Source organism: Suncus etruscus, chromosome 3, assembly GCF_024139225.1.
Source record: "Suncus etruscus isolate mSunEtr1 chromosome 3, mSunEtr1.pri.cur, whole genome shotgun sequence".
NCBI classification, from domain to species: Eukaryota; Metazoa; Chordata; class Mammalia; order Eulipotyphla; family Soricidae; genus Suncus; species Suncus etruscus.
Genome location: NC_064850.1, coordinates 43,940,421 through 44,083,672, shown reverse-complemented (window position 1 = coordinate 44,083,672; position 143,252 = coordinate 43,940,421). Strand labels below are relative to the sequence as shown.

Below are 143,252 nucleotides of genomic sequence, written 5' to 3'. Positions count from 1 at the left end.
AGCACTTCTGGATGTGGTCTCAAAACAAAACAACAACAACAACAAAAGTCACTATAGAGGGAATAAACAGCACAATAGCAGAGCAGAGGAACAAATCAGAGTACTAGGAGACAAGTGGTATGAAACCATATAAAAAGAACAAATGAGGGAAGAAGTGAAGAAAACATTGTTGATCTATAGGAAAGTTAAAGAGATATAATATCTGAATTACAGGGGTTGCAGAAGGAGGGGAGAGATGGAGGAAGAAGTTTTTGGTGAGAAAAATCATAGTTGACTGTTACCCAACCCCCATTCTTCCTGTGTAACCTTATCTACAAGAAAGACCTGCCCATTTCTGGGCGGAGTCTTTGAGGGGTTACAAAAGGTTTGGCTGGCATTTTTCTACTGTTGATAACTTCTCCAATATGAAAATCAGTATAGAGTCCCAAATCTGGGAAGCTCCAAGAATATCAATCAGAACCAATCCAAACAGGAAAGCACAAAAACACCTCATAATTAGTGACAGGAGCCAGGCTTAGAGATAAAATTCTGAGAGAATAAGAGAAATTCCAAAAATCACCTCTCAGGGAGTCTCTGTTAGAACCACAGTAGATATGTGGATGGAAACTGTGCAGCCTAGGGTGAATGGTATGGCATAACTCATGCACTGATTGCACTAAGCAACTAAGAAGAATCCTCGATCTGCAAGGTAATGACTCATCAGTGGCACAATATAAAACTGGGAAAATTCTTGACAAACAACAGCGAAAGAAATTCACTAAGTAGCCACACAAGATGCATGAAATGGTCTTATTGAAAAGGCCAAAACAAACCCCCAACCCCCCCCCAAAACCCAATATGACCATAGAAACATCCCTATAAAGGAAGATGTCATTAAGTTCAATTATTTTTAATAATTTTACAAGCTATTAATGACCTGAACTAGCCAGTTCCAAGAAAGAGAGAAGCTGATTGGACCCCAAAATTAAATCCAATCTTCTGCTGCTTAGAAGAAACTCACTTGCAGAGTCAAGATATACATAGGCGGGGCCGGCGCGGTAGCGCTAGAGGAAAGGTGTCTGCCTTGCCTGCACTAGCCTAGGACAGACCGCGGTTCGATCCCCCAGTGTCCCATATGGTCTCCCCAAGACAGGAGCGACTTCTGAGGGCATAGCCAGGAGTAACCCCTGAGCATCACCGGGTGTGGCCCAAAAACCAAAAAAAAAAAAAAAAAAAAAAGATATACATAGGCTCCGGGGTCAGGGAGATAGTACAGTGGGTAGGGTGTTTTCTTCGCACATGGGTGACTTGGATGTCCCCAACATCCCATATGGTCCCCTAGCATGACCAGGAGTAATTCCTAAATTAAGAACCTGGAGTAACCCCTGAGCACTACAGCATATGGCTTAAAGACCAAAATCAGGGGCTGGAGAGATAGCCTGAAGATAGGGTGTTTGCCTTGCATGCAGAAGGACAGTAGTTTGAATTCCGGCATTCCATATGGTCACTAAGCCTGCCAGGAGCGATTTCTGAGTGTAGAGCCAGGAGTAATCCCTGAGGGCTGCTGGGTGTGACCTAAAAACCAAAAACTAAAAAACAAAAAACAAAAAAGCAAAAACAAAAACAAAAAAAGTAAAAACCAAACCCAAAGTATAAGGCTTCAAAGCAGTAGGTCAAAAAGGTCAGGGAATGGCCATATTTATATTAGAAAAATAGGCTTGAATCTAGAAAAGGTAATAAAATATAGAAACAGACACTATATAATGATCAAAGTGTCTATCTCAAGTAGAGGTAGCACTCATGATTATATATGTGTCACTAAACTGCAAATCAAAGTCTCTAAAAGGAAAACAAAAGGAAGAGAGAAAAGAGAGAGAGATGAGAGAGAGAAAGAGAGAATGTCTGCCCCAGAGACTAGAAGGTAAGAGGGCAGGGGGAAGGGTGAGAGAGAAACTGGGGCTATAGGTGGCGGGAATATGCACTGGTGAAGGTTGTTATATGTTATATGACTGTAACTCAATCATGAACAACCTTATCTGTGAAAAAAACAGCAACTGTAATATGAACAAACTTATAACTACGGTGTTTAAATAAAAAGAAACGTATGTGGGTGTGTATGTGCTGAACAGAGGAGCATCCAAATATGCCAAACACCTGCTAACAGCCAGGAAACTTTAATATCAATCTGCCACCCTTGGAAAGATCAACCAGGTAGAGACAAGAAGAAAACTGCAGCCTGAAAGGAAGAACTAGAAGAGATGGGCTTCATAGACATTATATGTCTAATAGCTTAGTAGAAGTTTCTAGGGCTCTCTATCCTCCCAATGCTCAGTACAGATTCTTTCAGTGTTCATGGATCACTACCAAGGATAGACCACATGCTGGGACACAAAGCATCTAAAAAAAATAAATAAAAGACAAGAAAATAGAAATTACATCAAGTACTCTCTCGGAGCATAATACTCTGAAATTGGAAATAAACCACAAATAGCTGGGAATATCTCAAATGCTTGGAAATTGGACAACACTCTACTGAATAACCATTGGGTCAAACATGAAGTTAAGCAAGATAAAGCCGGGCTGGTGAGATAGTATAGTGGACAGGGTGCTTGCCTTGGTAGATCTGGGTTCAATCCTGGCACCACACATGGTCCCCTGTACCCCACCAAGAGTTATTGTTGAATATAGAGCCAGGCGTAAGCCCTGAACACAGTCAGGTTTGGCCCAAAAATGGAAAGGTGAGGTGAGGAGAGGAGAAAAGAGGAGAGAAGAGGAGAGGAGAGATGAGGAGGAGAGGAGAGGAGGAGAGAAGAGGAGAGGGAGAAGAGAGGAGAGGAGGAGAGATGAGGAGAGGAGAGGGGAGGAGGGAGAAGGGAAGAGAGGAGAGGAAAGGAGAGAGAAAAAGAAAGGAGGAGAGAGGAAAGGAAAGATGGAGAGAGAAAAGGAAAGGAAAGGAAAAAAGAAAGAAAAGGAAAGGAAATAATTCTGGGTTCCAAAGCATATGGAAAACAGAAAAAAATAATAACTGTACTATGTACTATAGCACTGCAGACCTTGATAAGAAAATAAGAATAAGGGGCCGGGAAGGTGGCGCTAGAGGTAAGGTGTCTGCCTTGCAAGCGCTAGCGTAGGATGGACCGCGGTTCGATCCCCCGGTGTCCCATATGGTCCCCCCAAGCCAGGGACAATTTCTGAGTGCATAGCCAGGAGTAACCCCTGAGCATCAAAATGGGTGTGGCCCAAAAACCAAAAAAAAAAAAAAAAAAAAAAAGAAAATAAGAATAAGCATAAATAAATGACGACCACACACTTCAAAACATTAGTATAAAGGGCCGGGCGGTGGCGCTAAAGGTAAGGTGCCTGCCTTGCCTGCGCTAGCTTGGACGGACCGCGGTTCGATCCCCCGGTGTCCCATATGGTCCCCCAAGCCAGGAGCAACTTCTGAGCACATAGCCAGGAGTAACCCCTGAGCGTTACTGGGTGTGGCCCAAAAACCAAAAAAAAAAAAAAAAAAAAAACCCAAAAAGAACATTAGTATAAAAACAAAGGGGACACAATGTAAGTAGAAAGAGAGAAATACTTAAAAACACAATTTTTAATAAACAATATGAAAATACAAAACAATATAAAAACAACCAGTGAATCAACATTATCAATCTATCTTGTAGATTTCAAAGAATGCACAAAATACGTTTACAAAGGAAAACAAAGAGAAAATCCTGATAAATCTGATTAGAAATGAAAGGGATAAATTGCAACAGACACTTCAGAAATACAAAAAAAAATTACATAAAGTTTTGCCACTTTACTATAGTTAGAAATGATCCCTCTGGACAAGACATGGGTACTGAAAGAAGGTAAAGTGATAAGCAGGAGACCCCTTCAGTAACATTATTGTAAACCACAGTGTCTAAAAGGAAAAAAAGGAAGTGTGTGTGTGTGTGTGTGTGTGTGTGTGTGAGAGAGAGAGAGAGAGAGAGAGAGAGAGAGAGAGAGAGAGAGAGAGAGAGAGAGAGAGAGAGGAAAAAAAGAAGGGTATTGGATATTGTATGATTGAAATTCAGTCAGAAACAGCTTTGGAACTGTGAAAAAAATGAACAACCAAGTAAACCACAGAGTTTAAATAAAGTAATTTTAAAAATTAAGAAAAGATTATATAAGATTACTATAAACAACTCACACTACAATAAAAAGATAAATTTCTATATCCTTATAATCTCCCGAGACTGAGTTAGGAGGTAGAAAATGTGAATAAACTGATTGCTATCAAGGAATGAGATAACTATCTAAAATCTCCTCAACACTCCAAAACCCTGAGCCAGATGGAGTCAATAGTAAGATTTTCAAAGCCTTCAAAGAAAACCTTTTACTTTGAGATACTTCTTAAGCCCTTTTTCCTTCCTTCCTTCCTTCCTTCCTTCCTTCCGTCCGTCCTTCCTTCCTTCCTGCCTTCCTTCTTCCTTCCTTCCTTCCCTTCCTTCCTTCCTTCCTTCCTTCCTTCCTTCCTTCCTTCCTTCCTTCCTTCCTTCCTTCCTTCCTTCCTTCCTTCCCTTTCCTATCTTTTTTTTTTTTGAACCATACCTTGCTGTGTCCAGGTCTTACTATTGCCTCTGCACTCAAAGGAGGCTCGGGGGATGCTGGGGTGTGTGTGTTCAAATCCAGGTTCCCCACATGTGAGTCAAGCACTGCTGTACTATTACTCTAGTTCATAAGTAGTTTCTTTGAGATCAATATCTATCACCTTGGCACCCCAAAAAAGCCAACAGAGAGTTTACTAAAAAAAGAAAAATTCAAATTAATATCCTGATGAGCTTAAGTGCAAATATCTTCAATAAAATTTTAGGAATAAAACCAGAGATAATAATCCATTAAATGATCCTACACTAAAGTCAAGTGGTATTCAACCCGGGATGCAAAAATGGCTCAATATGCATGAATCAATTAATGTGCTTGATACACATTAATGGAAGGAAGGACAAAAGTCATATACTCATCCCCACAGATGGCAGGGAAAGCATCTGACAAAATACCCATACATTGTAAAAGCTCTTAGCAAAATTGATATTTAAGAAACTTATCTCAATATTTCAAAGGCTATACACAATGATCCATGGCTAACATCATCCTTAGGGTGGAAAATGAGTAAGTTTTTCCTCTAATGACAGGCAACAAGACAAAGATGTCTACTTTCACTGCTGTTGTTTAAAATAATATTGAAAATCCTTGCAAGAGCAATTGAATCCTTGCTAGATACTCAACATTCTATTAAAAATGAACATCTTGGGGCCGGGTAGGTGGCGCTGGAGGTAAGGTGTCTGCCTTGCAAGCGCTAGCCAAGGAAGGACCGAGGTTCGATCCCCCGGCGTCCCATATGGTCCCCCCAAGCCAGGGGCGATTTCTGAGCACATAGCCAGGAGTAACCCCTGAGCGTCAAATGGGTGTGGCCCAAAAACCAAACAAACAAACAAACAAAAAATGAACATCTTTCTCAAAGTAATTATAAATGCAATTCTCATAAAAGTTTCCAGGGCAGTTGTTGAGGACATAGAACAAATACTTCTAACTATTTTTTTTTTTTACTTCTAACTATTTTTGAATCCATAAAACTTACAGAATATGCAAAGCAATCTCAAGAAAAAAAAACAGGTATTGCCTTCCCTGACTTTAATCTTTATGTCAAAGCTATAGTTGGGCAGGAAAGAAATAAAAAAATTTCATATTGACATGGAGTTCCAACTATTACTATTTATAGATGACATGATGTTGTACATAGAAAACCCTATAGACACTAAAAAGCTTCTAGAAACAATAAACTTGCAAAGCATCAGATTAAAAACCCATGTGTTCCTACGTGTTAACAGTGATATAGAAGAGGAAGAAATATAAAACCTCTAAACGTGCAACTCTCTAGGAATCAGATTCACAAAGGAGATGAAAGATGTATTAAATAAAATGAAAGATGTAGGGGCCTGTGAGGTGGCGCTGGAGGTAAGGTGTCTGCCTTGCAAGCGCTAGCTAAGGAAGGACCACGGTTCAATCCCCCCGGTGTGCCATGTGGTCCCCCCAAGCCAGGGGCAATTTCTGAGCACTTAGCCAGGAGTAACCCCTGAGCATCAAATGGGTGTGGCCCAAAAAACCAAAACAAAAAAAAAAAAGAAAAGAAAAAAAAAGAAAGATGTATTGAGTGAAAATTATAAATCACTTCTGAAAGAAATAAGACTCAAAGAAATGGTAACAAATTTCTTGCTTGGGTTGACTCAACATTCTATTAAAAATGACCATCTTCCTCAAAGTAATTAACATGCAATTCCCATAAAAGTTTCCAGGGAAGTTGTTGAAGACACAGAACAAATACTTCTAAAGTTTTTTATGGGCCCATAAAACTTCCAGAATATACAAAAAACAATCCTAAGGAAAAAGAGGAGACAGCATTGCCTTCCCCAACTTTAATCTTTACGACAAAACTATAGTAATTAAAACTGCATGGTACTGGAACAAAGACAGACCTCAGATTAAGGGAATAGAATTCAGAATCCAGAGATGAGCCCTCAGATGAAATGGCTATTAATTAATGACAAAAGGGCTCAGGAACATGAAGTGTAGCTAAAAGAACCCCTTCAACAAGTAGTTCTGGGAAAGCCGGATAATCACATGCAGAAAAAGTTGAAATCAAACCACATTCTCGCACTGTTCACAAAGGTTAAATCGAAAAGGTCAAAGACCTTAACATCAAACCAGGCTCTAAAGTACATAAAGGAAGAGTCAGAATCTTCAAGATCTTGACCATAGAGGAGTTTTAAATGACGTTACCCCATTAGCAATGAAAACAATAGCAGAAATAAGCCAGTTAGATGACATCAAACTAAAAAAATTTCTGCATGGTGAAAGGAAAGGTCAAAAATAGGCACCCCGTTGATGGGAGAAAATAGTTCCATGTCACACCTCAAATAACTAGCTGCTATCTACCCAAGATACATAAGATATTCCCAAAGCTTGAGAAAAATAACAACAAACAATCCCCATCAAAAACATGTGGGATGTGACATGAGCAATTCCATGAAGGTGGCCAACAGGGATGTGGATGAATGTTTACCAAGGAGACAACCAAGGAGATGCAAATCAAAATGATCAGGAGACATCCCTGCACCAGTGAGAATGGTCTGGAGCAAAAATATCTGGAAACAGTAAGTGCTGGGGGGCTGGGATGGGAAAAGAAACTTCCACTCAACGCTGTGGGGTCTGTTGCCTGCTACAGCCTCTGTGGAAACCAGTTTGGATGCTTCTCAAAAAATTATGAATAGATCTTCCATATGACCCCGCCATCCCACTGCTCAGCATGTACCCCAAGAACACACACATAGAAACATGAATCCAAACGGACACATGCACACCTACATTCATCCTAGCGGGAAGCATCCCGGTGCCTAATGACACGCATGGATGGAGAAATTGTGGTGCAGAGACATGCTGAAATACTCAGCTTGGAGAAAAGCTGAAATCTGGCAGCTCCTTGGATGGAATCAGAGGGAGTCATGCTAAGTGAAGTGAGTCAGAAAGAAAAAAGACAAACACCAGATGATCTCATTGGCGGAGTATAAAGAAACAAAGTGAGGCTGAGAACGTCCTAGTGGAAACAACCCTCGGATACAGTCCGTGGAGCTGGGATGGAGGGACCTAGGGATGATGATGGAGCTCCTGGCTTTCTGGTATGGACACATGGCTAGTATAAAACAATGATACTGGTTATAGTATATATAGTACATACATATAAAGTCCACCTCCAGTCCTCAGACCTGCGCTTGCATAAAGCCCCTCTGACTTTATGGTCTGTGCACAGAGATAGTCAAAATTTATTTGCATTAGACAAATGAACAAGAAACCCCTCATTGACACCAAAAATCTTAATTGCTAGTGAAAAGAAAGTAAACAGTGGTGAATTATGTATTACATATTTGTATTTGGCAACATTGGCAGACATAAATACATTTAAAAATTGTAGTGGCAGATTTTTTTCTCTGATAGTATGTTTTTCAAAGTGATGCAAAACATGAACACTAGTTGGCCCTAATCTCTTTTGTCTGTATCAGAAGTAAAAAACAAAAACTAAAACAAGTAAAAATTATATAGTATAAATATTATAATAATATCTGTGTTTTGTCTTATTGAAATATCTAATGATATTTTTATCATTGATTTTTTTTTTGGCTCTAGAACCATACATAATGGTGTTCTGAAGTTACTCCTGGTTCTGTGCTCAGGCACTCATCTGGTGGTGCTCAGGGATCAATATATAGGGATCAAACTGGGGACAGATTTATCCCATGTGCAAGGCCTTAACCTCTGTGCTATTTTTCCAGCCTCTCCATCATTGAATTTACTTGAGAAAGTTTCCAAGTTTAAAGTTATCAAAAATATTTGGTGGAATTATTTAAGTTGAAACATCACATAAAAAATAAGTGTCGTTGGACTGCCCATTTAGAAAATCTTATCTTTTGCTTTTCTTTAAATAGGATAAGTCTATTAACTATATTTAGATTGCTCATAAAAACTAGGTAAGATATTATTTATTCACTACTTACTTGATAGTATTATTCTGACTGTCTGATTGTTTTGAGGCCACACCCAGCAGTGCTCAGGAGTTACTCGTGGCTCTGTACTCAGGAATGACTCCTGACCAAGCTCAGGAGACCATATGTGATGTTGGGGATCAAATATGGGTCCTCTGCGTGCAAGGCAAATGCTCTACCCACTCTGCTATCACTCCAGCTCCCTATGCTGTGATTTTTTTCCTAATTAAGTTTCTTTCAGCATGAAACTTTAAATGTAAACAATGTGATTTACAAACTTTTTCATTATATAGTTGTTTACAATCCTACCATCAGTGTGACCTTTCCTCTACTAGTTGTCCTCAGTTTCCCTTCTACCCACCCCCAGCTCGCCCCCTTAACAGGCATAAAAGAATTCACCTTAGATTGCTTGTCCTAATGAGTCCCTGTAACAGGAACTCTTGATCTCTCTCGATGACTAAATCTAAGTATGACTAAATCGAAGCAGCGAAAGTTGACTGAAAACTGTGCTCTGAAGGTTTGTCTGCTTGCATGAAGCCCACACACCAGCGCACGGATCCTTTCCAGAGCTGCCCTGCACCACATTCTTCTGGAAAAACATTTGGGTTTGTTTCACATATCTTGTTCCTGAAACATTTTTACATTCCTCAAAGTTCTAGAAAATTTTCCATCTTTATGATAGACTTCCTTTTCTTTTGTTCAAGTAGAATCTCTTTGGTACTTCTCTGGATTTGCGACTGGAAATCCAGAGGTGTGACTGGAACATGTCAAGGAACCCACAAATACCTGAACCCACAAATACCTAGATCCACAAATACCTGAGCAGATTCATATAGCAGAGTGTTGGGGCCATCTTGGGGCTTCTTTTGTGGAGGTTTCACCAGTTGCTGACTCTGTCCTTTTAGACAGGGAGAGAAAAGAAGACAACGATGAATGTCACCTGGCCCCAGTGAGAATGGCACCTTTCCTCCTAACACAAACATCTGGATGGGGGGATGTTGGATCCCCCTCCCCGTGATGCTATTCCTGAACCCGTTGTCTGATGAAATCTCCTAGAGCAACTGCTTTGGGGGACCCTGTAGAACAACTGTTCTGGTAAATCTCATAGAGAAACTTCCAGGGATTCTCCTTAAGGTGAAAGTTTCAGAGACACTGCTCCAGAGATGGGGAAGGACAGCACAAAAAGGAGTGCCATCTCCCCAGGATTATTGGTAATTATTATTGGTAATTATTGGTACTATTGGTAATTATCTATAATCAGGATTGATTCCAAGCCATCCCTCCTTTCTCATAGAGAGCTCTGGTTAAAGGAAATATTACTTATCAACACTGTGTTGCTCCTAAGACATTCCTAAACTCCAATGCTCATGCTTATCTTCTCCCTGGTGCCTCACTTCTCTCTGGCTATCCTTCTGCTATGTCCTGTCACCCTGCATATATTCCAATTCCTTTTCCTATAAAAGCATTGTTGGAATGGAATAAAATGTCTCTGACCATCAGCCTGGGACCTGTTCTTTCCCAGTCATCATCTGGGGGGAATGTCCTCGATCTCGAATGCACTAGGGAATGGAAGTTGACCCTTGCTGGCTACAGGGTTGGCACACCTATGCTTATTGTAGCACTAAGTACAATACCTGGGACATGGGAACACCTCAAATGTACAAGGTAGATGAGAGGGCTGAGAAGTGATAGCAAGTCTACATAGTGAAATATTACGCTGCTGTAAGAAAAGAAAGAAGCTTTCAACTTTGCTACAACTTGGAAGAAAATGGGAGGGGATTGTGTTAAGAGAAAGAAGTCCAAGGGAGAAGGACAAGCCCTCAAATCCCAGGACCTCACCCCTCTGTAGCGAACAGAGACAAGACAAGGGAATTGACAGCAAGTGTTTATTCCCACACACAGACCTACCGGGAGGGAGGTAGCTTGGTCTTTGCTTTTGAGCATCCCAGAAGTGCTCAGGGCTCACTCTGCTTCCTCCATTCTGTATGTACCAGGGATTGAACCAGGGTCAGCTGCATGCAAGACAAGTGCCTTAATAAATGTACAAACTCCAGCCCAAAGATAGTTTTTGCTGAAGACAAGAAATCCCAGGTCTTCTCAGGTAACTAGCACCCAAATAAATGCATTTTGGGGGGGTGGGGGGAAAAGGCTACACTAGCAAGTGCTCAGGGATTACTCCTGGCTCTGTGCTCAGGAATCATTCCTGAAAGAGCTCGGGGGACCCTATGAAGTACTGGGATCGAATCTGGATCAATCTCCTGCACGGTAAAAGCCCTACCCACTGTCCTGCTGCTCTAGCCCCCGTTTCGGGTTTTTGTTTTGTTTTTGCTTTTACATCAACCCTTATTTTTGGGGTCACTGATGATGGGTAGAAGTAGAACCAGCAGGGGATGCACAAAGGTCCTATGATGAGGCAGGGGCTGGGCCTTTCCTGGTTGTGATACTCGACAGCTTCCACAGCTCATGGGGTGAGAAACTGGGGCCAAGAAAGGTTAAGGAAAAGGGGATGATGGAAAGGGACAGCAGGGAGTGCCAGCGCCAGCTCTTCCTCTATGTGGGCCCAGGAAAGGGGCTCAGCCCCCGAGGTGGCCCAGAGAGGTGACTGAGGTAGGAAGTTCAGGGTTCAGGCAGCTCCTGCTGGCAGTGACAGCCACTTCTCACCCCGTGCTGGTTTCCTACACTCCAAGAGGAACCTGACAGTGTGGTGAGGGACTCTGGGCTCCTCAACAACTCAGGATAGCAAAGGGCTAATGGGAAGAAACTTAGAGACCAACAGCTCACCCTTCGCCCAGGCTGTGAGGTCTTGAGGGAAACGAGCCAGCTCAGGTCCCCCAGGGCCTCCCAGAGTCCCCTGGAGCCTCATTCCATTTAGCAGAACCTCAGCAGCCTCGATGTCTGGTTAGACCAGCCCTGCCCACTGTGCAACTGTGCTGGAGATCAGTGCTGGCCACAGTGAGGATGGTGGGGCTTCAGGGCAGTATGTCAGGGTCTGCAGAATTGAGTGACAGCGGGGTGGGGGGTGGGGCAGAAGGTGCATTTGTAGCCCCCACAGCTGAGCCTAGGGGCAGTTCTGGTAGGTCCTCGGGGCCCGGACACCCCTCCAGGGCCACTGGAAGCTCAGGGCATGCATTACTAGAATGGCTGAGTCTGTCTGGATGGGAGGACACTGGCCCCAGTTTTCTAACTCAGTGGGACCCCATGGGCTGCCAGGCGCAGTCCCAGAGTGTTCCCCTAATGGGGAGTCAGAGAGGGCTCTCAGACTGGGTACCAAGATGTAATGCCAGTGTGTCCAACCTGTGCCAGCCCAGGTCTTTGCTCTGCACCTACAGGTGTTCCAGTGAGGAAGAATTTTTTCTCTCCTGGGGGTCTTTAGCTGCCTGCCCCTTGCATAGAGGAGCTCAGTGGGCTCAGGAGAGTGGAGAGCTCCTTCTACTCCCTTGTTTTTGGGATATCCTACAGCTAGAGGAGAAACTGCAATTTTTGGGGTCTCAGGTGATCGATGTGGCCTTCAGTGACCCCCTCATACATAGAGGTATGGGGAGCTAGACCCTGATCTGGGGGTAGTGAATTCTGGCAGCAAGGGCTTGGCAAGGGATGGGGGTGGCCAACAGAGGGTGCAGGGTCCCTGGCAGCTGTGGTGGGGTTCAGGGAATGTTCCTAGCAGAGGAAGTGTCCTGTTCTGGGAACTGGCATATGTGACACCTAATGAGGGCCAGGTGGGGCTGTGGCAGAGAGGAAGACCCAGGAGGCTGGGGACAGGCTCAGGGATGACTTGGGATGTTTTACGGGTGTCTCAGCTGGGTCCCAGAATGTTTTATTTCTTTTACTTTCTTGGTTTTTGGGCTGTGATATTTAGGGCTTACTCCTGACTCTGTCCTGGCAGGTTTAGGGACCCTATGGAATGCTGGAATTGAACCTGGGTCAGCCACATGCAAGGCAAACAATGCCTACCTGCTGTGCCATTGCTCCAGCTTCTGCTTTGTTTCTTTAAAATAAAATCACAACCTGGTTGGTTCTATTGTTGGATGTTGGGTTACTGATCCTACCCTAATCAGTAATTGTGCCCCACCATAGGCTGTGACCTGGTAATTATATATTGGATTATTCCTTACTTGGTATTCTGCTCCCACCTTAGGGTGATTCTTGTCTATAAAAGCAAGGGTCTGAGAAGGCGGGGGTCATTCTGAGACAGATCCTTCAGCCTTATCCACTGAATAAAGCTGATATCTCTTGAAGCCTGACTGTGAGTTTTCTACCCACCGATATCCTGAACCCTCAGACCCGCTGGCTGAACAGGGTGGCAGACGAGTAGTCCGAACTGAAGGAGAAAGACATCATCCTCCATCCCATCATCTTCCAGCCCCATCCAAGGGCTGAAATGCAACAGTTGGAAACTATGAACCTAATGCAGGAGTTGAGTTAAGGGGGTGCAGAGTCTAATGAAGGAGAGAGAAGGATGTTCCCACCTTCTCCCCTCAAAGCCTTCCAAGAGTTCCAGCTGGGAGCTTCCAGTTCCTGCTTCTTTTTCTGTGTGGCTCAGTTGTGCACATAGGCCAATTCCTAACCCCTAGAGAGCTGGCACAGACCCTTGGCTATGCTTGGCTTTACTTTCTGCCACCTTGGTGCAGCTTCCCAGGCATGTTAAGCTCTTCTGGTCAAGCCCACCAGGGTCTTCTGTTGGATCATGACAGAGATAGTAGCTCAACTCAGTGGTAGCGCCCTAGCCGGCCACTCTGGGCCCTCCATGCCCTCCACCCGACCTTGGGTTTCTAACTGGTGCCTTTCATAGACCAGAGGGGATATGTCCAGGAAGGGGGCTACTGGGCAAAGAAGGCATTGGAACTATTTCTAGGGTGCAGGCCTTGCTGGTCCCCTTGCTCCTCTCGCAATGAAACATGACCTGCTGGATATGAACTAGGGACATGGATGGGGATGTGGATGTGGACGTGGACTGTGGCTTTAGGAAGTGCAGGGTCTAGACTTGGCCTCTTTCTACTGCCTTCTGTCTGTCTACCTCTTGGCCTTTGGTTCTATTCCTCTCTGGGACCCTGAGGAGCAGAGGGCTTAGGAGATGTGTGTGCCCTTTCACACCCAAAGCTTCTCTTTATCTAATTTTCTTTAATTTAGTTTTGGGGCCACACCCAGTGATGCTCAGGGGTTCCTCTTGACTCTCAGCTCAGAAATCACTCCTGGCAGACTTGAGGGTACTCTATGGGATGCTGGGGACTGAACCCAAGTCTGTTGTGTGTAAGTCAAGCATCCTCCCTACCATTCTATCTTACCACCCCCCATACTGAAAGTTTTTCCTATGGAACTAGGAATTCAGAATCAAAAATCAAGCTAGTCAGAACCAATAACACATCCACTTACTCTGGGCAGGTGAAAATTAGATGTCAAGACACAGTTATTAGGGTTCCTGGAGGTGTCTCTGTGAAGTTGGTCCCTGTTCAAGATATGTCCCAGGTGGCAGGTGGTAGAACCCAGCTGTGCTGAGGCTTCTGGGATTTCTCCCCTCTTCAGGGTGGCATAGGGGAGTGGGACTCTCTTTTTGGATTCTGTCCTCCCATGTATGTGGTGAGCCTGGTATGGGGAAGCTCAGGTTCTTTGGGGTGTGGGGGGAGTGGGGAGTTGTTCCTATGGAGCAGCTGAGTGCAGTGCCCTGCCACACAGGAGAGCCGAGACAGAAGCAGAAAGTGCCCTAAATTGACAACAGCTGTCTGTTTGCTTCGGGCCCGAACAGAACAGAGACTCATGTTTCACAATTTACTGTCGAGTTCATGAGCTTTTGACAGCCCCAGAGCCTCCGGAAGTTATAAAAATGTTTCTGCTCTGGGAGTGGGGGCTGCCTCTACTCCCCCCTCTGCCCTGCACCCCCGGGAAAGAAGGGGTTTGGCTGCACAGATGGGCTTGCCCACGATGTCTAAGTCGTATTTATGTAACAGAAAGATCATTTCAAACCGGCTCTCACGGTTTCACAGATGCCGAAGGCAGCAGACCTAATGAGGCAGCACTCGCCCGTGCCAGGGCTCCCGGATTTGCACGTTCGGGGAGACCAGCAGACTGGGGAGCATCTGAGGACGCGGGCAAGTGAGTTTCCATGCTGGTCTTGGTGATGACTTGGGTTCAGGCACCCAGCCTAGAGTGAAGGTCATGGGAAAAGCCAATTGTATTCTCTGCTGTTACCAATTGATTTCTGGATGGGTGGGTAGATGGGTAGGTGGGTGGGTGAGTGGGTGGATGGGTAAGTGGATAGATGGATGAATGTGTTGGTATATGAGTGGATGACCAGATATGTGAATAGATGGGTAGGTGGATGAATGGGTGGGTGGATGGATAGTGGATGGATAGATTGGTAAAATGATGGGTGTGTGGGTGGATGGAAGGATGGATGGGTGAGCAGATAGATGAATGAGCAGATAGAAGGATGAATGTATTGGTGTATGAGTGGAGAATTGAATAGGTGGATTAATGGGTGGGTGGATGGATATGGATGGATGGATGGGTGGGTGAAATAATAGTGGGTGGGTGAATGGATGGATGAGTGGGTGGAATGATGGTAGGTGGCTGGCTGGCTGGGTGGGTGGATGATTAGCTGGCTGACTGGCTGCACCATTGAATGGGTATATGGATGAATGATGGGTTGGTAGATGTCTGGGTAGAGGACTGGATGAATTTGTGGCTGGTTGGCTGGGTGGGTTAATAGTGGAAGGCTTGGTGAGCAACTGTCTGTATAGCAGGGCAGATGGTGCCTTCAGAGTGACTGGCTTGAGAGATGCAGTCTGAGGCCATGTTCTCTGACTTGTGTTCTCACATTGACCCTGATTCCTCCAAGGAACTCAACTTATTACATATTTTTTGGCCACTACTTAAAAGCAGCAAGTCCCGCAAGGCCCCTGAACTCTGGCCACTGTAGGAGGGGAGGTGAGGAGTTGTCAGCTCCGAGGTGTCTATTTGGGGGTTCTATATGAGGGATCTATATGAGGGATCTAGTGAGAGACCTGGGAAACCAGCAGGGAAAATACCAGGTGGGACTTGGCAGCTAATAAATGGGGAACTATGACACTTAGAGTGGCCATGAACCCCCATTGTTAAATGGCACAGTCCTGTGTGGTGCCTTCTCACTGTGTTTGTAGGTGAAGGGTCCCCCAGGCTGTGTCTCAGGTCAGAATAGCCCCCACATTGTGCACCTCCTTGCAGAGCTGGGTCTGTGTGTGTATGTGTGTGAATGAGTACGTGTTCATATGCAGGTACATGCATACATTTTGATGTGCACGTGTCCACACACATGCACATATTAGATAGCAGGATGATTGTGCACATGTGGCACTGCATGTATGCATGGGCACACGCACGTGCAGTTTATATATGGACACATGAGTAGGTGTGTGAGGCATACCTGTGGGTCCCAGAGCCCAGGTTCCCAGGTCAGGCTTAGGGGTCCCCCTTTCCTTAGTGTCTGAACCACCAGGGGGGTGTCTGTTACAGTGATTCAGAATCTGAGGGTCTAGTTTGCAGCTCAATGTGGGGTGTTGAGATGGTTATGGCCTCTATGGGGTGTGACCTGGTTGGGGTCTCAGGACAGGTTTTGGGGTGACCATCTCAGCTGTTTTGACTCCAGGATGTGTTCCAGCCTCACACCAACGAGGTGGCAGTAAGAGGGGAGGGGTAACTTCCTGGTGGGGAACTTTCTGGAAGCTTCCTTGCAGCTCCTAGCCAGCCCTCCAGGCTTGTTCTGAGCCCTGGTGTGTTGGCAGGAACTGACCAGTCCATTCCTCACCACCCACGTGGCCCATTTCATAAGTCCGAGTCTGGGCTGGGGTGAGGGGTTTCTTCTTAGTTCCTTATTCATGGAGGCTGTCTGGTTGTAGGGCTGAGGGCTCAGACCCCCACTCTGTCCTCTCCTTGTGCCTTTATCTCCCCTGCTGCAAAATGGGGTTGAAGTGAGTCTTCGTTATCATGTGGTGGAGACTCAGGGAGCCCCTGATGTAGACCCCAAATACACTGTGGGTGCTCCATGGGCTGGTCCTGAGGAGCCCCCAGCTTTCCTGCTTTGACCCCCTGAATGCATCAAAGTTCCTGTCTCTGTGTCTCTGCCTGGGCAGAATTTTCTTTCCCTTTGGGGGATGGAGCCAGGGTATAGCAGGGTGAGTGGGCTCTGCCCTTCGTGCTCAATGACCAAGTATCTGGGAAGTAGGAAAAGAGCTGAGGAAGTGCTGCCAGGTGTGTGGCAGGATGGTTCTAATTTTTCCACATGGAAGAGATATTAGATGTGCCGAGACCTGGTGTTGGGTCCCCATGGCTTCTTGGGGGTCTGTTTGGGGGTGTCAGTACATGCCCTGGTCCCACACCAGGCTCTGAGCCTTACACACATGACAAGAACCCAGAAGGTGTGCTGGAGAGGTCACAGGGGCTTTGCTGCTGCTCCCCAAGCAGGCTTTGCATCCGCCCCATGATTTTTCTGCAGAGCTGTTCCCCCTTATCCCTAATGAGCGTGATCTGCACATTCTCTTGCTGATTGTGGGGACTTCCAGGGGGTAGTTCCAGAACTCATAGCCTGCACACTCTCCCATGTGGATGGAAGATTCCTATTCTGGACCCTTCCTCCTCCTCCTCCCCTGAGCTACCTTAAGGGGCCCCCAAGACAGCGCAGAAAATAGTCACTATTTCTTTGCTTCTGAGCTTTTCACTGGGCTCCCCAGCTTTGCTGAGACTGGCACGGACATATCTTAGCCTGTACCTTGAGTTCTCTAGAACCCTCTGTCCCAAATCTGCTGCAACCCATGGAGCTGGTGGTCATGGCTCTCCATGGGGACAGTAAAAAGGGACTGTTCTGGGACATCCCCAAGCACACTGGTGGTCCTGAGGGTCAGTGGGTGTTGCACTGAAGTAACTGAAGTCACAGGAAGAAACTGCAGCCCTGTTAGACATATAGGGTGTCCCTTCCCCACCCCATCCTGGGTCCCAGGGATGAGCCTACATTCACCCTCATAGGCTCTGGGCTCTGTCTCCCCAGAGTGTCCCTGTAATTCTGAGGAATCTCGTTTGTGGGATAGCACATGGGGTCTCCTGGCTGTTCTCTTGTCTGTCTGGGACCATCCTCTGTCCAGGCCATAAGCATTCAGGGTTGCCATGTTTGTTTCTGACTCCTTTTCTTAACTCCATGGCCCACAGCTTCACCGTGAGCCCACAGGACACAAGATGTGGGGACAAAGGATGAGGGGACCATTTGTTTTAGGGACAGAAGACTAGGGAGATATGTTCCCCAGAATGGCATTGTGGGGGCCCTAGCCAGTATCTGGTGCTTAATTATCTCATATCCTATGGCCCCAGTTCATTCAGCCACACTCCCGTTGGGTGTCCATCAGAACCAGGTCTTGGGGAGCACCTAGGCAGTGTGTGGGGGGCCAGAGTGGAGACAGCAGAAGTGCCCTATGACCCACAAGACAGTGCAGGGGGCTGGAGTGATAGCACTGATGGGAGAGTGTTTGCCTTACATGTGGTTGACTTGGATTAGTTCATTCAGCATCCCATAGGGTCCCCCAAGCACCATTAAGAGTTTATCCCTGGGCCCGGAGAGATAGCACAGCGGTGTTTTCCTTGCAAACAGCCGATCCAGGACCAGAAGGTGGTTGGTTCGAGATCCTGGTGTCCCACAGGTCCCCCCGTGCCTGCCAGGAGCTATTTCTGAGCAGACAGCCAGGAATAACCCGCTGAGAACCGTCGGGTGTGGGCCCCCAAACACCAAAAAAAAAAAAAAAAAAAGAGTGATCCCTGAGTGTTAGAGCTAGGAGTAACCCCAGGTGTGGCAAAAAAGAGAGAAAGAAAAGAAAGAGAGAGAAAAAAGGAAAGAAAGAAAAAAGGAAAGAAAGAAAAGAGAAAGAGAGAAAGAAAGAAAGAAAGAAAGAGAGAAGTAAGAGGAAAGAAAGAAAGAAAGAGAAAAAGAGAAAAGAAAGAAAAGAGACAGTGTAGAGAAACATAACCTCAGCACCTCACCCATTTTTTTCTCGGGGTGGGCCCCTCATGGGGGCCTGCCCCAGGGCCTGGTGACATGAATAGACACAGCGTCAACCTGATGTCTTGGGGCCAGGGCCCAGGAAGAACTGCCTCAATTATCATCATCATCTCTTGGCAGAGCCAAGAGAGGTCTCTGATCTGGCCTGGGGGCTTCTGCTGATGCCTGGGTGAAGGCGACTGCTACAGCTGTGTTGGGCAGGCACTGAAGCAGGGAGCCCTGATCCCTGCATGGGAATGTCCACCGGGTGTGTCAAGGAGTGTGGAGACTTGCAGGGCCAACACAGAGCCCAGGGAATCTGGCCAGTCCACATCCCTAAGCACTGAGGGCGAGAGCAGGCAGGAAGCTGGCACCCTATGCTCTCTGTGGTGCTGAGGGTCGGGGCGGCCTGGCCCTGAAGGTGCCTGTTTCCAGCTGCAGATGATGGAGGAAGGAGCTGTGGTCTGTGCAGCCTATGAAGACTCTGCAGCCTTCAGGAAGGACGGATCTTGGGGCTAGAGTGACAGCATAGCAGTGAGGATGTTTGCCTTGCATGTAACTGGCCTGGGTTTAATTCCTAGTATCCAAAAAGGTCCCTCAAATTTGCCAGGAGTGATTTCTGAATGCCAGACCCCCTGAGTTATGTGTTGTGGTTCAGTGTGAGTCTCCTGCCAAAATGCCGTTGAGGATAGACCTGGAGGAGATTCCTGAGTAGGAGAGCCCTACCCCTCTGTGCAGCAGTGGCAGAACAAGGAGATAAAGGGTGACAAATTCCTGACCTTGGGCCACAGAACTCCAAAGTTGGGGAGGGAAGAAGAGGAAGGAATCAGGAGATGTAAGTACAGTAAGGTGGGGAGCGGAGTGATGGCCCGAGTGTAGGGTATTTGCCTTGCATGTGGCTGACCTAGGACAAACCTGGGTTCGATCCCCAGGTGTCCCATATGGTCCCTAGCCAGGAGTGATTTTCTGAGCGCAGGAGCCAGGAGTAGCACTCAGTGCCACTAGGTGTAGCCCAAACAAACAAACAAAGAACAGTAGGGTGGAAGGAGAGGGGCAGTAACAGGATACCACGATGTCACTAATTGCACCCATGTCACCCCTAATTCCAAACAGCCACAAACCCCCAAACCTGCCACTGGGGCCGCCAGACCTTCAGGACACACCAATGTCCCCTCCCCTGACCCTGCTCCTGGAGCCAGACCCTGGGACTCCTCCATGGATCCGCCTGTTGGGGGTCTCAGATGAGTTGAGCCCCCACAGCCCGCCTTGGTGTCCATATGGGCACCCTAGATACTGTAGCCTTGGGCACCCACTTTCCCAGTGTTGGGCATGGGCACAGAAGTGAGTTGCCCAATGGATGGGGGAACCAAGGCACAAGGGGTTCCCATTGGGGCTGCCCACTCACTGCCCTCCGCAGAGACAGGGCTGAAGTGCCCAGACTTTTAGGGGGTGATCCCTGATTCCTCTCGGAAGGGGATCTCCCATGGCCTGGGGGTTTCTACAGCTCAATGGTCCTCAAACTACGGCCCTTGGGCCACATATTGTATTTATTCCCATTTTGTTTCTTCACTTCTAAATAAGATATATGCAGTGTGCATAGAAATTTGTTAATAATTTTTGTTTTTACTATAATCTGGCCCTCCAACAGTCTGAAGGACAGTGTGTTGTGTGATTGTTATAATAATGTTTTTGCCTGTCATCCCACCTGGATCTTCCAGGTGGGGGTGATTAAGGAAACAAATAAATAGCTTGTTGGGGAGGCATAGGGAGCTCTTTTGCCAGAACTAACTGCTGGTTCAGTTTGCTTTTTGGAGCTGGCTGCAACTGACAAAAGACTTTCTTTGCTGAACCTTTGGTCCCCTAATCTTTTGCATTCGTTGATTATTCACGTCGGATATTATTATCAAAGTCTCCCCCAAAAGGGGGGACGGAAGAATGGGATTCAATTTATCATTCTGGGAGTCATTCTTAGACTTGGAGACCATCAACAAGGGGTTTGACCTCCCCCCACACAGTGAACTGTTCAAAAAGTTTGAGGACCCCTGCCAGCCTTTGAGAACAGAGGCTATGCCCATACTGCCCTATTTCTTTCCTGGCAAGGATCCATGGGGTGCTGTGTGTGTTGGGATACAATATCCCCAGGGCACCCCCTTATTCTCCTGGGACCCCACACCTGCTGTCCTGCCTGCCTGTGTGTCCCCTGTGGCACTGCTTCCTCTCTGGGACTATGCCAGTCACCAGCTTCTGCTCTCTGCCAGCCACCCTACTGTTCTGCCACTGTGGCCGCTGGAATCCTGCTGCTTCCTTCACTCCTCTGTGGTGCCTCTGTCTGGTCTTGTTTCCCCAAGAGTGCCAGGGCTGTGCCCTCTCTTGCAGGCCTGGGCAGTGTGTGTGGTTGGTTGTAAAATCACCCCACGTGCCATATCTCCAACCCCAGGTGAACGAGTCTGAATCAGGATTGCACATGAAATAATCCAAATCAGGCTGAGGGTGAAACACATATATAGTCTGACAGTCTTCTACCTCATATCTCCCCCAAGTTGCCTGCCAGACTGTACTGAATACAGAGACCACTCCCAGGTGAGACAGTAAGGACATAGTAAGGGCAGATAGCTCAGGCTCTCCTGAGTCTGTCCAGCCCAGGTTTACATATAAGACAATCTTTGTTTTGGGTAAAGCCAAGTTGTAAACATATATAAAGAAGCCAGGCATGATCTTTGTTTTGGGTAAAATAGGTGTGACCTAACAGATGGTGTTTTAAACCATTCTTCCTGCATGTCCTGAGGGTTTGGTTGGTGTCTGGCAGTGGACTGGCTCTGTACTAAGAGGGCACCCCTGGCTCTGTGCTCAAGGAGCACTCCTAGCTCTGCACTCAGAGATCACTCCTAGCTCTGCACTCAGGGAATATTCCAGGCTCTTTACTCAGGGATCACTCCTGGATTAGTGCTCAGGGAGCACTCCTGGCTCTGTGTTCAGGTCTCACTCCTGGCTCTGTGCTCAGTGCTTACTCCTGGCTCTGTGCTCAAGATGTACTCCTGGCTCTTTGCTCAGGGCTCACTCCTAGCTTTGCACGCAGGGTTAACTCCTGTTGGTGCTCAAGGGACCATATGGGGTCCTTGGGATGGAACCCAGGTTGGCCACATGCCAGGCAAATGCCCTCCCCACTCTAGCATCGCTCAGGCCCAGCACATTTACCCTGTGGGCACCACTCTGGAAGAGTCCAGGGATGCCTCACTTTAGGCTCCCCACTGACATTTTCACTTTCCAACCCCTGAGCAGGGATTGAGCACCCGCAGGGGGCCGGTGTTAGAGAGGGAACCCTTCCCTCCTCCCACTCCTGAGCACCAGTGTGCTCCCCAGGACCCCACATCAGGAGATGCGGATAATGAGTTTTATCCTTCCCACCCAGAGGTGAGGGTAAAAATGTGGAGACTAACCCACTGCCCTGCTCCATTGAGGATCATTGGACAGAAGGAACACTGGATGGAAGGATGGAGGTTACATTTGAATTTCAGGCAAACAGTGACTTTTGGGGTGTAGGTCGTCCCCACCAATGTTTGAGAGCTACTTACCCAATGTTCTATGCAGAGGGTCTGAGTTCAGAACCAGCTGATATCTTGCTGTTCCTTTGACTCTGGCATCCTCGACCCCAGTGTTGTCTCGCATCCTGTCTCAGCCTCCTGCTCCAGAACTTTCCACCTCCGAGCTCTGTCCCCAGGAGCCCCCTATGGAGTCCATCTCCCAGGACCATGCGCTGTGTTTTAGGAGGTTAGATTTCCAGCCACCAGAGCCCTGAATGTGCATAGCAGAAGCATCTCGGCTCCATCCAGATAATCAAAAAAACGGGAAGAAAGTAAGAAAAGGATCCGTGTCCGCCCACAGACTGTTCCTGCCAGCACGGCGGGGAGGATTTTTCTAGAGCTGTCTGTGTATGGATCTGTGGACGCTAGAATGGAGAGAACACTCCCCGCCTACCTGGGGACCCCTGTGTCCAGACATGTGGTGTGAGGAGGTCCCTGGCTCCTCTGGTCCCATGAGGGGCTCTCACACCCACCTAGGCTGCCCTGGGAAACCACAGGGTGCTGAAGGGAGAGAAGAGGGTGGTTGGTGGCCTCCAAGCTCTGTGAGCACTGGTCGGGCCACTCCTCTGTCCAGCCTGAGAATGGACCCTGGACTTCCCTCCTCATTGGACCCTCTGGGGTGTTTGTCCAGCATGGTCAGACACTGGAGGCAGCTGACTGGAGCCACCAGGACGCAGACTCTGTCTGCCCAGCACTCAGACCCACATGCTCACTAAGCAGTCCTTGAGATGCCTCTTCTCTGTGGGGGCCGAGATGATGGAGGAGTGCTTCACCCCCCCCCCCCCACATTCAGCACCTGTCTATGTACGCCTCAGTTTGACTGTTTCCTTGGGGTAAGTCTCCAGAGGCCCAACTGCTTGCCTGACCACTAACTATACCTCTGACCTCTGTCAGGGCAGAGGGCCGGGTCCACCTCAGCTTGGCTCCTCCCTGTGCCTCTTTAGCCTCTGCCCTCCCTGCTTTTCCCCAGGATTCCCTTTCCTTCTCCTTCTCTTGCTTCCTCTTTGTCTTCTTTCTCCATCTTTTCTTCCTCTGCCTCCTCTCTTGCCTCTTCTTCCTCCTCCTCCTTCTCTCCCTCCTCCTTCCTCCCCCATTTCTCTTGCCTCTGTCTCCTCTTCCTCCTCCCTTTCCCTATTTTATCTTTCCTCCTCTTCCACACTTTTTCTCGTCTTCCTCTTCCACCCTCCTCCCCTTCCCTTCCCCAGATTTCTTTCTGAGCCCCACCTCGATCTGCAATTTCCATCAGGCTCCAGCTCAGCAAAGGTAGTGCTCCCAGGAGGACTAAAGGCACGCTCCAGGTCAGGGAAGACCTCTGGGGACTCTGGAGGAATTTGAGGTGATCTTCTTCTATGGAGTGAGGCCCTGGGTGATGTGGGTGATAGCAGGAGAGAGTTTCCTCTGAGAATGGGGACCAGTTGGCAGCCTGGCAGGAGGGTCTTAAGCCCAGCTGCAGAAACCTGCCTGACAGGGCCCAACAGGAGGGAGCCCAGTGGGAATGACCGGAGAGGGTGTGGGGCCTGGACCATATCGAGGGAAACCTGCAGGGGAGAAGGAGGAAGCTGGTGGACTCTAAGGGTCCAGAAATAGAAGGAGGCGCTGAGTTCCCACCGAGGGGGGCCAGGAGTGTTTCCAAGCACATTGGTCCCTTACAACTGCTCCCCAGCACGAGGGCTGAAGGCGCATCTGGAAGCAGTTTGGGGCCGCCTAGGGGTGTAGACATCGAGATCCTTCCCTCTCTCAGGTTCACACCCCTGCCCTCCCCTCCACTCCTTTCCTGCGCTGCAGCGCGCGCGCACTTGGTGGCCCAGTCTGGACCGGGCTTTCTGCCCCAAGCCGGCTCGGCAGCGGCGCCTCCGTCCTCCTTACTCTGGGCCACACAGACGGGTCTTCCTACTTTTTACCTAAAAATAGACCCCGGGCCGAATACAAAACAAGATGCCCGGATACTCTCTGGAAGGCGCCAGCCAAATTTGGGAAGCAAACTGCACCCGCCTTAGCAAGCGCGAGTCGCGAGTCTGGGCGAGCAATTTCACTGCACGAAACGATGCGGGTTGGGTCGGGTCAGATTGGGAAACAGGTCTGAGGGACCGAGGCGCTCTCAGACACTTGGTTTCTAAGAATGGAACGTGCTCAGACCCCAGTGCCCTGCCTGGCCTAGTCGGCCAGGACCGGAGGCGCCAGTCGGGAGAGTTATTGGCAGGAAAGAAGGGGCTGAAATGGAGGACTGAAAAGTTACAAAAAATTCGGGCCAGGTTAGAAACTGCGACCCTCTCTCTGGCGCTGAAAAGTCCCATAAATCTACCCGGGGATTAGTGTGTGGGGGGTTGGGAGTGTTTCCCTGCGGCTGGCTTTTGGTTTGCTCCTCCGAGTTGTGTTTTCTGGGCGCTTTGGTCTAAAGAAATGATTTTTAAAGGACCCGAGAGGAGGAACAACACAACAAAAAAGGTGTGGAGGAAGGGCGCAAAGAGAGACGAGGACGAGACGGAAAGGAAAGGCCCGAGGAAGGCGAGGCGGCGGGAGAAGGAGGGAATGTCGCGGCGGCGAGCGCGACCCCTGGTCTGGGGCGCAGTGCACTAAACGCGGCGCGCTCCGAGCCTCTGCGGGGCTGGGGCGCTCGGGGCTCGTCGGGCGCAGAAGCGCAGGCGAAAGGCCAAGGCCGGGGCGTGGCGGGAGCTGCTAGGTGGGGTCCGGGCCTGCGCCTTCCAGCTTCCAGGTTACCCTGACCCGTGCCCTGGAGTAGCGGCGCCTTTCCGGGGGTTTCCAGGCGCGAAGCAGCGCTCCGGGGAGGGGAGGAGATGGAGAAAGAGCGTCCATGCCAATGTTTTCCTAGAAGTTATTTTCCAATTTAAAAACCCTTTAAACCCCAGAAAAAAGGGGTGGGGAGGAAAGAAATGCCAGCGCAGGGTGTCGCTGGCACAAAGTGTTGGCTGAATTGGAGACCGCGTGCAGGGATGGGGTGGGGGAGCCGGCACCACCCCGCTGCACCCCTCGCCAACGCGGTCCGGTCCCTTCCCGCGGACAGGGTTCTTCACCCGGTTGTGGCCTCGCATCCCTCCTCCCTCGAAGCGTTGCGACCCCTAGCCCCACTTGTCTGCTTTAGATGTGGAGGTTCCCGGGTGGCCGTGGTCAGCCCCGCCCCCTCAATCCGAGAGCTACAGGGAGAGGTGAGGCCGAGGTCTGCGCTCAAGATCTGGGGATTGAGGGCGAAAGGTGTCTGTGCCCAAAACCAGGACGCCTTCATCCCGGCGTCCCCAGTGCCCCTCTCGCTCCCTCACCACGCTCTTTTCCTCTGCTCACGCGTTGGGTGTTGGGGGTGCCGAGGAGGGAGGAAAAGGGGGTGCCCAGGGCTGGGCAATGTGAGCTTTGCACCCCGGCTATAGGGGTGCGCAGTGGAAACTGGTTAGGGTTTCTGTTGCCGCTGCTACCGCGCGTCTCTCCGCGCCTCCATCCAACCCAGCCACCAGGTGGACCTTGGTTGTACTGGAAAGCGGGAACAGCAGGTGTGCAGAGAGGTTCAATGTGGATGCCCTTTGGGTATTCCCAAAGTCCCGCGCTCCCGGGCGTCTACTCCACGCCCCCTTCCCAAAGATGCCTTTGGGACATCTGAGAAGTTCGAATGGCCAGTGCGGGTGTGCGCCTGGGGACTCTGAGCAGATCCCTCATTCGGGCTTCTTTCTACCAGCCTCCAGCCTGGCCCTCTTGCCCCAAGTTTCCCGCTCGTGGTGTGTGTGTGTGTGTGTGTGTGTGTGTGTGTGTGTGTGCGCGCGCGCATCCCCAACCCCACTGAAGATCCTCTTCCTTCTTCAACCTGCCCTGAGCCCCTGCCAACCTGGAGTTCTTCTTGCCCCGCTCAGCCCAGTCTCTATGGGGGCTCAAAAGAGAGAGTTTTGTTTAATTCCCTGGAGAGGAAAAATAAAGGGACGGAAAGCTGTTTACTTCGAGCCTTTATTACTGCAACATATAAGAAGTTTATATACAAAGGACATTTGCATCAGACACTCACCAAAGGACTTTGGAATCAGCCTCCCCCATCCTTATATACCACAACCCACAGCTCCGCCTAAGGAGCCCCTCGTGGGCCTCCCAGAACCCCTCCCCCCATTTCCCTTCCTCAGATGCAGTCACCCAGACCTGGTGGCCCAGAAATCGCTGTCTTTCCCTCCCCCACCCCTCCTCCCTTCTCCCAGGGGCGCCTCTCCTCTCATCAGCTCCAGCCTCTTCTCATCCTGGGGGTGGGGGTGTCCCTTAGCAGCCCCTATGCTCTCCTCTCCCACCCGGTTGAAGGCGACCTCCTCTAGGAGACCCAGAGAGCTTCCCCCTTCTCCTTTTAGGCGCGGCCGCGAGCCCCTGCAATTCAGAAGCAGCTCGTGGTTCGGGACCAGTTAGAGAGGATTCGTCATCAGCAGCGAGGCTCGGCGCGCCCAAAAATGAGGTGGGGGAAACAGCCCTGCCCGTCCTTCCCCTTCCCTAGTCCCCTCTCCCGCGCAGGGACGACAAACAGACACGGGAGCATCGGCGCACCCCCTCCTCGGCAGCAGGTGTGGGTGCCAGGCAACTGGTGCGCGCCGCGCTGCAGGAACCCAGCTGTGCCCAGGGCGCGCGAAGGCGGCGGCCGAGAGGTCTCTGCGCGCGCGGTCGCTACGCCTTGCCTGACGCGCGCCGGGCTTTTCATTCTGGGGAGTGGGTGCGAGCGCGTAGGCCCCGGCCTAGATAGGGCGCACAGGCAAGGATGGCCCTGCATCCTCACTCGGGAGGGGGTCTGGATTGAGCCACGCAGTCCCCAGAGCCCCAAGGCGTGACAGTCAGAGGAGCAGAGTTCTGGAGAGAGGCGGAGTCTTTGGGGGGAGGGCATCGGAACTAGACCCAGGACACACATTTGGTCTGCAACCCGGGCTGGGTCGCTGGGGGCTTGAGCAAGTCTGAGTTCTCCTCCCCAGGCATCAGCGCTGGGGTTCAAGCCCTTGCAAACATGGCCCCGCCAACCTCAGGGGCTATCTTAGACGCTTATACCCCGGGGCGTTGAGCCGCCCGCAGCTGCGTGTCGTAGCGCTCCAGCCAGGAGCGCAGTTCGGACACCTGGTAGCCGTCAGGCCCGCGGCCGCCCTGGTACACGATGGTGCCGTTCTGGATGACGTAGAGGCGCTCAAAGTAGGCGCCGTAGGCCGAGCTGCTGGCGTTGGCCATGGTGTCCAGGACGAGTGCGCAGCTCGGCGCTCCCTGCTGCAGCACGCGCGCTGCGCTCACGCGCTCCTCCAGGCTGCGGTGCTGCGGGATGCTGTACGGCGAGTCGGTCGTGACCCAGCCGTCGGACGGGTGCGCTTCCTCGATGTAGATGATCAGAAAGTCGACGTCGCGCTGGTAGCGGGTGACCAGGCGCTGGAAGGCGCTCATGCGCGCCATGAACGGCGGTCAGGTGCAACTGCCGAAATTGAGCACCAGTGGGCGGCTCCCGCGCGCGTAGTCGAGGATGCGCTGGCTCAGGAAGCCGTCGGGTTGGACCACCTCGGAGTTGGGTGCCGGGCCGCCCTCATGCGCCTGCTTGAAGAAATCGAGCATCTGGCCGTGCCACACGGCCTTGAGCGACGCCAGCGTGCACAGACGGTTGTCGTCGGACACGCAGAGTGGGGGGTCGTCGGGGGCCATCTCCTCGCCGTCGCCGCCCCGCAGCTCGGCGTCGGGCTCGGGTTGCCCACCGCGGCCCAGGAAGTGCTTGCGGATGCACAGGAAGTCGAGGAGCCAGAGCAAGCAGGCCGTGCCCAGGAAGCGCGGGAAGAACACGAGGCACGAGGCCGTCTGGGCGCAGAGCCGCACGCAGTGGAGCAGCAGCGAGCGCAGCATGGTGACGGCCGCCCCCGGGACCCCCGGGGTCCCGCTGCCTTCTTGCCACACCGAGCGCCGCGCGGCCTGTCGAGGCATCTGGACTCGGCGGTGCGGGGCAGCTGGATTTATAGCCGGGGCTTCAATGGGAGGCCGGCTCCACCTCCGGGCCGGGCCCGCCCCCTTGCAACTTGAGCCCGGAGGGTTCCCCCGGCGGCGCGGCCAATGCCCTAGAAATAACGGGGCCGGGGGCGGGACCCGAGGGGCGTGGCCGGGGGGCCGGGCTGGGCACCCCCTGGGCGCGCGATCTGCGCTCCTTGCCCGAACCCGCAGCCGGCCCCTGGTCGGGCCCCCCGCAGGCGGTGTCCGCAGCGGCGGAGGCTGCGGCCGCTGTCCTCCAGCCCTTTAGCGAGCGCGATCGCGCTGCGCGCCCCGGCCCCGGCCCGCGCCCCGCTCGCCGCGCACCTGAGCGGAGCCTCCCCAGCGGCGGCAGCCGCGCCGCGCCGCGCCGCACCGCACCGCGCCGCAGCTCCGGTTCGCTTCCCGCGCGCCGCCGCCAACGCCGCCCACGCCGCTGCTGCTCGTGCGGGGCCGCTGTCCAGGTGCCTCGGGAGCCCGGGGATCGCGGCCGGCGTTCGGCGTGGCGTGTCCTGAGCTGTCCGCCCCGCCGGGAGGCAACTTTGGGTCCCCGGCGGCGCCTTCGCGAACCGTTCGCCCGCGGGCGCCGCTCGCCCTTCCCGTTCCTTTGCCCGCCCGCCCGCCCGCTCGCCTCCCGCGCGCGCTCACACTCGCGCTTCGCACACGGCCGCCCCCCGCACCGCCCCGCCACGCACACCGCGCGCGACCACCCCCGCCGCCGACCCCGGCCGCCGCGCGCCGCCCGCCCTGCGCCCGCCCCGTCCCATGTCGTCCCCCCGTGGGGAGTCTCCGGGCTCGGGTCAGTGGCCTCGGCCCCGGGGTGCGGAGGGCGAGCAGCCTCCTTGGCCTCCGGGAGCCTGGCCCGTGCGCCCCGCGCGCTCCGCGCGTCCTGCAGAGCCGTCCCTACGGCCGGGCCGAGCCGGGGCGCGGGGCGGCGGGCTCGGGGCGCGCGGGGCGGCGGCAGCCCCGGCGACTCTCCCACTAGGGGTAGCTGTTGCCCGAACGCCGGAGCGCGCCCCTCCCGCGCTTTGCCGCGCTCGGCACGGCCCCGGGCCGCGGGCCGCACCCGTCCCGCGCGTCCCCGGACGTGGCTCCCGGCCCCGGGGACGTCCGAGATCCGAGCGCCTGAGCCGAGCCCCCGCCGCCCGCCGCGAGCGCAGCGGCCCAACTCACCGCCGAGGCGCTGGACGCGTCAAGTGCGTACTTTCCGCCGGGGACGCGTGTGCAGGCTTGGCGGGGTGCGGGGCCACCCCCCAACTCTGCAGGGTCTCGGGCGGCTCGAGACCTGCTGCGCTCTGGCTGCGCCGGGCCGGCGGCGGGGAGGCGCCCTGCCCCAGGGGTTCCTCCCAGGAGCCGCCAGCAGGTCCCATCCAGACCGGGATCCCTGAGTTCCTCGTCCCCTCCACCCCCCACGGAGAGGCCCGGACCAAGCGGAGCACTCTCGGGACCCCATCTTCAGGACCTTCGCTGCGGGGACCTCCGCGGGGAATCTGCCCTGGGTGCGAGGCTGAAGCAGGTCCCGCGTCCAGAGCGCACCGTTCCGGCCCGGTCCGGCCCTAACTTGTTGCTGCACACGCGCTCCGGGGAGCCGACTGGCTGGGCCCGGGAGCACCGCGTTTGGCCGCCAGGGGACAAGTTAAGGGTAGCTGTCGCCGGGCCCGGCGGCGGGGGCGGGGAGGGGAGGCTCTGCCCTGCTGTTTCCTTGCCCTTTCTGTGTCCCGAGGGACCCTCCGCCCAGCAGAGCTGCGTATCCCCGGGGCAAAGGGAAAGGGGAGGCTGCGGGAAAGTTGCCCCAGTTCCCTTTCTCCAGCCAGGCCAGTCTCACCGCTGGAGCACTGGCTGGGGCGCTTCGTGCAGAATGCAGTTTTTCTGCGTGTCCCCCCCCCTCCCCGCCTGGGCAGGGGGCTTTGGGCGCTGAGGAATCCCCCTCCTCCAGCCCTGGGCTGGGAGGAACCCCGCTTGTTGATGCCCTCTGCCCCCAACTTTCTCCCCTTGTGTGGTCTCAGGAGCTCTCAGGCTTTACATAGAGGAGGGTTTTAAGTCCTGAACTGGCCAGAGGTGTGGCATGGTGCCTGGTCTCCCTCTGCTGAATTCTCTGGCCCTGGGGTGCAGCCTAGATCCTGTGTCCTGCCCCTCCTTCTGCTTTTTGCAAGTTTATCACACCCTGGAAATGCCTTGGGGAAGGGGCGGTGTTCCCACTGCCTGGGATCTGCCAATGGGGGGGTTCCCCAGGCCAGCCTGAGACCCTCAGCTACCCCTTGCCCCCGTCCCTGGGCCCACACCCAGGAGTCTGGACCCTCAGACAGGGCCCGCTGTGGCGTTGAGGACACCCCAAGGCCAACTACCCCTGGAGTACTCTGCAGCCCTCCACCTGCTCCTTCAACCCTTCTTCCAGGCAGAGACTCTACACCTGACTCTTTAGCACTTGTTCTGGCCCCCATCTATCTGGGGGTCCGCAGTGAGACTTGGGGCCAATGCCCAGACCCACAGGGCACTTGAGGACTCCAGCCATGGGTGCCAGCAAATGCTGCACCAAGGGTTCCAGAGTGGCAAGGCTGGGTACCACCTCACAAGCCCACCCCAGAGGGGCCGGGGAAGAAAAGGCCACAGACCAAAGGGGTAGGGCAGAGTGAGGGGGCGCTTCCTGCAGATGGACGGGCACTGGCATTCATGGGTGCTCTATCCCCCTACTAACAGCCCAGTGGGGGCCCCGGGTATGGGTGAACACAGCAGCCTCCTATCTCAGCTTATCCTTGGGTCCAGCTTTTCTGGGGAAGAATCAGCAGGTGGGTGTTGCTGTGTCTCTGATCCCAGCCCCCCTGGACCTACCTGACTTGGCCTTAGCCCCCTGCAACCCCCTTATTCCTCCGTCTTTTACCCCAAGGGCAGTCCTTCCAGGATCAAGGGAATGTGCTGGGAATTCCCAGGGGAGATGGTACCTCCTCCCAGCTGCCTTCTTGCTGTTCCATCTGCCCTTCTCTCCCCTGGTGCTTCAGGGCCTTCTCTGCTCAGGGGGCCACTGAGCCCATCACCCTGTCCTCCTGCTGGTGCTCCTTTCCTCCCTCTATCCTCTGCTCTGCCTGTCCCTCCTCCACAGTTCTGGTTGCACCAGGCAGCGACAATCATCAGCTGTGAACAAAGGGAGTGAGCAGAGTGTGGACACTAGGGGATTTTTTGGGTGTCCATCTGCCCCTTCATCCAAGCACAAACAGGTTCCTCTGCTGTGACTCCAGTGAGATGCTGAGTCTGTAGGGCCTCTTTGCTGTGTGGCATGTTGGTGTTGGGGCAGGCAAGGTGGGGTGCTGGCAGGCCTTGAGGTAAAGTGGCCAGGCCTGGACGCTCTGAGGCACCTGTGCCCCTGAAACTCCTTCCACATTGAGAAGCTTCTCTTTCGTTCCAGGAGTCCCATCCTGTGGCTTGGTTGTCCTGCTCTGTTTCCACAACAGCTATGACCCTCACCAGCTCTAACCCTCACCAGCTCTGACCATCTTGGGCTGGTGTCCAGTCCGCAGAGTCAACCTGGCCTTAGTCCAAGTCCCCCAAGTGCTGTGTGGCCTGAACAGGCCCTTCTGGAAGCAGGTGTTGAGGGACAGACCTCCTGAGTCTCAGGCATTTGGGACACCCTCCTAGAAGAACCTGGAGCACAGTTGGCCAGCAAACGGTCACTTCTGTCCTTTGCTCCCTGAGCGTCAGCTCATTTACTGGCCAGGGTTGCAGCTGAAGACTGGAGTGAGTGGTGAGGAGCCGGAGTCCAGATTGGATCAAGGACCTGCCAAGTACCCCCACAGGGCTCCAAACCAGTGCTCATTTTGCCCAAAGCATCTGAGTGGCAAAGTTCCAGGGCTCTGACCCAGCATTCACCAACTCTCCAGCTGCCAGGGAGAACCCCAGGATGGTTGGAAGACCCTTGAACACTATAGCCCCAATCAGGTCAGGTGTCATGGCCAGTTCTTGGAATTGCCCTGGGAACTGCTGGATGTGGGCTTTGAGGGGGCTGGTGTCCAGGGGCCTTATAGCACAGCCCACCTTCACCCCCAAATCTGGCCATGGCAGCTGAAAGTGTTTTTCCCTCCTTCCAGCATCTTGGACCCCCCGAAACTTCCCTAACCCAATGTAACACTGTTTTGTTTGAGTTCTTTGAGAAGAGAAACTCAGTTAAAAAGCAACCCAGGGTACAAAGGAATTCACTGGCCAGGCAAGGAAGGTACAGGTGATGCACCCTCGGGTACTTCTGTATCCAGGGCTTAGCAGATGCCACTAAGGTTCTTCCCCTACTGTCTAGCCACTCAGGACCATCTTCACAGCACCAGCCTTCATCTCAGAGGACCCTCTCCCCACGGTGGCCCCAGGAGCACCTGTCTGATGTTGGGGTCACTCTCAGGGTAGACATGTAGAGAGGGGTGGGACCTCAAGGGTTCTTCCCATTCATGGTTGGGGGAGGTATGCCATTCAGCAGTGCCCACCCCGGGGTGGTGATCCGGGGGCTGTTCCTGCCAGTTGCCCTGTGGACCCCACATGATGGTGAGGGGATACTCACCATCCCATTTCACAGGTGAGCACTGAGGCCTGGAGCTGCTATCAGGCTGTGACCCTCAGCCTTGTGGGGCCTTGTGGGGCCTTGTGGGGCCCAGAGGCCAGGGTCCAGTGTGGGGAGCCTCTCTGTGGGGCCCGGGTCTGCAGAGGCCTGAGGGAGGTGCTGTTGGGACATACAGGTGGAAGGATGGTGGTAACCTTGCGGACAGACAGACATAATGACACAGCAACAACTCAACCAGGCCTGAACCTGAGGATAGTGGATTTGGCTGTGGGGGTGGCTCTCCCCAGATGCTAGGGTTTCTGCTGGCTAAGATCAGGGTGCAGGAATGAATTTTGGGGGTCATGAGCTGGGGTTTCACCTCTGCTGTATCCACTGAGTTGCCCTCACCTCGGACATGGGACCAGAGTTGGTGCTGGTCTGACTCAGTGGTATGGGAGTGTGTTGGGGGGTGGGGGATCTAGGACCTCTATTGCCGCAGTAATGTGTGTGCTCCTGGGTGCTCATGTGGGTACAGTTGGCAGGGTCAGTACTCACGTGTGCCCAGGTGAACTGGGCTATCAGCTGAGCGCAGATCCCCAAGAGTGCAGCAGGTAGATTTCTGTCAGTGCCTGGGTGACTCGGGGCTGGGTGTGAACTGAGCACGGGGTGGGAGTGAAGTATGAGCTGAATGTGAAATGGCTTTCAGCTAGCTGTGAGTTGAGTGTGAGCCAGCTGTGAGCTGAGTATGACTTGGCTGTGAGCTGATTGTGATCCAGGTGTGAGTTGGATGTGAGCCAGTTGTGAGTTGAGTGTGAGCTGCTGCCTAGCTGCCCACTCTGCAGTCTCAGTCTGGGGGTCATGTCCTCCAACCTGCTCTTCAGCTGCCCTCCTGCTGCCTTGCCCTGCCCTGGGAAAAGCTGTGCTGCTGGACACAGGTCAAGGCTTGGCTGGAGGTCTGGGGATAGCTGGGGATATGGAGAGGCCTCAGGGTGATTCAGGGTGATCAGAGAGGGCCCCGTGGGGTCAGCCTCAAGCATCCTTTCCCCCTGTGCCCTGTGACTACCCAGTAGTTTTACAGCCTCTGGCCCATCTGTGGAACCGCTCACCTCTAAAGCCAAAGTTCCCCCCCCCCCCCCGCCCCCACCCTATGCCTCAACCTGGCATTTGAGCAGGCTTGGGATCTGGGTAGGTGAGAGGCTCGAGGGTTGCCTGTGGGATGAGAGCAGGTTGTCCCCCCTGGTACTCCCATATGGGAGCAACTGGTCAGAAGACCCCAGGGTATTGGGAGACTATTGGGTATTCTGTGACTCTGGGGCTTGGCTGGTTTCTTCCCTGAAGACTTGGGGTAAGCAGAGGAACCCGGAGTGGGGGACCGGGCAGGTTTCAGGGAGCTAAGCCTTTGGAGCGCCTCCAGGTCCCACATGGACAGGCCATGCGACTCCAGAACTCAGTGCTGGCCACTCTGGGACCCACTGCTGCAGGTGTCAGTGGGGCTGACACCCCAGTGAAAGGCCTGAGGGCAAACAACAGTGTAGTGAGCTGGGATCTTGGCCCCACAGAGCTTGAAGGTGAGGGCAGAGGCCAGCTAGGTCCCTGTGGGCCTGCGCTCCATGATAAAAACAGCAGAGGGCACAAAAGAGGGTGAGGCCAAGGCTCCTTCTGGCCCCACAGTCTCTCCCTCTGAGATCCCATTTGCTGCCCCCAGCAGGCATCCAGCACGTTCAGCTTTTCTGTCCAGTACTCTGTGGCCATTGCAGGGACCCAGACACTGTGGATGGAGCAGGAACCTGGGTGGGAGGCTGGGGGCCTCCTGGAGGGGGATGGGCAGCGCTCTCTGCTCAAGTGGGCTTCCCAGTCCTCTACACCCTGCGTCCTGCCCTGGGCACCTCTGTCCTCAGGAGGGACTCGGAGAGGAGGAAGGAACATTCTACACCTCCAGATTCTGAAAATGGATTTTCTCCCAGGGAGACGACTCGGCTCAGCCAGAAAAACAGCGGGGGACGGGGAGGAGGAGGCTGGGGGGGCATCGCCTCGGTTTACCCGGCTGTTGGATGGGATGGCTTGGATCTCAAGGCTTCTTCAGTTTACCTAACTGTTCTCTGATGGCTTGTGTCTCAGGGATGCCTCGATTTACCCAGCTGTCAGATGGGATGGCTTGAGTCTCAAGATGGCCTCAATTTACCTAATTGTCCTTTGGACAGCTTTTGTCTCAGGGCTGCCTCAGTTTACCTTCCTGTTCTCTGAACAGCTCGTGTCTTAGCTTTGCCTCAGTTTACTCAGTTGTCACTGGGATGGCTCTTGTTGTAGGGCTGCCTCAGTTTACCTGGCTGTCCTCCAACAGCTCATCTCTCAGTGTCCTGCCTCAGTTTACCTGATGGCTCAGGTCTTGAGGACATACTGGATCCTCACAGGTGTTTCATCCCCTGCAGGATTGGGGCCCTCCATGGCTTAGCACCCCCAGTTTCCCACCAGTCAGATAGCAACAGGCACTCTGCTGTGCTGTTCAGTGCCCTGCATGCTTCTGTGCTGGGGGTGGGGATTTCTCTCTCTCTCTCTCTCTCTCTCTCTCTCTCTCTCTCTCTCTCTCTCTCTCTCTCTCACCCTCCCTCCATTAGGGGTGTGCTGACGTATAGCCTGTAAGTAGGTTTGTATGTATGTAAGTAAGGGTCTGGCCCATCTGCCCTGGGATTCAGCCTGGTCTGGCCTCATCCCTCCTTCCCTTTGGCTCATTGAGGATAAGCCCTCCTTTCTTTCTTTCTTTCTTTCTTTCTTTCTTTCTTTCTTTCTTTCTTTCTTTCTTTCTTTCTTTCTTTCTTTCTTTCTTTCTTTCTTTCTTTCTTTCTTTCTTTCTTTCTTTCTTTCTTTCTTTCTTTCTTTCTTTCTTTCTTTCTTTCTTTCTTTCTTTCTTTCTTTTCTTTCTTTTTCTTTTTCTTTTTCTTTCTTCCTTCCTTCCTTCTCTCCCTCCCTCTTTCTTTCTTTCTTTCTTTCTTTCTTTCTTTCTTTCTTTCTTTCTTTCTTTCTTTCTTTCTTTCTTTCTTTCTTTCTTTCTTTCTTTCTTTCTTTCTTTCTTTTTTTTTTTTTTGGTTTTTGGGCCACACCCTGTGACGCTCAGGGGTTACTCCTGGCTATGCGCTCAGAAGTTGCTCCTGGCTTCTTAGGGGACCATATGGGACACCGGGGGATCGAACCGCGGTCCGTCCTAGGTTAGCGCAGGCAAGGCAGGCACCTTACCTCCAGCGCCACCGCCCGGCCCCTCTTTCTTTCTTTCTTTCTTTCTTTCTTTCTTTCTTTCTTTCTTTCTTTCTTTCTTTCTTTCTTTCTTTCTTTCTTTCTTTCTTTCTTTCTTTCTTTCTTTCTTTCTTTCTCTCTCTCTCTCTCTCTCTCTCTCTCTCTCTCTCTCTCTCTCTCTCCCTCCCTCCCTCCCTCCCTCCCTCCCTCCCTCCCTCCCTCCCTCCCTCCCTCCTTCCTTCCTTCCTTCCTTCCTTTCCTTCTTTCTGCCACACCCGGCGGTGCTCAGGGGTTACTCTTGGCTGTCTGCTCACAAATAGCTCCTGGCAGGCACGGGGGACCATATGGGACACTGGGATTCGAACCAACCACCTTTCGTCCTGGATTGGCTGCTTGCAAGGCAAACACCGCTGTGCTATCTCTCCGGGCCCTCTTTTCTTTCTTACTGCCTTTTCCAGGCAGTATTTCTGGATAGAGGGTCCTTGTCTCATTTATTTGGAGACTTGGCCTTGCCCTGGGTCTCCCCTCATATCTTCTCACTTTCTAGAGCCATGTTTAAAAGGCGAGGCTCTGAACTGGGGATCACTAGCATGAATCACTCATATCTTGGGCCCCTCTACTCCCTTTGGGGGTTCTGTGTCCTCATGCTCACACGGACCCAATAAAGTGATCTTGCCCAGTACCTGGCCTTGCTGTGTTGCCAGCTGGGAGGCTGCCTGGACCCAGCCACTGGCTCTGGTCCCAGTACCCCGTTCCTCGGGAACCTCCTTCCACTACCTTCCAAACCCTCATGATCTTTTAGGGTCTGAATACTTCCTCTAGGCAGCCTCCTTAGACTCCTTCGCAATCACAACCGCCCCCACCATGCTTTTGTGTTTTTGTTAAGTAAATAATTTGAGAAACTGTCTTTGCTATTGTGATGAGGGGGGTGATACAGGCTGGGCTGTGGTGCTTATGCGTTTAGCTGCAACGCTCATGGGGTCACACTTCAGTCACAAACTCATACTTCAGGTATGGGCCTCACCCTGTGGGGTCATGGCCCTTTAGCAACTGAGTCCTTCCACCAGCTCGGCCAGAGACTGGTTTTCATTTCCAGCGGTGCTCAGGGATCACTCTTGACTCTGCTTAGGGATCCCTCCTGACAGTTCGGTGGACTATATGGGGTGCTGGGGAGGGAACTCCAGGTGGCCGAATACTCTGCACATGGTTTGAAGGGTGCAGGCATGTTGCTCTGACCTGACGTTCTCTCTTGTTTCTTTCCTGAGTGAAGGACCCTGAATATCTGTGGGGCACGTGGCTGCCCTCACACCTCTATACAGCTCCATATGGCTCTCTGAGCAAATCTTGGTTACTGGAGTGTGAGAAGTGGCTCATGTCCTGCTGCTTGAGGGAAGGAAGGTGGCTTCCCCTTCTCTGTTCTCTCACTGTGGGAGGGCAAACTTGATGGCAAGAGCTGGTTCAGCCATGTTGTGATAATGTGTGCTGAGGCTCCCAGAGCAACAAAGCACAGAGTAATTGAATCACTGCCACAACTACAGGAGCACGGACTCTTTGGCAACAGGGAATCATTGTTTTCTTTTTCCTTTTTCTTTTTGGTGGGGAAGGACCCATACCTGGCGGTGGGCTCAGGGACCATCGGGTGTTAGGGTTTGAATCCTCGCTAGTTGCATGCAATGTCAATTGCTCTCTGTGCTGGCTTGTCGCTCTAAGGCCACCTGTCTTGGTTCATTTCCTATTACTTTGCCAAATTGTCCCCTAATTTGCTCACACCCTGATCGGCAGTTCAACCCACTGCAGAGGACCGAGGAGGAGAAACCCAGAGAGGATCATGGTCTGAGGACATGGCCCAGGGCTCTCAGCGCACAGCCCGATTCTATGCTGCTGTGTTGCCTGGTGACCAGCTGCTCTGAATGCTCATCTGGGACTCTGTGTGTGAGACAGTGTGTGTGTATGAGAGAGAGAGACAGTGTGTGTTTGTGTTTCTGTGTGTGACGGTCTATGTATTTGTGTGTGATGGTGTGTGTGCCATCACAGACACAGTGTACGGGACTATGTTTCTCTGTGTGTCTATATATAACTGTGTGTGTCTGTGTGGCAGTGTGCTTGATGATGTGTGTCTATAATAGTGTGTGATGCCATGAGTGTTGGTGTGTGATGGTGTATATTGTGTGTCTGTGTGACAGTATGTGCCTGTGTCCAATTATAAGTGTCTGTGCGATGTTTTGTCTATCTACATATGTGCCTCTCCGTGTCTCTGTGACAGTGTACGTCTGCGTGTGTCAGTGTGTGTGTGATGGTGTGTGTAATGGCATGAGTGTGATGTGTATGTTGTATATTGATGTGTGATGATGTATATTGTGTGTCTGTGTGACAGTGTATGTCTCTGTGTGATGGTGTCTGTATGACAGCATGTGTCTGTATGTCAGATTGCATGTGTCTCTGTGATGGTGTGTATGTGACAGTGTGTGATGTGTGTCTGTGAGTGTGACAGTGTGTGTATGTATGTGCGTGAGCTTGGCCTTAGAGTGGTCCTGTGCAGTCCTCTCCAGCCCTTCCCACTGCTCCCCTGTACTCCTCAGTCCTGAGAGGACTGGAGGATTAATGAGCCCAAATGAAAACATTTGCCCTGTGACAATGAGGACTTTCCGCCCAGACTTCGCCTGCATTTAAATGACCCATCTCAGAGGCTCAAAGGGCTGTTGAAGAGAGAGGGGAGTTGCCTTGCAGAAGCTGTTTCTAATAATTCGGAATTACAGGCCCCCAAGGGTGGCTGTGTCCCCCATGCCTACTGCAGGAAGTTATCCTGATGTGACCCTCAAAAACAGGCTCAGCTCAGGGGCCGCCCACTGCCCTGGGGCCACGCCTGCTCCCCTTGGGCCCTGAGGGGAGGAGAGGACCCTTCCCCATTTTGTCTGGGAAAGTCTTCCTCAGTGCTGGGTTAGGAGCTCAAGCATGAAGGCTGTGGGGTTCCGCACCACTTGGGGTGCCTCATCCATTTGGGACAGGGTTTCCCACTTAACAGCTTGTCAAGGCAAGGGTCAGTTGAGGGACTGGTGCACCCCTGAGAAACCGCTTAATTGTGGTAAAATACAGAGCAGGAAATGGACCTTAGGGGCAGCCAAGGACTCTGGCATTCCCCAAGGTCATGCCCTCGCCTCCTGAGCATCTACGGGTTTGGAAATGTGCACCTAAGCCTTTCCACGCAGCCTCCCTGACTGCTGAGTGTGTGGACACAGGCTGCTTGGACAGAAGGACGAACAGTACATGCTTCGTCCAAAACAGATGGGCTGGAGTCACTTTCACCTTCAGGGTATTATGGGCCGCCACACAGACACAGATGTGCAGGATCGACTGTACACACAGGTGCATAGGGATCTCAGTGTATTCACAGATGTGCATGGATCTGAGCTGTATGCACAGGTGTGCATGAACATTTGTGTGCAGGTACCACTGGAGGACATGGTGGGCCACACAGCTGCATGAACAAGCTGGACTTGCTCCAGTCTCTTCTGTCCCTCTCCCAGCTTCTGCAGTGTTCAGGCCCCTCCTCTTAGGTGCCCCCAGCTGTGGGTGCCATCCTCATGGAGTAGAGGCCTAAGGGTCTTGGGGGGTGCCTGTGGGAGGCCTAGACTCAGCTGCCCCTCAGTGGGCATCGGGAGTACTGTTGACCCTCCCTGGGAGCGTGTCTGTCTTCTCTTCAGAGCCTCCTGCCGAACTTCTCTCAGAACCCCTCCTCTTGTGGCCTTTCATAAGGACTTGGTGAAGTCCTGCCTCAGAGGAAGACTCTTTCCTCAGTGCCCTAAGGCCTTTCATCCTGCCCTGGGAGCCCAATGCTCTGAGCTTATCTGGGCATGAGTAGGACTGGGGTTCCCCTACCCCTGAGCTGAGGTCCTAGGACCTAGAAGGGTCATTTTTTCCAGGTTAAGAGTAGAAAGTATTGTCAAAGCCTGGGGGAGGGTCTACTGGAAGAGCTGGGCCCCTCATGCACCCAGCAGCTACCCTGTTTGCCCATGAACCAGCCACTGCTCCAACAGGCTTGAGGCTCATCAGGGACCACATGGCACCTTTGACCTGACACACCCGGGGGCCCTCCTGCAACTTCCCCTTTGTGGGTCCATTAGGTGCTGGTCTCAGAGGCTCAGCCGTCAGTATTCCCTGCATTCCTACCTCTTCCTGCAATGAGGAGCACCCTGTCCTCTCTTTCACAAGCACCCCTGGCCCTCCCTATAATGAGGTGCATGTTGGATTAACCAGGTACCACCCCACTCAGTAGGCGCCTTGTTACTCATTGGTTGGAAACATCTTTGAATGTAGCACCTTGGATTGGTGCTTATACCACTTGTTCTCCACCCCAGGGTGTGGTCTGGACTTTCCTAATAAAAATACTGGCGTTCAGGAATTTTTTTGCTGTCTTGCGTTTTCAGCTTTCCTCTGCTGAGCTTTGTGCTTCTTAGGAACTGAAGACTCGTGTGTTGGAATTCCTGAACCCTTTTCATGCCCTTCAGTGTGTGTGAATTATTTCTTGCATCGGTGTTTGCTTCCAGACCTGAGTCTCTAATGTTCTAGTCTTGGAGCATGAGACTTCTCAGGTGCACTCCTGCCTTCTTCCCTGGAAGAAAGAGCACTCTGCCCCTCTCTCCAGGGTGCTGGAGCAGAGGTCACAGGTCTTCAGGCCCCCCTCTTGCCACATTCAGCAGTGCACAGGACTTACTACTAACTCTGTGCTCCCCTCTGTGCCCCATTGACTATAGTCCAGCCACTCTGCCAGTTGGGTGCAGACAGAGCAGGGCCTCTGTCCCGGGGTGGGAGTTGTATCTGGCACTTTCCCAGAATAAATTCTGGGCACTGCAGAAAAGACTGGGCCAGGCTGCTGGGTTCCGGGTCTCTTGCTCTGTTCTGTGTGTGGGTGTCCCCCCCCTCACAGGGGACTCAGGATGGCATTTCCCACATCCCTAGAGCCTCTGGGGCTGAGCCAGGAGCTTAGCTTGCCCTGCCCTGCCCCAGGACCTTTGTCCCTGCCACTCCAGCACCTCTTTCCCTAGAAAGCCGAGGAGGAGCCAGACTTGGCCAGCAGCAGATCTGAAGCAATAGTTGGGTTGGCCAGAGAAGGGCTTTATCCTTGGTGTATTCCTAATAGTGGGTGTCATTGTTGGGGGGAGGCAGCTGCATGGTGGCCCTCAGTAACAATATTGCGGACCACAGACTGAGACAGAGACAGAAAGAGACACACAGAGAAACAGAGAGAGACAGAGAAAGAAGAAAAATGTCTGCCCCAGAAGCAGGCAGGGGGTAGAACAGGAGGGAAGTTGGGAACATTGGTGGCTGGAAATGTACCCTGGTGGAGGGTGTTGGACACTGTATGACTGAAAATTAATCATCAACAACTCTGTGACTGTATCTCATAGGGATTCCATTAAAGAAGCAATTTATTAAAAAGAACAGTACCTTGTCCCTGAAAGTCAGGAACCTTGTGAAGAAGTGAGGGTCCACTGTGTGAGCAATAGTCCGTTCCAATGTACCTGCTGAGATGCTTGAAACCAAGGCGGGGTCAAGGATGGAGAAAATTTCATGGAATGGGCAGAGGCCACTGCCACAGAGAATGTTGAGGAACTCTGTAGGCAAGCAGCAGGACTGCCCCCGCCCCTCCTGCCACATCTCAGTGGGGGAATCTAGGTAGGCGTGGGCAGCAGGAGAACCTAGGTTGTGCGTGGGCAGCTGGAGGACCGGGCACTATCAGCTTCTTTTTCAAACTTTTTATTTAAATACTGTGTGTAAGGATTTAGGTGTATCTTCCCAAGACCCCTCCCAGAAATGGGCGCGTCTCAGGTAGATACACCTAAATCCAGGGTGGAGTTACACTGTGGTTACAAGGTTGTTCATAAGACAGTTTTTTCCCCCACAGATAAAGTTGTTCATGATTGAGTTACAGTCATACAATGTGCAACAATCTTCACCAGGGCATATTTCTTGCCACCAATGTCCCCAATTTCCTTCTCACCCTCCCCCCACCTGCTCTGGGCAGGCATTCTAACTCTCTGTTTACTTGTCTCTCTGTGGGTCTCTCTTCTTTTATGACACTGTGGTTTGCACTATTGTTAATGAAGGAGTGCCATACATGTCACTTATCTCCTTTCAGCACTCAGTTCTTGTCCAGAGCGATCTGTACCATCTATCACTTTCATAGTAGACCCTTCTCTACTCTAACTGCACTCTCTCCTCTTTGTGGCAAGCTTCCTACTATGAACTGGTTTTTCTGATCCTCATCTCCATTGTGTCTGGATATCATCCCCACAGTGTCTTTTATTTTCCTTATATCCCATAGATAAGTAAAATTATTCTATGTTTATCTCATTCGCTCTGGCTCATTACACTCAGATATACAGCCAATTAACCTTTGGTAAAGGGGCAAGAAATACAAAATAGAGCAAGGAAAGCCTCCTTAATACATGGTATTGAGAAAACTGGTCAACTACATGCAAAAAAGTGAACTCAGATCTCTCTTTAAAACAGTGCACAAAGGTCAAGTCAAAACGGATAAAAGACCGTGATATCAGACCTAAAACCATAAGGTACATAGAGGAAAACATAGGCGAAACACTCCATGATATTAAGACTAAAGGCATCTTCAAGGAGGAAACACCACTGTCCAAGCAAATGGAAGCAGAGATAAACAAATGGGACTGCATTGAACTGAGAAGCTTCTGTACTTCAAAGGAAATAGCAACTAGAATTCAAAGGCTACCCATGGAATGGGAGAAACTATAATACCCATCTGATATAGGGATAATATGTAAGATATACAAGGCACTGATTGAACTGAACAAGGAAAAAAAACTAACCCCATCCAAAAATGGGGAGAAGAAATAAACATTTATTTAAAAAAGAAATACAGATGATCAAGAGGCACATGAAAAAAATGTCCCACATCATTAAGGAGATGCAAATAAAAACAACAATAAGGTATCATTTCACACCACAGAGAATGGCACGCATTACAAAGAACAAGAACAGCCAGTGCTGGTGGGGAAATGGGGGGAAAGGAACTCTCATTCACTGCTGGTGGAAATGCTGTCTAGATCAGCTTTCATGGAAAACAATATGGATATTACTAAAAAAAATGGAAATTGAGCTCTCATGTGATCTAGCAATACCACTCCTAGGGGATATACCTTAGCAACACTCTGAAATCCTCCTATCCACAATAGCCAGAATCTGGAAGCAACCCAGGTGCTTGACAACAGATGAGTGAATGAAGAAACTATTACACAATGGAATACTATGCAGCTCTTAGGAAAAAATGAAGTCAAGAATTTGCTTATACATGGATGGATATGGAAACTATAACCCTCAGCTTTGTTCTTCACTCGACGGTACTATTTATTTTGTTCTTGTTTTTGTTTTTTTGGGTCATACTTGGTGACACTCAGGGATTACTCCTGACTATGTGCTCAGAAATCGCCCCCTGGCTTTGGGGACAATATGGGATGCTGGGGATTGAACTGAGGTCTGTCTTAGGTCAGCCATGTGCAAGGCAAACACCCTACCACTGTGCTATTGCTTTGGCCCCTCTACATTACTATTTAGACCCAGTGGGTTTATCATGGACATGCTTCCCCCTCAGCCTCAAGCTGTACCTGGATATGAATAACATGGACATGGACATAGGCTGGCATGGATGGACATGGGTGAACATGAATGGACACAGTGGATATGGATGGACATGGATGACATGGGTGGACATGATGGATAAGGTAAACATGGATGGATGGACATAGATATACATGGTTGTACATGGGAGGGCATTGATGGACATGGATATAGATAACACAGATGAACGTGGATGTATGTGGATGGACATGGATGGAATAGATGGATGAGAATGAACATGCAGAACACAGGTGGGCATGGATGTCTAGTGAACTGACTCTTAAAAAGCATGTGCTACTTTTCTTCTATTTTTTTTTTTACTCGGTGCAGGGGATGGAACGCCTGGTGATTGGGAAGACTGAGGCATGTGGGGTATTGGGAAAACGGAGGCATGTGGCATATCTATATGCCTTGACCTTTGTGGAGTCCCAGAGCTGCCCCTGAGCATTCAGATCCTCAGAAGGACCCAGGTCAGCAAGACTGAGTCATGTGTGTTGGGGGGTGGGGTGTTTCAATAGGGTGTGGCCAATCAGGAGCACCTACATCCTAGTGCATATCTTAGAGTTGTGAGGCAGGTTAGGGTTTGGGAGTGGGTGAGGTTTGGGAGGAGGTAGAGACTGGTTTGTGGTGACAGTCTGAGCTGAACCCATGGTCACTCTCCAAGGCTACATGGGGACAGGCCTGTGTGAGAGCCCCCTCTGCCTTGCCCACTGATACCCCTTAGGACAGCCGTGTGGAGCTGCGGCTATTTGTACGTCATGTTTTGCAACTTTCTTGGAAAAGGGGGATTCCACCCCCCTCACATGCCATGAGCTCTGCCTGAGTGACCTAGCAAGAACATGTCCCACTGAAGCTTTCCAGGAAGTGGGATTGAGGTAGCTCATCTTAAGAACCAGGCATCACCACATAGCTGTGGGGGAACAGGCATGTAGCCTGGGCCCTTGGGCTACCACAGTGTCTCCCTTCTGCAGCTCACAGGGCAGGCAGTGGGTGTCACTGCTGAGGGGCTAGAGGCTTCCCCTTTGGATTCAGGAGAGGTCATGGCCACACAGCCTGGAGTTTAAGCCCTGGGTTTAAGCCCACATTTGATGTTAGCACTCCAACCCTTTTCTTGGCAGGTTGTCATGTGCTCAGGAGGGAAAGGAGACTTTGGAGGTCCTGGCAGAGTCTCAGCTCTGCTCTGCCCCATCCAAGGTCCCAGCACTCAAGTGGAGTGTGTGGCCCCTTAGTTGCATGGACACCCTGCAGCTCTATCTGGCTTTCTCTCTTAATCTTACTCTGCCTGCCCCCAGAACACCCTCGCTAGGATGTGCATCTCACCGGCTGCCTCTTCCTCAGGCAGACGCCCTCTTCCATTGCACTGCCACCAAGGCCCTGCCCTCAGGCTGCCTGTCTCTGATCCCTCCTGGGGGCCCTCTATCTTCTGGCCCTGTGAACCCTCAGAATCTCTATCAGCATAACCTGGAACCAGACCCCAGAGCTTTCCCTCAGGCTTTAGTTTCGTTTATTTCCTTTATTAATTTTTGCTTATCTGTTTGATTTTGGTTTTTAATTCACACCAGCAGCTCTCAGGGGTTCCTCCGGGCTCTGCACTCAGGAATCACTCCTGACAGACTCAGGGAACTGAGCTGGGGATCAAACCTGGGTTGGCCAAGTGCAAGGCAACTGCCAACCCTATGTGCTATTGTGGGGCCCTAGGTTCTAAACAGGGGGAGATGCCATTTTGTAAAGGGCTCCATGTGTAAACCTTTTATGCTTCTCTTTCCCAAGCCTAAATTTCTATTAACACTGCCACGAGACCTCAGGCAATACCAAGTAGCCTATCTGGAAAGGACACGAGGCAGCAGAAGGTACCCTAGAAAATAGCCTAGAAAATTGTTTTAAAGATCATCAGAAGCTAGAACCTCCTCATCCCCTTCCCTTTATAAACTGGCTTGTGATTCCAGGCAGGGTTGCATCCTGTGGGACGTGGCCTGGCTAGCCAGTTTGGGGCAGTGGCTAATGGAATAAAATCTTGCTTTGCTTTATTTCTATTATACAGTGTTGTCTTTTGACCCCAGACCATTATCACTCTGGCCCCATCCGCTTATTTCCATTGTTCGCCCTCTTTGGTGCTGGGTTGGGGAGCAGGACCCTGACACCATGAGCTTTGTTTGCCTGTAGTGCAGCCCGCCATGATGCATGATTGGGGTGCGCGGCCTTGCTTAGGTCCACCCGTTGGCCTCCCCCCCCCAATGCTGTCTGTGCCCCTGCTGTACCCTAGTGTGGTCAAGTAACTGTCAGTCAGTGAAACTCAGGCATCACAGCATCCACTAGGGGTTCTGCACCCTAAGGACGCCGGACAACTGAACTCTGTGTGGCCAAGTCGAACTGGACATTGTCTGAGTGCCATGTGGGATCTGTCCACCATAGACTTCTCAAATGCCCATTGCAGAGTTCCCAATTTCCCCCAGGTTTTGCCTCTGGCAAGGGACAGCCTGGCTCCTTTGGCTTCTCACAGTAGCCTCCCTCTGCTCTGTGGCCGATGCTGGGATTCAGGGCTGTTCAGGAGGCTGGAGGAGGACACTGAATGCAGGGCTCTGAGGAATGCCTCAGAGCTTAAAGGAGGGGCAGGGATTCAGTGATGGGACCATTTTCCATGCAGGGGGAAGAACACTTGGGCACGGCCCCCAGGAGTCATTCTGGAACCACAGGTTGTCACAGGGGTCACAGGAACTGAGGAGGGGCAGGAGTGAGGCCTCAGCATCTCTTCTGTAGGGAGTTATGGGCGCTGGGGAGGGTCCTACACATCTGACATCTGATGTGGGCACTGGCGACCCCTCTGCAGTGAGCTGGGCGGGGAGCTTATAGGTCCAGCACAGAGGCTGGCCAGGGTGGAGGGTTGAATCCTTGAGCCTCGCCCACCACCAAACTGAGACCTTCTGGTGTTTACCGGCGGCAAAGTGTCACTTCCTGTTTTTAAGAGAAAGGATTAGAAACACTTATTAAAAAGCGCTTTGAAAGGCTTCAAACGGCTTCCCGCTCGTCAGCTGCTCTTACAAAAGAGCCCTGAATGGTTTGAGCAACATGAATGGAAACAGACGGCCAAGCCCTCCTCAGGCCTGGGCACCATGAGCTGGGCCCGTGACCATGGCCAGGGAAGCCAAAAATAGGGCTGTGGTCACTGGCAGCAGCGGAAAGGGTATGGGGACCCCCTAGACCAGGGAGTGTGGGAGCATTACCCCAGGACCAACCACAGTGGTTGATGATCTCAGGACACCCCGTCTCTTGGGTCCCCCTGCATCTGAGCCTGACCACAGTGGCTGATCCCCAGATTGCCTCTAAGGTGTACCTGGTCCCCCAGAATGGATTCTCCTCCTTTCCTCCAATCTTGCTTTGTGCCCAACACTCCAGAATCCTCTTAACCTGGCTGTGCACCCTGAAGAAGGTGTGGTCTGGTTCTGGGTATATTCGGATGCCATGCTAGGGCTCCCTAGAGGTGTGGAGAAGGCGGCATGAGGTGCGTTCTTGCTGGGGAGGGAGGCCTAGGAACCTCCTTCAATCCTAGCTGAGACCCCCTACTCTGCATGGACTCCCTGCTGGCTACCTTCACCCAGACTCCTGGACCTTCCTGACAGGCTTGGTGAATCCTTACCCAGGCAGTGGCCTTGGCCTCATGCGCCCTCCAGGGTGGGCCCCAGGGACGTTTGCAGCACGTGGGCCGGGCTCCTCCAGGCTGTGCCAATGCCAGGACTCCCAGAAATGCCAAGGAATTCTTGGAATAAAAATAACAATGAATAAAGCTGCCTGGAAATGAGGCTGTGGGGCTGAATTTGATTACGCCCCATTTAGAAGAGTAACTCGCCTTATTGCAGTTGAGCCGAGGTGAGGAAGGCTTTGTGCCCTGCCTGCACCCGCCTGGCCCAGGCTGGGCCCATTTGAGCAGGGACGTAGGGACAGGGTCATGCCATTGCTGGCGGGTGGCACAGAGGTGACCTGGGTGCAAGCCCAGCTCCCTGCTGTCTCCTGATCAGTTCCTGTAAGATCCCCATTGTCCCCCAATAGGCCATAGATCCTCCTGGGACCCCTAATTCTTGGGTGGAGCATTGATGAGCCTGGAGTTTCTGGACACAGGGGTGGTCAGGGACAGATAGACAGATAGTCAGGCACAGACGGACAGATTGATGGTCAGGCACAGCCTAATGGACAGTAAAACAGATGAAAGGCCAGGCACAGAAGAACAGGCGGACAAGCACAAATGGACAGATGAACAGTCAGGCATAGATGGTCAGGCACAGATGGACAGATGAACAGTCAGGCACAGACAGCAGACACAGATAAACGAATGGTCAGGTACAGACATCAGATAGTCAGGCACAGATGGATAGATGGGCATTCAAACACAGATAGACAGATGGTTAGGTACAGACAGAGATCAAACACAGATGGACAGATGGACAGTCAGATAAATGGCAGATACAGATAGATGGACAGTTGGGCACAGATGGACAGATGGAAGGTCAGACACAGATGGACAGAGGATGGTCAGGACAGAGTCAGTGAGTGTTTGAAGGCTCCAGGAGAGGGGCTGGACGGAGCCGTAGGGGGACTCACCTGCTACCCCTGAGCTCCTCACTCAGTCCCCCAGCAGGGGTCTGGCCCCCCATGCTTGGTGCTTCTGTTTGAGGGACAGAGTGACCAGCTCTGGCCTCCTGGACACTGACTTCTAGATGTGGACCCTCAATACTCTGACCTCCAGGTAACAATGGTGGTGGGACATGGGCAGTCCCGAGGGGTTTCGGGGACAGGGACAAGTGCCCTTGAGCACTCCCCATCATGGCCCTCAGAGGCCGGCTCTTATACTGGCGAGGCTAAGATGAGACACGTGGCCCTGCTCCTGCCCCCAGGACACCACTGTCCCACAGTTCTCTCTGTGCAGATCTGTCACTTCTGGGCTGCACGGCCCCTTGAACCCCCCCATAGCCTTCGAAGCCTCCCAGCAAAACTCTACAGAAGCAGTGAAAGGCTTCAGGTTCCAGGACTGGGATCTGAGGTGGCTTCCTTGCAGCAATGCTTCATGGAACATCCAAACCGAAAGACATGGCCTTGGGTCTGGCCCTTCTCCCACCTTCTCCTGTGCCTAAGGCCACCTTATCCTGCTGCTGAGGACTCGGGGGAGCTGTGGACCCTCAAAACATGATCACAGTCTTTTTCCTAGGACCCCAGGCGTCAGCCAAGACTGTAGGAGACATTCAAAGCCCGGGTCTCATCCCTCCTGACCCATGACATCACCCTTCATCATAAAGTTGGGGTTCAGGAACAGTGCTGGGATTTCCAGTGATTCAAACCTATAGGCTACTATAGGTGGGTGCTATATGTGTGTGGACTGACCTGGAATGGAGGCACTGACCCGAGGGGCTCAGCCTGAGAGTCTGGCCTGAAGTCCCAGCTCTGCTCTGCTCCCCAGGAGCTGCAGAACTCCTAGCTTTTCACATTGCCCCCTCCAAGCCCACTCATCCTCCATCTGGGGCTGGTTTGGTCAGTCCAAGACCCACAAAGCTGAGACAGGCCAGGAGGTTCAGCATTGGGGGAATTGTTGTGCCAACCCTCCATGTGTCTGGATCTCAGCGCCATGACCGGGCTAGCTTCAGTTTACCCAACTGTGAAAGGGGTCAAGGCCTTTCTACTGTGCTCAGGCTCAGACAGGAGGCACTCGGCGGGCTGGATGGCTCCTCTGGGGTCTCTGAGGTCCTATCTCATGTGACCATGGGTGCCGGCTGGTCACCTGTGGTTGAGGGGATACTTGGGGTGCTGCTGGTTTGGCCCAGAGGAGGGGGCCTAAGCCTGAGCAGCAAATGGGGGTGTGTGCATCTTGCATGTGTATGTGGGCTTGGGGACCATAGTCTCGGGCCCTCATGCAGAACACCCAGTCGAGTCCCCCTCCTGACTTTTGCTGCCAATAGGAAAGGAAGACAGCAAGGAAACTAGGAAAAAGTATTCACAAGGTTTGAATCAGGGGCCAGAGTGAGAGCACAGTGAGGAGGGTGCTTGCCTTGCACACGACTGACCTAGGCCTGATCCCTGGTATCCCTTAGGGTCCCCCAAGTTTACAAGGAGTGACTTCTGAGTGCAGAGCCAGGAGTAATCCCTGAGCACTGCCGGTGTGGCCCCTCTGAAACAAACAAACCAAAAGTTTCGTTGAGCCTTCCTTGTTCTGGGATTGACCGGTGATATTCCTCTCTGTTCTTCCTTGGGCCATCTGCCCATTCTGTAGGATAAACCTGCTGTTCGGGGCCTAGCAACTGCTCTGGAACAGAAATGCTAAGTCATTCATCTGTCTGCACCTAGGCAGACATTATCAATCTACCACTGATTAGCCTGGCACTGCCAATCTACCACCGATTACCCCTCACCCTCGGTACTGCCTCAGGTGACTTCACTCCAGCACCGATTCCTAGTTGGGCCTTGGCAATTTATCAGCCTAGGGCACTTGGGCACCATCTAACCACAATTCACCAATCAGAAAGTCCACTTTCCTCTCCCTGATCTGCAGAGATGCTGGGCTGTGAGCAGGAGTAGGAAGTCTGACTCACGTGTGTGTATGAATATGTGTGTTCATATGTGTGTGTCTGGCTCTTTCCCCTCCTCCACCCAGCCCAGCCCAGCCAAGCGCCCACACTCTCCAGCAGAAGGGCCCCTTGCTTGCTTGCTCCCTGTTTGCTGTGACTGTTCATGGGCCTCCCAGGTCTCTGCTCCCTCTGAGCCCAGGACACCACCTGCAGTGGGACATGCCTGTCTCAGAGTCCTTGTTCTCCCCTTCAATTTCTCTGGACCATTGGTGTTCCTGGGGCTGTATCTGGGGGACAAGGGAGCAGCATTGGAGGCCAGCCCAGCCTTCTGGGCAGGTGAACTCGGGGGTCATGGGCACTGTGTCCCGTGGTCCTGGTTCTGGCTCCTTCAGTGGCTGCTTCTTCTTTCTTATTTTCCCACATCACTTTGCAGAAGTGACCAGCTGGGTTGTGACAGGCCCAGAGGAGCTGGTCCAGCTAGTGCTTCAGGCTTCTAGAAACAGGATGTGCTCAGATATGGGTTTTCTCCAGGATCAGGTACCATGTTTTCTCTCTGCTCTTGGGGTGCCCCAGCTGAGTGGGCTCTGGGAAATGCCCGAGACATTGGCCTGACTTGTGTGGAACCTGGGCCAGTCTCTACAGGTGAGGGCCATACTGGACATTTGCATTGTGGCTGTGTGTGGTGGGGCTTGAGAGAGCCCCTGGTCTTGTACCTGCGGAGCTGCAGGCCTTTGTGCAGCGGGAATGAAGCAGGCGGGCAAGAATCCAAAAAAGCCCACCCCCTCTGCCCATAGCACTTAATTACGATGATGAATGTGGCAGGCGTCCACGCACCTCGCACAACATGCCAAGTGCGCCACGTCGCCGAGCCAACCACTCCCCCGCCCCCTGGGTGCCTCGCAGGAAGCTCAGGGGCATCTCAGGCCGCGGGTGGTTGTGAGGGCGTCCTGCAGGAGGCTCAGGGTGGTCCGGGCCGCAAAGGGGGTCTCCCCAGCTCATCCCCGCATTCCTCCTCATTGAATAGGAAGCAGAGATTGGCAGCCCTGAGGGGACCCGTCCACTGGTCCGTGTCCAGTCACAGCTGCCATCCATGCTGGTGCAGCTCTGGCTGCAGGCTCTGGGGAAACCACTCCCTGAATCCTGGCCTCAGTCAGGCAGGCTGAGCCACAGAGCACCTGAGGTGGGTGGAGAGATCAGAGTTGCAGTTACAGAGACTGGGGGAAGCTTCGTGTCCCAGGGACGGGGCTGAACCAGCACATGGAAGGACAAGCTTAGAGGAGACAGGATGAGGAGGGGGAGGCTGTGTTGTGCTGTGCAAGGTTGGGGGCTGGTGTGCAGGGTTGGGGGGCTGGTGCGTAGGATTGGCTACCCTCCCTACATCATTGTCTCCTGGGATCCTGCCGTGTGGGTCCCCAGGCATCTTGTGGGATCTGGCTTGATGATGGTACTGAGGGTTGATACCAACACCAGAACTCCAGGATCATTTGCCTGTAAGAACTGGGGTATAGCCAGATTGGGGTCCCTGCAGTGCCCTGTCCTGGGCCTGATCTGTCCTGGGCCTTTTTTGACCCTCACATAACCCTTAAGGGCCACTCCATAGCCGTCCTATCCCCTCATCGCTGGGCTGTGTCTGAAATATGGAGGAAGAGCTTGGAGGAAGAGCTTACAGCTTAAAGTTCCAGATGCAGGAAGGTGGGATGTGGCAGCCAGCAAGGACTTGAATACTGGGGACAGAGTGCTGCCTGGGGGTACAGGACTCTGCCTGGGGGTGGTGTGGCCATGGCAGACACAGGGTGGGGGCTTGACACTGGATAAACTCGCTGGCACATCGGGCTCTCCGGGTAAGCTTTTGAGTGTGAGGCCTCGAACCTTCTCTCTGTGGCAACACCTGGCCTGGCCCCAGTGCAGTAGAGGGGCCGGGAACCACATTCCTGCGGACAGGGGGCTAGTGGAGCTGGGAAGGGACTGGGTGAACCTTGGGGGTCCCCCTGGGAATCCCCAGCTGCTTTGATCCACCCCGCCTGCCCCATCTGGTTTCACCCCACCAGGCCCTTACCCCGACCCTCTGGGAGCTGTGGCTGGTGCAGCCCTGACCCGCCTCCCTGCCTAGCCTCGAATAAACAAGATCATTAAATCAGGACAGGAAGATGGAAACAGTGTCTCCTCCTTATCTTATAGTGCTGTCCTCTCCTAGTCCTGCTGCCCATCCTTCCGCTCACCCCTGCACACTGAGGACTCTCCCTTCACCCCTGCACACTGATATTTCTCCATTCACCCGTGTCCCACTGAGATCCCTTCCTTCACCCAAGCCCACTGAGGACATTCCCCTCACCCCTCGCCTCTGCCTACTGAAGTCCCTCCCCTCACCCCAGCCCACTGAGGACCCTTTCCTCACCCCTGCCCACTAAGATTCCTCCCTTCATCCCTCACCCCTCCACTGAAGTCCCTGCCCCAGGCCCAGTAAGCAAGATACCCAGAAACCAGCAGCAACCTAGACCCCACATTCAGGCCTTACCTGAAAGTCACTGTGGGAGGCTGAATGCCACCAGCCCTTGGGAAGGCAGAAGACTGGGGTTGCCACTATCCACCTAATGCACAGAAGTCAGTGAAAGGAGCCTGGGGCACATAGGGGACAGGGGCAGGGGCATCATCTCTGTCATCAGGATCCATTCAGGCCACACCCACTATTTCCCACCTCCCAGCACGCATAGCAGCCCCTCCATAGTTGTCTTCTGAAGAGGAAACCGAGGCTCTTGAGGCCCCATGGTTTCTTCCCCAGTCCCAGGAGTTTCCTGAGGCTGCTCTGGAAGATAATGTGCTAGGATGGGGCATAGGTGTGGGCAGCACACCTTGTACCCCTCTACCCCAGAATCTCGGAGTTCTGCTCCCAGGGTGAGGGCGATACAGGCCTGCCCAATGCGGGCACCAGCCAGGGTTGTCAGGCACAAGTTCTGGGCTGTGGCCCTGCTGCACATGGGGCTTGCTGATGGTGTGGGGGTCAGAAGGGCGTTGTGATCCAGGCAAGATGGAGGTGATGGGCCCTGCCACTCCCCAGCATGTCACTCAGTCTGGAAGCAGCTCTAAGCCTGGGGAGAAATTCAGTCTAGGGAGCTGCTCAACCCAGAGCTGCTTCCCCAAGGGCATTGCCTTGGTTTTTCTCTTGGGCCTTGGGGTTTGGGAGTCCCCAGGAGTCTGTGTGAATTCTGGTTTGCAGAGTCCCAGAGGCCTGTGTGGATCTGGGTTTTAGGGAACTTCGACTCTGGTTTTGCACTGTGATGGCCTAAATGGGCTCCCAGCTGGTCTTGGAGCCCCCAGCCCTGTACTCTGGGTCAATCCTGTCCAGGCATGATGACCAAAAATAGTGGTACACCTCATCCTCAGTATGTCCTTGGATCAGATGAAGGTGAGGTTCCTCAAGAAGTCAGAGGTCTGGGGTATGTGGGGAGCAATGGGGGCAAATCCAGAGTGGTAGGGATGGGGAAGCCGCCTTTACGGAGAGGGGAAGAGGAGCTGCTTCCTGGGGGTCCTCGGAGGACCAGGAATGTGGGGAGTTAGCATGGCACTTCCTCCATTCCTGTGAGGATGACCACTGGTGACCTGGGATAGCTGGGGAGTCAGGGGGACCAGGCAGCCCCCAGCGAGGGATACTTGAGGTCTCACAGAGCCTGAGGCTGCTCCCCAGAAAAGCTCTAGGCTCAGACCCCTGAATCTTGGACTCAGCATGAACATGGGGCTCAGGAGGGCTCAGGGAGGAGGCAGAGTGGATGGTTTGGTGGAAATCAGGGTGTTTCTAGATGGTGCCAGACCTCACAGCTGGGGACTCTGGGGGCCCCCAAATCTCTTCCCAAGAGCCTCCAGGGAAAGTCATGACCATAGCAGAGACCTTGGCATGTGTCTCTGTGGTGTGTCTCTATGGTCTGTCCCTGTGACATGTCCCTTTGGCGTGTCCCTGGCGAATGTCCTGGTCCTCATCCAGCCTCAGCCCCTCAGGCAGTGGATAGCCCTGGTGGTGACCGGGACCCCCTCTGCAACTCAGTGCCTCCCAGTTCCCCAGCTGGTCCCTGGCTCTGGGCAGCAGGAGCTGGGGCAGAAGGGGTGTGTGTCAAGCCAGGCAAGGATGCTCCTGGGCACCCAGAAGGGCCAGGAGGGAGAAGATGAGGTGTTGCATAGTGGCCAGGCCAGTCCGACCCTCAGTACCAGTGGGAGTGCAGGGTGTTCTGGGGTGACCTGCTGGTCACTCAACCCCTTGGACCTGGCCTGTGCCCCCAGGTCCTAGCCCACTAAGTGGGTACTATGCTCTGCCTATGACTTCTCACATGGCCCAGTACTGGGACCCCAGGCTCTGGCCCTAATTTCCTAACCCAGCCCCATGGGTACCGTCGGGAGGTGCCAGCACATGGAAAACAAGCCACTTGCCACTGCCACCACTGGTGCCAGGAGACAAGGCTCTGGGTCTGGGTACAACAGGTACAGCCCCTGGGTGCCCTGTATCTCACCCCATCCTCATTTCTGGCTCCTGACTGGAAGCTCACCCAAGATCCCAGGGCAGCTCCCATTGACCCACACCCTTCTGTCAGCATAAGGCAGGTGGGCCTTCTAGAAGGTTCTAGAGCTGCTGAACACATGGGGCACAGTGAACCCCAGACTTGGCAAGGGGGAGGTGAGGGAGGCTGTGCTTCTAGGCCATTCCTGAGCCTGTGGTGGGACCGGGGGTCCTTTGTGTGGCCTGAGGATCGGGACAGACACTGGACACTCCCACTACCCATGAGAGTCCCCCAAAGAACCGGCCACTGGTGGGGGTGCTAGGCCAAGGCTTATCCCTGTGGCAGGAATGAGGGCTGTGCCCCATCATGCACCCTGGGGGGCCTGACAGGTGGGGTTGGAGCAGGGCAAGGGAGGTGTCTTGAGGACACAGTGGCCCTGTGCTTCCCACTGCCCAGAGAGGCTTCTCTCAGACAGTCCTGTGTACTGCCCCTCCCAGGAAGGTCTTCCTTCCTTCCTTCCTTCCTTCCTTCCTTCCTTCCTTCCTTCCTTCCTTCCTTCCTTCCTTCCTTCCTTCCTTCCTTCCTTCCTTCCTTCCTTCCTTCCTTCCTTCCTTCCCTCTCTCCTCCCCATACCTTCTCTTCCCCATCAACTCTTTCCTACTCTCATCCTTCATCCCTCCTCCCTACACACCCCACACACCCTCTTTTCGCCCTCTTCTCATACTTCTCTGCTCCCTCCTCCCTCACACCCAAACATTCTTCTTCCTCCCTTTTTTCTTCCCTAACACCCTCCTCTCTTCCTTCTAACATGCACTTCTCCTCCCCACACCCCTCTAAAAACTTCTCCCCTCCTTCCTCTACTCTTCCTCCTTTTTTCCCCTCTCCCTGTCCCATTTGCCTGCTCCCCTCCCTCCTTCCCTCACATCCTTCCTCTCTCTCTCCAAAGTCTTCTTCTTCCCCTCTCCCCCTTTCTTTCTTCCCTCCTCCTCTGCTATTTTTCTCCCTCCTCCCTCTTCCTCTCCCCTCCCCACTCTCCTCCTGCCCCCTGTGCCCTTCCTCCTTCATTTCCCCTCTGGAAGGAGTTGGTGTGCTCCTGCAGAAAACTTAGTCTCCATGTCATGTCCCTCTCCCAGGTCTCTGGGTGCAGCTGGGGTCTCCCACACAGCTGCAAAGTAATAGAGAGGGGGTGCTCATTCTGGAGCCCCCCCAAGGGCACAAGAGGCCACGGGGGTCTTGTCCCAGCTCTGCCTCGGTCTGGGCTCCCTGCGGATCTCCTAGGTGTGGCAGTGGCTGGGCAGAACTCTGGGAGGTTTTTGGCTGTGGGGACACCCTGACCAATGCTGGCTTGCCCTGGCCCCTCCTTTCAGACCTCCCCATGCCCCTGTCCCAGTCCTTACTTGGCCCTGCGTGTCCCCCTGGTTTGGTCTCCCCAGTCCTGTGAGTTCCCACATCCTGCTCTCCTCACAGCCACCATCGCCATCAGGCTGAGCCCCCATAGTGGCCGAGTGCAGGTATGTGTGAGCATGTGAGTGTGTGAATGTGAGTTAGAGTTTGAGTGTGCATAAGCATGTGGGAGAATGGGTATGTGTGTACCTATGTGAGAATGTACATAAGTGTGTGTATGTTGTATGTCTGTGTAAGTGCATGAGTGTGAGCATGAGTGAGTCTATTTGTGTGCACATGTGTTTATATGATTGTGTGATTATCTGTGTGAGTGCAAGTGTGTGATTGTAGACACGAGTGTGTGTGACAGTGTAAGTGTGTTTGTTCCTCTCACCACATCCAGGGTTCGTATCTCCATGGCAAGTCCTAGCTGAGTCCTTCCTCTCTGTGTCCTCCCGTATTCTCTCCCTGTGTCCCTTCCCTTCCTTGTTGCTTGGTGATAGATCTGGGGTCCCTCCTGGAACTCCTAGTCCTTGCTCACTGCAGCCTGCCTGCTGTTTTGACCCTGATTCAGGGCTGAGAGTGCTTCTCGGGGTATGTGTGGCTGGGACAGGGTGGAGAGCTAGGAGCGTGGGACTGGCCACGCTCGTTCCAACATTTCCAGAACCTGAGTGGAAGCTCTTTGCAGAGGGTGTTTGTTTCTGTCTCTGCCTGGCACTCGCTGGGCCTCTTGGGCCTGTCTTGCCCTGGGTAATTGGTGAGAAGTTTGTGGCCAGAAGCCTGCCCAGAGCCTGGGGTGCAAGCAGGCGGGGCTGCGGGGGAGGGGAGACACATTCTTCTCAAACACGCTTTTACGATTTTATGGGCCCTGTGGGTATTGGGTTCCCAGCCTTGAGGCCGAGCTGCTGAGGGCAGAGGTCCCATTGGGTCCTGAGGTGACCCCTGGCAGGATGCTCTGCTTCCTGTCTGCCCCCAACCCCACTCTGACTGTCAGGCTCAGCTGTGTGTGTGTCAGGGGCCAGGATCCATCTGTGGAGATGGTGCCACCAGGTCATACTGTCTGACCTTCAGGGACAAAGGGGGTTCCTGGTAATCTCTGGCAATAGGGGTCACCCGGATAGACAATTTCCAAGAACTCAGGGCCCCCCATAGGCTGCCCACTGCTCTGTGGGTGATGACACAGAAGAGCCTTCCTGGCTGGGCCTCAGTGTCCCCACCTGTCCAATGGGAAAAGGCTGGACTTGCTCTGATTTTCTTTCCCCACCAAGATCTCCCCTGCCCGTGTAGCTGGTGGTAGTTGGGCCAGTAGTTCGGGCCTTGAGGGTCACTGGGAATCAGACTCTGGCTTGGCACTCCCACAGGAATCATACCCTTGGCCCCCATTTGTTTCTGAAGGTTCTATCCTCTCGGAGACTTGACCCCAAGACCTGGTTTTCATCTTCCGGTTTCCTGCTGCCCAAAGTGCCATGTGCAGGGGGCACCTTTGCAAAGCTATGCGAGGAGTTAGCTGGGAAGAGACCCGCTGGAACGTTCTGGAATGCGGGGCTTTTCTCATTATGGGTAGTAGTGGAGACCCCAGCGGGGCAGCCATGGGTCTCTCTGTTCAGCCCACCTTGGTTGGGGGCTTCCCAGGGTATTGGGGTGGGGCTCACACTCAGCTTCTGTCTCTACTCTCTCAGCTGGGTTCTGAGGTTCTTCCAATGTGTTCTGGAACCTTCCGGGAACATTGATGGGCCTTGGTAGGGCCTGGCTCAGGCAGGCACAGGTGGTTGGGGGAGGGTGGAGAGGAAGTCTCAGCTTTCTGAACACTCCGGGGCCCTGTGCACCCCACACTCTGGAGTGGAGTCCCCCAGAGACAGCGGGAGGGTGAGTGTGGTTGCCACTGCTGTCCTGATGCTACCTCACAGATGGGCCCCCCATGTTCCTGTGTGGGCGGCCCTGCTGCCTCGGGCAGCAGTTGGCTGGGCCTAGACTTTAGGCTGTCAGGAGGTAGGGCCCCCCCTCTGGTGACCCAAGATGCTGGCAGAAGAATGGTCAGAAGGGGCCTACCCACTGGCCCTGGGGATTATGGCCATGGCCTCCAGTACCCCTCTGCCCGCCTTCCTGTTCACTTCCATTTTCATCCCAGGGTTCCTTTCCCAGCCTAGCACTCGACTATCTTGCTGCTCCCTCAATGCCATGTGGGCCATGTCTGCTCCTGAGTCCCCAGACCTGTGTCTGTTCCATAATTTATGGCCTGAGTCCCATGTCTGTTCCAAGTTGCATATCTGTGTCCTATGTCCCATATCTTGTGTCCCATGTCCTATGACCCATGTATGTCTGTGCCCCATGTCCCATGTACTGTATCTTTTGCCATGTGTCAAATTCTATGTCCTATGTTCCATTCCATGTCCCATGTTCTGTGTTCTGTGTCCATGTCCCACATCTTGTGTTTTATTTTCTGGGTCCTGGGTCTGTTGTCCTAACTCTTGTGCCCTGTCCCAGTGTCCCAGATCACATGTCCCATGTCTTTTGTTCTGGGGCCCAAACCCTGATCCCCATGTGATTTGAAGTCCCATGTTCCTGAGTCTCATGTTCCATATTCATGTTCAATTTCTACATCTTGGGTTACAAGTTCTATGTTGTGTGTCCCATGTCTCCAGCTATTTTCTATGTCCCACACCTTAAATTCCTGAGTCTGGTGTTGGTTTCCTACATCCCACACACTATGTCCTGTGTCCTGGGTCCTTGTTCTGTCTTTGATGATTCAGGGAGTTCCCGGGGACTGGGCCACACCCCATAGGACCTCCTCTGCCTGGTTTTGGGACTCCTGCCTCCCACTATGTCTCACCCTGTGCTGAGCCCACACGTAGCCACAAGTCTCAAATTTCAAGTCTGTGCCCTGAGCCCTGACTTCTTCCTCAGACACTCCCAGGCATTTCCAATGTGAAGCAAGGCCACCCCGGTGGCTGCAGGACATATTGAGGTGTGTTGGGTCCCTCCAAGTCTGCAGTGAGGCTCAGACTTGCTGTTGGTAGGGGGTCCTACCACTTCTTGTGTGTCACATCAGAGTCTTAGCTGCCCAGATCTGTCCCTGACATTAGGGTCCTCTCTCACCATCCTTCACTCTGGCCTCTATGCTCTATGCATGAATGAGCATGAATGCTCAGGGTGCTCAGTAGAGAACCATCCATGGCTGGAGGCGGCACGTAGGATGAGTGGGCATCACCCCATCTGCATCTCAGGTTCCTTCTCACAATTTGGATGTCCTCATGTCCAAGTCTCACAACTTGGATGTCCTCATGAGCCTCTGGGGGCTGCTGGCATACTCCTGCCATTGCAGGGTATGGAGAGCAGCACCTGGAGGGGAGCTAGCTCAGGAAAGATGGGCACAGTCTGGCTCAAATTGCCCAGCCTGAAAGACTAACGTGAGCCTCAGGGCCCAGCTATGTGGGGGGCCTTCTGTAAAGCTGTGGGGGAGACCTGACCCTTCACGTGACTCCCCCCAACTGTGCGTCCCTGCCCATGCCTGACACATCTAGCTTGTAAACTCTAGTGCTGGGTCTGTGCCAACACCAGCCCCGCAGAGGCGACTTGGATGCCAAGGTTTGATAAGGGGGGCACCATGGCCTCCATGAGAAGCTGGCAGGGGTCAGCGGCTGGCAGGGAGGGTGGGCACCTGTCTGGGTGGCACATTTGGTGGGCTGTGCCATGCCTGTCAGCTGCGGGTGCCCAGACGCCTCGTGGCAGCCACGAGCTGCCTCTGAGAAGTGTCTGCGTGTTTTTCCCCAAGTGCAGTTATTTTTGCCGCTGTGAAATGTTCTGAAATCTGACAGTTTTGTTTTGAGTCTCAGCCCGTTGTGAAGACGGCAGGGAACGCCGCCTCCCGGCTCCGTGGCACCCACTTCCCCGGGGGCTCCTGAGGACACCCCGATTCCTGGCAGCAGTGGGCCGGGAGGAGCCAGGTACCTAGGTCTTGGGGGCAAGCTCCAAGCTCCCCGAGTTCCAGGAAGCTCTCCCTCAGGTGGGCATTTGGGTGGTCGCCCAGGCTAGCTGGTGATGGGGAAGATGCTCAGTGCCCCTGCCCCACCCTTGGACACCTCCAGCCTGTTACATTTGAGACTTGTCTCCACCTGCCCCCACAAGCCATCAAACTCAGGGAGTGCCTTCTTACAGGTGTGTCCCTGAGGCTTCTCCGGGACCTAGGTCCTGAGACAGCTGGGACCTAAATTCTTGGGGTGCTCTACCACACATCCCAAGAATCTTTCTGCAATGTATTGGGACAGGAGTGAGACCCTGAGTCCACTGTGGACGTGGCCAGGTGCTCTGATTTCATCCCTGACACATGCACCTGTGGGGACACACCCAGCCCCCAGCACCAGATGTCCCTGAGAGCAGAGTTGTGCTCAACTCCAGTATGCAGGGCTAACAGGGAGTGTTTTGTGTCTCAGGGAGCACTAACGCCTTGGGGGGCCCCCTGAGCCACTGTGTCCAGAAGTAAGGGAGAGTCTGTGGGAGCTTCCCCTGGGAGCTGAAAGTGGGGTCTAGCTGCAAGGTAGAGGGACCATGGTCCAATCAGGGTCTCCCAGCCCATTAGTAAAACAGAGGTCAACTACTTTGCCGACCGTGGCCTGTTCTTCCTGTTTCATCGGACCACACTGGACCTTTTGCTGAGCCTATACCTGTGCCGCACCCCTCCCCCATTTCTCCTAGGCACAGGTCCCACGAGTGGGAGATGTGCCGAGGACAGTGAGTGAGGCAGGAGTCTCCAGGGTGCAGACCCAACTCGAAAGCATCTGCCCACTTTGCTCTGGCCAGCGCTGCCCTAGCCATGGTTCTATGTCTTGCCTCCACCCAACCGGTCCCAAGAGCCTCTGCCCCTACCCACTCCAGTTCCCAACTCTGCCCATAGGCCCTTCCTTGAGCTGCCCCACGCCCTGCTGGGGAATGTCCCAGAACAATTTGCTTTGGAAAGTCAGGCCTGTGGCTATTGGGCCACACAGCACCCTCACTTAGTGAGGATTCTGGAAGGTTCCCTTGCCAGGAAGCCCCACAACCAGCTCATCCAGGTCATATGGTCTCTGGCTTCTGTTCCAGACTCCCTGTCTTCCTCTCATTATGGCAGCTCCTCTAGGTGGACTTTGGGTATTTGGGGTTGCAGAGTCAGAAAACAGGCAAAGGCGACAGAGGGAGGCCTGATAGCGAGGACTTCCAGGCCAGAAGGAGCATGATTCCTGACCCTGAACCCTGATTTCTGACTCCTGCACTCCAAGTCCTGGCCCCCATACCCTGAATCCTGGACTCGTACCTCGAATCCTGATTCTGCACTCCAAGTTCACAAGATCCTAGCTGGGTGTCTGGGGTACAGCACGGTTGCCATAGACTTACTCTGGAGGGGTTTTAGGGAGCCCTGGAGGGGATTGGGTGGTTGACTAGAAGTGTGGACTCAGGGAGGGGCTTGGGGGAGCAAAGGCAGAGGGGGCCACACAGTGGTGGAGTTTGGATTTAACTGGGTGGAAGAAGAGAACCAGTGGGGGCCACACCCACTGCCAGTGCTGGGTGAGGGGCTCGAAACTGTGGGTGTCAGAAGCAGGACCATCTCTATGACCGAGACATTGATTTGCTGAACATGAGAGACCAGGAGTTCCAGCTTAGGGGCCCCACCAGCAGCAATTAGGGCAGAAGCCAAGGTGTGTCACTGTCACTGAGGGACACTTCTGGGACAGCTTCCGAGACAGCTGCCCTACCTTAGTCTCTGTTTTGGGGGTAGGAGGCAGAGAATGTAGCTCCAAGAATCTCGAAATGCTCCAAAGGCCTAGCCATGAGTCTGGGAGTGTTGCATAATCCCTCAGAGATGCAGGGTGAGAGAAGGTAAAGCTGGGGGTTCCCCAGAACCTGCAGGGATCAGGACACCCCACCTGGCTCTTCACACCTACTTTGACTTTGCTCTTCTGGCTCTACCTGACATCATGGGTATAGGCCATGAAGAGCAGCCCCAGAGTTGACCCGAGTGCACCCCAGGGAGATGTAGGTGAGAGCGGAGGCCGACTCAGAGACTCCCTCTCCCCAAGGTCTACTGGGCACTGTGGCTAAGTCTGGGGGTTCTGGGGCAGAGCCTCAGGTCAGGGCCTCACTAAAAGTGAGGCCTGCCTGCTCAGGAGGCACAAGTATAGCTGGTGACAGAGGTTTGGGGCTATGGAGTCCAGGGGTCCTGCTCAGACTGCTTGATCACGGTGCACGTGCCCATGATATTCATATCTGAGGCATGGAGCAGTCTGACATATCTATTACAACTCAGTGCAAGGCCAGAGGCTCAGGACTGAGTCCATGTACCATGCTGGCCTTGGAGGGCACCCTGGGTTTATACACACAGAGACAACATAACAAGGCATCATTGGAGATACATGACATACAGAGGCCCAGGATGCACATGACATAAGAGACTGAGGGGACACTTAATATAGGTCACAGGACATGTGATATACAGGACCCAGGACCCAGGACACATGACATATAGGGAACCCACACACATGACATATGGGGACCCAGGACACACATGACATACAGGGATCCCCAATGTTGCTGGAGGAAAGTAGGCATTGGTAATGGAGGTGTTGGAATGGTATATGCATAAAACCATTATTTACAAATTATGGCACCTCAATAAAAATAGAGGGGAAAAAACCCACACAGAAAAATGACTAAATCCTAAAACAAAACAAAACAATAAGGGTGGGGACTGCAAAGGTACAGAAGTCAAACTTATTCTGCTCTAATGGCAAAGCTAGAACTATTGAGCAACAGGATAAACAATGGTAGTATTGGGAGCAAGTCAAAAAATAAAACAAGTATTCTTTTACAGCAATATAAACTGGGCAATAAATAAATGGGATCAAGGGACAATGAGTCCTGAGCAAGAAGATTTTCCATGAGCAAACATTGAAGGAACGAAGGAAGCAGAAAAGTTTCCCTCTAAATCATGGAGGCTCATTTGGAGCGGTGGACACACTTTTAGGAAGCGAAGACATGTTGGTCCCCAGCAATTACCTCCCCACTCTAAGGTATCTCATGATATTGAAAAACAAACAAACAGGGCCCGGAGAGATAGCACAGCAGCGTTTGCCTTGCAAGCAGCCGATCCAGGACCAAAGGTGGTTGGTTCGAATCCCGGTGTCCCACATGGTCCCCCATGCCTGCCAGGAGCTATTTCTGAGCAGACAGCCAGGAGTAACCCCTGAGCACCGCCGGGTGTGGCCCAAAAACAAAAAAAAAAAAAAAAAAAAAGAAAAACAAACAAACAAACAAACAAACAAAAAACAGTGTTGCCACTGTTAGCAAATCTGGCAGAAGCTCTTTAGCAAGTGAGGAAAGCTCACAGGGAGACAATAACATCGCCAGCTCCCTGATGGATACACACAGCGGTGGGATCTCAGAGAACTGCAAAGAAAACACTAGACAAACCCAAATCGGGGACCATCCTGGAAGCCTCTGCCACCTCAGAATGCAGGGACCAGAACACAGGCCAGGTACTATCTCTTCAGGATCCTGAATGGGAGAAAGAGCATCCTGTGAAAGGCATCAGGTTCAAATAAAGAGTGTAGTTCAGCAAATGGAGTTTTCTCATGTTACTTCTGTTTTCACCGTGATGACTGATTGAGATCAAAGACTGAGGGGATCTGGGAAATATTTAGGATAGCTTTCTCTCTCTATCCCTAATTTTTAATAAAAATTTTTTAATGCTGGGAATGCATTTTTTAATATTTCTTTAATGCAGGACTCATACATGGAAGAGTGACATCTCCAGATCATAGTTTTATAATTCTCCTATTTAGTAACTTCCAAAATGTTCCATAAATAAAAACCTTAAAAATACGTACTATAGCATCAAAACATATAAAATGTCCAGGCATAGGAGTCAGAGTGGTAGTACAGTGGGAAGGGCATTTGCCTTGGATACAGCTGACCTGGGTTTGATTCCTGGCATTCCATATGGTCCCTGAGCATGCCAGGAGTAATTTCTGAGTGCAGAGCCAGGAGTAATCCCTAGCATTACCAGGTGTGGCCCACAAAACAAACAAAAATCCTAGGTCTAAATGCCACTATGATTTACATATGACCTTACATTTGACCTGAAGACATTATAGAGGGAAACTGAAGATTGCGTGAGAATATACTATGATCTACACAATAAAAGGTAAACAATATACACAGCTTCAAAGATTCAATAGCTTTAGATGTCAATCCTTCCATTGGTGAAAATGACCCCAAGGATTATCACACTTAGTTTTTTTTTAATGATTATAAATTAACATAAAACTGTGAAGGACATGAAATACTCATATTCTGAAGATCAACCAAGGTGAGATACTTATTCCACTTAATTGTAGCACCTACTATGAAGCATTAGTGTATTAGGCTTATTTTCCTTTTTTTTTTTTTTTTTTTGGGCCACACCCAATAGCGCTCAGGGCTTACTCCAGGGTCTATGCTCAAGAATCACTCCTGGGGCTGGAGAGATAGCATGGAGGTAAAGTGTTTGCCTTGCATGCAGAAGGATGGTGGTTCGAATCCCAGCATCCCATATGGCCCCCCAGCCTGCCAGGAGCAATTTCTGAGCGTAGAGCCAGGAGTAACCCCTGACCCCTGAGTGCTGCTGAGTGTGACCCAAAAACCAAAAAAAAAAAAAAAAAAAAAAAGAATCACTCCTGATATTTTGAGGACCAAATGTGGTGCCAGAGATCAAAGCAGGGTTGATCAAAGCAGGTTATAGCAAGGTTGCAAGGTTGCAGGTTGCAAGGCAAGTGTTCTCCTCACAGTCTGGCTGACTCTTAAGTTCCCGTTAGGTGGATTTCTATTCTTAGGTATAAGAATAGACTATATATGGTCACTTTACTTATAAAAAAGAGCCCAGGGTAAATCACTGGGAAAAGTTGTGTGGGTGTCACAACTGGATATCCATATGTAAAGATACAAACCTCAGTTCCTCCTCAAATTAGATATAAAAACTGAACGAGCCACAGATGTAAATATAAAAACCAAGAGGAAATGTTTGTGACCTTCAGAGAAGCCATTTCAAAGATTTCACTTCAAAGATTTCACTCCAAAGTTTTCTTTTTTGTTATTTTGTTTTGGGGCCACACCTGGCAGTGCTCAGGGTTAATCCTGGCTCTGCATTCCTGAAATTTACTCCCGGCAGTGCTCAGGGACCATATGGAATGCCAGGAAACTTACCCAGGTCAGCTACATCCAAGGCAAATCACTCCTGGCAGGCTTAAGTGACCATATGAGGTACCAGAGATCAAACTCAGATCAATCCAGTGCAAGGTAAGTGCCCTAACGATGGCACTATGGCTTTGGCCCCCAAAGATTTCTTAAGAAGACCCAAGTAATCAAACATGGTAAAGGGGAGACTTGATCATTACGGCCTCATCCAAATAAAAATCTGCGTTGCAAAAGATCCATGAATGAACAAACGAAAGCATGGGAAAATATATTTGAAAGACACACATCTGAAAAACACAAAAATATTCTTACAGATCAGCTCTGGAGGTCAAGATGTGACCTTCTCATGGCAACTTCCCTGGCATTCTCTCACTTCCTCTCCACTACAGCTCTCCCAGGCGAGCTTTCATTGCCTCTGGTTCTGGGAGCACACTGTAACCTTTAGCGTATCGTGATGGTTTTGTTGATGATCTATCTCCCCTCGAAGAATGAGCAAGAAATCTATTTTCGTGCGGATGTCTCCCAAGTGTTGACAGTGGTGCCTGCCATCCAAGTAGGTGCTAACAATACTGATTTGATCACCAAATGAGTGAATAAACATCTATTTCCACGCTTTTATTCCATTCTGTTCTTCTGTCTCACTATGTTGTGTTAAAGCATAAACTTTATTTGGTTTTTTTTTGGTGGCCACACCCTATCATGTTTAGAACTTACTCATGTCCTCAGGAAACACTCCTGGTGGTGCTCAGGGGGACAATTCATGGAGTGCCAGAAATCAAATTGGGATAAGTCATGTAAAAGGCAAGTGCCTTACACCCTGTACTCCCCCTGCCCCCGTCTGAAGGTTGCAGGGTGAGGGTGGAGAGATTCACAAAGCACTCAGATGAAGTTCCAGGAGTCAGCCGGCTTTATTTCACAGTCCCTACCGCCATGCACACCTCCTCACATGGCCTCCGTACTAAGTAGCTACTTCTCTACTCCTTAGCCTCTGTCCCCCTTTTAGCTATGTACTTTTTCCAGGCTGACTTACTCCTTTTGGTGATGCTACTGCTGCTGCTTCTTTGATGATGCTCAATTGCTAATGCTGAATCTGATGCTGAATCTCTGATGATGATGGTCCTGATAGTTATTTTTGCTTATATGCCATGTTTTATGACTCAAAAGATTGCCATTTTTGATAAACTTTCAAGACAAAAATGAAAAATAATAATTCTCTATACAAAAGTAATAAAAAGATTTCCACTTATTATCAAGCCTTGACACTTCTTAGCCCTTATAGCTCACCCACCTACTCAAGCACGGATCTTTCCACTGTCTTCTTCTAGACCAATATATATATGTATATATATGTATATATATTTGTATATATGTATATATATTTGTATGTATGTATATATTTAGTTTTGGGGCCTCACCTGGTGACGCTCAGGGATTACTTCTGACTATGTGCTCAGAAATTGCTCCTGGCTTGGGGGACCATATGGGATGCTGGAGGATTGAACCATGGTCCATTCTAGGCTGGTGTGTGCAATGCAGATGCCTTATGGCTTGTGCCACTGCTCTGGCCCCTAGACCAACATTTTTCTTTTCTTTTTTTTCTTTTTTTTTTTTGGTTTTTGGGTCACACCCGGCGGTGCTCAGGGGTTACTCCTGGCTGTGTGCTCAGAAATAGCTCCTGGCAGGCACAGGGGACCATATGGGACACTGGGATTCAAACCAACCACCTTTGGTCCTGGATCGGCTGCTTGCAAGGCAAACGCCGCTGTGCTATCTCTCCGGGCCCTAGACCAACATTTTTCAAGGTGAGTGATAAGTGATGAAGGATGAATGAATAGTAGTTTCAGGTTTAGTGTGTGAGTGGGGTGTCCTGTTTGTTTCCTTGAAGAGGGTTGATTTCCAGATAATTTTCTGGAAAGTGTGGGCACCCCCTCCCCCAACACTAGGACTTTAGATTTTTATATATTATATTATATTATATTATATTATATTATATTATATTATATTATATTATATTATATTATATTATATTATATTATATTATATTATATTATAGCAACAGAAAGGAAACTTCCTAAATATGTTTAGGAACTTCTGTCTGGATTTACATCACTGTGTAAATCCAGATGCCACTGAACTTCTTTTTGACCTTGTTTTTTCCCTGTGTATCTCTGGGTGATCTCCTTCATTTTACCTTTCATTCCACGAATTCTGTTTATATCTAGGCCTAAACTGCTGTTTTCTCAAAAGTGCATTTTTGATAACATTAATAAGATGTTCACAGGCAGATGTGTCCTTTTGTCAGAATTTTGCCTTTCTTTCAGAGGTTCTTAAGATTTTTCCCCATCCACGACTGGAGTCTCTGGCATTTTTGCTTGCAGAAATGCAACAAGGCAGAAAATTCGGATTCATCAAGGTTTCTTTATTTTGGGGCCATGTCCTGGGGTGCTCAGAGTTTACTTTTGGCTTTGTGCTCAGGGATCACTTCTGGTAGCCTCAGGGACTATAGGTGGTGCCAGGGATGGAACCTGGGTAGGCTTCGGGCAAGGGAAACACCTTCTCCAGGCCTTATGGTTTATTTTTAAAGTAATTTTTGGATATTGCAGGTTCAGAAACCTTTTAGCATCAACTTTTTGTGAGTCCACTCCCCTTTCAGTAACAGAATCCCTTGTGGGGTTGTGACGGATGCCAGGCTTTACGTGGTCCTTTGTCAAATGCTAACTTTTAGTTCTTGATTTATTTCTTCAATATATTAAAAACTTTTTGAAATCCCCTAGTTTATTGTAAATGAAAGATAAGTCAATAAAATGTTTATTAAAAATAAACAACCCTTTATTTGACAAACCTGGGGTCTACTTAGCCACTGGGATGATCTTGAGGGCCCCTGTGTTGGGTAATCTGCTAAATTTGCTTTCAGTGCCTTTCACCTTGTATGGTGGTATCTGGGACCCCAAAGTCCTGTGAATCAAGGACAATGGATCTGGTGGAGACCATGTGTGCAGGGCCCGTTTTGGGTTAATTCGGCATGACAGTTGAACGTTCTACTTCAGTAACCCATGGCGGTTCACTGCCAGTTCCCACAGCTTTCAGTCATTTGTTGGGTGTCCTAGGAAGGGCTTCACAGTAGGCCGCCATCTTGGTGCAATGTGGTGGGAGCAGCCATGGAAGCACATGTGCTGGGGCACATGCACAATAGATGCCCCTCGCCCCCAAGCTGGTATACATACACAGTGAATGGAACTGCTCTGGGTGCACATGCACAGTTGGTGGGCACTTGAAATGTTCCTGGGGCACATGTACAATAAGTGGGAGCCATCTGGTGCACATGCGCAGTGGGTGGGAACGTTCCTGGAGCACATGCGTAGTAGGTGGGAGCGAGTCTGGAGACCCATGAGGTATATGTGCAGTGGGTGGAAATACTCTTTAGCCACCGCACATGCACAGTGGATGGCAGTGGCCTTGTGGGCACATGCACAGTGGGCAGAAGCGGCTTGCCAGTCTTATCCAATGAGAGCTCTTGGGATGCTTGTATGGAGCCCAGCAGACAAGCTTCAGTTGCTGCGGGGCGAGAAGAGGGATCCAGCCTCTGAGTTAGAAGAGTGAGGGGAAAGTGTTCTCGGCCGGGGGAGGAGGTGCCCCTATGGGAGTGCAGGAACTGCAGCCTGATTCCCTGGCTGCCAGTGTCCCCAAGTGCCACTGACCTCCGGTTCCACATCCTGCACCCTCCTGAAATGTGCCCTGAGCCCAACTAACTGCCTAAACCCCAGGACTCTTCCCTCTCTGTCCTGCCCAGTTTGGGGCCTTGGCAAAGTTACCTGTGGCTTGTCTAGCTTCGTTGCAGAGTGCCAACGTCGCTGAGATCCCCATGTGCCACTTTTTAGGGCACTGTGACTTTGAAGTAGCTGGTCTGCCTGGGGACCCCTGAGCCAACATTCTGTGGGAGAGGGCTGGGCCAGCTTCCTAGGGGACAGACAACCAGTATCCAGGCTGGAAGGACACAGGTTTGCTTTGGTGGAGCACAGCAGTCCTGGTTGAGACAGAAGAGGCGGCAGGGGAGAGCAGGGTGTGAAAAGGCCACTCTCTTCTCCATAAATATTTGCAGAATAGATGAAGTCTCCACTCCGGGGCTGGAGACGAGGAAGCCAATGCTCGCCTGGTGTCTAACCAGAGCTCTCCTACTTGCTCTTCGTGACCTCCCAAAGCCATGCCAGCGATGCCAGGGGACAGAACTTTCTTCCAGGCTCTAAGACAGCATACAGGAGCCAAAAAGATACTCAAAGGGGAGGTGGAAGAACGGCCTGGTGGGGTCTCTAGCACCCCTACAGTGACCTACATCCCAACACCCAGCTCTTAGCAGCCTCTTGGGCAAGAGAAAGCAAACAGAGGGAAATTCCGAGTCCTTGCTGGACCTCACTCAACCCCTTCTTCATAAACACCCTCCCTAACTTTTATTACAATGAGGGAACTTGAGCCCCTGGCCTGGAGCTGGGGCGTCTGGAAAGGCCCTGGGAGGTACTGGCCAAGGGAAATCTGAGGGGGGGGTGTGCCTTCAGACTATGAGTGGGCGCCCTGGAGAGCTTAAGGGTAATGTTTTGCCCTCAAAGCCCACATGGATGGAAATCCTTGCATTTCCGGCAGTAGAGTCACGAGCAGATTGGAGCTTGCAGGGTGTAATCAAGAGGTTTTATTTGCAGAATTAGCTGAGGCTCCGTTGGGAACGTTGGAGAGGACAGAAATATTGTTGTGGGCTTGGGTGTTTGTTGCACAAGAATTGCTCTTCCTGATCGATCTCTTCCGGGGGGCTGGCTCCAGCCAAGGCATTCAAAGCCCATTAGCTTAAGCAATCCTCCTAAAAGCCTGCAAAGCAGGTATCATTATCCTTGGCCTTCCTATGAGGCGAGGCGTGAAAGAGGACCAGCTTAAGTAACTTGCCCTGGGTCACTGAGCTGGTAAGTGTGAATGTGGACTTACCCAGGACCTGCAAACATAGTTACAATTTTACCTAAAGCAGAAAAAAAAAATACATTTGAATATTTGAAGCTTTTGGTAATGTCTTTTTATGTTTTACTAACCTGGCAATGCTTAGGACTTACTTCTACTGGCTCTGTGCTCAGGACTCACTCCTGCCAGGCTTGGGAGACTATCTGAAGCGCTGTGGATTGAACCCAAGTTAGCAGCATATGAGGCAAATGCCCTCATCACTATACTAGTGTTCTGGTTCTATAAAATAACTTTTTCGGGGGCTAGTGTATATTTTATGATGGGAGAAGGGATTGTAGGAGCATAGGGCACTTTAGAGATATTTTAGGGTGTCTGGCATCCACTTCTTTTTGTGGCTAATCTGTGAGGTGTCAGGAGAGGAGGATTTAGGGCACTCTCTGGTGTCAAAACAATTATGCCAAAGCACTCCCTAGATATGCCAGCATGTGACTGTATCCCATCTGAGAGTGGGATACAACCCACTGGGGTCTTGGGGCCTCTTTCCAAAGATGGGGAATCCTGAATCCTTGGCAGATCCTGCCCCCCTTCTTTGCACATTCAGTCTCGTTGCTTTGCTCGTTGCCTTTGTAAATGGTGCCTTTGAGAGTGAGTTTGGATGTAGACGGAATTGGCATAGATGTTCGGAGAGCCCACTTGGAACTGGGTGCCTCAGAGAACATGGGCTACCACCGAGATACCCTTTCTGGGTCTGAGCCTGACCCTAGTTACTTATCTGTGCTTCCATGTCTCCCCACAGTCATGACCAGGGCAAGGGGACACTTAGAAACTATCTTTCCCCAAGTCTGGGCTCTGTCACCTGCTATGAGCTGGGACCTGGACCCAAGAGGTGACTCTATGAGGTGACATAGGCCAGCATGTGCCCTAAGCGGGAAGTAGAAAGACCTTCAGGGAGAATAGGAAAAGGCAGGCAATGGATTCTCGGGGGCAGCCTTGCAATGGGGCTCCCTGTTGGAGTAACAACACTTACCACTGTATTTTGATGGGCTCACGGTTTCATACATTTCAAGATTCATTATTTCCAGTGGGCAATGAGCTAACTCGGTCATGGAATGAAGGAAACTGGCTTCTCCACTCACATGCACCAAGGAATGGCCTGGAGACCTGTTTCCTCCCTAAGCCAGGCCAGCATGTGGCAGAGCTTCAGGCAGCCCCTGCTGGCTCAGGGCCTGGCATCTCTGGGCATCTTAGTAGGGCAGCTTCCAAAGGCCCCAATGCTGCCTCCCATGTAGAGCCTGTTCCTCCTTCGTGGGCCCTGGAGAGTCTTTTTTCTTTGTCTCTTCTCACTGGGTATAGTGTCCCTCATCAGGCTCCCTGGCCTCCTTGCTGGGTTTGGCTTCAGCTTTGAGGCTGGAGATTCTGCTTCCTCAAAACACTTCTTGGGGGACGGAGAGATAGCACAGCATTCGCCTCTCACACAGCTGATCCCGGTTTAATCCCTGGCAACCCATATGGTCCCCTAATCCTGCCAGGAGTGATTTCTGAGTACAGAGCCAGGAGTGGGCCTTGGTGCTTGGAACCGGCCCAACTCTTGGGGCCCAGAGGCAGCACAGGGTTATTGGGTGCTGGGAGTGAGCAAAGCCCAGACAACAAGGCCTGAACTTTGAAGAAAAATCAATATGAGCTTTTTTATTGTGCCATAAATGCGTCCCCTGGGGGCCCCTTTCTGGCCGGGCCTCTGCTGATGAGGGAGTGGCCCATCCGTCCCCATTGGGCCTGCCTGAGGTAATGGAAAGGACCCACAGAAGCCTGAAGGGGAAATACACTCAGTGACCCCAGGGGTGCCCTAGTGGTGGGGGTCCACCTTATTTCCTAGGAGGTGGAGACCCAGCAGATGTCTTTCAATACAGGAGTGAGGAGTAGAGAGACAGAGGGCATGGCAGGTACCCCAACACTCGGCACTTAGCCAGAGTTGCATGGTGGACCCCGGGGGCTGCAACCCCATCTCAACTCCTCCCCACACCCCCTAGATTTAGTTTCCTCACTTCTTCTCTCTGAACTGTCCCTCCCCAGCACTTATCTCTTATCAGCTGGTCCCTGCAGCCACCCCCCATATTCTCTTACTGATTTAAGTCCAGGGGTTCTGAGGGCACAGCTAGCAGGCCCAGGTGCTTGGGGGTCAGCCAAAGGGTGCAGAAGGGACAATGTAGGATCTGGGGGTCATGGCAGAGACTGTGGGTGCTGATTGTCCCTCATGGGGGGCTGTGCTTGTAGGGGCTGTACTAAGTCCTGCCTCCCTGGACCTGGTTGCTGACATAGCAGAGGTCTGTGCATTGCCTGGGTTGCAGCCCATCACCCCTCGTGGGAGACTAAGCCACCCTGTGCCATCACCCCCAGCAGGCAGAAGGCATTGGGAATGGATAAGGGCTGACAAGGCGCACACCATGGTGGCTGGCCTTGGCAGGGATGGGGCGCCTTCTCTGTTTTTATAGAATTCCACATCCTCTCGGAATCTCGGGATTACAAAACAGCCCCTGACAAACCCTGCACCCCATTCACTGGAGACTTTTATGTATTTACAATTCAGCTTAAATTTTTACCAGGAGAGCTTTTCCAAAGGCGGCGTGTGTTAGTCACCATGAGAGTTGCGAAACCAAGGAAATCGGTCCAGAGTGCTGGCCCCGAAGGGCGGCGGGCACTGCGGGGGAGGGACCCAAAGTCCCCAGAGCCCCTGGGGGGCTGCCCCCAGGGGCCGAGGGCCTCCCTCCCTGCTGTTCTCCTCCTCTTTCCTTCTCTCTTTTTTCTGGCCCAGCTCAGTGCTGCCTAACTGGCCAGTGGGGAGATTACAGACCCGGGTGTTGGGCTGAGTTCCTGGTGTTGCATGACCCAAAAGCACTGTGCACAGAGAAGGCAGGCGATGATCCCCAAGGGGACACCACAGTGAGGACAGGCTCCTCATCCCCCCCAGCAGCCCCAGGACTGTTGGAAGGCTGAAGGAGCCGGCTGGGCTCCTCCATCCCTGGCCGTCTGCTCCTTAGACTCCGGAGCACTGGGCATCTGGACACTTCCAGGCTGGCTCTGTCCCAGCGCAGACAGGCCCTCACCTGGGGGCCAGAGATGACCCACATTGGGCTGTCATCGCTCCCCATCCCGGGGACTGAGTGAGGCGTGGGCGTGCCCTGGGGGCGGCAGGAGCAGCCGCCAGAGTTGGGCTTGGAAGCCATCACCGTTTCTTCTGGAACATTCCTACGAAGCTGGCTTCCTGGGCTTCTCAGCCTGATACCGCAGCGCCCCAGGACGCCGGAGCCGAACCCCGCCGTGCAGGCGTCCCTGCTCTCCACTGTGCCACTTCCCAGCACGAGCTGAGCCCCGGGTCCGAGCCATGGCGACCACCTGCTCAGTGTCCCAAGGGTGGTGGTGGTGGTGGTGGTGGTGGGAGGCTAGCTCGGGCCCTGGGGCTTTGGCTGGCCAGCTTTGCAAATGATATTGTTTCATATTAAATAATTTCAAATTCCATGCACCCTGGTTTCACAATCAAATAATTCGATCTTGTTTACAAATGGAATTTTTACTTTTTGACGGTTTCTGGCGCGGCCGGGCTGGACGGTGGGCAAGCGAGTGTCCTTCCGTGCCCTGATGCCCTCCTGTACCCCGGGCACAGCGCCCCTCACTGGCCTTCTGGGGACACTGTGGGTAGGGGGGCATTCTTTGGGCGCCCCCGGCCCCTCCAACCTGCCTGCCCTGACCAGGAGAAACCCTCAAATAACCATGGATGGGACATCTAGGTCTCTGTCCCCTATTCCAACACCCCTTTTTCAGATTAGGGATCTGGCCCAGGACCCAACACCAAGCTGCAGGACGCTGCCAACCCCCTTTGGTATCCACAGGAAAGATGCAATCAAGGAAGGTAGGGCAGGAAAGCTGTGACCTTTGACCTCAAGGGTCTGGTTTCCTGGGGAGAGTTTAGAGGTAGCCTAGGAGTCACTGAGAGAGGGTGGCTCAGAGGGTGCAGGAGGGGCCTAGGGGCATTGGGAGGGGCCACCGTGGGCAGACTGATCTGACCAAGCAAAGACCCATACCTGAGAGTCTCCTGGCTGGCCCTGACCAAGATGCTGAAGGGGACCCTAAACTGCAGGCTCCATGGGTGTGACCCCAGGTCACAGTATCTGGGAACAGTCTGACATTTTTCTTGGTTTATGAATACCCAGCAGCGCTCAGGGGTTATTGCTGGCTCTGTGCTCAGAAATCACTCCTGGCAGGCTCAGGGAACCATATAGGATGCTGGGGGTCAAACCCAGGTCTATTTGAGGTAGGCTGTGTGCAAAGCAAACTCCCTAGCACTTTGCTATCACTCTGGCACCAGCTAGCATTTTCTTTAGGAAACAAGGATGTGATGATGGATGGGCCTGTCATTTTCCCCAAGGCACTGCCCTACAGCCCAGAGAAGAATCTGCCCAAGGAGTCTAGTCCTAGTGTCTCTCTACACCACCAAAGAGTTCTGGGGTGCCCCAATGGGTCTTGTTGAGAGCTATCTCTAGCAACTTCTGGGAGGCCATGGAAGGGTGCATTGGGCACTGCCTGTCGGCATTGGCCACCAACCCCTTACTTCCCTGGATAGCAGCCCCCAGGCTGTGGTGGACCCAACTCAGGGTTCAGGTGACCCTGGGAACCTCCTAGAGTATGAGTGTCTTGTGTTCTGATGAGGGGTCTCAGGTGGCTTGAATGGGGACAGTAGTAATGGCAGCCAGGACAGAAGCAGGGACTCGCTGTATCCTGCATGGATGGGTGGGCTGAGGGGCCTTGTGCTTTGTAGAGAGGCTACTCCTATCTAGATGTTTAGATGTGTCTAGATGTGAGCCCAGTGGGCTTAGGGAAGATGGGGCACCCTGAGGCAAGGGGGACAGCTGTCCAGATGCTGAGGACCCTCATAACCCCCCCATGTCCCCGTTTCCTGGGTCAAGCATGAGTTCTTGATCCCTTTGGGGAAATGGGAGGTGGGGACATCTGGTTTTAATGAGGCGGGGCAGGTGGCCAGTGTGTTGTGAGACTAGGATCCCCCAGAAATGCATATGCAGAAGGGATTCCAGGGTATGGCACAGCCTCATGAGTAGCTGCAGGAAAAAGCCAAGGCTCAGACCTGGGTTTTTCAGGCTCTGAGGGGAGAAGGGACATTCTGGATTCAGGGTGGACTCTAGGGTGTTGGGCACAGTGCCAGGAAAGGGTTCTTAGCTGACCACTCTCAGATAAGGAATCTGGTGTGAGAGACCCTGGTCCCTGGAGCCTCTGTATCTTTCCCCTGCTGGATTATTCTAGAAAGGAGCACAGGGTCCCCTGGCAGGGCAGTGCTCCAGTGGTTCCTGTCAGTCGGTGAAGTCTCCTGCTCAGATGCAGAAAGAAGAAAGGGGGTTCCAGAAGCATGTGAGGCAAGAGGAAGGATCCCTGCATTAGGGCTTGGCCCCTCTGTGCCTGTCTGGCAGTGGTGTGTGGGGATCCCCAGGACTCCAGCTCCTCTGTCATGTTAGTCCCTGGGGAGCTATGAGTTTGGGCCTGGACCTCACCTGGTGCTGAGCCGAGCCGGGACATGACTGTGGGGACCGTGCACTGCAAAGTTTGTTTCCAGTTCTAGGATCAAATGCTCCAGCTTATTCCTGTTTGAGTCCCAGCTCTGAGACCACTGTGGACAGACTCCATGTGTCTGTTTGTCCCTGATCCAGGGTCTCAGTTCTGAAATGCCATGAATGGACATTTGGGAAGCAGGGGGCTGCTAGATAAGGGAATCCAGGCTTTGGGGGCAAACAGAAGAACCTGCCTCTGCTTGTCTGGAGGGGGTCAGCTGAACCCTTTTAAGTCTGGTCCTGGGGCAGACAGCCAACCCTCACTTACAACCAATGAAGAAGAGGGGGTTGGCAAAAGGGCATTTGGGCTACAGGTCCCAACCTGGTCCATTACCCCTGAAGATTGATCAGTTCCGTGCCAATCCTCTACCTCTGTTGGTGCCTTTGCTTGCTTGGCAGGAGAGAGGTGATGGGTTCCTTGAAATGTAAGCCCCCCCCCCCAAGACTGCTCTGATCCCTGCTTGGGCCCTCCATGCCCATTAGCTCCCTGCCCTCACTGGGAATCCTCAAAGTCCTACCTCCTGTCCTGACCCCACCTCTGAGATGGCCCAGAGGGTGTGTGGGAGGTATAAGCGTGGCCTCAACTAGCTAGTCTCATGTTTCCTTCATGGTTCATAGGGTTAGGGCGTGGCTAGATGCTCCTGGAGACACCTCCTATGAGGACAGGTGTGTGAACGTGAGGTTCACCCAGGACTCTGGCAACCTGTCTGATAACCCTTCCTGTACCCCAGGTTCCAGAGAGCATTTCAGAGCTCTGACAGCAAGGGGGAAGCATGAGAACTCCAGTGCTGGCATCCATGAGCCCCTCTGTGTGGCCATGCCCGGCATCGCTGAGCTCAGCCTGGCTCCCAGTGGCTCCGAGAGCCTTCCCGGGCAGCCCAGCTAGTGCAAATCCACTGTCCCAGCAATCGGTCTATACCGCCAGCCCAGTGCCCTGTGGCCCTTATTAGGCTACGTTTCAGCCTGACTTTTAGAAGCTACTGGACCCTAAAACTCACAGGTCTCAGATGAGTGAAGTCAGGGCTGGGGTCTGTTGGTGCAACAGGGACCCAGAAGAAGGCCTGTACTGGTCACTTGGTGCAGCAGGGACCCAGGTCCCTGGAAAAAAAGGTCACTCACTCATCAGACCATCGTCAGGGGGAAAGGTGGCCTATGGCTTCCCTCCCTGGGGACATATGTCAACTGTCACTAAGGACCTGGGACACCTCTGCTCCCATGCCTAGAGGAGATAAGGCAACCAGAGCAGGTGACTGGAGAGAGAGTTCAGGGCACCTGGATAGTTGGTGATAAGGCAACCCTGGAGCAGAGGGGAACTGGTCTCAACCACACCCATCTCTCTCCCTTCGATTACCCATGGCTGTAGCTGCATCAGCATCACTGCTACTCCTCTGACACCAGGAAATGGAGAAGTGAGTGTGTTCCATGTGCACTAAGTACACATATATGTGAACATGCAGCAGTGCAGGAGAGCACATACAAACATGTTTGCAGAATTTATGTGAGTGTGTGGTACCAAGCATTGTAGGGTATGTGTATGCAGACTCATGTGCACATAAGTGTTTACACATATATGTAATCTCACACACAAGTACGCACTTCATAAATTACCCACGTGTGTAGATGTGTTTGCTCATGGTCCACAGATGTGTGTACATGGGTGCACCTGTGATTTCATGTGTGTTCACAGGCACCTGAATGCAGGAATCTGCACACAATAATGTGCATGTGCACACATGATGCATCACATTTATGTACATAAGCACGTATATACACAAGCACATTATATACATGTGTATATTCATGATCTAACAGACGCATATTTGTAAAACATGTTTGTGTTCTATGTGCATACACATGTGATGGCATGTAAATATGTGTGTTTGTGCATGCACACACATGTTTGTGTCTGTCTTGAGGATGGGTGTGTGTGCACACAGGTCTATGTGTTTTTCTATGAACACATGCCTGTACACGTGTGAATGGGTGTGGTTATATGTGCACGGATACAGTTGTGTGTACATGCATGTGCACAGACGCACGTGGGGTTGGTTTATGTACGTATGTACCTGTGCATGCTTGCATATAAGTGTACATGCATGTTTACATGTATACATGCATGTGTCCAGAGGACCTCTGAACAGATAAGTGCATCACAGGCATGTATGCACATGTGTTTATTAGGGCTGGACGGTTATGGGATGGAGGGGCCTTTCTCTGCTGGCTCAGACCACTTGTCTGCCATCCTGTTCAGCCGGTGGGTCTAAGGGTTCAGGATAGTGGCGGGTAGAAAACTCACAGGCAGTCAGACTTCAGGAGATACCAGCTTTATTCAGTGGATAAGGCTGAAGAATTCGTCCCAGAATGACCCCCAGCCTTCCTCAGACCCTTGCTTTTATACACAAGAATCAGGTACCACCCTAGGGTGGGAGCAGAATACCAAGGAAGGAATAATCCAATATACTATCACCAGGTCACACCTTAAGGTATGATTAGGTATTGATTAGGGTAGGATCAGTAACCCAACATTTATGTCCACATGTGTGGATGTGCACATGTATTTATGTGTAATATGACACCGAGCTATCAACCCGAGGTGTCCCCACAACTTCTTTCTTAGACCTCTTCCTTTGATATGTAAAAGCCCACTGGATAGGTTACTTTTCCCTCACTCTCAATCTGACCTTCCCCTTCCTGGTGAATGGGTATTGATATTAAAAAAAAAAAAAACATCAGTTTTGGTTTGGCGCTGGGTGATACCAAGAGGAAGAAGCCACAAGAAATCATTCTTAGAAAACACTGACTCCTTGACTTTCCTGACTAGGTTGCTGTATTATTATTATTATTATTATTATTATTATTATTATTATTATTTACCACTACCCTGCTTCTTCAGACTCGGCTGTATGGGGCTTAGAAATACAGCGCTGGGGGTGATCTCACAACTTATGGATTTATATTTTACATGTATATGCATGTATGTGGGTGTCCATGTATTGTCACACACATGTAAAATCACTTTACTTTTTCTTTAATCTTTTCGGAGTTAATTAGCACAAATACCCTTAATGATATCAACCCTGACCCTCAGGTGATTTATGTTAAACTCTGGCTAATAAAAGTGTCAGGGAGGGACCAAAAAAGAAACTCGGTTGACTCAGTAAGATCCAAAAAGCGACTCAACACCCCTGGCTGAAAAATGCATTTTTTGACTCTGATTTCTTGTGTGAACTGCAAGCTGAGATCCCCCCACATGCATGTGTGTAGGCATGCATGTTATGTGGATGTTCAGGTGTGGGTATTTGTGTACATAGGTGTGGACATGTCTATATGGACACATGCTCAGGTGAGTTTGTGCACATACACACAGGTGTTTCATGCTCACTTGTGGGGTGTGCTATGCGCATATGTGGTACCCTTATGCATATGGGTATTTATGTGCACACAGTGCAGGCGTGTTATGTGTATTTAAGTAGGCATACTTGTTTTTACATATGTGGGTGTGCTTATGTGTATGTGGGTTTGTTTATGTGAAGCTGTGTTTATGTGTACCCATGTGTGGGTGTATTAATGTGCACCAGTGTGCTAGAGTGTTTATGTGTACAAGTTTCTGTGTACAGCATGCGTGTGTATTTATGAACACAGAAAGGTTTCTGTGCACACGTGTGCACATGTGGGAATATTTCTGTACACATATGTTTCTGTATGTAGGTGCATTTCCGTGAACATGTGTATGCTTATATGCAGCTGCAGGTGTCTGTGTATGGGGAACAGAGAAGCAGGTGGTCTCCTGGGGGTGTGCAGAGGAGTTTCTTTCCCAGGGTGAAGGCAGGCTGGGCAGGGCCAGTGTCCAGCAGATGTCTGGCCCTTTCCCAGGCCCTTGGTGGCCCACCGGGCCAATCACAAAGATACCTCCTGCCACCTGCAGCAGGTGAGGACCAGCTCCCATACCCATCCAAGCTGCTGAAGTGCCAGATTGTGGAACTGCATCATCCTGGGACCCCAGCCTTGGGGTTCACAGGACCACTGGGCCCCTTGGGCCTGCAGGTACTAAAGGGGTGATGCAGACCCATGAATAAGTCCAGCAGGGGAAAGGTAGAGCTGGGCTGAGCTGGGTTGGTCTGAGCTGGTGGCCAGGGGATGCTTTTGCTGGGGGCTCGTGGGGTGCGGTGGGGTAGGTGGTTGGGTGTTAGCTCATCCCCCATTCTTCCTGTGTAACCTTACCTGCTAATAAGACCTGCCCATTTCTGGGAGGGGTCTTTGGTAGGTAACAAAAAGGTTTTGACTGAGGGGCAAAGGAGGATTGTTGAAGAGGGGATTTGGAGGATGGATTGAGAGAGAAAGCAGCAGGAGGAGAGACGGCTGAGAGACAAGGTACAATGCAGATCTGAATAGGGATCCAGCGTAAAAGGTTATGATAGGCCACACACATGTTGTCCAGGGCTGAATAAAGATGATATCTCCTGAAAGCTGTCTGTGGATTTCCTCGATGCTACCCTGAACTTGCAGACTCGCTGGCTGGAGGGAGTTGGAGACAAGTGGCTTGGGCTGGAGGAGAAAGGCTCCTCCATCATCCATCTCTCCATCCAGCCCCATTCAAGGGCTGCTATTCTACAGTTGGGTGGTGGCTAACAGTGCCCAAGCAGGGCAGTCTTGCAGTGGGGTGGCAGAGAAGAGGATGTGATCCCCATTCTTCCAGGAAGAAGTTTCCAGAAGAGGCATGGTCTGACTGCAGGACTGAGAGGGAGAGGGCAAGCCCAGCAGGTGGGCTGAAGGCAGCGGTCACAGACAGAGGTGGGAGGTTTGGACAGGAGAAGGCCCCAGAGGGAAGGACTGGAGCAAACTGGTGGCGGGGTACTGAGGTCCCTAGGTATTCACCATGCCGTAGTGCTCCTATGTTCCACCACATTGAGGCTAACCCAGACCACCTGCTCCTCCAGCTGCAGCTTCCAGCCGCTCTGTTCAGGGCCTCATGCCTTTGTTTCCTGAGCGAGAACAGGGCATGGTTTGGCGCTGGCTGGCACCACTGGGCTCCGGATGGGAGCTAGTGAGTGTGCCAGAGTCTAAAGGCAAATCCACCCCCAAAATCAACCCTGGCTGGTTCTGAGAGCATAGAGCCAACTTGTGTGATCCAAATAGCCCAAATGTCTACATTAACAAACTAGGAGACTGTAAGGGGGAGGGGAGAGAGATGAAGAGGAGGGGAGAAAGTTGAAGAGTGAGAGGGAGAGGGAGATAGAGAGGGTGAAAGAGGAAAGAGAAGAGAAAGGATAGAGGAAACTGGGAGAGAGAGGGAGAGAGAAAAAGGAAAGGATAGAGGAGAGAGAAGAGAGAAGAGAGAAAGGAGGAGAGGAAAAGTGTTCCTTTGGAGGGTAGTGAAAACTTTGGCATTCTCTGGCGGGACTCAGCCCCCTGATTTCTGAGCAACCCCACACTTTGGTCAGGAGACTTCATCACCCACCTTCCTTGAGCACCGAGGCTGGCTCATGCTGCACTGGGCCTCACTTTCTCGGGCCCCCTCTCCCCTCTCCTCGATAGTCATGATGGGGACCAACATATATCAGAGCAGGGTAGCTCTGGAGAGACTCGGGGACCAGAAAAAGTCCCCCAAGAAGCAATACTTGTCTGGCCCAGCAACAGACCTTTGGGGTTCTTCATTCAGCTGCACTCTCACTTCTTCAGTCCTGACACCCTGACTTCTTGGATTCACCCTAGGGTGCCACCACTTTGTTGAACCAGCTGACTTGCTGTGCAGGAAGCGGTCGATGGAGGAGATTTACCTCCCACCTGGCACATCCCAGCCTCCTGCCCCGCGTCCAGTGACAAGCAAACACAAAGCAAAGCTGGTGCAGGCTCGAGACAGCCTCCTCCCTCTGGCTGTCTGCCGTTTCAATGGCGCCCAAGGTGCCCCCAAAGGGAGCTTTGTGTTGCCAGAAAAAAAAAAACAACAACAACAGAACAAAGCAAAATTAGAAACCATGTCAGGGTTCACCAATACCCTCAACATACAAGCCACAGAGAGGCCCCATTACCAAAGAGCAGGACTGAGGCCTGGCCTTTTTAGGATGTGGGTGCTGTGGGTGTAAACTCAGAGCCCCAACTCTCCCAGGACAGATCCAGATATGCTGTGTATGCATTTGTGTGCATGTGAGTAAATGTGTGCATGTGTAAATAACCTATAGCCCCTACACTGGAAAGGACCAGGGCAGAGCTATGAGGAAAACATGAGAAAAGGGTTGAGAGGTGTAGGGGCCAGGAGCAGGGGACAGGGAACAGGGGCAGGGGTTGGGGCCAAGTCTGAGGGGTTTCTCTTCCAGCCCCCTCATTCTTTTTATATGTCTTCCCCATACACTGTGATTGTAGGCTTTAGGCGAGTGTCCCCCGCATGGAAAGTAGCAGGGCTCCCACACGCTGTCCCCAGTCGTCCCCGACAGACACGGCCTCACATCAGCACCTTTCCCAATTCCAAGTGTCAATAAAGTCGTATCTGGCCTGTGCAAAGGCTATTTCTGAAAAGGCGCGACCGGATAATTTTTTATTCTCTGAGGAGAAAATTATTTTCTCCAGGACCACAAGCTAGATCCATCTGTCTCCCTCTCTGCTGCCCCAGTGGACACAGGAACGCGGGTGAGGTATTTCCAAACACATGGAAGATTCTAAAAACAGAATTGTTTTATATATATATATATATATATATATTTTTTTTTTCACAACCACAGGATTTACTGCCGATGTTGAGCCCATTGTTGGTTAAACAGACACCATGGCCGCAGGGCTTGCTCTTTGGGAGTTAGGACGCCCCGTTTCCTACTCAGCACAACCCAGGATTCCCTCCCTTGGGGAGAAATAGGCGATTCTTTCTGAGCAGCTTATGTCTCCAGTGGAAGCCGGTTCTAATTTTATCTGTGTTCAATAAGCAGATTAAAAACACAGTGAGGCTGGAACTGTTTTCTACCCCAGTAATTCTCAGAGTGGTGGAAGGAAAGGAGGAAGGGATGGAAAGAAGGAAGGAAAGAAAGAAGGAAGGAAGGAAGGAAGGAAGGAAGGAAGGAAGGAAGGAAGGAAGGAAGGAAGGGAAGAATGAAGGAAGAAAGGAAGAAAGGAGGGAGAGAATAAGGGAGGAAGAAAGGAAGGAAGGATAAAAGGAAGGGAAAAAGGAAGGAATGAAGGAAGGAAAAGCGCTAAGTCTAGTGCTGTCTGCTCCCTGCGGTGGGTCTCCAGGGCCCTTTGGGGAGAAATGCACCCGAATCCCTGGAACAAAGAGAGCTGCATCTCTCTGTGCCCCTACTATTAGTACCCAGCGAGGCTGGCTCAACAGTCCTGTTCTGGGGGCTCTCCTTAGGCCTTTTGGTCCCTGGCTTTCGCTTTTAAAAGAAAAATCACTTCGAACTTCTTTTAGGTGGAAACATGTACACACTGTGTATTTTAAATCTCAAATATATATGTATATTTAATTACAGATTTCGAATAGGACCAAATTCCTCCCTCCCTAACACAAATATTATTTAAAAGCGACCTTCTTGCTTTCTCTGCACGGGAAATGTCCTCTTTTTTCTTTTTCTCTTCCTGTCTTCTGAGCTGTCCCAAAGGCTGCGTGCTCTATGCAGAAAAAAGTCTACAGCTTTCAGAAAAATAGCTTAAAAAAAAAAAAAAGAAAAGAAAGAAAGAAAAGAAAAACCGGGGAAAAAGGGGTATTCAAAGGAAACCACCGGCCATGCACAGTTTTTACAGCGCCTGTTGCGGGTCTTAACACCCAGGCCCGGACCTCCCTGCTCCCGCATCGCCTCGGTTCTCCCGGGTTTTCCGACGAGCGAGAGATCCCCAACCCCCGGGGCAGGACCGTTGGGGTCCCCGTGTCCCGCAGCTGCGCCATGCATGGCAGGGCCTCCCCGAAGATCCTTGGAGCCCGGGCGCTCCGCGTCTCCATCCCATCCTTTGCTCGGCGGCGGGCGCTCAGGGCTCCTCGGTTTCCAGATCTGCGAGCCGGGTCGGGGCGGGCAGAGACTGAGCAGAGGGGACAAGGGGGATCAGGGGTCCTGCAGCCCTGCCCGTCTTATGGAAGCGTCCCCGGAGCCCCCAGGACACCGGCCCGGGAGACGTGGGAAGCGCCTCGAGCGCACAGGCCCTTCGGGGCCCAGCCGGGGCCACCCAAGCGGCCGCCGCCGACGTGGGAACCCGGAGCGCTCCCAGGCCAGGCTCCGGGGTCACAGTACCCCGCCTTGGCACCACCATCCTGGGCAAGCCACTGTCCTCAGCGGGGTGGGGCGACCCCCAGCTGACCTGGCCCGACCTTCCTGACCGCCCCGCGCACTCCCCAGGCCTGCTGGCACCGGAGGGGGCGGACCCGGGGGCTCGGGGCGCGGGTCCAGCGGCCGGACAATGGGAACCGGGCGCAAAGAGCCCAAATCCGGCCCACCCGCTTACATAAACCCCAGCCCGCCCGCACGGCCCCGGGGGGAACAATCGGGGGGCCAGGCCGACCCCGACCACCCGGCCAGGCCTGACTCGGGAGGGGAAGGGGTCCTGGGCCCCCAGCCCCAGCCCCCTTTGAACTGCCTTTAATCACATTAGCGGGCTGGCCCCAATTAGGGCCCGGCGGGGGAGGGGAGGTGGAGGAAGCGGGTCAGGCCAGGATAAAGACCCTTTCAGGCCCCGGCCACACCTCCCCGCCTTTGATGGGAGGTGGGCCCACCCTGTGCGCCCTCTGTTAGGCCCTGGACACACTGGGATGCAGGACCTGATGAGCCCCAAGGGGCTCAGTGCTTGCACCCCCAGGCCTGGTCCCTTGGGTCTGTGGACTTGGGTGGCTGCTGGGGTGCTCCCTGGGGGCAGCGGTTCTGGGAGGTCCCCCGGCCCACCCAGGACACCTACAGAGCCTACAGAGCCTGGTAAGGCTGCTCAGAGTGAGGGAAGGTGGGTTCCAGGACATGGAGGGAGGTGAGGGGCGCAGTTGGGTGGAGGATCCGGGGACCCCTTGGGTGTGTGTGTGTGTGTATGTTTGGAAACTGACTTAGCAAGCCCAGAGCATCCCATCCAGCTGGGCTCGGAATCCTAGTCCAGCCCTTGCTTACCTTGCAAGGGTGCCTGTGTGCTGTGCCTGGCACCCCATCTTACAAGGCCTTCCCTACCCCCTCCTGAGGTTGGGGCAGGGGTCGGGTGAGGACAGGGCTGTGGGCACCACGGGAATGCTGATTCCGGCTGCTGGCCACCTCTTCTGGGTGTTGGGGGTGGGAACCCCCCCAGCCCGGAGCCGGGCAGCTGCAGCCCTGAGCAACTCTGTGACCTGGGTCCGACCTCCCTGAACTGGGCTGTTTGTGTTCACACAAAAGAGAAGGCTCATATTTTTCTTTGCCGGAGCCCAGACTGAACAGCCGTCCCCCTCCTCCGCCTCCTCCTCCTCCTCCTCCTCCTCCTCCTCCTCCTCCTCCTCCTCCTCCTCCTCCTCCTCCTCCTCCTCCTCCTCCTCCTCCTCCTCCTCCTCCCCCTCCTCTTTCTCCCCCAAAGGGCCCCCCACATCCCTGGCCTAAGCTGAGAACCTCTCTCCCTCCGCACACCCACTTTGTGGGCCTTTCTCTCCTATTTCACGGGCCTCCGTAGTTGTATTCGAAGACGTCAGGATGGCTTAGAAAGTTTCATAGAAAGTCAGAGAGCAATTAGAGAGGCCCTTTTATGGGGGGGCCTGAGCCTCGACACGGACTCTTTTATGGGCCAGTGTGAAGGGCCCAACACATCCATTAAGCCGCCCCAGCTCCCACAATCTTCAATAGAGGTGCTCAATGCTTGGAGGGCTCATTGGCGATGGCGGGCGGGAGGTCGCAGTCCCAGTTCCGCAGCAGCCCCGAGCCCACCCCCTACCCCCCACAAATTCCCTTTCTCTCCGCAATTTCCATGGGTACCGCTTGTAGCCTTGCAGGCCGGGCTGCTCACGGAAGGCGGGTAATGAATATGTTTGAAGGACCCCAGTTTGATCTTAGACTCTTGGAAAAGCCCCCACCCCTAGCAGTCCACCTCATCCCCATTGGGAATCTGAATTTTGAAAACTCTCCCGGCCCCATATCTATCTGTTTTAGCTGTTTCATTCCTGGGAAACCCTTTTGGAACGAATGTCCCACCCCCACCCCCAACCCAGACTTTCTCCCCGGGCAGGGAACATCCATCTCCTTGCCTTGGAGAAAAGCAACAGCCATATCATGACAAGCACAACAGGGCTGACAGAAATTGGGCTTTGCTGAGGAAAAGATCAGAGCTGCCGAGCACTTGTGCTCCGTGGAACTTTACTGCCAAGTGAGAAGGCGGTGAATTACAGCGCTGTCGCCGGGATGAGGTGGCCGGCCGAGGGTCAGTGTGGGCACTGACCCGAGGAGGTGGCCAGACCCTGGTTCCCCCACTGCCGGGGCCCCGTGGGAGGGAACCTCCAGGTTCTTTGTTGACTCATTCTTGAGTACTGAGTTACGGGGCTCGGCCTGAGTCTACATGGTGTTTATGGCATCGAGGCTTGTACCCTGGAAGGTAGCAGCTCTGGAGAGCAGAACTTTGCCTTTGTTATTTTTGAGAGTCGGTTCTGTTCTTGCCAATAAAAAAATTAATCCTTTCCTTTGGCAGTCGGGATGTAAAGCAAGCAGGTGTTTTTCTTCTTTCTTTCTTCTTTCTTTCTTTCTTTCTTTCTTTCTTTCTTTCTTTCTTTCTTTCTTTCTTTCTTTCTTTCTTTCTTTCTTTCTTTCTTTCTTTCTTTCTTTCTTTCTTTCTTTCTTTCTTCTCTCACATTTTTTTAAAATCGGTGCTGAGTTATCAAAACAAAATGCCAGGTTTAGCACAATTTAGGATCTCGCTGCCGGCGCCATCACCAGAGTAGTTCTTGTTCATGACATAGAAGTTGGTTCCTGGCAGATTCGTGACTGGGTTTTGGGTGAGGGAGAGGGGGCTCCTGATTCAGGGGAGGTGTGGGGTGTTAGCTGGGGGTGAGAGGCTGTCGGCAGAGCCAGAAGGAAACCATTTGGCAGCAGAGAGCAGGCAGTAAGGGGGTGCTTCATTTGGGAGATGCTGCCCTATGGCGTGTTTGAACATCTGTGCACTTCCTAAAGCCTGGCCTCCTTCTTCCACTTTCGGGGCCTCCCAGCCTCTGCTGCCAAATGAGCCTGCTCCCAGGCCTCAGAACCCAGTGCCCACATGGGCATAGATTTGTGCCCTCTGCTCCAAACTAGGCAGACCTCTCGAGCCCGTTCTGGCATCAGCTACCTTGCAGCAACCTTCCTCCTTTCAATCTTCACCTCAGCCACCTGCTTCTTCTCCCCACCTGACCATTGAGAGAGAGAGAGAGATAAAGAGAGAGAGAGAGAGAGAGAGAGAGAGAGAGAGAGAGAGAGAGTGTGTGGTGGGTGGTCTGAGACTCTGCTATTTGTTGACTTCAGAGTCCCTAGCAGGAAGCCCCCAGTTTCACGCCTGGCAATATTTTTATGGAAAAGGCTTTTGGCCAAGGGGCAAAGCACCAGGGATTATGGTTTCCTCATGGGGTACTCTAGCATCACCTCACTACACATACCTCGGCCCACCCACGTCACCTTCCCAATCATGCTCACAGCTCAATGAATAGGAGGAAAAGGATATTGGGGACCCGGCTGTCACTGGCAGTGCAGAAGCTTTTAGGGGATCCCTGGAGCATCACTGGACTTTTTGAACAATAGGGCAGCTCTTTTTAAATGGGGACAGAATTGATTGTAGTTCAAAAAATGAGCATGAGGGGGTCGAAGTGATAGTATCAGGGAGGGCACTTGCTTTGCATGCAGCTAACCTGGATTCAATTCCAGTATCCCATAAAGTTCTCTGAGGACTGCCAGGAGTAATTCCTGAGCTCAGAGACAGGAGTAATCCCTGAGCAATGCCAGTTGTGCCTCCCTCCCCCCCCCCCCCAAAAAAAAAAGAAGCCTGGCTCCTGGGACTAGAGAAAGTGGTAACAGGACAGAACAAAGGCAAACCTGAAAATCCAAACAGTTGTTTGCTTCTGAGTATCTGGATCTGCCTTAGAAAAGGAACAAACACGATACTGGGCAGTAAGTAGCTCTGCTGCTAGCCAGACCCTCTGCCTGGAGGTGGCCCTGCAGACCAGCGTGTGCATTGAGGAAGGAATATTCTAGTGCTCTGTCTGCATTCTGCCTCCCTGGAGGGTGCTGAGAGAAAGGTTGCTCCCTCCCCCTTGTCCAGATCCCAATTGCCATCAAGGACAAGGGTGGTTGGAGAGGGTGACAGGTCCTGAGGGCCCATGAAGGGTGATTAGTGGAAGAGATGGAGAGGATGTGCCAGCCTCTCTCTCGCTCATCAGGACCCAAGAGGAGCAATTGCTCTGGTCCAGGAAGAAATGAAGATGATGAAAAAGAACCTCTCAGCATCTCAAGGAGCAGTATTTAACATGCAGATTTCAGGGTGCTGTGTGGAGGCCCCCCTCTCCCAGGAAGGTATCCTTTGTCCTCCCCTTCATTCAATTAACCTAATCAGGCACTCAAGCCAGCCAGGCCTGTGCAGTGCCATCTTTCCTGAGGCGGTTTGTGTGTGTGGGGGGGAGGGAAGCAAACATCTTCCTACAGAGTCAGTGTCCCACAGAACCAAGTGAGGGAACTGAACTCATCCCAAAGAAGGAGTCGGCAGATGGAATCCAGGTTGGGCAGCTGGAGGGGCAGCTGGAGGGGCCCCAGCTTCTCAGCATCTTTCCCACTTCTACCTTTGTAAGCTCTTTAAGCAACATGAAGTGTCCCCCTCTTTCCCTGTAAGAGTGTATGGTGTTGGGGTGGCCAGACCTGTCCCCCTCCTGAAATCATGTGATTCATCCACTGTGTCTTGCCCAGCTGAATCTCGGGGTATGCTGCTGTGGCTTATTTACCCTTTACTGCCTGAGAATGTTGTGACTTCCTGAGAGCTTAGACAGGGGTCCTCAAACTTCTGAAACAGTTTTAAACATTTTAAACTATTTAAACATTTTTAAAATGTCCCTTAGACCATTGGAGGATCTGATTATACTTTTAAAAAATAATCTATGAACAAAAGTGGCCTGTGCCCGGAGAGACAGCACAGCGGCGTTTGCCTTGCAAGCAGCCAATCCAGGACCAAAGGTGGTTGGTTCGAATCCCGGTGTCCCATATGGTCCCCCATGCCTGCCAGGAGCTATTTCTGAGCAGACAGCCAGGAGTATCCCCTGAGCACCGCTGGGTGTGGCCCAAAAAAAAAAAAAGTGGCCTGTGGATGTAGTTTGAGGATCCCTGTCCGAGACTGATACAAGGAGTTGAGAGACAGAAGGGAGCTGGAGAATGTGGTGCACATCCCACACCATGGCAGACCAGGATGATTCTGTTTCTAAGCAGGTCAGGCAGCAGCAGAAAAACATTTAGTGGGCTGGATAAATGTCCTTGGTTGGCCACATATTGCCTTCAGGCTGTAGTTGAGGACCCCTGGTTTAGGAGAACAGGTCTGGGTGGGGTAAATGGGATTGTTTGGGGGAACAAAATAAAACCCAAACCCAAACCCGAACTAAATAACAACCACAACAAAAATGAAACAAAACCCATCCACGATACCCACTTAAGATTCAGGCTCCGATGTCACCTTTCTTTCGGGATGTGAGCCAATGACTCGCAGAATAACGCTGTGGCTATTGGGGTGTGTTGACCACAGCATTAGTCTATTTGCCTGGGCTTCCTCTTCTAGCTGAACCCTGTTGGGGCAACCGGTTTTCACTCTGTTCAGGAGAATTCGTCTTTGCTTCTGCTTGTCACTCATGTGCCTCTAGATTGGTCTCTTTCGCCTACCTGTTCTCCACCCACGGGGATGGTCTTTCTTTTCCCAATAAAGACCTCAGGGAGTAGCTGCTTAGTTTCATTTCCTCACTAGTCTATCTGTCTGCTGTTATCTCTTGCTAATGGAAGGCTTGTGGAATTTTCCTGAACCTGTTTTGTTCTCTTCAATCTTGTGTGGATTATTTCCTGTGTTGGCGTTTGCTTCCAGACCCACACTCTTCAATCCCTTGGGATTGGGGCATGAGGTTTCAGCTTCACCTGGCACCCAAACAAGGATTGGGGTCCTGAGAATTTCACTTCAGAACTCCAATCCCTCCCCCAGACATCTCAGCACCCTCATCTTAATTAGAGCCTAGCCCCCTCTTTAATCAGACATCAAAGCCACTTCACAATCCTGGGCTGCAGATTTTGCCTGAATAATTTTTTTTTTTAATGAAAGGAAACGCAGTGTAGACACGTGTAGAATTCTGCAGCTTGGGAGGAGCTCCTCATTCAGGGGACAGATGGTTTGAGGGTGACTACATGAAGGTTCCCTCTGAGGCAGACCCTCCCCTGCTTTCCACAGGAGCCATGTTTTCTTCTTGGTGCAGTGATGTTTGGGTTTTTGATTTAGATATTTGGGCCTTAGAGCTATGCACATTTTCAGCATGAAACATGGGTATCTCTCTTTCATCAGAACAAAGTCCCCTCATTCTAGCGGTGCTCCAGGCATCAGGTTGCTCAGGAGAGCAATACCCATGCTTTGAGGCTCTCTGTTGAGATGGGTCTCACTCAGGTCCTAATATTTTCTACCAAGTTTGGGGCTCAGGGCTGTGTTGCAAGCAGATACTCTGTGACCTGATTCTTTCATGCTCTGCTCTGGTCTACTAAGGGTGATGGTGGCACCTGTTGATCATGCCACTCCTCTCCCCCAATAGCCACAAGCACCCCAAATTTTTCTTTGAACAGAGAGAAGAGAACAGAGACACATGCCCATGACTGTAGATGCCAGGGCCCTCTGAGTTTCTGCTCAGGGGTTACTCCTGGCTATCTTCTCAGAAATAGCTCCTGGCAGAACCATATGGGGAACCATATGGGACGCCGGGATTTGAACCAACCACCTTAGGTCCTGGATCGGGTTGAAGCACTTTTTTTCCCCTTGGATTTTGGGTCATACCCAATGATGCTCAGGGATTATTCCTGACTCTGTACTTAGACTCAGAGGATGCCTGGGATGAAACTCAGTTTGAGTGTAAGGCAAGCTCTCTCCTCTCTGTGCTATCTGCTTCATCCCTCTATTGAAGCATTTTGAAGCATTTTGCTCTACAGTTGTGTTTCAGACCAATGCCAGGAGCTGATGGATCCCCTTAGGTTTGGGGGAGGTGCCCCCCCCCCATTTGGCAGTTTCTCCCCTACATATGTCCTGTCTTTCAGGCCTGTAGGACTGGCTTGGTTGCACATGGGGATGGTCTCTCAAGAGGAGGCAAGACTCAAGAGAGCTGAGGGGCCAGGGGAAAGGGTGGGGTTGTGTAGTAGACAGGTCAGGGGCATCTGACCAATTTACAGACTCCCAGAGGATGAAGACTTTTGGGTAAAGTCATTCTGTGGCTCCCAATAAGTGCTCTTTAAGTTGAATGCAGCTCATTTCATTTAAGTCTCATCTCCCTCTGGGAACCCCAAATTCCCAAGAGCCTCATGTTAGAGAGTGTGGGTATCCCCTCCTCCAACTTTTTATTTATCCCACCTAAATGATCAGAACCACCCACATCTGGAATGGGCGGGAAGAGGAGTCATTTTGTGGGGAGAGAGGGGAGAAGAAGGAGAGTTACAGAGAGGATCAGCAGAGAGAATCAATAGAGAGAACCAACAAGGTGCATCAGCAAAGGGAGTCAGTCAGCAACAAAGCCTGAAGAGCAGCTGAAAGGGAGATCATGGCAGAGAGAGCCAGAGAAGGAGCAGAGAAGTAGCTACTTGGAAAAGGCTTAGCATAGAAGCCATGAGAGAAAATGTACCTGGCGGTTAGGACCGTGAAATAAAGCTGGCTGACCCCTGGAACTTCGTTTGACTGCTTTGTGAGTTTCTCTGCTGTCACCCTGCAACCTTAGATCCGCTAGGCTAGGCTGTAGGGACTGCAGGAGTCAGGCCCAGCCAGCTGAGATAGGCCTTACCATCCCCACACCAACAGTAGGACTCTTTCATTTAAGTTAAAACAACAAGAGAGAAGCTTCCGGTGGAAAGTAGCCAGACTGGTAGAGTTGAGGGACCACTGCCCCACTATTTTATGCTGCTCCACTCTCTGAGGTGCACTGCTGAGGGGTCATGGGCCCTTTCTGGATGGTGGGGAGAGGTGGAGCTAGCCAGGAATATAACAGGGCTGATGCTGTATCTCTGGACTTGTTTGTCAGGGGTCAGGGAGGAGTAGCTGAGGGGTCTAGGGCAGTGGTCGACAACCTGCGGCTCGCAAGCCACATGTGGCTCTTTACACTTTTAATTTGGCTCTTCTGTGTGCCGGGCGGCCGCTCCAGGAGTCAGGACTCTGTTCCTAGCCTCTGTCAGTGCACGCCCTTTGTGGCTCTCAAAATAAATTTCAATTGTGGTTTTGGTGACATTTGGCTCAGTTGAAAAAACAAAAAGGTTGCCGACCACTGGTCTAAGGCACGATGCTTCCTGACTTTGGAAATCTACTGGCTTCTGCCAAGCAAATGGATCTGTGAGAGCAGATCTGGGCTCTGCAAGTGCCTGCTCACCCTTCCCACCATGTGATGGTCAAATTTTTACTCAGAGATGCAAGTTCTCTCCTCTGTCTGTCTGTCTGTCTCTGTCTCTGTCTCTGTGGCCAGATCCAGTAGGTAGGCTGCCTGTCTGTACCACAAAATGCATTTCTTTTTCCTTGTCTCTTTTTGCAAAAGAGCAACCAGTTAGTAATTAGTTATTCAATTCAACTATTATTTTTTTTGCCTTCTCTTAACTTTTTTTTTCTCCCTAATGTGATCGTTTTTTTTTTTGGAGGGGGGGGCAATTTCTAAGGATTTAATTGCACTTAAAAATTGTGGAGTCTGTCAGAATAAATTGCAGATGAAATAGTTTTCCCCAAGAAAACTAGTCCTATGATTGTCACCATTGTCAGGCTTCTCCGATCAAGTGGTGGGAAGGACAATTTAAGTTACTCGGTGAACCACACTCTCCCCATCACTATGTGGCATCAGGCTTGTCACGCTGAGAGACAAACACCCCAGTTAGCAGCGTGATGCTTGAGAAATCAGACTTTGATTTCTCAAATGATTCCAATGTGTGCCCCCACCCAAAGGGAAGGAGACGTGTCTCGCCCGGTGTTTTTAAGTGAAAGCAGCATAATTTAATCGGCAAGGAAAAAAAAAAGAAAATTGTTGAAAGACAAAACAATTTTATAGCATTTAAAAAATTGCGAAGCAGAAGCAATATCCTTAGCTTCATGCAAAGTCGCATCTGCTGTTTGGCTCGGTGGCTGTTTCTTCCTGGGTGCAAGTAGATTCTTTTATTTTTTTTTTTCCTCTGGCCCTGAGAAAACGATGGTATTTACTTACACTGGTGAGTGTCCCCTGTCCCTAGCATCCCTGAGAGACATTCTTCCTTCCTTTGGGGTCAAATGAGCTGTTTTTCTACATTGATTTAGCTTCCAAAGAACAGAACTTTCTAGAATTAGGCAACCTACCTGCATACCTCAACTTTGATTTCTGGAGAGCAGTGGGGGGATCCCATCTATTTTTCATCTCCCCACCCTTCTTCCCAGAGCTAGTGCTACTACGGATAAGTAGATAAGTGCTCCAGGTGATGGTCACGGTTTCCACAAAGGACCCCAAGTAGTTCTTTGCCCTAGGAATGCCAGTGGCTGGCACAGTGCCTGTGTGCTCTACCTGTTCACCAGATTCTAGGGTGGCCATGCTCAGGGAAGGGTCTGTCCCTCATCAGGGTGACAAGACAGGGAAGTACCAGCCTGCCAGAGAATATTCCCAGGAAACACAAGGAGAGAGCGTGGAGGCGTGTGTAGCCACATTCTGAAGCCAGCCTGGCAAGCCAGCTTTGTGGAGTCTCCAAGGGAGGCATCTCTGCACCCTGTTTCTTCGTCCTCTTCATAGAGCTACTGCCAGGGCCAATCCAGAGCCTCTGCCTGACACTGAACTGGTGACTAATGTCATCAACCAGGGGCCAAATTAGCGACTGCAGGATTAAAGGCGCAGTGGCCTTGCAGAATGATGGTCTTCTCCGACCCTGCACAGAGAGTCCTGGCTCTCCATGAGGGACACCAGGTACAAAACGGGGCATGTGATGCTAGTGGGCACTGTCTCTCCCTCTCTCTTTTCTGGGGGGCAGACTCAGTGGTACTCAGAGGCTCTGTACTCAGAAGTCAGTCCTGGCGGTGCTCTTAGGACCCTATGGGATGCTGGGAATCGAACATGGGTCGGCTGCATGCAAGGCAAATGCCTTCCCAGTTGTGCTATTGCTCCAGCCCACACTGTCATTTTCTTGGTGCCTGTTTGGACTTGCTCCTGCTGAGCTTGTTGAGAATGTTGGGACCTTTTGGTGGCTGGCCAGTGACAGCAGCTCAGGAGTCTGTGCTCTGGAATGCAGGGGGTGGGGGTGGAGGAACCCATTTTAGCTTGGACACAGTCTCTCCCCTACTTAGATAGGGCACAGAGCTGTGGGGGTCTGCTGAGCCTTCTTTTCGCTTCCTGTTGAGAAGAACAAGTGTGTTCTGACTGGCTGTCCCTTGCATGGAAGAGAAGGGACTTGGGACTTGGGACTTGAGCCTACAGAATCCTGGCAAGCAGTAGAATGTTTTGGAAGGTGTATTGCTGGTGTGCAGCTCGGCTGGGGTCTCAGGGTGGGCTGTGGAGTAAGTCCTGCTGTCCCCACTGTCCAGCAGGTGGTCCCCAAGCCCTCCTACCCATCAACCTCCTGAAGAGACACCAGCTCACTGCATACTGGAGACAGATGGATACAGACAAGATGGCAGGTAGATGCTGTGTCTGGATCCTGTGGTCCCTGGATCTGGGCTACTGAGCACATCGCTCACTGATGTCTGCCTGTCTCTGCCTACCTGGCAGCAGAGATAGATGGGAATGTGAGCCCTTCTTTGCAAGACTCTCCTCTAGGGGGAAATGCCAGTTCATCTGGGGGCATTCTTGTAAAGTCTGAGGTCTGGGCTGACTAGCGCTAGGATGGATCTGATGGCAGAGCTTCCTTGCTGAACTTTAATGGATCCACATGGGCATGCTTGTATTTCCTGAGGCCACACCTGGCAGTGTTGGGTCACCTGTGCTCTCGGGGACAGAACTTGTTGTCTTTGAACAAACTAGGTATGAGCACTACCTTCGAGTTGCTCCTCACCTCAGATTATCATTCTCACTATTGCTTATGATGCCCCCTGCACCCCAACCCCACTCCCCAGTATCAGGTCCCTGTGCAATGTTTTAAATGGTTCACTTACTTTCCTCTTAGCAAGTGAGGCTCATAGCTACCCACTAAGTCTTTTGAGGTCTCTTTTGTTTTGAGGGCCACAGTAGTGGCACTCAGGGATTACTCCTGGCTTGTACTCAGGAATTACTCCTGGAAGGCTCAGGGGACCATATGGGATGCCAGGAATTGAACCTGGGTTGATATGTGCAAGGCAAATGGCCCTACCCACTGTGCTATTGCTATTTACCAGAAAGTCGGGTCTTAGCTCAGTTAAGGGTATTCCAGGTACATTATTTTTTTCCTTCACAGAACAGGATTTCGACAGGTGATGGAGGGAGCACAAACAAGAGAGAGAGAGAGAGAGAAGAGAGAGGGGAGGAGAGAGGGGAAGAGAAAGAGGGAGAAAGATGGATCAGAGAGAGAGTAAGAGGGAGGAAGAGAAAGTGAAAGGGAAGGGGGAGAGAGTGAGGGAGAAGGAAGAGGAAGGAGAGGGAAAGAGAGAGAGAGAGAAAGAGAGAGAGGTAGAGGGAGGGAGAGGGAGTCTGGAGTCCCTTCCTGCTAATGGCTTGTTTCCTGGACAGCTCCCCTGCTCCTTCCTGAAGTAGCCCTGAAACAGGCTCTTGGGAGGGGCAGCAGGACTCAGGCCACCTGCCATCTGGACAGCATCCCTGGTGACAGTCGGCTGTTCCCAAGTTGCACTTGTCCGGGGGAGATTTTAGGGTGCGTGAACATTCTGTGATCCATCTGGGCTCCACATGACGGTCACCCTCTGGCACTCTTCCCAGGAAACTTCAGTGTGTGTGTGTGGCAGGACAGGGTTCAAGTCACACCCCACAGAGCCCAGGGACTGAGCACTTCTGACAGTCACCGGGGGCCAAATGTGGTGACTGGGATTAATTCGGGGCTAGGTGGGTGCAAGGTGGGTGTGTACCCCGTTCCAGCTCTCCAGCCCTTCACTTCAGATTTTTTTCTCTCCCCTTGGGCCATACTTGACTGTGCTCAGGACCTGCTCCTGAGTCTGTGCTCAGGGATCACTCCTTGAAGTGCTCAGGGGAGCACCTGTGTAGTACTGGAGATGAGATTGGAACTGGGGTCAGCTGCATGCAAAGCCTGACACCTCCAGCCCTTCACTTGGAATTTTTTTTTTGGTGTTTGGGCCACACCCGACAGTGCTCAGGGGTTATTCCTGGCTGTCTGCTCAGAAATAGCTCCTGGCAGGCACAGGGGAACATATGGGACACCGGGATTCGAACCAACCACCTTTGGTCCTGGATCGGCTGTTTGCAAAGCAAACACCGCTGTGCTATCTCTCCGGGCCCCTTCACTTGGAATTTTAAAGACCTTTTCTGAGGTTGCCTCTACCGGACCTGGTGCCTGCAAGACCTGATGCGGGATGAACAGACAGCCGGGACACATCTACTATACGAAAGGGACATGCAGCAGAAAAGCCAGGTGGGTGCCATAAACATGGCTGCTCTCAGGTCGGGCCTTCCAGTTGTTAAGAACCTTGGACTGGGGCTGGAGCGACAGCACAGCAGGGAGGGCATTTACCTTACATGCAGCTGACCCAGATTCCAACCCTCGCATCCCACAGAGTCCCCTGAGCCTGCCAGGTGTGATTCCTGAGCACAGAACCAGGAGTGACCCCTGAGCACTGCTGGATGAGGCCCCCCTCCCAAAATAAAGAACCTTGGACTTTTCAGTCAGGTGTGGATTCAGGATACTTGGGGACAGCCAGTGCTCCCAGAGGCCTCCACCATATAACCTAGGGCTACACAGGCTGCTGAGCTTTGGGGAGGCTACCTTGTGGTAGGGACACCCAGGGTCCCTCTGCAGTAAGGAACCCTGAGAAGCTGGTGGGTGGAGGCTGGGGGATTGCCGAGGGACTCTCCTCCCTCAGGGGCTGCTTGGACATAGAGGAGCCCCTCTTTTAGGCAAACAGTTGCACCCCAGAGGGTCCTGCCCACAAGGCGATTTTCAGGTCCCCTTGAGATTGCTCTGCTCAGAGCTGGATCCAGGCACAGGGAAAGACAAGCACAGACTAGTGGGCACAGCTGGCCAGGCTTTTTCTGCTCTTCCTGAGATGCCTCTCAGCCTGCAGGTAGTGGAGACCCTGGGGGTGGGGAGGGTGGGAGGGGTGAGGCCGGAGAGAGTTTGTCCTGGCTGTGGCAAACATGGCTGGCCCGTTGGCAACTTCCCTATGGAATGGAAAGAGGCAGTTTTTATTTTTTTCTTTCTTTCTTTCTTTCTTTCTTTCTTTCTTTCTTTCTTTCTTTCTTTCTTTCTTTCTTTCTTTCTTTCTTTCTTTCTTTCTTTCTTTCTTTCTTTCTTTCTTTCTTTCTTTCTTTCTTTCTTTCTTTCTTTCTTTCTTCCTTCCTTCCTTCCTTCCTTCCTTCCTTCCTTCCTTCCTTCCTTCCTTCCTTCCTTCCTTCCTTCCTTCCTTCCTTCCTTCCTTCCTTCCTTCCTTCCTTCCTTCCTTCCTTCCTTCCTTCCTTCCTTCCTTCCTTCTATTTTTACTTTTTGGGTCATATCTGGTGGTGCTTGGGATGTTAATTTCTTTTTTTTTTTTTGGTTTTTTAGGCCACACCCGTTAGATGCTCAGGGGTTACTCCTGGCTACGCACTCAGAAATTGCCCCTGGCTTGGGGGGACCATATGGGACGCCGGGGGATCGAACCGTGGTCCTTTCCTTGGCTAGCGCTTACAAGGCAGACACCTTACCTCTAGCGCCACCTCGCCGGCCCCGGGATGTTAATTTCTAACCAGGTTCAGCCACAACAAGGCAAATGCTCTTTCTATGCTGTCTCTGCTGTTTTCTGATACCTCTCTCATGAGTATTTTTGTTTTGTTTTGTTTTGGGGCCATACCTGGCAGCTCTCCAGGGTTAATTATGGCTCTGGACTCAGGGATTACTCCCAGTGGTGCTCAGGGGGTCCTATGGGACACCAGGGATTGAACATAGATAGGCCACATGGAAGGCAAAGGCTCTCTCCACTGAACTATCACTCTGGCTGGCTCTCTCCCCTGAGTCTTGGATGGCTGCAGGGGCTGGGCAGGGCCTGGGAAGGTCGTGGAGGGGCCCAGGGCAGCCCACTCAAGAATCTAGAATTCTGGGGGTTCCAGCAGTCACTGAACAACAAATTTGGTTTTCCAGAGTGAATCTGGGAGGGAAGTGGGTGGGTGGCCTTGGGCTCTTTTGTGCAGGAGGCTTCTGGTTGGGAGCCATATCCAAGGCATAGGAGAGCAGATATGGCCCCTTGCTCCAGCCTCCAAAGGAAAAAGCATTCCCCGGAAGGAGGGCAGAGCCAGGAGAAGGAACTGGAACAAAGTTGCAGGGAAAAGTTCATGGACCTCCTGGAACAGGTGCTTATGGCAGAACTAGAACTTCTCTTGGTGGAGACAGGGGTTGGGGGGAATCCAGTTTTATACTCAGGAGCTCCGTACATTCTATTGCCCAGCACCCATCTGCATTCAGCACCTGCGACCAGCTACTCCTTTTAGCACCTTCTTGCATTTGGGCTCTGGGGCCAGAGAAATGCCAGGCCCAGAGATGTGCCCATCTGTCCATCTGTGCAAGTGGGAATGTGGCCAATCAAAATGCAGGGTGCAGGGTCAGCGTAGACTCCCCACGCTGTCCCGTGACCTATGTGTGGGTGCCCTTGACCATCCCTGAACCCCACTGGCCCTGACACAGAGATGCTATTCTGTGTGCAAAGCCCAGACTTGCCATTGTTGACCAGAGTAACCCCGTGCCACTCCCTGAGCCCTGCTTTGGGCCTGGACTCCCACAGTGGAACACTCCTCCACACACAGGAGCAGCCACCGGCTGGGATTACTGCAAGAGGACAACCCCGCCTCCACCCCACCATTTGCCTGGGTCTGGAGGAGAGGCGAGGGACAAGGACAGGACAGTAGAGATGAGGGGCCTTGGTTGTGGCAGGGGTGAGGACCCTGGCATAATATCCAGACTCCTGGCTGCAGCCCCAGTTGCAGGTGGTCAGATCCCTACATGGAAATGGGGTGGGGGTTAGGATGGAAACTTGAGGGAGTATTGGAGAGGGGAACCATGGGAAGTTGAGGGCACTAAGGGTGGACAGTCCCCCAGGAGTCCCTGAAGACCTCTGCTCAGCTGGTACTAGGGGCAGATATATTGGGATACAGGTGGCAGAATGAACAGAAAAGGAGAAGGGAGGAGAGGTCTTCATTTGGGCTCATCGTGGTGCTTGCCACATGGTTGGATAGACCTCCTGCAGCCTCTACCACCCACATGTTCCAGCCCAGACCCTCCCCATACTCTAGAGCACACAGTCTCTGCTTGTTTTATGTGTTTTGTGTTGTTTCTGGGCCATGTCCAGGATCACTCACTTTCTGGTGGCTTCTGGGGACACTCTGGGGTGTGAGGATGGAACCCTTGCCACATGCAAGGGAGGGGAGCACTACCCACTGTGCTATCTCTCAGGCCTCGGCACAAGGAGACTCCAAGCCAGAAGCCCTCACATTCTTTCCTCCTGGGATCCCCCCAATTCTTCTCTTTGAACATGTCTCCAGATTCTGGCTTCAAGCACCTGCTCACACCCTTAGGACGGTGTGCCCAGAACCTGAAATAGGGGTATCATATGCCCCAATCATCCTCCCTTGGGCCTCTGCTGGGATAGTAAGAAGTGGGGAGCACTGCCAAGGGGCCTTGGGGGATCAAAGACCCCGTGTTCATAGACCTTCCCCGTCACTCCACTTAGCATCCCCTGGGAGATCCCACCAGGCTGGGCTGCTGGCACTGGCAGCGACAGGGTTAAACCAACAAATAAATGACTTTATTTAGACTTGAGCATTTCTGGCACTTTTTCTAGAATTTTCCCCCTCACAGTGTTTGATGTGACAGCCTTTGTTTTCTCACACTTGTCTCTCTTCTAAACTTCTCATATCAGCGGGGAAAGCTATTTCTCTTTCCTGTAACATCTTGAGCTTGGGAGAAATCGCTCTTGCCTTATGAAAAGATAACATTAGGCCCAATTTATTTATTTTTCTTTGGGGGGGAGGGTGGAGTCTGAGGGGGAGAAAACAAGTGAGAGTCATTTAGTTCTCAGGCATGGCGGGCCGCAGACTGGTGGTATCTCCGTCACGTATGCCACATTATTACCGATGGGGTTCAGGGCGTGGGCCACCCTGCCCCCTTTCCCTTCCCAGCACCAGCCCATCCAGGCATGGGAAGGTCCAGTTGTCATCCACTTGGAGGTGATGACCTGATCTTGGTGGGACTTAGTGGGGAGCAAGAGATGGGGACCTTCTCATCACCCTGTAAAGAGGATGGACAGCTAGTGGACAGATAAGGACTCCAGGGTCTCAGAGCTGGGAAGCAAGCAGCACTCACACCTATTTTCAGAGCGCCCCCTAAGGAGCAGTGGACTGGATTGGGTTGCTTTTCATGGGCACTTGGACACAGATCAGCCTAGGGAAGCCTGTGTTTGTGGGACCCAGCACCCTTTTACTTTCTGACCAACGGGTCCTTGCAAAGGAAATTATTGGGAGAGAGTTGGGGATAGAGAAACATGTTTGTGTCCTAAACAGGACACCCACTTTATGCCTTAATCTCCTGGCCCAGGGGTTCCCAGGACCATATAGGCATGGAGGATGGGGACCCTTTGCCTCTGGTATTTTTGGGGGACAGGCAGGAGGCTCTGCATGCTGCAGTCTCGGGGGCTCAGAGCCCATGTTCTCCTGGGATTGTTATTCCCAAGTCATCTTTCTGGGCATTGGAGCAAGCCCAGCATCCCTCCATTCATAGAGGCACAGGCGCCAAATGCCAGTGGCATTCCATCATGCGGGCTGCGGTGTAAACCATGGCAGGGTTGACTGAGGATAGTTCTAGCAAAACCTGTAAGTGATTAAGCTCTGCCTCCCGCCAGGTACATGCGGAGGGCAGTGTCCCTTTGCAAAGCCAGCGGTGGGTTGGTGGCCGCTTCCCCCCTGTTTTCAGATTTCCATGTAAATAAAGAATTTTGGCAACACACATACATACACACATAACAGCAACAACAACAACCAAGGCAGCAGCCATGGACAATGGGGTTGAAACTGCTGAGGTCAGGGGGAAACTCAAGTGTGCTCCCAAACCTTGTTCCAGAAAAGGCACCAGGATTCTTGGAGGGAGGAGAGAGCAGCAGCTCGTGGCCAACTCAGTTTCAGAGACTGTGGAGAGAGATAGAGGGGGGAGAGAAGGAGGGGAGAGAGATAGAGATAGATGGGGGGAAGAGAAAGAGAGGAGGAAGGAGGGAAGGAGAGGTAGAGAGGGGGGAGAGATGGAGAGAGAGAAAGAGAGGGAGAGAGAAAGAATATAAGAATATCAGAAAAAATGTAAGAATATCAGGCAGGAACTTTCCTTGGACACTGACCTTGATTCCATCACCCTCACACTCCAGGGGGTATCAAGCACTCCCAGGAGTGATCTGTGAGAGCAGAGCCAGGAACAAGTCCTAGGAACTGTTGGGTGTGACCCTCCAACAAACAAAAACCAAACTCAACCCAATGTGCCCCCATCCAACTCAACTCAACCCAACTAGAGATGGTAGCTCACTAGTGATGGTATCACTTCATGATAGGGGGCTCCGGGCTGAACCCAGCTCCTTCCCCAAACCCCCCCAAGTCATGCTCCAGTGCTGGGAGAAACTCTCTGTTCTTTTCACCCACCCCCACTGCTAGGTCCTTCGTGCCCACCTCTCCTTGTGTTGACTTCCTGCTGTGGATCCATGTTGGGGCATGTGCAGTGCATGGCAGGTGTGTGGTATGTGGCATGTGTATGGTGTGCAGTGGTGTATGGCATGTGGTGAAACATGGTGTGAAGTATATGTGTGGTGGGTGTGCAGTATGTGTTGTATATGTTGTGTTGTGTTGTTTGTGTTGTATTGCGTGTGTTGTGTGCTATTCCTGGAACAGTGAGGTACAGGAGGATGTAGGTAACCTCACCAACCAGCCCTGTTGGGTGATTTGGGCCCAGGGGTCAGACTTAGGCCAGCAGAGCTTCTCTCAGTGCCTCCCTCTGGGGAACAGGCCTGGGCTACAGCCTGGGTCTTGCTTTGTACCCGGGATGCTGAGAAGTCTCCTGTGGAACTGGGTGGACAGAAGGGGCGTGCCGTGGTTGCAGTGAGGGTTCTGTGGCCTCAGTTGACAGAACAGGTTGAGGGAGGGGATGCTATGTGACAGGACAGGCTGAAGAGACGCAAGTGTGAGCAGGAGGCAGATTTGTGTGTCCCTTCTATGGCTACAGCAGAGACCTCATGAAGGAGATGGTTGTCATGCCTTCAGGATCGCTGTGATGTGACTCTCCCTGAGGAGGTGAACATAGTGTCACATGACAGGCCAGCATCCTTCTCTGCCCTTGTCACTTTCTCCCAGTTCCACCCTGTATCTGCAACAGTGACCAGTTTGATGGACCATCTGTGTGAAGCTATAGATGGGGAACCCCGCTGCACCTCCCTTCTGAGGTTCCAGAGTCAGGAAACAACTGCCCTGGGCATGCAGCTAGGTGGTACCACTTCTAGGAAGTTCTCCACCACTGCCTCCTGGCATGCATTGCTTTGTGCATAAAGGAGCTGCCTAGGGTTCCCGTACAAGGGCACAGAGAGGAACTGGGGTACTCTGAACTGGGACAACTTCCACACGAGGGTTGCTTGCTATTTCTGCTCCAGGCAGAGCTTGGTGGCACTGGAGTAGGATGTTGTGGGTCGAAAGTGGTGATGTGGTGCCTGCTTTGCACCTCTAGGAGCACCTGCCATACCTGCTCTGCAGAGCTTCTACCCTAGGACAGTACCCATCTTAGAGGACCCTAGGACAGTACCCATCTTTTAGGGGAGCAGCTGTCCTAGGGGAGCATTTGTCTTAAGGGAGCACCTTTCTAGGTGAGCACTTTTCCCAGGGGAGCATTTGTCCGAGAGGTGCATCTACCCTAGAGGAGTACCTAGGGGAGCACCCATTCTAGGGAAGTACCTATCTTAGGGGAACACCTATCCTAGATGAGCATCTACTTTAGGGGAACATCTACTCTAGGTGAGCAGGGGGGTCTGACTTTGAGGTAGGCTCTAGAGTCAGAACACCCAGGCAGGCCCATCAGAGACAGCATCAGGGGATTGTAGGGTGGGGCACTCTTTGAAGGACACAGTCTGGGGCCCCCTGCTGTCCCCACTGGCCTGCTTGACTGGGGCTTGCTGAGCGTTTGTTAAAGTTCTGTTGTCCCTGCCTTTGAGGGAGGGAATTCTTGTGGGTACCCGGGTTTGGGAGCACGTTCCTTGGGGTATGGCAATGAGGGTTGAGCTGTCAGGCCGCCAGTGCAGAAAAAGCAGCTCAGCTCAACCCTCAGTGCCAAGGACCAGCTGTCTGGAAGCTCCCCAGGAGCTGCGTGGCTGTGGCTTAGCTGTGTGGTGAGCCCTGAGCTCACCTGGGTTAAATTCTCTGCAGGGGGTCTTAGGGGCCTGTGTCCTTCAGGAGTGGCTGTTCTGGGCCTATTGCTGTAGCAACTAGTGAGGAGGGACCCAGGTTTGAGGCCTGGGGACACACCACTCCCTTCCCTGTCTCCCCAGCATCCCGAGTGCAGTGCCAGGTGGTGAGGAAAGAGTGTCCCGGAAACAGGGCCAGGCCAGAAGCTGCGTCCTCACAGTTTGTCCTTTCAGTCCTCTTGGAGGAGTTCAAAGTTCTGCAGTTGCTCCGAGCACAGCACACACTGTCCAGAACCTTCCCACGCCCAGCGGGTGACCCCACAGCAGGGGTCACGTGTCCTGTTAGGCCTGTGGGCTAGGCTGTTTGGTGCTGACATGGACTTGGCCACCAGAATTGGGAGCAGTTTCATCAGTCCTTGGCAGCATGTGGGACAACAGCCTAGTGCTTTGCTTGTTTTCCTGGGACTGGAGACACTGTGGTTCGTCCACACTGTGGAATACTACTCAGCTACACCTTGAAGGCACAAGTTAGATTGCACCTTGTTCTACCCAAAACAAAGATCATTCCTGGTTCCTTTGTATGTTTGTTTGCAACTTAGTTTCACCCAAAATAAAGATTGTCTGATATGTAAACCTGGGTGGGACAGGCTCAAGATAGCTTGAGCCATCTGTCCTTACTCAGTGCTTACTCCCCTACCTGAGAGTGGTCTCTGTACTCAATAAAAATGACAGTTCTGTCAGGAAACACTCTTTATGTGAGGTAGAAGATTGCCAAACGGCATGTGTTTCACCCTCAGCCTGGTCTGGATTATTTTGTGCAGTGACTCTGCTTCAAACCAACCTACCCAGAGTTAGAAAAAAAGCACGTGGAGTGATTTTACAGGCACACTTGCTGAGATGAAGAAACCTCCTTGTCATTTTGGGTAGGTGGATCTGAGTTTTCTGGGTTTGATTGTGGCGATGGGCACAGAATTTCATCGAAGGGTATAGTAGGTGCTGTTTATCTACCATCTGTTGGGTGCTAGGGGATTTTGTTTGGTTTGCTTCGGGGCCACATCCGGCAATGCTCAGGGGTTACTACTGGTTCTACACTCAGAAATTGCTCCTGGCAGGCTCAGAAGACCCTATGGGATGCCAAGGATTAAACCCGGGTCAGCTGCATGCAAGGCAAATGCTCTCCCCACTGTGCCATCACTCTGGCCCGGATGCAATGGAGTTGTTAGGAATTTAATTGCTGGGGCCAGAGAGATAGATATATAGCAGGGAGGGCACTACTGTGCATATGGCCAACCCAGGTTCTATCCCCAGTATCCCCTATGGTTCCCTAAGGTCCACCATAGTAATCACTGAGCACAGAGCCATGAGTCAGCTCTGATCTCTGTTGGGTATGGTCCCCAAACCAAACCAATATCCAACCAAGAATGTTAATATCTGGGACCTGGGGCTGATGACATTTGCCTTGCATACATAAGGACTGGGTTTTACAACCCCAGCACTGCACACAAAATGGGGCATCTGAGTGGTGGTGGTGGTGGTGGTGGTGGTGGTAGGGTGTTCCCGGATATGATTTTAGTGCATGTGACCTCTGGAGTATATGGTCTCCAGCAGGAATATGACCATGAATGTGTGTGATGTGACTTGTTTCAAAGGAAAAGGGACATTAAACAAGAATCTGAGAACGTAATTGGAAAGTTCAGGAGCATTTTCCTAACAAGTCTATTTGAGCACCCCAGAGTCCCCTGGTTTTCCTGGACATCTCAGCAGGTCAATTAAATCAGAGCACTGGTTGACATGCCTCAGGGCCCTGGAGGGCTGGTTGGTATGTACTTTAACCACCTTCAGATGTGCTCCACCGGGAGAAGGGGTGCCGCCTCATCACCCCAATTCCAGGCTACAGTGCACCAGGCTTGCTGCATGGGTGGAAGCCTGGGGTTTGTTAAGCCTCATACACTTCTCCCCCAATTAAATGTCACAGGATGCGCTTTTGCTTTCTGGTTCCCCCTTAGCCATTCAGCCTCAGCCCTGCACAGAAGGCGAAAGGCCGCAACTTGCCTGCCCTTCCTGGGCATTAGCGCTGCTATTAATGGTGAACTCGGTGATTGTTGTGCAGATGTCAGCTCTGTTCTATGGAGCTCCTGCAGCCGTACAAGTGGGAAATTCTGATTTAGGGGTTTGTAGCCTCTGGTTGGGGAAGCCTGAAGGAGACAGGGCGTCATTTGAGCCGCGTCTCTGTGGCATTAGGTTCTCTGCTAATGATCTTGGGCATTTTTCCCCTTTGCTCCCCTTTCTCATAATCTGGCCCTTAGAGCAGGCTTCAGCCCCGGAAGGATTCTAATGGTGTAAGAGGGGGAGCCGGAGTCGTCTGGAACCTGCTGACGTGTAACCACTTACCTTCCTCTGGAGGCCAGAAGCTGCTTGTTAGATAAGGAATGTCTGAATAATGGGAGATGCGTGGCCGGACACAACCGTTTCCTCTTGTAAACTAAGAAAAATGAACAAGCAAATGCCAAGGCCTGCAGAGACCAGTTACATCACGGCCCAAACCTCTGCTGTTTTTATTGGCCATGGTAGGACATGGGTGTAAATACTACAGGCTAATTAATTTACCCCCCAAATCCTGACTGATGGGTCCAACTAGGCATGTTGTTTATTTAGCCCAAAGCTCTGAGTTTTCCATAGTTGTTTTATTTATGTTTTTGCTTCTGTGGTAGGATCTAATCATTCAGATTAGCTTGGATTTAGGTTCCCTTCTTTGCATCTCAATTGAAATAAATTCTTCCTTCAGACCAAAAGGAAAACCTGTCACCCAATTTGAGGAGCTGTTCCTCAAGCTTTGTGCCTCAGAGACCATGCATCTCCCAAACAGGAAAGTTCAGAGGGGTTAGTGTTCTGTTCTCTGCTGTCTGTTTGGGGGAACTCAGCTCTCATTCTCAAAGCCTTGGGAGCAAAAGACTTTTGCTATGCCTCTGAACACGATTGAATCATCTTGCCTGCTTGATTTTTCATGGCACAGAACGGGTTGGTACAGCACAGGCTATTTTTTATTTGGGGTTGCCTGGCTTCCTCCTCTCAGCATAATATTTTCACCATGTAGCCATATAAAAGTTCATTTTATTGAGGGGTTATTCTGTCATTCGAACAAATCATGAGCTCTTTTTTCTATCAATCAACGGAGGGTCAATTTCTGTTTCCCCAGTTCAGGCAGCTCCTCTTTATTTGTGGGGGGGGGGTAAATTTTATTTTTATCTATCTGTTTATTTACTTACTTATTTTTGGTCACACCAGTGATGTACAGGGTGATGTACAGGACATTCCAGCAGGCGTATGAGCATGAATGTGTGTGATATGATTTGTTTCAAAGGAAAAGGAATATTAAACAAGAATCTGGGAACATAATTGGAAAATTCAGGGGCATTTTCCTAACAAGTCTATTTGAACACCCCAGAATCCCCTAATTTTCCTGGACACCTCAGCAGGTGTCTGGCTTACTTACTTACTTCTGGCTCTACACATAGGAATCACTCCTGGTGGTGCTCAGGGGACTCTATGGGGTGCCAGAGATTGAACTCAGGTCTGGGTGTGTAAGGCCAGTGTGCTCCACTCCCAGGCAATTCCTCTTATGAGTAAAACTCATAATTTTCCCTTACAATTTTTTTTTTTTTACTTTCGGTGTGCCAATGAATTAGAGAATTCCCTTCATCGGTGGAACTGCTAGATCCTGAGGGTAATTGTATAATTATAGCTCATTAGGATGATGAATGTCTAGAAACTTGCAGGTTATTATTTTTCCAAAGTGTATCCTTGTTTGTCTTCAACATTGTCATATGAGAATTCAATTGCATTGTACCCTCAGTCACCATTTTCATTGTATGGAGACTGAGTTACTTGAACAGATGGGCTGTGGGAAAACGTGGTGGTTTGCTGTTGCATTTTCCTGAGTTTTCATGGTTGAGTCCTTTTTCTTGTGCTCCTGGAAATTTTGCTTGTCTTACTCACATCTATTTTAAAAACATTTCCTAGTTCCTTTGAGGAGAGGGGCTGCTATTCTTCAAAGGTTCAGTGTAGGGTTTCTCTGTAGGTCTGTTATCTCTGTTGCAGAGATATGGCTCTTAATTTTCTTGTGACATCTTGTGATGAACTGTAAAATCACCACACGCACAGTATTTCCAACCCCGGGTGAGAGGGTCTGAAGCAGAGTCACTGCACAAAATAATCCAAACCACAGAGATCATCCCCAGTTGGGACAGTAAAGAGAGTAAAGGCAGATCTCAGGTTATCCTGAGCCACTCCCACAAAGGTTTGCTTGATACATAAAGGACACTCTGTTTTGGGGGTGAAACCAACTTGTAAACAGATACAAAGGAACCAGAAATAGTCTTCGTTTTGGGTAAAACAAGGTGTAATCTGACAATGAGCCAAGAAATCTGATTATGATCAAGTTGAGTTTCTCAGAATTTTCTTTTACAATCATTGCTCACTGTGCTTGCTTATGGACTCTTACCTGTCCTCAGGACTGAAGTCTATTCTTGGGTATTTTCCTGTGTAAATACTATGATTTGGGGGCTACTGTGACTTGAGAGTAAGTTTTGAAACCATCCAGTAGAAGGAATCAAATTTTGTTGTTCTCCTCAAGTTTGCTCAATATATTTAATGTCACTGAAGTCCAGTAGAAATCTGGGCCTTGGCAAAAATGACACAAGTCTTTATGCGTGGTTTAAGGAAGGTTACCACTAGTCATATGTGACCTGCAAATGTGGCTAGTGTGACTGGGGAGCTGAACCTTGACTTTTTAAAAGTGGAATTTTGGCTCAATTAAAGACAAATGGAAATAAATCATCCAACTATAGTTAGTGACTTTCAGAATGTACAATGTAGATTCTTTATGTTTGCATATGATTTTTAGATTACATTTGTTGACTTCTACCAAAACTGAAAATTGCGTCATTGAAATTACATTGAATTTAATTGAATTTAATTTGACCAGACCTCTGTCATAGCAATGGTTGGTCTCTCATTCCATTATCATGGTAAATCTATTATTATGTAAATCTTTAATTTCTCTTAAAGTTTTTCTTAAAGTAATTTTCAGTGGTCTTGTACATCATCTGTTAAATTTACCCAAGGATGTTTTATAGTACTTGATGGTATAATTGGATGATAAAAAATAAGTGGGGGTTATTTTAAAAATTTACTCTTTGATTACTGCAATTAATTTTTGTATATTTAACACCTATCTTTTGACTTTGCTAATCATTAATAATCTGTAGCAACTGTTTTGTTGATTCCTTTGGTTTCCTGTGTCCATAATCAGATTATCTAAACACAGAAATATTTTTAATTTTTTTCTTTTCCAATATAAAGATATTTATTTATTTATTTATTTGAATTGGCTGGCTGAACAGTGCAATCTTTTTTTTTTTTTTTGGTTTTTGGTTTTTGGGTCACACCCGGTGGTGCTCAGGGGTTACTCCTGGCTGGCTGCTCAGAAACAGCTCCTGGCAGGCACGGGGGACCATATGGGACACCGGGATTCGAACCAACCACCTTTGGCCCTGGATCGGCTGCTTGCAAGGCAAACGCCGCTGTGCTATCTCTCCGGGCCCTGAACAGTGCAATCTTGAATAAGACTAGTGAGAATGGATATTCTTGTACTGTTCCCTCTCTTAGTGAAGAAAATTCAAGTTTTTCACCATTAAGTGAAAATTAGCTCTATACATGCTGTTATTGTTAGATTTTAAAAAACTTTATACGAGAGTTTTGAGGTTTTCTAAATTATTTTAGTAAAAATGTTGATAAGAATATATGGTTTATTTACTCAGTGACTGGTTTTAGAATGTTAAGTTTCTGGAATAACTTCTACTTAGCTATAATTCAGTCTCCATTTTGTATTTAGTTACCTTTTGTTTTTAGTAATAATTAATTAGTAATTAATAATTTAATTAATTAGTAATTTTTTTCAGTAAGGAATTTTGCATTTATGTTTATGTGAGATATTGGTATATAGTTTTATTTAAATTTTAAATTTTTATTTATTTTTATTTTATTTTTTTGGTTTTTTAGGCCACCCAGTGATGCTCAGGGGTTACTCCTGGCTATGGGTTCAGAAATAGCTCCTGGCTTGGGGAACCGTAAACGATGTCGGGGGATCAAACCGCAGTCCATTCTGGGTCAGCTACATGCAAAGCAATCGCCCTACTGTGGCGTCATCACTCTGGCCCTAGTTTTATTTATTTTTATTTTTATTTTTTTATTTTTTTTGGATTTTGGGTCACATCGGCAGCACTCAGTGGTTACTTCTGGCTCTATGCTCAGAAATCGCTCCTGGCAGGCTCAAGGGATCATATGGGATGCTGGGATTCGAACCACCATCTTTCTGCATCCAAGGCAAATGCCCTGCCTCCATGCTATCTCTCCGGCCCTAGTTTTATTTTTTTTATTTCTATTTTTTATTTTTAATTTTTAATTATGAGAACAATGATGCAAAGAGGACAAGGTAAAGTTACAGTGAAAGGACAATCGCCCATAAACAGAGTTCTCAGAAGAAATCCCCTTGCTGACGCCTAAATATTGAACTTACAGTCAAAGAACAGTAAGAAAAATAAGGCGGAACCCATGTACAATTACTTTGTCCACAAGTCCCCAGATTGTAGTACATTATAACATTTCTTAGCAGTACACAAAGCAACCTAAAGCCATGAGATTTATGTGACTTCTTAAAGATTGAAGGCATAGTATTTTTTTATATTTTCATGCACATACATATTAGTTTACCTAGTTTTATTTTTTAATATGTCTGCCAGGTTTTAGTTTTAGATCTTTAGTAGTATCATAAAGACTCCTGGGAAGTGTTTTCTTCTTTTAGATAGAATTTATGTTTATGTGGGGTGTTACTGCTTACTTAAATGTTCATTTAATTAATTAGAATTGTTTTTTTGGGTATACAATTTTCCTCATAGATATGTGTCTGGTAAAGAAGTTAATTTTTAAAAGAAATATATGTAGTTCTACTGAGACATTCGGGTCTAAGGCATTTTCCCCATTCGTCTAAATTGTCAAGCCTCTTCATTTAAAATTGCCATTATCTCTTCAATGTCTCTAGGATCTATAGTGATGTTTTCTGGGTCATTCTTGACCTGGTTTCTTTATGCTTCTCTATATCCTTGATCAAAAGAACTGGATTTGTATCAAATATATTTATCTTTCAGACTACAAGCTTTTGGCTACAATGACTTTTTATATTTTCTGTTACATAGATTTCTATTCTTATATATACTACTTCCTTCTATTCACTTTAGGTATCCTTTCTCTATTTTTCCTAGTGAATCTTAAGTTGGCACCTTCAAGACCTGAATGCTAGATCTTTCTTTGCTTCCAAATATAAGCATTTAAAACGACCAGTTTCCTCTAAACAAGTTTCCCTGGATGTTCTATAATTTTTTAAAAATATATTTCCATTCTTGTTCACTTCAGACATTTTTTTAACATCTCTTATGACTTATCATTTGATGTCTCTGTAATTTTCAATTGACTTGCTTACTTTTCAAATATTTACAATTGTCTCAAGTTTATGACTGATTTTCACTTCTGTTGAGTTTAAAGATCACACTCTGATTCTCATAAGACTTTGTTTTCTGTCTTAATAGATATTCCTTGTATCCTTGAAAGGAAAGCATATTTTGAACCCTTGGGTGTTATGTTCTGCTAAGGACAATTTGGTTTGAGGTAGTTGATGGCCATTGGATAACAGAGTTTAAATTGTTGCTGTCTTTTCTATTCTTTGATTTAGATGGTTACTAATAGATGAATGATAACTTCTCCACAATGGTGAGATAACTGCCTATTTCATTTTTAAATTGCATCAAAATTTGCTTCATGGAGTTGAAGACCTGCTGTTAAACACATACACATTTATGAGACATCATACTGTTATGATAAATTTATAAATTTATGCTTTCAGCGTCATGTGGTAACCTTCCTTTTCTCTTTCACTCCTCCATCCTTGAAGTCTGTTCTCCCTCTCATCAGGATGGCCACGTGTTGCTCCTTTTTAACATTCATCTACTTCCAATCTCTCTATATCTTTAAGTTTAAAAAATGTACCTCCTTGGGTCCGGAGAGATAGCACAACGGCGTTTGCCTTGCAAGCAGCCAATCCAGGACCAAAGGTGGTTGGTTTGAATCCCGGTGTCCTAGGCTCCCCACAGTCCCCCGTGCCTGCCAGGAGCTATTTCTGAGCAGACAGCCAGGAGTAATCCCTAAGCACCGCCGGGTGTGGCCCAAAACCCAAAAAGAAAAAAAAAATGTACCTCCTTGTACACAGTGGATTGTTGAATACAGATTTAAAATTTTTCATCCTTATGATTGCTGCTTTTTTGTTTGGTTCATACCTGGTGATGCTCAGGGCTTACTCTTAGCTCTGTGCTCAGGGGTCACTCCTAGTGGGCTCAGGGGACAATATGGGATGCCTGGGATAAAAGGTTGGCTGTGTGCAAGGTAAATGCCTTCCCCACTGTACTATTTCTCTGGCCCTAGATATTAATTGTATTTAATTAGTGTACTCAGCTAATTGTCTTTAATATATTTTTATATCATTGGAGTTTAACTTACATTTTATCATTTGTCCTATGTTTCATATGCTTTATGCAAACGAGTTCCCCAAAATTATAATAGGCCTTTAACTTATCAAAATATACTTAAGGCTAATATTGTAATTCACCTTAGAAAAGATATAACTTTGCAATGTCATAAATTCAGTTCCCTTCCCTTTCTGCTATAGTCATTATACAAGTTCCATTATAAACCCATCCAGACAGTGTTCTAGTTTTCACCAATTATAATAGGTGTTTTTTCAACCAAGGCAATTGTTTAACATAGTTATCCAGATATGCTGTATATTTATCCATTTCTAGCAATTTCCTTTTTCTCCTGAAGACCTAAATTTCTCTATAGTATTATTTCCCTTGAGAAGAAAGAACTTCCTTTAATATCTCTTCTATTGATCTGCTGTCAACAAATTCTCAGGCACTGAGGCCAGAAAGATAGTACCGGATTTAAGGCACCTTTCTTGTTCAATTCCTGTTCAGTCCCTGGTACCACGTATGGTTTCCTGGACATGTTTGGGGATGACCCCCCCACCCATTATTTTCCTCCAGGTATCATCCCTTGGATGAAAATAATTCATCTGGAATAATTTTTATTTTGCCTTACTTCTTTGTTTTAATGTGTTCTTCTTTGTTCTTCATTCTGGACGTAGAATTTATATATTTTAGAGCCTTAAAGATAGTTTAGGGTTTTCTGGCCTTCTGGAATGATAAGATAGACTTCATTTGAATTGTGCTTTTGTCTAAGAAGCTCTATTTATCCTTTTGCCTTCAAGTCTTTTCTTTTATCTTCCCTTTGGAACAGTTTGGCTCTGAATTCCCACAGGCCACACTCTCAGTAGCTTTTCTGCTGGAGATTCTCGGGCCTTTGGAACTGGACATTTGTCTCTTGCCTCACTATTCAAAGCTTCCCTCACAGTTTTTCCCCCTTCGCTCTTGTCCCACTCTTCACACTGTAGTAGGTGTGTTGGCCCACTTCCACTGGACCCAGAAGCCTTATTGAACTGTTCTCTGAACTCTCTTTTTCCTTATTTTTCAGATTTAGGTGTTTTCTGTTGGCCTGTATCCGATCTCCCCAACTCTTTCCCGTGTTGTATCCATTATGCTGTTAAGCATATGAAGTATGAATTCAATTTTGCATGTTATGTTTTATCGAATTTCCATTTGATGCATTTTTATAGCTTTTCTCAAGATTCTTCCGTTGCCTGTCCGTACACAGAGAATCTGTGAGCTATTTCATTCCTGTCCTTGCCTTGAAAGGAAGGGCCAAGAGTCTCCAACTTGTGAGATCACTGTAGAGTTGGTCTCTACAAGGATTTGTCTTCCTTTTTTCCATTTTGAGAGTAGTTCACATTTTCTCATTTCTTTTCCGTTGAGTAGTGTTGGATTGTGTCCTAGGCATTGTGAATGCCATCTGGATTCTGCTATATTTCTTTGGAGAATGCATGTATGTATATATATATATACATATAGATATGCACATACATATATATACATACATTTTTTAAGTAGACTATTAACTTTATTGGACTTAAACTGCAAACTCTTTCTTGGAATTGATCAGAGCCTGGTTCAGTGCCTTTTTATTTTACTACCTTAAACTCACCTCTCAGTAGATTTAATTCTGGGTTCCCTTGAGAATCTAGGGTACCCTTCTTTGGTTTTGCCATTCTCAGAATTTCCCCCTCATTGTCCAGTGATCCTAGTCATCCAAAACTCTATCATTTTGTTCTTGTGTTTAGAAAACCAGAGATTATTTGTCCCAGAGATTTTTTTTATTAATTTCTGTAATGGTAATTTGGGATTACCCTCAAATTTGAAGGAAGGTATAAATCAACAGTTCCAGGGGCCAAAGACATAGTACAGTGGGTAGAGTACTTCCTTTGCATATTACTGACCTGGTTTGATTCCTAGAATTCCCTGAATATCTCCAAGAGTGCTCGCTGAGTAAAGCACAGAGTAATCCCTGAAAAGTACTGAATGTGACTCCCCACACAAACCAAAACAAAAAAGTAAATTTCATCACATGTCATTTCCTTCCCTTCCAAAGGCTGATTTTCTCAAGCACCTTCTCTCTTTTATTTGTCATTTTTGTTTATTGTTCAGTGAAGGAAACCTTATTTTTTTTAAGTATTATTATTTGGGGTTGTTATTTGTTACCTGTAAAGATTTGAGTAAAGGAGAAACTTACTCAGGCATATGTGGAAAAAAAAGTCTATACCTCAATTTCTTGATGGAAAATTATTTTGATGTTTAGGCAACCTGCATGGTATATGTCTTTTTCTTAGTAATAAGATCTAAGCTCTAAATCAGGGTACAAATAAATGAAGAGTTCAAGATGACACCAGTGCCATTGCTTAAGTCCTGGATACTTGCCATTTGAAAAGAAAGTTACTAAAGACAAAGGTTTCTAAACTTCCAAACTATTCTACTACTTTGGAAATCCCTAAGAAAGAAATAAGTATTGTGGTCATGCTATGGACTAGAAAAAGTACAATTTGCAACTAAGATGCAATATAGCATGACATGATCATATATATCTATATATATCTATATATATACACACATATACATATATATATACACACATTTATTACATGGATGCATTTTTTTTTTCTTTTTGGTTTTTGGGTCACACCTGGTAACGCTCAGGGGTTACTCCTGGCTATGCGCTCAGAAGTCGCTCCTGGCTTGGGGGACCATATGGGAAGCTGGGGGATCAAACCACAGTCTGTCCTAGGCTAGCGCTGGCAAGGCAGACACCTTACCTCTAGCGCCACTGCACTGGCCCCACATGGATGCATTTTCTTTTTTTTTTTTTTTTTTTTTTTTTTGTGGTTTTTGGGTCACACCCGGCAGTGCTCAGGGGTTATTCCTGGCTCCAGGCTCAGAAATTGCTCCTGGCAGGCACGGGAGGACCATATATGGGACGCCGGGATTCGAACCGATGACCTCCTGCATGAGAGGCAAACGCCTTACCTCCATGCTATCTCTCCGGCCCATGGATGCATTTTCTATTGAACTCTTACTACAAATGTACTTTGAGAAATAGTATATGTGGCAATATCCATAATATCAGGGGTCCTCAAACTTTTTAAACAGGGGGCCAGTTCACTGTCCCTCAGACCACTGGAGGGTCTGACTATAGTAAAAACAAAACTTATGAACAAATTCTTATGCACCTGCATATATCTTATTTTGCAATGAAGAAACAAAACAGATACAAATACAATATGTGGCCCGCGGGTCATAGTTTGAGGGCCACTGCATAATATGAATATAAATACACCTGAATTTTTTGTTTTGTTTTGTTTTGAGGTCATACCTGGTAGTGTTCAGGAGTTTACTTCTGTATCTCCGCTCAGAAATGACTCCTGGTGACCATATGGAATGCCTGGGACAGAACTTGGGTAGGCCATGTGCAAGGCAAACACCCTACCTGTTGTGTTATTGCTCTGGCCCCACACATGAATTTTTGGTGGTAGGTAAAATGCCCATTTGTGACCTGTTTCAATATTAATTACTACACTAAATTGAATTTTGGAAATTTTGGTTTTTTTTTTGTTGTTGTTTTGGTTTTTGGGTCACACCCAGCAGTGCTCAGGGGTAATTCCTGGCTCCAGGCTCAGAAATTGCTCCTGGCAGGCACGGGGGACCATAATGGACGCCGGGATTCGAACCGATGACCTCCTGCATGAAAGGCAAACGCCTTACCTCCATGCTATCTCTCCGGCCCCGAATTTTGGAAATTTTTTTAAGCAGTTTATTGATCAATTGGTTGGTTTTTTGGCCACACCCAGCTATGCTCAGGGGTTACTCATGGTTCTGTTCTCAGAAATCACTCCTGGCAAGTTCAGGGGACCATATGGAATCAAATCCGGTTTATCTTGGTCAGCATCATGTAAGGCAAACACCTTATAGTTGTGCTCCAAAATTTTGAAATTTTGGAGTTCAATTTCTGATGACATTTCTGATCTAGCAAAGTAGACTTAACTGTCCCTTAACTGTGTCTCTGCTTAAATGACTAGTAGTTGGACCTCTTATCCCCGCTGCCTTGCTGACCACAGGGGCTCTCTGTGCTCCTGCTCCCAGGCCTGGGCACAGCCTTAATCAGGCTAGTTGCTTGCTCTTCCAAACCTCCTTATTTCAGTTGCCATGTGCACTTATTAATCACAGGCCTAGCCTTGTAAATAACAACCAGAAAAAGCAACAGGCTTTTAATTTTTTTTTTTATCATTTAATCAAAACCCAAAACTGGGTTAAATGCTTTGAGGAGATTCACAAAACTGAAATGGCGGCGGTGGTGGTGATGGTAGAAATAGTAGCAGAAGTAATTGCTATGAAGTAAAGTTATGGGCAAGGCAAACCAAAACTATATCGGGGGACAAGAAATGAAATGAACTCTCTTTCATCCTGATAACCATATACATCCATATATATGTATATATACATATACAGAAATATTTTTCCAATTATATGCTACATAGTGTTGATGTTGCTGGTGAGGTCCGATCCCAGGTGAGTAGAGCACTCATAAAGAAGCATCCATGAGCCACTTCTGGGGAATAACTCACTTTATTTTAGATGGGAAGTATATTTTAATATTAGGGGAGAGTAAGGTGAGGACTCTATATCAGCCAATCACATAGGATGTGAGAAAGGTTTAAATAGGATGTGTGTTTCTGTGTTTAGGGAAGACAGAGTAAGGGGATTAGGGACAGCAGGGTGCATGCTCTGGGTGTGAAAACAGGGTGTGTGCTAAAGGTAATTTGCTACAACATAGAGTCTGTGCAAAAAGGTGCTGTGAACTTTGAGTGGGGGAGTCTCAGCTCCAAGAGAGGTCCTGACCCTTTCTTATAAAACTGGGGTACAGTGGGGTGGGGAGGGTTGCACCACTTGTAAAGGCAAAGCATCATGAAATGTGGCGATGTGTTTTGGTCATCAGTAATGATTCCCCAATGAACTGACCCCCAGTGTTCAGTGGCCAATTCCCCAAAGCCCAGAGCCAGAGACTCCAAAAAATGTAACTAGGAAAACAATTCAGCTGCTGCTGGGTCTCCCCATTCTTCAGGAGAGTGTATGAGCCTGGAGGAACATACCTGGAGTGTTTTCTTTCTATTCCAGCTCTAAGTCCCAGGAGGCATAGAGTTCTGCTCAGTGCCCACCAGCCACCACTGGCTGCCCTTGAACTCCCATGACCTGAGCTCCCTAGGCCCCTACTTTAGGGCTGACCCCCTTTTTGGGCAGCAAACTGAAACTGGCCTCTTTCTTTCCAATGCTTCCATTTGGCAGTTATTGATTTAAAAATGCCATGAAAATGTTGGGGATACTTGCCAAGCACACCCCAGATCCCGCCTATCCTGCTTTTTTTTTGGGGGGGGAGGCCACACCCAGCAGTGCTCAGTGCTTACTCCTGGTTTTTGCTCAGAAATCACTCCTGGCAGGCTTGGGGGGCCCTATGGGATGCTGGGGATTGAACTTGGGTCACTCTCTTTGCTGTGTTATAGCTCTGGTCCTCCTCCACTTATCTCTTTTTGATATTCTGATAATTAGAATATTAAAAAATGCTTTTCTGCAGGCTAAATCCTGCTTTTTATTCAACAAAATGCTGTCATGGTGGAGGTGTGTGTGTGTGGGGGGTAAGTATGTGTGGTGTGTGTATATGTGTGGCGTGTGTATAGCATGTGGTGTGTGTGTGTGTGTGTGTGTGTGTGATGGGCAAAGTGAGTTAAGGAGAGCTCTGCAAGGGAGCTCAGAGCTCAGTTCTTGTGCATCCTGGCGGGACCTGGCTTCCTGGTCATTTCCTGCTGCTTCTGCCAAGGAAGAGAGTGTGGTGGAAGGAGCTGCAGCTGCTGGCACTGCTGTCCCGTCCTCGAAATGAGCAGGTGCTGAGTCAATATGCAGCACCAGGCTTTGCTCCCGTGTGTTGCTGAATCCAATGAGCCTATTATTCCAGTTTAACTTCTCAGGTGACCTGCCGAGGCCCTGGTTTATGAACATGCACACAGAGTGCGCATCTGTACCAAGGAGAGGCAGGATGTGGGTGCTGATGAGGGACGTGGCCTGGTTCCTTCCACACTACCCCCTGTGTTCTGAGAATTCAGCACCCCTCTCCCAGCTCAGCTTCTTCAGACATTTTGTTTTTGTTCTAGGGACAAGCTTTCTGCAGTCCCATTTCCAGATGAGCAGAGAGAACCATTGGGCCACTGGAATGAGTTGCTCACGGACTCAGTTTAGTGGCGAGGCCAGCAGGGCAGCAGAGCAAAGCAGGGCTGGACCCATGCTGAAAGATGCAAGGCTTCTGAGGGTTTTTTTTTTTTTTTTTGCTGTTGTTGTTGTTTTGGGGTCATACCGGTTGCACTTATGTGTCATTCCTGACTCTGCGCTTGGAAATTACTCCTGGCAGGTAAGGGAATCCTATTGGATGCCAGGGATTGAACCTGGGTCAGCCACATGAAATGCAAATACGCTATCTGCTGTGCTAGTGCTCTGGCCCCAATTTTTTCTTTTTTGCGTTTTTGGGGCACACCTAGCAGCACTTAGGAGTTACTCCTGGCTCTGTGCTCAAGAATCATTCCTGGGGTTTGGAGAGATAGCATGGAGGTAGGGCGTTTGCTTTGCATGAAGAAGGACAGTGATTCAAATCCCAGCATCCCATATGGTCCCCTGAGCCTGCCAGGAGTGATTTCTGAGCATAGAGCCAGGAGTAACCCTTGAGCACTGCCGAGTGTGACATCCCCCCCAAAGAAAAAAAATCATTCCTGGCAGACTCAGGAGACCCTATGGGTTGCTGAGGATCAAACACAGGTCAGCCATTTGCAAGGCAAACACCCTCCCCGCTATGCCATTCCTCTGACCTAGCATATGGGATTATTGCCACCAACCTTCTGGGCAAGGCAGTGGTTGTGTGCAGGAAGATGGAGCCTTAAACCATGCACCAGCTCCCTACAGAACCCCAGGCCCAGTTCGGTCACCTCTGCTCAGGCTGGGCCTCAGGGCGCACTGAGCAGGCACCAGTTGGCATGAGAGGGTTTCGGTTCTCAAGGACCTGGCCTCCTCCTATTCTCGGGGTGACACCTTCCCAATCATACCCCTGTAATTCTCATCGTAGCTGTTCCCTGGGGTCCCTGCTCTCAGCAGGAACTACTGGGAAGTTTCCATGGTGCTTGGCAGTGGAGGGGGACACTGGGAAGGAATGTCAGAGACTGCCAAGTGTAGGGGTGCTCCACCCTTGGAATGGCCTTGGAGCCTCCATTTCAACCTCTTCTCAGGCTGGGGGAGGCCATGGGTGCCCAGGAGAGTTGCCATGGCCAAGGCCTGGTGCTGAACTTTCCTCTGCTTCCTCTTGGCCCGCTCATTATTTTCAGGAAATCCATGTCATAAGACAGCAATTGGCAAATGAAGCTGTGTGGTCAAGACCCGCCCACGGCCTGTGCATGTCAATAAAGTTTTATTGGCACTCAGCCCAGCCCATTTATTGCCATCTCTTCCCCCTGTCCAGCACACCTGAACCACAGTAACCCAGGCAAGTGGTTGCAACAGTGGCCACATGACCCGCAAGGCCCCAAATATTTACTCTCTGACCCTCTGCATAGAACCTGGCCCATGTCCTGGTTCTAGAACCGGCTGGAATGGTCGATTCTTGGAGGCCTGGGGCACAGAATTCATTCTTGTTTTGTTTTGTTTTGTTTTGTTGAGCTCAAGAATGTCCCATGTGCTCCATGAAGGATAAAATAATCGCTGAGAATCATTAGCAGCCCTTGTACAAGCCTCATGAGGTGTTAGTGACCCCCAAGGGAAGGTCTAGAAAGAGGAGGGATAAACTTTTCATCAGTGTCTCCTTACTTCAGTGGGCCAGGCCTGACTGTGAATGAAACTCCTGTAGCAGTCCTTAGTGAGTTGATTTGTACCCTAAAATTCTGTGCACTTGTTGGGAAACCTTCCTGCTCAGCTCCTGGTAGAGTGCTCCCTGCCTGCCCCTGGATCTTTATCCAACCTATCCTGTGAACTCGAACATTCCAAAGATGTGGTTTGGAAAAAAAAAAAAAAGATGTGGTATGGGGTGCCCTGAAGTCCCTACTATTCTTGGGTTGAGAAGACCTCAACCTCAGCCTGGGCCTGAGGATTTTAATCAAAAATGCTCCCTGAGGCCCACCTTGTGTCTCTGTGGTAAAGTGTTCATCCATCGGCCTGAGGTTTTGAGCACGATCCTCAGAGCAGCCTTTGTGACCCCCACACATGCAACAAGTGTGGCTCTCAGGAACATGCACTGTCGCTCTGTGGTCTGGGATGTGCAAGCCCCGAATCAGCAGTGGGAGCAGCAATGACAGCACAGAGGGAAAGAAGAGAAGGAAACCAGTTCTTGTGAGATTTCCTGCATCCTGGATGCTCAGGGATCATTCTTGTAGACTTTAACATAAGGTGCTTGGAATCAGACTCTGGGGATTATTTATGAGGTTATACCCACATCCTTTACAGGGTGGGGGGGGGTTGCTGTGCTATGTGTCATAGGACTTTCTAGGGATGTCTTGGCTACCCTCTGGCCTTCAGGATCAAATGGCCCTTTCCATTACACAAACACCCCTGTGTGGCCATATTCCTAGCAGAGATGGAACATCTGGCAGGGGACTGCAGGGACAGGTGATGTGGTACAGGGGAGCTGTGTGGACCTCTCAGCTGCACACAGGCTGCAGGTGAGGCCTTTTGGGCTCAGAAACTCCTGGATGCTGGATCCTTCCTCTGCCAAGGGACGACTCAGACCTTCTGCTGTGCTTCCCCAGTGCGAAGCTGAATATCACCCTACCCTGACCCCCTGGTGGGACCCTGACAAACACACCCCAAAGGTCAGGACAAAGATGTCGGTGACCCAGATGAAATTTCCAAAGCAAGAGCAAGACAGAGTAAGCGACGAGAGGGAGGAATGCCTGGCAAGACATTCCTCTGCATGTCATTTCAGAACATTTTCTCACATGGAAACACCAGCTCTTCTTCTGGGTTGAAAAAAAAACAACACCAAACCTGCCCCGCCTCATAAGCGGCAGGAGCAAAGCTTTGATGGATCTTTAAAATCAGAAGCTAATTTGCCTTAAGAATAATAATAATCGTGGGGCTGGAGCCGCAATGCAGCGGGGAGACCACTTGCCTTGCACGCACCTGACCTGGGTTCTAGCCCAAGTATCCCAGATGGTCCCTCGAGCCTGCCAAGATTCATTCCTGAGTTCAGAGCCAGGAGTCATCCTTAAGCATCGCCAGGTGTGGCCCCAAAGCAAGAAAAACAAGAATAATAATAGTAGCAATATGCCCGTTATGAAAGAGGGTGCTTCTCATCATTTCATTTGCTGGTGATTATATAAACCCCAGATACAGAGTGGGGGAGGAACTGCTGTACATCCCCAGGCAGTTTCTGGGGGTGCCTGGTGGGCCTGCAGAGATGGGCCGGCTGCAGAGTCAGAAAGACTGGCTTCTCCCATCTCTGCAGCAGAGAAGTCGTTTTTCTGCACATGGGCCGAAGCCTTGCCCAGCCTAGCTCTCGTCTGTGCTTCCCAGAGCATCCGAACAGGCTGGGGCCAGGCTGCCAGGAGGGGCTCTGTGTCCCTCACTTTACTCTTGCTCCCTCTCTGCCTTGATGAAAGGGCTCCCCGCAAAAGCCCAGCCTCTGCTCTCAGGGGAGAGGGCTCATAAGGAGGAAGTGGGCTTGAGTCCCGGGGGTGCTGGCTGAACTAAGAGGGACCCTGAGTGCTGGTATGGTGGGGGGGACATCTGCTGGCTGTGACCTGGTGGTGAGGGGGCTTGTATGCTCGGCCCCAGCTCTTGGGAGTGGGGCTGATTCTACACCCTGGGATGAAGTTCTTGGGGTTCCGAGCTGCAGAGGTGGCCAGAGAAGGGGTTTCTGGCTCAGTTTTCTGAGACCCTGCATGAGGCTGGGAGGTCCTTGCGGGGTGGGAGGCCCAGGGCTCTGTGGGAGGAAGAGCTAATAAGGAGAGAGATGAGGTGAGGCAGCCCCTCAAATCCAGCTGTTGTAGGCAGCAATGAATTTGTCACGGGGAGGGAGACAGGCACACCCCATACAGCACTGAGCACCCACTGCACAGCCCACCATGGGATGACAGGAAGATCTGCATTCGCGGATGTCCGAGAGGAAAGGAGGACATGTATGGGTGATGCTCCACAGAGGGAGGACATGCATGCCAGCATGATTCCCTGTCATGTCAAGTTGGATTAAAAAATGCTCTTGTGGGGCCGGCGAGGTGGCGCTAGAGGTAAGGTGTGTCTGCCTTGCAAGCGCTAACCAAGGAAGGACCGCGGTTCGATCTCTCGGCGTCTCATATGGTCCCCCCAAGCCAGGGGCAATTTCTGAGCACTTAGCCAGGAGTAACCCCTGAGCATCAAACGGTGTGGCCCAAAAAACCAAAAAAAAAAATGCTTTTGTGGGGGCCGGAGAGATAGCATGAAGGTAAGGCATTTGCCGTGCATGCAGAAGGACAGTGGTTCGAATCCCGGCATCCCATATGATCCCCCGAGCCTTCCAGAAGCGATTTCTGAGCATAGAGTCAGGAGTAACCCCTGAGCGCTGCCAGGTATGACCCAAAAACCAACAAAACAAAACAACAACAACAACAACAAGAAAAACGCTATTGTGTGAGGAATCTAATCTTCCCCATGCTGGTCCGTGGGTTCCACGAGAACAGGTTCTAGAAGGTTCTTTGTTCCTCTTATTGCTCCGCTCATAATTACTCTGGCCTGTATTTGTGAACCCCTAGTTAACCTGTGAGTGTGTGTGAACTACAGGAACTCCCTGCTCCTTGTGTTAGTGCTCCCCTTCCATCATGTGAATGCTTCTTTCCCTCCAGTGTAGATGCTTCCTCACTCCTGCATGAGTATTCCCTATCCCTAGTGTGCATGCTTCCTCTCCTCTATGTGCTTTCTCTCCCCATGTGAATGCTCCCTCTCCCTGGGTAGGTGCTCCCTCTCCTCTGTGTATCCTCCCTCTTCTCTGTGTGGGTATTAACTCTCTCCTGTGTGGGTACTCCCTCTCCCTGTATTGATGCTCCCTCTCCTTGTAGGGGTGCGCCCTCTCCCTATGTGAGTACTCCTTCCCCCCTGTTTGGGGAACATACCCGGCTTGCTCTGATATTCAAGCAGACATGTGGGCACAGTGAGCAATGGGCTGATTTTCAGCTGCTATTAAACAGCATTACAGAAAGACAGTGCAGGTCTAAGATGCGCTGCCCTGCTGTGGCTGCAAACCCCATTGTGCCAAACCCAAGTGCCAGGGTGGGAAACCAAGCTGCATCTCTCTTTGTGACCAGCTTAAGGTAAGACCAGCCTGATGTGGAGGAGTGTGGCTGGGGGTCCAACAATGGCTCTGTGACTCCAGAGCATGGTAGGGCCAAGGAGCGGGGCAAGCCTGGGCAAGCCAGTGTGAGGCACTGAAACTCCACTGCTGGCTCTGAGCCAAAAGGGAAGGTGCTTAGGTCACCCGTTTTCCAAAGCCTCATTTTTCTGTGCAGTTTGGAGGCAATGAAGCTAATGCTGGTTCCTCTTGTCTCATTGTCAGTGCCAGGGGGTCCTGTTCGAGCCACCTTCAGGTCCAAAGTGGACAAGAGTGACAGCCAATAACCTTGGGAGGCTCAGGTGCAATGCAGGGACATGTCCCGGGGCTTGGGTTTGAAGGTTTCTCCTTTGCTTTCCCTGAAGTATAGAGGGGCCTCCTCTCAGCAGGAGCTGAGCCTCAGGTGCTCTGAGGCAGCTCCAGAGTGAAGTCCCTTTGCGCGCACGTGTGTGTATGTGTGTGTGTGTGTGTGTGTGTGTGTGTGTGTTTGCGTGCAGGCTGCTTGTAGGGCTGAGCAGGGTGATTAGGTACACTCGAATTAACACAAGAAGTGTGAGCCATCACACCCTTCTTCTGGTGTCAGTAAATCATTTCCAAGCAGTGCCTAAAGACATCAGGACGACAGTGAGGAAAGTGAGAGTGAGTGAGGGGGGGCGACCACACGCGCCATTAGCACCATCTGGAAAATATTTCAGCCAATTCACTGCCTCCCTGCATGCACTTGGGATTGACACTTTCCATTTACCTCACACCAGCGTGAGCTAGTGTGAGTGACCTTCAGGTGTGTAAGTACGTGCTGTTGTGTTTGCACACGTATATGTGTGTGACTGAATTTGTGTATTTTCATGCGTGCATGATGTATGTGCATGCTTGTGCGTTTGTTAGGAGGTGCACACATGTGTTCACTTTTCTCTGTGTGCATGAAATATTAGGGTCTATGTTGCATGTAGTGCACAGCTGTATGTGTGTATGGTTAGTGTTCGTGTGTATGCATGTACACATGTGATCATGTTTTATGGCTGTGTGTACATGTGCAGTTACTTGTGTGTATGTGTACGCGTGTGTTAGGTGTATGCATGCATGTGTATGCTTATAAGAGTATATATGTTTGCATGTATTGTGTACATGCGTGTTTACTTGTTATTGTGCATTTATATATGTGTGTGTTCATGTGTTTGCATTGCATTCATATGCATGTGTGTGCATATGCTTGTGTGTATGTGAGCATGTGTGCGTGTGTGTTTGACTCTCCTCTCACTTCATGTCTGACATGGTGGGTCTGAAGACCTTATGGGATACAGGGCTGAGGCCCTCCTACTAAGGGAATGGACTTGTGTTGTGTCCAGGTCACTTGAGCAGCTGAATGGCTGGTGTTCTCACTGGTCTCTCTACAGTCAGGGATCCTCAAACTATAGCCCAGGGGCCACATTCGGCCTGCTGTGGGTATTTATCTGGCCTGCCAGGTGTTTTTGCTGCTGTAGCCTGTCCTGTTTAGTGGCCAACATGTCCTGGCCCACAGTGCACATGTGTGGGGCATGTGCCACACTCTCCAACTACTTTCCTCTCTGTCTCTAGACTACTCCTCTCAGTCTCAGGCAAAGGTTCTCAAACTATGGTCTGCCAAAAGCAGGCCCATAGTTCTCATTAAAATACTGGTCAGGTTGTTGATTTAACTTAACTTGCTCTTCATTTTAAATATTGTATTTGTTCCCATTTTTTTTTACTTCAAAATAAGACATGTGCAATGTGCATAGGAATTTATTCATAGTTTTTTTTTTTTAACTATAGTCAGCCCTCCAATGATCTGAGGGACAGTGACCTGGCCCCCTGTTTAAAAGTTTGGGGATACCTGCTCTAAAGGTTGCAGGTTGGGGTGAGGGGACAGCTGACTCCCCCTTCCCCAAGGGAAGGGCTTACTTTGGCCTTGACACAGCTGATGGCTGGTTACTCTTCACTGCCTTTGTCTTGGGGAGTTCTGTGATTTGAGGTAGCTGTTCTGGGACCCCACACAGGACATCACGGCCCCAGGAAGGTGGAACCTCCTTCCACCTTGTTACTTCTCCATGCCTGTGTGAGTGCCCTGACAGTCAGAGGGGGACTTCAGGGTGTCTAAAGAAAGTGGGATCAAAGCCATTTCCATCTTTCCTTCTGTTCCCCCTTCCACTTTTGCTCTGCTCAAAGAAACTGGATGAAGGTTTCAGATCCAGGATCGAATAGAACTAGAACAATCTATGTGATGTCTAACGGGGTGCCCCCCCAAAACTGGTTTCTTATTAGGGAGCAGATCACTTGCTCCAACCCTAAGAGCTTGCCTTGGCGTCTGCCAAGCACAGAGCTCTGGAGTGACCCATATGCTCCTGGCTGGTGCTCTGTGAGGGCAGGATCTTGTGACCATGGGTTTAGGCTCTCCTGTGGGCTCAGCCTTCCTTGGCCCCCATCTTTCTGGATCTATTTTTCTTTTACAATCCCCTGCCCCATTCCACGCATTTTTTCCTGGGTGCTGAGACAGGTTTGCAAACTCCCTAGAGGCATATTTGAACTTTAGAATTTTAGGTGAGAAATGGGCAATTTTTTAGAGTAGCTTTTTTGAGTACAAATGGACCTACCCTCAGTCACCCAGGCCCTGCCTGTCTCCAGAATTGCTGCCACCACATGGGATCCTCCTCTACCTCTTCCACTCCTTTCCTCTCCTCTCTTTTCTTCTCTCCCTCTCCCCTCCTCTCTTCTCCTTCCCTTCCTTCTCCATCTCTTTTTCTCCCACTCCTCTCTTCTGCCCCTTGAACACTGTCCCCTGGGGTGTCTGGGTCATCTCTCATGTTCCTGTGGCATTGCCACTCACTTAGGCAGAGAGATAGGGAGGAAGAGAGAGGAGAGGGAAGGAAAGGAGAAGAGGGAAGAGGAGGGGAGACGAGGGAGAAAGGAGGGGAGGAAAGAGAAGGGGAAGGGATGGAAGAGGTCAGAGAGAAGAAAGGAAATTCAGGCACCCATGGGTGTTCTCTCTGTCACAGTGACCCCCTCCCCAGCCTTTGACCCCCCCCAGCCCTAAATTAACACTGGGTATTAAGTTTTGAATGGAGCCCTGGTCTCAGGAAGCCCAGGCTATGCAGGAGTGAGCCAGTGATACTGACTTCACTGTTCTCCATGAATTTGGTGCCTGATTCTTCAGCACTGAGGCATGGACTGGGGCTGCCTCGGACTCCACAACTGTGAGTCAGGGACATTCCATAGGCAGCCAGGCCTGGCTCCTGACAGATGTCGAGTTGGGTCCTTCCTGCACCTCAGGGACCCTCAGTGTCTCCTACACTCCTAGAACCCCTCAGCTCCTCCTCCACTCAGTCCCTCCTGCACACCAGAGACCACCTCAGTCTTTCTTGCATCCAGGGACCTTTTATCCCCTCCCCCAGGTGCTGATCCTGCACCCCATTGAAGTGGGGATAAGGCATGGGCAGTAGCTGGTGCCCACTGGGCTGACTCAGCACCTGAAGGCTGAGCTTTTGGGGGATCTGGAGCCCCCGCAGTCCCGGGGAGCCCCTGTGCTGAGGAGGAGCCCGTGGTGGCTGGGCAAGTGTGGGCTGACAGGACACCACTCTTCTTTCCTTGGGGAACAGGGCCAAAGGGTTATGTAAGCTTGTCTATGACACACACTCAGAAAACATGTTAAAACAATACAAAATGTCTCCGAAACCGCAGGATAGCTAACAAGGCAGGAAGGGCTCATCTTCCAGCCTGTCCTCGCTGAGCCAGGCTCTGGTTGGTCAGAAAGTTCTCCCCATTTCTCAGGTGGCTTGAGAGCTTGGCCCTGAGGGTCCAGTGCTGCTTCCGGTCTCGAGAAGTACAGCTGGGGGCATTTCACTCAGTGACAGCAGGAGAGCATGAGAGCATGAGAGAGAGAGAGAGAGAGAGAGAGAGAGAGAGAGAGAGAGAGAGAGAGAGAGAGAGAGAGAGAGAGACAGACAGACAGACAGACAGACAGACAGACACAGAGACAGACACAGAAACAGAGAAATAGAGACAGAAAAAAATGACAGATTGACAGAGAAAGAGAAGAGAGCAGAGAGACAGAAAGGAGAAACAGAGGTAGAGAGACAGAGACATAGAGATAGAAAGAGACAGAGAGGGTTAGACTTCTCAGGAGTCCTGAGCCCCAAGTCTGTCCTCATCCACATACAATTTGTAAGTCCCACAGACCCAGAGAAGGGGCCTTGTTTGTTTCTGACCCCTCCTGTGATTCAGGGGTGCCAGTATACGTACTCCCTAAGGGAAATCTCCCCCACTCCCAAGCCAGGTCTAGGACTAGCATCCAAGGCTTCATTAGGCTCCTGTCCTGGTGGGCCCTAGGGAGACCTGTTCACCAAAAAACTTCTATTAATTCAATGGCTGCCTCTTACCAGCATCAGATCTTCCAGTATGGAAGGTTCTGGAGATTTAAAGAGCAGGTTCCAAAGGGAACAATGGAGAGAAAGGGGCTGGAGACCTTGGTGTGAGGGAATGTCTCAGACTCAGCTCAGACCCAGCTCAGCCTCTGTTTGGACCCCCCACTCAGACTCTACTTGGACTCTACTTGGACCCTGCTCAGACCCTGCTGGACCCTGCTGGGACCATGAGGCCTCCTGGCCCCCACGCATGCCCTGTGCTGAGGCTCCTGGGGTTTAGAGCCTGTTCCTTGGACTAATTTCCAGTATTATATAATTTTTTTTTCTGGATACGCTTATTTAATGCCGAGTCTTGAAACAGAGCTCATCCCCGGTGCTGCCAACAGTTGCCTGTTCTGCTCTTGGCCGGGTTTCAGCTGCTGAGAGCAGGGATGGATGTCTCAGGAACCGGGTCTCGCACGGGCAGAGAGCGGAGAGTGAGGGGGCCGGCAGGGGCTGAAGGCGGATCGTCTCCACCAAGTTAATGGGATCCAGGGACACTCCGGCAAGGCGAGCCAACATGCTGTTCTTCGGTGCCCGGGAATCTTGGAATGGGGCTCGTGGACGTGCCTTACCCGTGTCTTCTGATGGTGTTTCGTGGCTGCCCCACAGACATGCTCTTTCAGCCTCAGCCAGCGTGGGCTGCTGCACCCACATACCACAGACTGGAGGGTGGGCGGCTGGAAAACAAGCTTTTGAGCCTCCAGGGTTCAGAAGGTGGAAGCTGGACTGGACAGGGGGTTCTTTTCCACCTGTCTGCTGACCCAAATCACCCCTCAAGGGCCCACCTCTAAATACTGTCACATGATTTCAGAAGTGGGGGTGACACAGTCAGCCCCAGCTCTTTCTTCTTTGTACCTAGCAGGAGCCTCAGGCTTCACCATGTTGCAAGCACTCGCCTTGCTAACTCATGCATTCTCCGAGAGACATCTGGTAAACCCGGCCTGGGGCTGAGCAGCAGGTGTGGGCCTGCCTTCCGGTTCCCTCTTGGAAGCAGGGGCCGAGCTCTTGAACTCCCAAGACAGCAGAAACATTCCAAGAAGACCCTGCAAATCTGGCACCGTGCCAGAGTGTGTGGCTGCTCAAGAAGCTGAGTTCAGGCAGTGTTGGGCAGTGAAGAAGAGGCGGCCACGGGGTACTGTGTGCCAGGCTCAGAAGTCTGGACTCTTTAGGGTAGCAAAGTGGCAACCGACTGGCTTTTCCTCCTGCCTGGGTTCTGTAGTTGCTGGAGTCCGTGTTTACTTACATCTTAGCTAGAACCTGGTGTTAGGGAGTGTTGATGGGAAGCACCTGGCAGGCGAGGGGCTGGGAAGACACAATGTCTGGCACAGCTCATCTTGCTCTTGCTCTGAGGTTCGCCAGCATGAGCATCTGGGGCAGTCATGACGTATGTTCCTGTGTTGTAAAATAAAAATCCACGAATTGTGGGATCTCCCCACCCAAGCACACACCATATCTCCAACCTCAGGCAGACTGGCATGAAGCAGGGTCACACACAAAATAATCTTAACCAGGCTGAGTGTGAAACATGTAATCTTGCATATTCTACTTTGTACTGTGAGTGAGCTGCCTGCCAGAATTGTCTTCTTTTTTTTTTTTTTTTTTTTTTTGGTTTTTGGGCCACACCCGGCGGTGCTCAGGGGTTACTCCTGGCTGTGTGCTCAGAAATAGCTCCTGGCAGGCACAGGGGACCATATGGGACACCGGGATTCGAACCAACCACCTTTGGTCCTGGATCAGCTGCTTGCAAGGCAAACGCCGCTGTGCTGTCTCTCCGGGCCCCAGAATTGTCATTTTTATTGAGTACAGAGGCCACCCCTGGGTGGGGTAGTAAGGACATCCTTACCATCCTTAACATCCTGAGCCAATCCCACCCAAGTTTACCTGTAAGACAATCTCTGTTTTGTGGTAAAATCAAGTTGTAAACAAATAGATCAAAAGGAACCAGGTATGTTTTTGTTTTGGGTAAAATAAGGTGTAATCTAGCAATTCCCCTTTTTTGTTCAAAAAATTGAGAGAGATACAGAATTGTGTTCTATTGTTCTCTGCAAGAGGCTGGAACCCCAGATCAGAATTTTTTAAAAGTGGTTGTTATTTTGCATAGGCATGGTAAAAGCTGGGGAAATAAAAAGAAGAAAAAGCTTTTAGGATTAAGTAAGGTGGTGAGGAAATTTTAAGCCAGTTACTGTTGTAGCTAATTCCTAGCAATCAGTTCTATTGAGGATAGACTTGGCTGTAGAACAGGGGTCTCAAATTCAATTTACCTGGGGGCCGCAGGAGGCAAAGTCGGGGTAAGCAGGGCCGAATAAGGGATTTCGCTTACCAAATATTCGCAATAAAAAATCACATTAGTAAGGGAAAAAATCGCAAAAAATTGCATTAATTTGCATACCCTGAACGGAACTGCTCGGAGTATGCGAATGTTTAATGCGATTTTTTTTCTTACTAATGCGATTTTTATTGCGATTATTTGGTAAGCAAATAATCGCGAATACTGCGATATTTGAAGGCCGGCCGCGGGCCACAAAATGTTGTACGGAGGGCCACAAACGGCCCGCAGGCTGCGAGTTTGAGACCCCTGCTGTAGAAGCATCATAGGTTATATTGTGTATACATCATTCACAAAACAATCAGACTTTTCCATATCCTTGTCTTACACACATCACATTTCTTCATAATTTCTCTGAACATAAACATTAGAACCTTTCTGCAGATATACTTAATTTGAAAACAAGTTTCTTAACATTTTTTTCACCAAGCACTGCAATATGAGTCTAGAGCAGGGGTCCTCAAACTTTTTAAACAGGAGGCCAGTTCACTGTCCTTCAGACTGTTGGAGGTCCAGATTATAGTAAAAACAAAAATTTTGAACAAATTTCTATACACACTGCATATATCTTATTTAGAAGTGAAGAAACAAAATGGGAATAAATACAATGTGTGGCCCGCGGGCCGTAGTTTGAAGACCCCTGGTCTAGAGCATCCAAGTTCCTTTTCCATAAACTCCTCTAAACAAAATTATTAAAATATTTCTGCATATATATACATAATCTGAAAATAAGTTTGCTAAAACATTATTGTAATGAGCACTGTAGTATGAGTCTATAGTGTCCAAGTTTCTTTTCCATAGACTTCTGTGGACAAAGACCTTTTTGCAGACATACTTAAGAGAACATTTTTTACAGACATACTTAATTTGAGAATAAGGTGCTAAGTGATATACACAATCAGACATCATAGCAATTGGAAAATATTCACTAGTGTAGCTGAGAACCCATTAAAAATCTAACAACATTATGTATTTCCCCATAACTGTACAAATTAATATTAAAACATGAGTTAGATACATAATTATCTGTTTGCAGTGAGGCGTAGACCAAAAGAGTAGCATTAAGATCTATAAAGATAGAACACATAGTTTAACCAGAATGTAGTGACCAAGGCAAATAGGGTCAAGTGATTAACCTAAAAGAAAGTTAACTTTTTGGAGGTGCCCCAGTGTAGGAGTTTCTGAAAGCAGTTTCTCCTCAGTTGGACTTTGGCTGGATTTGGTTTCTCTAGCGTCACTTTCTGTGGTAGGCTGCTGAGGTCTCCTGGGACAGAAAGGCCTTTGGTACCTGGGCCAGAATCTGGGTGGGGGGACCTGCACATCTTCCTGCTGTTGGTCCCCCTCCAGTGGGGCTGTCTCTTTGGCTTCTATCCCATCAATGACCTTGATAAGCTGCTGCAGATTGGAGTGGGGGGGGGTGCCAAGGTCTTAGCTCTAAGCACCTTTGGTAGAAGAAAAGCAATGAGTATTGGCATCTGGGGTGCTGCTGTCCAGAGTCTTCAGCTCTCTCCTCTTCACTGCCTGCTTCAATGGTGCCTGAAGGGGGCTTTGCTACCACGGGTGGTGGGGCAGCTAGCTGAGTGAGGCCAGGGGATGAATTGGCAGAACCTATGTCTACTGGGAGCATATCTGCTACCTTTCACTGGCACTCCTCCAGATCTGGATACATTAGTAGTTTTTGGACCCCTCTCTCCTTTCATGACATCAAACTCCACAGTTTCCCCATCTCCAATGCTACACAGAAACTTCCTGGGATTGTTTCTCTTAATATTTGTCCAGTGAACAAAGACATCTTCTTTGGTGTCATTTCTATTGATAAATCCATAACCATTCCAGACATTGAGCCTTTTGACAGTGCCCAGGTCTTGGTTTGCCAGCACTGGCTTGTCCACCTGATTCAGGGTTTGGGCAGCATGGGTATCTCTCATTGAACTGTTTTCAGATTCTGAGTCGGCAGAGACAGTAGCCATCTCATCATCATTGGTGGGAGTTGAGGGTCTCTCTGGTTTAGTTAGATCGACAACTTGTCGCTTGACAACTTGTGGAAGGCACTCAGTATTGGGGTAAAACCAAGTTCTAAGCAAATAGATAAAAAGGAACCAGGGATAATCTTTGTTGTGGGTAAACTAAGGTACAATCTAACACTGTGTATTTGCTTAGGGGGCACCCAAGGATCCAGGGCCATGTAACCTTTATATTGTGGAGGGTCTTGGACAGATCTGTCTGCTTTAGACCAATGCACTCCAGTAGCTGAGCTCAGCCCTGCCTCTTCCCGTTTGAGGGAAGCCAAAAGGCAGGCACACACCTGCCAGTTAGCCCTGGTGCTGCTAGGTTTACCAGATGTCTATTGGAAAATGTACACAAGCAAGGTAGGAACAGGTACTGGCACATAATGAAGCTTGAGGCTTCTGTAAGGCATAAAGAGAGACCCCAGGGGGTAGAGGAGGAAGAGCTAAAGGATGACTGCTTGTATCTCCTCCACTTCTGAATGCACAGTCTCCCTCTCATTCCTCCAAAGAATTGGCCCTGTTTCTTTAGGTGAGTTTCCTCTGCCATCAGATGGGTCTCCCCCTCTATCAGATAGGTCTCCTCCACCATCAGATGGAAGCTTCTCTGTCATCAGATAGGGCTCCTCCGCCATCAGATGACATCTTTTCCTCCATCAGATAGCTCTGCTCCACCATAAGATCAATTTTCTCTGCCATCAAATGTGTCATCTCTGACAACAGATAGGTCTCTTCTGCCATCAGATGGGTCTCCTCCTCCATCAGATAGGTCTCTGCCATCAGAAGGGTCTCTTCCTCTATCAAATGAGTCTCCCCCTCTATCAAATGGGTTTCCTCTCAAGGATTCCACTCTAGCCACTACCCCTCTGTGGTCAATGTGGCCCATCTATGTGTGAGGTAGAACCCTTGGTCCTGCTTTGCAAACGAGGGGTTCATATCACAGAGAAGAAAGGACATGGCTATCACCAGGCATAGAGAAAACGGGAGTGAACAACCAAGAGATACACAATAGCATGAGCTGGTGGAGTGGCGGAGAGGAAACCAAGCATGTGAGTAATTCCAGCCCAAGAGGGAAACAGAAGCTGAGGCAAGAGAAACAGCCTCGAAACAGTGACAGGTTTCTAGGCTAATGATAGTGGCAGCCGGCCAGCCATGTCCAGGGTCAAAGGGCAGAGAATTACGGGCAAGTCCAGTGACTGAAATGCAGGGAAGTCTCCGGACTCCTCTGTCTGGCTGGTGTGGAAGCTTCCAGAAATTTGTGACGCACGCATCTTCTTCCCAGCAATAGGGAGAGAGTCGAGGCTCAATTTCTCAACAAAAATGATGGAGGGTCTGTAAACAACAGGGTGCTACGTCCAAAGGGCACCATAGGCAGACTGGCCTCCAGAGAAGGAGGGGAGAAGAAGGCCTCGGGGTGGGGGGTAACATTACTTGGGACCTCCCGCCAGAGGTAGCTCTGAGGAATGATCTTAGGGCAGAGGGAAGGAGGTAGTGGAGATACAGGTAAGAAGAAAGGCAGCACTGGGAACTGTCCCATATCGTGAAGGGTGGCTCAGGGCAGGCCAGTCTCAGAGAAGTGGATGAGAGGGCAGCAGTGAGGGAGGTGGGACCAGTCTAGCCCCCAGGCAATCTTTTACCTTAACATCCAGGAAGGGATGAAAATATAATTTTTCTTTTATTATATCTTTATATCTTTGAGACCCATTGTTAAGAGAACAATAAGAATTCACCAAGATGTGGGAGAAGTAAGATAATGAAACATATAGTTACTCCTTTATTTTTCTAAAGCCAAATAGAAGAACTATACATATATATATAATTATTTTATTTAGACAATGGTTATAACATTGTTAATAATAAAGTTGTTTTCCAACCCCCTCCCACAGTTGTAAAGTTGTTCCTGATTAAGTTTCAGTCATACAGTGTTCAACATCCTTCATCATGGCATATTTCCCACCACCAATGTGTTCAGTTTCCCTCCTCACTCTCCCTCCTGCACTCTCCTCTTGCCTGCCTCTGTGGCAGACATTTTTCTTCTCTCTCTCTCTCTCTCTCTCTCTCTCTCTCTCTCTCTCTCTCTCTCTCTCTCAGGATATCTTAAAGGATCTTTAGCCTTTCTCTCTCTCTCCTCTCTAGAACTCTCTGAGTAACCCTCCATTCTATGATTAACTGTCACTGGCTTTTGTAATTTCATCATGTTGATTTGCAAAATGTACTTTCTTTTATTGCACAAATGAAATGATCCTCATTCTGATTTACATTCCCTCAAAGGCTTATCCCTTCTGTTTTGTTGAAAATATAAAAATTCCACCTTTATTGTAGCCAAGGAGTGTTGCCTTGGGTACATGTATTATGTCTCATCTGCTCACCTGCAGGTGATTCTGACTTGGTTCATGTTAGCTATTGTTTTTTAGCGAGCAATACCTGAAGGTGCTCAGATGTTACTCCTGGTTCTGCACTCAGAAATTGCTATTGTAAGACTCAGTGGGACCCTATGGGATGCCCAGGATCAACACCTACCTACTATGCTATAACTCCAGCTTCCATGTTAGCTACTTTCTAATAACAGGGGCTGAAGAGCCAAAGAGATAGTCCAGGGGTTAAGACACTTGTCTTATATGTCATTGACCCCAAATATAGTCCCTGGAGAACCTCCAGGAGTGAGCACAAAGCCAGAAGCAAACCCCTGAGTTCTGCTGGCTGAGTTGATCTCAGCATGGGCTAGACAGGACTTTCTGAGCTAATAGTTTCATCTTTCTGACAAAAATACACCCAAAAATGGGGACATTAGCTTCGAAGGCATTTTTGTTCTGAGATTTTGAAGAAATACTTATGAGAATTTTTCAATCCACCTTCCCACCCACAGTGGAAGTAACACCCACTTTAATTGGAAAGAAAACGTCAGAAAGACATCAAAAAGGACATCAAACAGGGCAATGCTTCCAAACTGGAAGGAAGACAGAAGGTTTCAGGGTGGGGAATAATGGAGGGAGACTCAGACCCAGGAGGGGCAGGGACTGATTCCCCAGGGGATCCTGGAGACATGCTCTGTCTGGAGATGCTTCACAGAACCACACCCTGTCTTATGGCCCCTTTTCAGAATTCACCCTTGGTTAACTAGGGAAGTCTAGTTAAATGGGCTTATTTATTGTTTTCAAACTGTGCAACTTAAGATATGGTCTTGGGGGACCAGAGAGAGATACTGTGGATTAAGACACTTATTTGCCTTGCACATGGCTAACCTGAATTTCATTCCTAGGACCCTCATAGGGCCCCTAACCCCTGCTGGGAGTGACCCCTGACCACAGATCCAAGAGTAAGTCCTGAGCTCCACCATGTGTGGCCCCCAAACAAAGACAGAACCAAACCTAAAATAATACTAGCTTGTGTCATTTCTGCATCGGAGTTGTGATCCCTCTCAGGACCCCTTGTGCAAATGGTACCAGCTCACTCACTCACCATGCTCTCTCAGGAAAGAAAGTGCAAGTTTTTAATTCTTTAGAAATTTTCTCTCCAAACTTTAGCTTTCAACCCTAAATTTGAGCAATAAAATAGCTGTTGAACTTATTAGACCATAAAGTGTATAGGACAATGATCCCAGAAAAAGAAAACAAAGGGGGGGGAAGATTGTCATGTTTTCTATACAGAGGTAATTCTGGGTCTTGAGGTTGAGAGAGAGAGAGAGAGAGAGAGAGAGAGAGAGAGACAGAGAGACAGAGAGAGAGACAGAGACAGAGACACAGAGACACAGAGACACAGAGCGAGACACAGAGAGAAACACAGAAAGAGAAACAGACAGTGAAAGACACACAGAGAGAAATCTAAATTAAATAGTACCTGATGTATGTTTGAAAAGTTTGAAGAGAGTTGAGTTGGGGGAGGTGGCAGATTTCATGGAGAAGTAGCACAAAGGGGAAAATCTCAGAGTCAGGACTCCAGAGAACAGGTAGGGAATTCCCTGGAGTCATTTGTAGAACATGTTTCTGCCCATACTCAATGCTAAGCTCCAGGGGCTTAGTTAAGAACAGCTTCAAGAGACAGGAAAAATCCCCCAGATGCTAGAAGCAGAACGAGCCTGGTGTCCCATTCAGGGCCAGTAGTGATGCCCATTGAATCAGGCAAGAAGAGAAAGACCTTTACGGAGACACACGGGACTCAATACCAAGATAGAAGGGCCTGGATGGGGTAGAGGAGCAGCCCTAGTCTTTGAGGAAAAGCAATTCTAACACACTTTGAACCAGCATTGGCCAAACGGAACTGCCAAGGAAGGAATCAAAGCAGGCGAAATGTGACCACCATGTGGTTGCCTGCTGCCTTTCCCAAAACATGACGAGCAACATGTGCCAATGCAAACCTTCTAGTCCCAGCATCTGATCCAACCTCACCAACATGCCGAACTAGCAGGAACACAGGACCCACCAAGAGGAGCAAAGTCAGTCCACAGAAGCCAAAAGCAGCCTCAGCAGTGGCAAAGGGGAGGCAGATGGAAGTCTGAGAGACCCGGATGAGCCTGAACATGAGAGCAAGTGTCCAAGAGAGAAGGAGGGCACATGAAGGAAGGGTAATATGTATGTAGTGAGGACCAAAAATGACTATGGAGCAGAGAGAGCATCCTACAAATGTCCCTGGGTGGGAGGGGAAGGGGATTAGTGACAGATTCAGTGACAAAAGCCCTGGACCAGTACTTTTGCACCTATGGCAAGAGAAGTCATCCTGCCTTAAAGGCTGATCCTCCCCCCCACACACACACAGTAATCTGTGTGAGAAGATCAACTTAGATCAACTTGATTAACGTACATTAAGTTCTCGTGGGAGATATGCAAGGAGTAGCACATATGGGAGGTAATAATGACTCAGAAATCGTCCATTTGGATAAAAAATGATCAGAGCCTAGAATCTTTAAAAGCAAGACCCCAACAGTTTATAAATGCACCCCTCATATCACATGCAGGAAAAAGAAAGTCAGTGCCAAACTGCTGGAAAAAAATATCTCTGTAGAGCCAACAGACTGGCAAGAAGCCAAAGAACCCAAGTGTGTTGCATCTGAAGCAGCTAAGTGACCACTGGTTACTGAGGCCTTTCCAGAGAGGATGCAAGCAGGAAGGAATGGAAACACATCTCCAGAGTGTAGACAGCAAAGTGAGCAACCAACACAGCCAGCCCGGAATTACATAACCCGCAAGAAGCAACCTCAAAAATGAAGTTGAAATATACCCTCTTGGAGGAGGGCCTCTCAGTGGGGGGCCAGAGGGAGCGAAGCCCCTCTTAGTGATGTCTTGGCAACTGGGCCAGGGATTCAATGTGAGGGTCCAAGGCTGGGGTGCTGTTTGAATGTTATGGGACATCAGGATCTCCCCTGGCCACCTTGGGTGTGTGTGTGTGTGGCTCCAGAAATAAACCCTGTGGTGCTTGAGGACCGTGTGGTATGAGGGATTAAACTAAGGCGGGCTATATGCAAGGCCAGGGCTTCATTCCTCTATTTCTCTGACCCTGAAAGCTGCACTCTTAAAGACAGATAAAATGAACATGAATTTGTTACCGACAGGCCTGTTCTTAAAACATGTTGCAAGAAGTTCTTTAGGCAGAGAGATGCGACCATATGGAAACGCTCAGATCTACACAAAGTACTGAGGAATGATGGAAATAGAAATGTGAGAAGATATAAACATTTCTTCTTGTTTTGAAATTTCGGTATAGATAATTAACGAAAAGCAACAGTGAATGGGGTGTTTATTACATATGGAGGAGTAAAATTCCTAACAGCCAAAGCACAGAGGACCAGGCAGTGGGGAATTGAAGTATTTATCTATTTATGCATCTTAGACAATATGTCACATTGTCCAATATTAGTTGAAAGGGGCTGTATTAAGTTTAAGGTGCAGATTGCAAACCAGAGAGCTGATCGACAAAAAGAAAAATGAAAAAAACAAAGGCATCTAGTTCAGGAGTAAATATTTTAGGAAAGGGATGAAATGCAAAGTTACAGTGACTCTGAATAGCAGGACAAGAGGATAAATCAGACAGACCAAGACAGAGAGGTCATGGAGAGGCATATAGAAATTTCTAAACACTCCCATGAAAACTTAGAATTCATCAGGCTGAATTTAATTTTAAAAATCACCTATGGATATTCACTTGAACACAAACTGACCTTAGTGGGGGGGGAGAGAGAGAGAGAGAGAGAGAGAGAGAGAGAGAGAGAGAGAGAGAGAGAGAGAGAGAGAGAGAGAGAGAGAGAGAGAGAGAGAGAATTATCTCCTAGTTTCTTGGTTTTATGGTGTTGGTTTTGTGAGTGGCCAAATTGGAGAGGCTGGTTCAGTGGCCCCAGGCTCCTCTCCAGAAAGATTATCTGCAGAGGGAAAGATCATGCAGGATGCTAATAGTCCTGATGAACAGAGTCATAAACTCCTACACCTATGCACAATTGGACACTGAATTTCAAAGGAAACAAAGCAAAACCTGACATAATCTAAATTAAAGTCAAAACACTTGACTTGCCGTGGAAACATCCTCATGTTTTCTCAGTTGTGGATAGGAAAAGTATAGGAAGGTGAATTGGAAATGAAAGACAATCTGGTGATTTCTAGAACTGTCAGACCCAGCAACTGCATCTTAGGAAGTTTATGAGGCTGAATTCTGGTTGGGAAAAATTATTAAGTTAAAAAAAAAAAGAAAAGAAAAATGACAGAATATCTGTCTGACCCAAATCACAGAAAATTATAAAGCAGTAACAGATAGACAAATTCAAGATTTTATAATTTTATTTTAATTATTTTTAATAATAGTCAAATGTATAGTTTATTAATAAAATTGCATTTAATCCACCTAAGTGTTGGGAAGACACAAAGAAAAGACACTGCTCTCTCCTCCTGTCCTGCCTTCTCTGGAGATGCCTTGGCCAGAACTATGAGGACAGGAAGGAAGGAGAAGAGAAAAGAGAGAGAGAGAGAGAGAGAGAGAGAGAGAGAGAGAGAGAGAAGAAGAAGAAGAAGAAGAAGAAGAAGAAGAAGAAGAAGAAGAAGAAGAAGAAGAAGAAGAAGAAGAAGAAGAAAAAGAGAGAGAGAAGAGAGATGGGGTGAAACCATCTCTCTTTACTATATTTGAACGCAAATACTAAGGACTATTCATTATTTCTGTATGTTTTTGGACCACACCCAGCAGACCTCAGGGATTGCTCCTGGTTCTGTGCTCAGAGATCACTTCTGGTAGGCTCAGGGGACTATATGGGATGCTGAGGATCGAACCCAGGTTAGCCACATGTAAGGAAAATGCCTTACCTGCTGTGCTGTCACTCCAGCTGGAGAACTCTATTATTACTTTTTTTGTTATTGTTGTTTTGTGGTTTGTTTGTTTGTTTTGGCCACACCAGTGACACTCTGGGGTTACTCCTGACTCTGCACTCAGAAATCACTCCTGGCAGGCTCGGGGGACGATATGGTACGCTGGATTCGAACCACTGTTGGTCCTGGGTCCGCCACATGCAAGGCAAATGCCCTACTGTTGTGCTATCTCTCCAGCCCCAAAGGACTCTATTTTTTTGTTTGTTTTGTTTTTTGTTTTTTGGGCCATACCCAGTGGTGCTCAGGGGTTACTCCTGGCTGTCTGCTCAGAAATAGCTCCTGGCAGGCACGGGGCGGGGGGGGGGGGGGGAGAACCATATGGGACACTGGGATTCGAACCAACCACCTTAGGTCCTGGATCGGCTGCTTGCAAGGCAAACACCGCTGTGCTATCTCTCCGGGCCCAGGACTCTATTCTTAAGATTGCTAGAACTTTTCTTCTAGGATGCCCTGAATAGTTCTGTCTACCAGTAACTTCTGAGCTCCCTTGGTCCCATAAGGGCTCTATGTAAACAAAGACTCAGACACTAAAAGCAAGGACCTGTCCAGCAGAATAAAAGGGGTCTGAGTCAATGAGTAGGTAAATTGTACTTGTGGCCAGGAAAACACCGATTTACAGCTCAGGAGACATGTGGATATGGCAAAACCCCAAAGGGGCGGTTTCTCTGTGAAGAAATGGTTGTCATAGGTATGAGCTGTGGTGATCGGGGGTGGAGTGGGGTGTGGGGAGGGCTTTGGACCAGGACTCCAGTCACAGCATACTCAAGGACAGGCTCCCAGGCTGCAGGAGCCAAGATGTTGTATCTTATCTGCAGGATAGTCCTAGACCTCTGGGCAGAGTCCTCAGTAGAACAGACCCATGTGGCCTAGTGAGTTTGATTAAATAAAAAACAAACCCACAAAAAGCAGTGAAAGCAAATGGGAACAAGTTCAATGGCAAAGGAACGGCTTTCAACAAACTTGCTGAGGCGACTTGCTATCCACTGGAGAAATAGGAAACTTGGCTCTCAGCTCATGGCCTAAGCAGAAAGGAAGTTAACTCCAGAGCAGCTCTCCTGCAGCAGAACAAGAGGCTTGGGCAAGGGAGGTGGTCATGTCCTGGGACACCATCGTCCATCAAAGCCTGTCATATTGTCAGAGTCACTCAAAGCAGAAAGCGGTCACCTACCTGCCTTTCAGGGTCCAGCATCTATGAGTGAGAAGGGGAGGAAATATTCATCCCAGATAATCAAGGCCAAGGATAGTCACATTTCTAAAACCCAGGAATGTAGCCTTGAAGGGAGCACCTGAGAAGCTGATTGCTGGTTGCTTGTGCGAGTCTATCCAGAGGAATCTGGGAGCTTGAAATGAATTAACTGAAAAGTCACTGGCCTAGTCCACCCATTTACTGTACATAGATGTTTCCTTCAACTCCCCAAGTGGAGTCAAAGTGCATCTTTTGCCATTTTCATCAGCACCATCACTACCAATACCACATTGACTGTGGACTCACTGCATGTCGGAAACCAGTAGTAGTATTTACTTTACTCATTAAAGAAACGGGAACCAGTAATAAGATTTACTCAGAACTCAAACATTGGGAAACAGTCAAGGTGTTTACTCAATACTTACACCTCAAGAAGTAGTAGTAATGTTTACTTAGTCCTCATTAAATGCCAGGATCCAGTAGCAGCATTTACTCAGTACTCATATATCAGAAACTAGTAGTAATGTTTGCTCAGTACTCTTAGATTAGGAAGCTGTAGTAACATTTACTCAGTAGTCATACATCAAGAATTAGTATGTTTACCCAGTACTCATTACATTCTAAGACCCAGTAGTAGTATTTTCTAAGTACTCATAAATAAGGAACCAGTAGTAATGTTTACTCAGTACTTATATACCAAGAACCAGTTGTGATGTTTACTCAATAATCATACATCAGGAACCAGTGGTATGTTTACACAGTACTCAGCACATGGCAGGACCCAGTAGAAGTATTTATTCAGTACTCATATGTAAGATGAAACCTAGCTATTAACCCAAAACAAATATGTTCCCCCATCTTCCTTTTTTTTTTTTAAACCTATCCCTTTGGTTTAAGCCTACCTGGATCACTCGACCCTTCTCCACCTGATGGAGTCTGTGCTAGGATAATCAAGACAAGTCAGTTTGACTTGGCACTTGGAGAGATCACAAGGGAGAAGCCACTGGCTCCATGAATCCTGACTGGCTTGGTTTATTAATTCTTCATAAATATTCTGCTTCTTTAGACCCGTCCGACTGGGGATAGAAATATGGGGTGTGGGGTGATTTCACAACATGGGGATTATTTTATGCTGATATATCAGGAACCACTAGTAATAATCTTTACTAAGTACTAATTCTATGCCAAGATCCAGTAGCAGTATATACTCAGCACTCATATGTCAGGAACTAGTGGTAGCATTTACTCAACACTCATACATAAGGATTCAGTAATAACATTTGCTTAGAACTCATATATCAGAAAATAGTAAAGTTGTTTGTTGGTGTACCTATCTGAGACCCTGGATTTGGTGTAGATACCTAAGACCCACCCATTTCTGGGAGGGGTCTTGGGAACCAGATATTAGGTGTGACCTTACCTGCAAGACCCGGCCCATTCCTGGGAGGGGTCTTGGTATAGGTAGATAAACCCTGGAGCCAGGGGATGAGGGGGCTGCCCTTTTTCTGCGCTGCTGGGCGTTCTGGCTTTTGGGAAAGGGAAGATAGCTGACAGGAGATAAGACGCAGGGTAGCCTAGAATGGCTGAATGCTTAAAAGGTTATGAGATAGGCCACACACCTGTGGTGGTTAGGGCATGAATAAAGCTGATGCTTCCTGAAGCCTGTCTCTGGATGAGTCTGATTTCCGCCTTTCACCTGGGCCTGGGACTCACCGGCTGGATGGGGCTGCGAAGCCACGTGGCCTGGGATGGCAGAAAGAAATCCATCGCCATCCACCGCCATCCAGCTCCATCCTTATTTATTTAATGCAAGAAATGGCGCCCGAACTTTGACCTGAATCCTGGACCCAAGAAAACAACTATGATGGTGAGATTTCTGATTTTCAGTTTCATTTTGGCTCTTTTCAGTTGCAGTGAGCCCAAAACCTTGGGCTACCACGTGAAGCCATTTTCAAAGATGGCTGACACCCCTTATGGGGCCAGAAGGGCAACTGAAAAAAGGGAGGTGAAAGCTTGCATCACCTCCAGCCCAGGCCCAGGCCTAAAACTAAAACTTTGTTACAATAAACAACAACCTCGGCCTCCTCAAACACTAATTAAAAGTCTAAATTGGAAACGGAGGAAAAAAAAAACTATTGAAAATGGACTGATTTTCTGAAAATGACCTTTGGCTTGAATTTGGATTTCAACTTTAAAAACTTCGGACTGGACTTTTACAACTCTGAACATCCAAAAGTGCCCTGTAAAGGTGTGGCCGAAAACTTGGCCCGGAGGGGAAAAGCTGCGAAAAGCTCCTATCGGCCCAGAAACAGGAACGCCTCAGCTCAGCTCAGCTCAGCTCAGCTCAGCTCAGCTCAGCTTAGCTCAGCTTAGCTCAGCTTTGCTCCTCGGCAAGCCTGGAGTCCACCCTCCAAATCAGAAAGGTGAAACAGCATGATCGAACCGGCTGCGGACCTGAAACTATGGAAGGAAGCCACGTGGTGAGATCAGCGTGGGACAAATTGATCATCTGGACTTATGATTTTAAGTGTAGGGACTAAGCGGTTAGTCATCTATTTCACTCATAGTTGGTGATGGGATAAGTTTTAGTGAGTTAGTGGTTTAAAAAAATAGGGAGGTATTACAGCTTAGCCCAACTAAAACATCTAATTTCTAACCGCCTGCATCTTTGTCTTAAGTCATTCTCTTTATAATTTAAATGTGTTTTGTTGTCTTTCATAGTTAATATTTTCAATTGCAAAATGTTTTACTGTGTGTGTTTTAATGTACTTAGCCTGTTTTTAAAATGTATGTTATGCA

The 143,252-nt window shown here is 50.1% G+C and overlaps 1 protein-coding gene across 1 annotated transcript; it reads right to left on the bottom strand.

The window, feature by feature from the left end:
* Positions 1 to 27,083: 27,083 nt before the first annotated feature.
* Positions 27,084 to 28,034, bottom strand: DIO3 (iodothyronine deiodinase 3). Its single transcript, XM_049769879.1, has one exon. It carries the CDS (start codon positions 28,032 to 28,034, stop codon positions 27,123 to 27,125), a length of 912 nt encoding a protein of 303 aa, XP_049625836.1. The 3' UTR covers positions 27,084 to 27,122.
* Between the last annotated feature and the right edge of the window lie 115,218 nt (positions 28,035 to 143,252).